General features: G+C 37.9%; 1 protein-coding gene across 2 annotated transcripts; it reads right to left on the bottom strand.

Annotated features, from left to right (window-relative positions):
* Positions 1–22,860: 22,860 nt before the first annotated feature.
* TDRD3 (tudor domain containing 3) lies at positions 22,861–143,771 on the bottom strand. 2 transcript variants are annotated; one of them, XM_082337878.1, is made up of 14 exons: positions 143,535–143,771; positions 97,547–97,631; positions 94,354–94,419; positions 83,936–84,096; positions 81,650–81,791; positions 75,370–75,441; positions 74,679–74,828; positions 73,290–73,430; positions 70,285–70,441; positions 69,796–69,921; positions 51,207–52,045; positions 49,106–49,231; positions 28,844–28,980; positions 22,861–23,105 (listed from the first exon to the last, which is right to left on the bottom strand). In XM_082337878.1, the coding sequence occupies exons 1-13, from the start codon at positions 143,573–143,575 to the stop codon at positions 28,861–28,863; spliced, it is 2,226 nt and encodes a 741-aa protein (XP_082194004.1). In that variant the 5' UTR covers positions 143,576–143,771; the 3' UTR covers positions 22,861–23,105; positions 28,844–28,860. The 2 variants fall into 2 exon arrangements, with proteins under 2 accessions (XP_082194004.1, XP_082194005.1); XM_082337879.1 differs by lacking the exons at positions 81,650–81,791; positions 83,936–84,096; positions 94,354–94,419; positions 97,547–97,631; positions 143,535–143,771 and adding an exon at positions 76,565–76,705.
* Between the last annotated feature and the right edge of the window lie 408 nt (positions 143,772–144,179).

Raw genomic sequence — 144,179 nt, 5'->3', positions numbered from 1 at the left:
CTCTGTGTCTATATTTACAGTTGGTTGGTTAAATGCAGACTGTTAATTGGAAAGCTGAAGTAGCATATGCAAATCTAAAAGAAACTAACTTCATTTTCCTATTTGATTTCGGCTCATCTGTCCCTTTAATGTCCCCCTCTCCCTCAGGATACCTCAGTATTTCAGTAGACATGAATTTTTATGTCATATTGTCCCCATCCCAAACCTAACCCTAATCTTAAAACAACATCCCAGAGCTGACTCTGCCTTAACAAAACATGACTCCATCTTAACCCTGCAAAGCTCACAGAATCCACCAATAAATCAAGCTCTTCAGATTCTGGTATCTCTAAACTTAATCCCAACCCTGTCTGTTAAACTATTACGCTGGCTCCTGTCCATCCCAGGTCTAGTCAGAGATCATATGTCCCCTATCCTAGCATTTTGAGTAGATCAAATTTCCAGGCCACCATGCTCCTAGGAGGGAGTGAGTACCTCAGTTGGACTGGTCCTTCCTACTCTTCACTTAATAACTGCATTTCCCTGTTCTTTCACCCTATAAAGAAGACTCACACCTTCCCCTATTTAAAAAAAAAAAAAAAAAAAAAAAAAAGGTGTACAAATACATATATGTTTTGTAGAAGCTGAAAGTTATGTGCACATGTAAACGTACACACAAAGGTGAAGCCTACATTGCTGTGGAGAAAAGAGGTAGGGGGACTGATCCATAGCTCTGAAGTCAAATGGCACTGACTGTCTCACATCTACACACTGCACAGGGCTTGTGGAAGAGAGGGTTCATGCCTCCTGTTATTGTTCCCACCACAAAACCTTATTCTAAGTCATTTGCTAGGTCTCCCCTTATACCCTTTTCCTTCTCCTATATTCTATAGGTTTAATGTGGTTACCCACTTTCCTCTGTTCACAGTCCTGTGTTGTTTTTCAAATGGTTTCCCTTCACCTACCCTAATTAGAGCTGATCTACTGAGCTTTAAATGTTTCACACATCCCCTTGATTCCTTTCTTGTTGGTTCTTCCTCATTATCTCACTAGGTTCTCATATAGCATTGCGTCTTTGTCCTATCATTCCTCCTTCAGTGCAGCCAGACAAGCCAGTATCCATTTTCCTTCTCCCTATACTTTCATGGTTATAAGTACCTTAATTCTTTATCATCATCAGACTGAATTATCTCACTAGTGACTCCTTTTTTCCAGATTATTTATGGCTATATTAAACAGTACAAATGTATTTGATAACACTTTATCAGTGACCTTTCCCCTTTTGGGAAATTGATTATTCCTGTTCTTCACTTCATAATCTTGTAACATGTCCCAAAGAGTAACTTCTATTTTATCTCATAGAAGCTTAGCTTTTTGAAAGAGCTTTCGATTAACAATCTGGTCAAAAGTTTGTTTGAACTCCATGTACACTGTGTAACAGGATGATCTTTATTTATTCATTTGTTGATTTCTTCAAAGTTACAGATTTAGAAGATAAATACAGGATTCAACCATGGCTAGGATGAAAGAAGGTGCTGGCAGAAACAAGGCTATGGTTATTTATGTCCTCATCTGAGGTTAGCAGGTATTTCAAGTATGATTAGTCTAGGGGTTCAGCTGAATGAAGATGAGGGATTGAGACCAATCAGGTAGGTTTTTTACTGAATCTTGCAGGCCTTGAAGCTGAAAAGCTGCTGCCAGGGAGGAAGAATGGCTGAGATGACTCCTGAGGCAGGAAAGGCGTCATAGAGCCTAGTGTTAAGACCTGGAGTCAAGATTAAGTGTATACTTAACCTTCGAGACATTTGGGGGTCTGTGATAGTTCTCAGCAAATTTCAGAGGGGTCAGAATGCACTTGAGCACAGTACATTGCTGGGCTGTTTCAAAGCTAATTTAGGTAACTCCTAATTTCCAGCCTACATGTATTCCTAGCCAATTTATATTAATTTGTTGTTGCATTCAGTTAATGATCCAGTGATATAGGAATCACTATGCCCGTGTTCAAATTATTATGCAATTAAAATCAGCTTCTCACACAAATAATCCTGTTGAACTTTTCAAACCAGGTGGTGGGACTGCATGGGTCTTACAGTCTGGGAAGGTTATTTTGCAACTGAGCCACAGAGAGCCCTGCACAAGAATACCATTCACTGGTTGGTGTCAAAGGCTGCGGGCAAGAGCTCATATCCAGCAGCACAGTTTCCGCCTTGCTTTCTCTGATCGTCCTCTTCCCATAGATAATAAAGCAAGAATATGAAAGGATCTGACTTTGTAGAGCCAGGCAAAGCATACTGAATTGACCTTCACTGCAGATTAGCAGCAAAGAGAAAAGATATACACAGTTACTGAATCTGAGCCTTCTCCTAGCCCAAAAGCTAATACTGTAGGCATCACTCACTCAGCTAAGTGGATGTTTCTTTAAAAAACAAACAAACAAAAAAACCCCACCCCAAAACCAAAAAAAATCTTCTTCAGTTCTTCCAAATTCCAACACAAGTAGAAAAAAACATTGGGGTGAGTACCTGCAAGCAAGAACAGCTTCTGGGACAGTTTATAGAGAATGAAGTCCTCTCTGAGAAATGGAATATGGAATAAATACCAGAACAGCTGAAAGATAAATACAGGAGTCCTTGCCCAAACATGAGAGATTGAACTTGAGTCTGTACATGAGACTGACTCCTTTCTGAAAACTTTTTTTTTTTTCTTTTCTAAATGGACAATTGAAACTTGTAAAATAAGTATTTACCCATCTATATTCTCCCCACTATCTATTATCAATTGTGCCTATTCATGTTATCCAGCAATTCCAGATATTTTCCTGGATTTTTAAAGGACCATGTACCCTATTATATACATCCCAGAGGCTTCTTTTCCTCCTCTCAAGTAGAATTGGAGCATACACTTCCTCTTCTATGTTTAGACAGGAAAAGTTGCTTAAAAGGGAGTATCTTGGGGGTATTTAAAGTTATACTGCAACATACAAGTAGGATATACAGCTTCGCTGACCAGGAATTTTTCCTCATGGTATTGATTAAAAGCTGACAAAAGCAATTATACACTTTCAGGTTCACTTTCATCAATAACATCTGAAGTGCTAATGTCCCGATGTGATGGAACCACCTGGCCACAGCACACTTCACAAGCTTTCCAAGGTTTCATCATATGAATGGGACCTTTTCTGTATCTCCATCTTTACCCATTCAAAATGGGTATTTAGTAGCTGGAAAGAAACATAACATCACACAAGTGGGTTTAGGGTTCACCGGCTGTCACTTTCAACAGCCAAAATAAAGCTCTATGTCCAAAAAAAGGTTGCTTTCTCAAGTTTTATTTGCATACAGATGCCCATGCACAAATTGCCTGCCTGAATGCTTCTCAGCCTGCCTCAGGATTTTATCTACCAGGCCTCTTTCCACAGCTACAAGTTGTTGCTCTCACAGAGCCCCAAGATTAAGCTGTTCTTGAAGAAACATCTGCCTACAGTTTATCAACTGTAGAGACTGAATTCCTCCTGCTACGCTGGCCCACGTCACCTTGCAGGCTCACCATTCGTCTCCTGGTTTCTGAGGTAGGAACAAAAGCATGATCAGGTTATGGCAGGGATAGCTTCTAAATTTCTGGCGGTCCTTTCCAAAGGTAAAACAAATCATGGACCCTTCCTTTTCTGCCATGAATCTTGCCCTTCCTGGTGAGGAGATATCTCTGAACTCAATTCCAGCAACCATATGGGAAAGAGATGGATCAGCTTAGCTGTGGAAAAAAAAGCAGATGAGAAGGTCTCGATGTGTAAATCCCCTTTTCTACAAGTGAAATGCCTTAGGGCCTGGAGTCTTCTGGTGGTCTGCTACCCAGGTACACTTTCAGCTCAATTTCTACCAGTATTGCTGCCACCTCTAGGCCCAGCATCCAGTTGTAACAATCCCATTTCAGATTCCCCTTGGGAACACATAGAAGAATTGTTCTAGGGTCACTTGTTTTGCTATCTCTTGAGAGAAAATTCATTTCTGGTTTCAGCCATAGGGTTCAGGAACTCTCAGTATTCTTAGCCCCTCCTGTAGGGCTAAAATCTGATACAACTACATCTCCTGTTTAATCATCTCCAGCCTTCACAAAGGCTTCTTATCTTAATTCAAACCAAACTAGAATAGTTATATAGTCTTAGTGTCTCATGCTTCTCATTAGTTAATGATGTATCCTCAGATGGATAATCCATTCCAGGGCTAGTTATAGGTATCACAGCAGGAAGATTTTAAATTATCCACTGCTGTGAACACTCCCCTGCCTATTGTGGGTTCCTGTGTCCTTGCACCCACTTAAGGTCTCTCTTTCCCAGGAGATGTTCAGCAGAACAAGAACTGCTGCTATAATTGCTATATAGGTCAAGAGCTGCTACTGTTCCTATCACCAGATGCTCATTATTCACTACTCTCTGGCCATTTTGATTGCATTTTACTCTGCATAAACTGGTTCCATTTCCAGTTAACCACCTCAATAAGAAAAGTTCCAAGACAATGGTTTTTTCCTCCATTCAAATAAAAAGAGGAAAACAAAAAAGAAGGGAAAAAAAAAAAAGGACATTTCTACCAATTTCATCTTAAGAGAAAATAACTAGTTCCACAAAATCACAGAATGACAGAATGGTTGAAGTTGGAAGGCACCTCTGGAAGTCATCTGGTCCAACATCCCTACTTAAGCAGGGCCACCTAGAGCTGGTTGCCCAGCACCATGTCCAGGCAGCTTTTGAATATCTCCAAGGATGGAGACTCCACAACTTCCCTGGACAACCTGTGCCAGTGCTCAGCCACCTTCACAGGAAAAAAGTGTTTCCTGACTTTCAGAGGAAGCCTCCTGTGTTTCAATTTGTGCTCAGTGCTTCTTGTTCTGTCACTGAGTACCACTGAAAAGAGCCTGGCTCTGTCCTCTTTGTACCTTCTCTTCAGGTGTTTACACACTTCGAGAAGATCGTCCCTGAGCCTTCTTTTCTCCAGGCTAAACAGTCCCAGCTCTCTCGGCCCTTCCTCATATGTGAGATGCTCCAGTCCCTTCATTATCTTCATGACCTTAGCTGGACTCTCTCCAGTATGTCCATGTCTTTCTTGTACTGGGGAGCCCAGAACTGGACACAGCACTCCAGGTGTGGCCTCGCCAGAGCTGAACACAGGGGAAGGATCACCTCCCTTCACCTGCTGGCAATGCTTTGCCTAATGCAGTCCAGGATACCATCAGCCTTCTTTGCAGCAAGGGCACATTTCTTTGCTTCAAACGATACAACAATGCACCTCAGATCCCCTTTCTCCACTGACAGCCTCCTTTATCTCAAGAATTATTTTATCTAAAGCTTTCCTCACCTAACACGGAGAGTTCTGAAATTTCTAAATTGAAAATAAGCTCCTCTGGGCTGATTGCCATCAACTGTACCTATTTATGTTAGGCAGCAGAGCCATTCACCTTTCCAAGATTTTAAAGGTTCATACACTCTGTTGCATAACCCTAATTCCTTTCTGACATACCTGTGAGGAACAGACCTATAACAATCTCCTCCCCAGCATCACCCTGTTCTTCCTAAAGGTCTGTATCTTCTGTGTAATTCAACAGGAATGCAGCTTCCTCTTCAATATGCTGTTCCACTCACTACCGTTTGCTGTAGTTATATTAAATTTGCCCTTGTCTCTCCATTAGAATTGAAAAACTTGACCAACTGGAGAAAAATAACTAGAAGAGAACTCTAAGCCCTGGTATATATCCAAAGGAACAACACCACCACAGAGCTCCCAGCTTGCACCCAATTACTGACCCACAGCCATGCCGGCTGAAACTGAAGGTCAGATCCAAAGCTGTAAGGGTTAAACAGTAAGCCATGCCAAAGGGCATGCTTGGGCAGCAGCTGTTAGCAATGAAGAAGAGATGGGTTTGATCATCAGTCAATCTCAAATGCTTCTGAATTAATTAGAGGCTTTCTGTGTTAGCGCAGGAATGGCAATACCTGTGATGGACCTGGAATGGGAACGAATGATCATGCAATTCTCCTTCCTGGCGTGATTCCATAGCCTCCTTCTGTGGACAACTGCCAGTACCTAAAGAGAGCTGTGACGAGCTGGTAGCTCTTGACGATCCTGCTGTGGAAAGGATTTCCAAAGCGATGGCTCTCTGGAACCTCCCTTTTGCTCCCGAGGGAAGAAGCCATATGCCACCTCCCTGACTCAACTCAGGACTGGCTTTTATTCTCTGCTGGTACTGTCCCAAACAGAGCTTGTGAATTAAGAGTCCCTTTTTATTAGCACAGGTGTATCTGACAAGACTCCATAGGAATCAGGGTACGTGTTTTCACATAAATACAGAGTTTGCATGTAGCAAAAGGGGCCAGGGGAGGGAGAGAGAGAGAGAAGCAGAAGAAAAGAATAAAGGACAGAAAGCAAGCAGGTCTAAGCCCAGTGCCAGGGACCTTGACTCCCCTCACCATAGAACTTAAGCACAGTCTTCATTCATATGAGAAAGTGAACCTGTCTCTTTCACACACATACTCTCTTTCACGCTATTTCTTTTTTTCTAATGCTCTCAGAAACTTCTACCTTTAGTCAGTCATCCTTGCTGTTTATTTCTTTAAATAGTAATTGCATCATCTCCCAGTTCTGGGGGGGCCCCTTTGTCACAGGAATTCCTGGGGATATGGCTCCTATCTGACGAAGTTCTTTGTACACTCATGTTCCTGTGTTTTATTTTCTGTCAAATTAGACTCTGAATTTATGAATAGTGTGATGTGTGTGTGTGTCACATACTGGGAGTTGGGATCTTAGCCTGTGTACTTGCCACCCTCAGTCTTAGAGATCCCAAATGTCTAAGCACCATTTGAACAAATTTCACCAATCAGTTTGTTTTTTTCACTCTCTCAGTGTACATGTGACCCTTAGTCACATGCAAAAGCCCTACACATAACAAAATAACACACTAGGGAAGCCACCAGCACCGTATAAATCTGGGTAGTTTCAAACTAGTATAGCTGCATGGAGAAAATGCAAAATTACTGTAGTATTTTCATGAAATGTATACATGATTTGTTTTTTCGCTGCTGTGTTTTGCATTGTTATCTACCATAGCTGCAGGGGTGAACAGCTTTGCCGCAAGGTGCGTGGCCTAGTCCTTTCTGCGGTTGCCTCTATCAGGAAGAGACAATGTGTGCAAGGAGCTACTTTGGAAATGTGATGTGGAGCAGCAATTGAGCCATTAACGTGTAGGAATACTATTGAGCTAAAAAAATAGCTTTCTGCGGTCCTCTCCTGTTCTTGAGAAGAGAGCACAGCAGTTATTCCCATGAACTCGCTCACATTTTGAGCCAAAGAGTGAAAATAAGCATTAGTTGTGATAAGCATAGTGCTGCTTGGGGCAAAGGAAACAAAATCATGTATGTCTGTGGTACGTTAAGCAGCAGGGTGATCAAAATGCACCTGTACATCTTGATTTTCTGTTGTAACTGAAGAACTCTATACACTGTATTCCCCAGACTAACAAGTATTGCCATGTGCAGATTTCTACACCTGCTGGTTGCCTTCCTCCCAAGATGGCTGTGTTTCTGAAAAGAAGCCAAATTATCTGGTAGGGGAGAACCCTGATGGGAAAGAGAGGAGCTGAAGCTGAACTCCATCTCATGGCAGTGGAGCTGCTACAGCCACTTTGCAGAGCAGAAGACTATGCCTAGAGCTGAGAAGAGTATGCTGCTAGAGGTACTAATTAAATGTCTGGAAACTTATAGCAATTTGTGATAGTCACATTAATACAATCAACTTAGCAAATCTTCTCTTAGTATTATTCAGTTGCATTTGCATGACTCAGTTCTAACTCAGAAATTTATTAAATTCTCTCGCTTTGAATGCAGACAAAAAAGGCAAATTAAATAGAAGGTAAGGTTTTCCCTGCAATATAAAAGAAAATTTGAACAGAGAAACAACTTTTAGATGAAAACAAGAGAGACAATGGGAAAAGCAGTCCCTCGCTGTTGAACTTCACTCTATTTTATAAACCAATAAAAATACAGATTAATAGACTCCTTGTGCAATAAAAATGGAAATAAGACAGATATATTTCCTCCTTGCAACCCATTTAACCAGAAAATTCTGCACTGTTCTGCAAGAAGTATCTTTTCTTTGATGACAGGAAGAGAAGGAGTGTAGAGAAAGGCCAAATTTTGTGTAACAGAAAGCCAGCAAATTATCCAAACTGTATATGGTTCCTGGAACTAATAATACCAAAGAAAGATAAGCATACATAACTGAGGAAAAAAAGTAGAGTTTATGAGCTTTGGAAGAAGGGGCAGGCAACTCAGGAGGACTACAGGGATGTTGTGAGGTTATGCAGGGAGGAAATCAGAAGGGCCAAAGCCCAACTAGAACTTAAACTGGCTACTGCCGTAAAAGACAATAAAAGATGTTTCTATAAATCCATTAGCAATAAAAGAAGGACTAAGGAGACTCTCCATCCTTCATTGGATGTGGGTGGAAACATGGTGACAGAGGACAAGGAAAAGGCTGAGGTACTTAATGCCTCCTTTGCCTCACTCTTTAATAGTCAGACCAGTTTTTCTCAGGGTACCCAGACCCTTGAACTGGAACACAGGGATGAGGGACAGAATGAAGCCCCCATAATCCAAGGGGAAATGGTCAGTGACCTGCTACACCACTTAAACACACACAAGTCTATGGGGTTGGATGAGATCCACCCAAGGGTACTGAGGGAGCTGGTGGAAGTGCTCAGCAAGCCATGTTCCATCATTTAACAGCAGTCCTGGCTATCCGGGGAGGTCCCAGTTGACTGGAAGTTAGCAAATGTGATGCCCATCTACAAGAAGGGACAGAAGGAGGATCCGGGGAACTACAGGCCTGTCAGCCTGACCTTGGTGCCAGGGAAAGTTATGGAGCAGATCATCCTGGGTGCCATCACGTGGCACAGACAACCAGCCAAGGATAACTAGGCAATCAGGCCAGGTCAGCATGGGTTTATGAAAGGCAGGTCCTGCTTGACTAACCTGATCTCCTTCTATGACAAGGTGACCTGCTTAGTGGATGAGGGGAAGGCTGGGGATGTTGTCTACTTGGACTTTAGTAAGGCCTTTGACACTGTCTCCCACAGCATTCTCCTGGAGAAACTGGCTGTGCATGGCTTGGACGGGTGTAGTCTTCGCTGGGTAAAAATCTGGCTGGATGGCCAGGCCCAAAGAGCCATGGTGAATGGAGTTAAATCCAGTTGGCAGCCAGTCACAAGTGGTGTTCCCCAGGGCTCAGTACTGGGGCCAATTCTGTTTAATATCTTCATCAGTGATCTGGAGGAGGGGATCAAGTCCACCCTCAGTAAATTTGCAGATGACACCAAGCTGGCTGGGAGTGTTGATCTGCTGGAGGGTAGGAAGGCCCTACAGAGGGACCTGGACAGGCTGGATCGATGGGCCAGGGCCAACTGCATGAGATTCAACAAGGCTAAGTGCTGGGTCCTGCACTTGTGTCACAACAACCCCATGCAACGCTGCAGGCTTGGGGAGGAGTGGCTGGAGAGCTGCCTGGCAGAAAAGGACCTGGAGGTGTTGGTTGACAGCCGGCTGAACATGAGCCAGCAGTGGGCTCAGGTGGCCGAGAGGGCCAATGGCATCCTGGCTTGTATCAGGACTAGTGTGGCCAGCAGGACTAGGGAAGTGATCGTCCCCTTGTACTCAGCACTGGTGAGGCCACACCTTGAGTACTGTGTTCAGTTTTGGGCCCCTCACTACCAGGAGGACAGTGAGGTGCCGGAGTGTGTCCAAAGAAGGGCAACGAAGTTGGTGAAGGGTCTAGAGCACAAGTCTTATGAGGAGCAGCTGAGGGAGCTGGGGTTGTTTAGTGTGGAGAAGAGGAGGCTGAGGGGAGACCTTCTTGCTCTCTACAACTACCTGAAAGCAGGTTGTAGTGAGGTGGGGGTCAGTCTCTTCTCCCAAGTAACAAGCGACAGGACAAGATGAAATGGCCTCAAGTTGTACCAGGGCAGGTTGAGATGAGATATTATGAAAAATTTCTTCACTGAAAGGGTAGTCAGGCACTGGAACAGGCTGCCCAGAGAAGTGGTTGAGTCCCCATCCCTGGAGGTACTTAAAGGATGTGTAGATGTGGTTTAGTGGTGGATTTGGCAGTGCTAGTTTAATGATTGCACTCAATGATCTTAAAGGTCTTTTCCAACCTAAACAATTCTATGATTCTATCATCTTGGAGTAAGAGGTACTGCTCTATTACTAGAAAGGACAGTTATCTTAAGTATAGGATTGATAAAGCAACTAACAAGTACATTGGACTACACTTCCTTTACATCACTTCACAAATAGAATCAGTGCTTAAAAAAAACCCAAGGAAAATAAAATGTTCTATGAAAATACGTAACAACCACTCAAACTGAGATACTAAAGCAGAATCATACACCTCAGCTGCACATAAAGACATTCCATCACAAGTATTTATTCACTATTTTGTCCATTATGGCCTGCAATTACAGGCTTGCCTTTCACAGTAAGGTACATCACTTTAAGAGGTTAAACCATGCTGGACAGTCAATTAGCCTCCACAGCTTCATCTTAGCTTTCAGGCTAACAACAGGCCCAGTGACATGAACATGGGGAGTGGGAAGCAGAAAATTCACAGAAATCTCTTGTAAGACCCTCCTCATGGACATCCACAAGGACATTCTGCTCCACGACAGAAATGGCCAGGAAATGTATGGACTCCAAATGCCACCCACCCGTGAGCTCCCATGGTAAGGTCTGTACCAGCTGCAGAAGTCACAAACCACCATATGCTTCTAGTGTCCCTGGCTGGACAGTCAATGTAAAACACATTGCTAGAGCTTCTTCTACCTGGAAATCCACAGAACTCTGTTTTAAATGTTGGAGAACTTCACTCTGTCAATAGCAGGTTATGATGATAGATTTATCTGTGAAAATCCAAGCTTTTCTCCCAAAACTCAGACACCCTACAATCAATCACCTCCATGTGGATGCTTTGAGGATTGTTTCTTTGTTGTCAGGAAGATGTAAAACCTGGCTTACACTCTTAATTTTCCCTCCCTGGGATGGGAGGCAAGGAGGAAGAAGGGATGGCCCTCGAGGTAGCCCTGCAGTCATGCTCTGTAGCCCCGCAATTCCAACTCACCTTTGCAAACAAACTGTTAAATTTGCATACTAAATGCAAATCTGTTAAATCAACAGCAATCTGCTTATTAATGACAACAAAGGATACAAAATTTCCATGAAAATAAAAGGTTGAAATCAAAACCAATTAAAAAAGACAACTACTGTATTTTAAGTGATGCAGTAGGAATGATGACTGTTTAGATAAACCATAATCATAGACTACAAGGATTTGGGAAAAGCTTTCTAATACAGCAACAGACACATGCCTACTAAGGTCACAGATCAAACCGTGAGCATCACCAGTTAAAATATAACGCAGTGCAATTTTAGCCAGCATGGACAGAGGTGTAACATATTGCATTTATTAATGAAGACAAACATAATTGAAATCAGAAATAAATCCAGCTTGGTTTTTTTCATGTTTTTGTACCTTCCATTTCAAAGAAGTTTGCTCTAGAAGTCAGATGCTTTTACAGAAAGCCATTACAGAACATAACATCTGAGGTAAAAAGGAAATTGCAGTCAGACGTGTTCCTCTGCATGGCTATAAGTAGCATCTGCTTGAAATTACCCCTAACGAACAAGCTGTATTCTTAAAATTCTACACAATCTGAAAAACTTTGATTTAGACATTTTTCATTCAGAACTGGAGGAATTCCGTTTGAAAGATTGCCTGGATGTTTCTCAAAGTAATTACCAGAGAATCACAAAACTCTGTCAAGAGGTGCTAAAAGCCCAAGTAATCAACATAAGCACTTTGAAGAACACACATCAGAGACAGAAGCTTAGATATCCTTAATGTGAATATCACTGGAGAATTAAGATCCAGTTTTTACTGACTACAGAAAGTCCATTAATTCCCCTTCCATCAAAGATGGAAAAGTGAAGCGTGCTGTGTTGAGGAGACTGAGGCAAAAACTATGTATTTGCCTGAATATAAGTGCTTTCTGTCCAAACAAACATGATTACCCCTTTCTTTTACCCTGAAAACATGGGCTATCCTAAGCTCTTACATTAGTATGATTCAGCTGTGAAGGGCAAAGGTTTATTTCTCTTTCCATGCAGATTCATGTGCATTCAAGTGCTCTATAACAAGGAATTTTAGGTCTGAATCCCTCAAAGGGATCTAGGATTACAACAATTTTTGGGGTTATGAAATCTTCCAATGCAATAGGGAATGATTAAGCATTTATAAAATGGAGCTTTGCTGAAGAAGCTTCCAAATAATGAAACTTTAACAAGGTTAACTCAGCTGTTTCAGGGGTGTTAATAGGAACAGGCAAGATTCCTTGCCAGTTTCTGGAAACCATACTTTTTGGCAGTAGGCAATGCATACATAAACACATATGTTTAGTCTTCTTAGCTATTTATAATTATTCTAGTCTCTAATACATACTGACAGAGAATGGTTGTTGAGAACTAGGACGAGAAACATTTTCTCGATTTCCCATGTATCTCGGGGGGGAGGGGAAGATTGTATGGTTAGAGTAAGTGGTTCCTAATTAAATATTTAAAAAGAAATTGTCATACAGTGCTTCTCCTCATACAAACAGTAATTTGGAATAGTATTTTGTAAGTAAAATATTGGAGATAAAATATTTTTTATTTTATTATTTAGTGAATCTGTCTGCATTCATAATCAGTAACACCTTTTCACAGTGTTTTGAGCACACCACAAACAGAAAGCTCATTTCCAATGTTTTATTAGAACATGTATTTTAAAAACCACAAAGGCGAGAAGGAGTCAACACAAGGACAATGCAGGAATATTTTCTTTTTTTTAGGAAAAAAGTTATCTACTTGTTACTGCATCACTGAAAAGTAAGCTTTGAGCTAATCCAGCTCAACATACAAATTCCATGAGCTTCCTGTCATTCAAGCTGGCATCTCTTAAATTGAGGAGTACAAAAGCTATTTAGATTTCCTTCCAGAATCAAGCCCTCTTTTACTATACAAATAAGAATTTCTCATTAGTGTTTATGTATATCCTGGACAGACTTAGGTTTCTGCTACTTTTAACAGATTTAAGTCTGAAAATCAGGGATATCAGCATGCAGAGAAATCTTATTCCCTAGAAAAAGAAAAGTATCACATAAACCATAGAGAATATCAGAATTACTATAACAGAGAAACAGAGAATTCTGCCACAATTCAAAACAAAGGTATCAAACCAGAGTGAAAATAATGTTAAAACTGACGCTAGAACCCAAAACAATTACATATTATTTCTGAAAGCAACAATTTTTATTCTCACGTAAGAAGTGATTTCAACAATATATTTGCAGAGTTTTTAAATTGTTTTTGACACAGATGCTTATTTGCAATTGTGACATTCTTTTTTAGTATGTTTCTACATTGCATCATATAGCCTTCCAATACAGTAATTGTTTCCTGCGTTATAAAAAATTTCTTTAGTACATTGACACAGTGTTCTAGGCATTCAAAACTCTGTTCTGTTCATAGAGGTTTAAAACATTTTTCTAGTGCAAAAGTTAATCCTCAGCCCTAGTTAGAAGAAATGCAGTTCTGCATAATTTTAAAAGAGCACTTAAACTCATTAATGCAAATCTGGATTCCTGTAAAATGACTGAGAAAAATGAAAAAATTGGCAAAGGTAATGTACAGAAGCAGGGTAGCAAATCAAGAATACACAGAACACAGACTGATGAATGACATTTCGGGTCTGGCTGCTCTAGATTTACCATTCATTTCTATAATGAAAGTAGCAGCAGTTTCTCTATTTTCCCTCTCAATCAGAAAATGAGTGAAATACAGCCAGCACTCACTGCTACTTGTTACCAGGTTATACACTAATTGCAATGGAAAATTGTAAGAATTACCAGGTAAAAGGCTTATTGATCACAACAGGTTCTTTTGACTGCAGGATTGTTTGCCTGTGTAGAAGGATAAAAAAAAAAAAGTCATACTAGGTTAGCACAATCCACACTATTGAAACACAGTGTGGGTGGGACAAGAGAGAGAGAGAAGGTGGTCAGCTATTCTTTGACTACTGTTACCATATAGCCAAAAATATGCGGGGTGAAGTATGGGCAGAATTTTCACTGGAAAAAGGTTGCATGGATTACTTTGTTTACATAGTAAGGAGGAAAAAGGGAGAGATTATGATTTTCATTCACAGTCTCTGTATTGCAGAGTAGCACAGGCACTTGTCTCTCCATCGGGCAGAGGCAGTCACACCCTGCCACCAGACGGTGGGTATCTTCCAGCACTTCCTGAAGCTGGTGAGCCAGCCCATTCCAAACATTGCCCAACAAGCCCTCAAGAGCAGGTCTTTACGCTGCTCGTATGACAGAGCCCCTGGACACATGACACAAGGACATGAACAAAAATCATTCTACTTTGGCTATACAGGTACAGTTATAGTGTCTATACTACTGTCATCTGTTTCCATAAGGGAAAGGGAATGACCCTTTAAATGATCATAAATCTTTGCAACAGGAGGATTTCTACCAGTATAATTAGCTCAGGAAGGACAAAATATATCCTTACATGATCTAGTTATTACACAGAGAACACATTTCAATATATTCTAGGCTCAGATTTACCTGTGCTAAGATTTATAATGAACTATGTTCTATAAATAGCTCTTCTTTGAAAAGGTAAGCACTGCTAGGCTCCGAGGCATGCATTTCTCCAACAATGTAAATATTAAACAACAGGCCTTTGGTGAATGAACAATGATCTTAATCAACCATGCTCAATGAACCATAGCATTATAATTTGATCTTGTTCAGTACTTATTACTTGGCATTAGATAAATTTGAAGTACTTGAATTTGCCAAGCACAGCTGAGGTCTCTCCTCCATAACTCCTTCAATTAATCACATATAGATGTTGACTTTTATATTGTATTTTGGGTTATTTATCTTACAGCATATCATAGCTCATAATAAATGAACTCACAGTATAAATCTCCATGCAAAGGAAAGTTTTAAATATGCTAACAACTTTCATATTCAGTACATTTAACTAAGCAGCTGGACGAACTGGACCAAAAAAGACTTGATAAATGCAGACTCTTAAAATTTAGTCTTGCATAAATCCTCAGGTGATGATTTAATTCTGCAGTCCACAGGCAAATATAGAGAAAGAAACATACTTAAAGTGATGTGGTAATCTAATAGAAAATAGGATATTCCGATCTTTCAGATCACTCTGTGACCAGCACAGTCTATTCCAAGTTTTAGGGGATAAACAGATACATGTTACAGCACCTGCTAGTAACTGCTAGCAATAAAACATACCCATTGAGAGCAAGTCCTGGAGGAAAAGAGCATTTATTTTTCATTAAATGGGCACTTCAGGATATGCCTGCCCTTATGATTTGTACAGTTCCAAGTTTCTTTGGAGGCAGCTTGGAGACCATGCCAGGAACTCTCTGTTCCTCAGGTCCTGCTGCTGGGAACAGACACATTAGTCCAGCTTCTCTGTTGCCAAGTCGATGCTCGTCAGACTTTGTTAATCTTGTGCCCAAGGCTAGCCCTGCTCCTGACATTGTCCAAGACGCTCATTTCTATTCCACTTTGGAAACACAAGTAGCTAGCACAAAGATTTTACTCTGACAGCATGAGACTACTTCGCTTCTGGGTCCTACCATATCACATAATATATCGCTGTCAGCAGATGACTTCCCTGCCCTACTTCAAAGCATTCCAAACAGCATATTTAAGATAAAAAAGTTGCTTCATACTGGTGACATTAACAACATAATAAGCAACCTCTTCTTCCTCAGTCTCAGTTACTACCGTCTGAGTTTGCGTGTCAGGTGTGCTCAACTCTTCGCCTGTTTTTATATTCAGGGTGAAGTTTAACAACCAGCCAGGTCAACACATTGTCAAGAAACATCAGCAGGTTGGCACAAAACTCCAACATCTGCTAGTAGAGCACGGTTTTGTTCTGTTGAGTGACAATCATCTGGCATACAAGGAGTATGAGTCAAACTATTTTAGAAACATATTAAAGCAAATTCACAGTACCAGCATTAGATCAGCCAGGCTTAGAGATTGTACAATCCAAGTCATTCTTTCTATCACAATTATATCCTTATCTTTGCTTTCTTCAAATTATTTTTAAAATCACCTATTTTTGGATCTTCTTAATATTTTACAAGGAGAGATGGAAAAAATGCATAGAAATTGTAATTAGAATAATAACTATCACATGGTATGCTGTAGTAATAGGTACTCCCTGCCATATAGTCTTACTGCAAATCTCTCTTACTGAGCAAAGGTTTCATTTTGTCTTCTGAAGCACAGATCATTACTGTCTGATGAGCCCCCAATTACTTGAATAATCACCTCTTGTTATTACCAATTAAGCTTTGTCCTACCAATGTTCCTTTTCGATCTATGGTGATTAAGGAGATAGAAGATGATTCCAGGACCAGAGCAGTCACTAAGTGTTGATATGCTATGTCTTTGCAAAAGACCAACAAACCTACTGGCCTGGAGGTAAGTAACAACCTGAGTACCATAGGGGTCTACCCTGGCATCTGTCCTGTTTAACATCTTTATCAGTGACCTGAAAGAGGCAATGAAATGGTTGCTCATAAAGTCTGACACCAAACTGGAGGTGGGCTGAGAGGGGAACAAAGTGATATGCTTGAAGACAGGGCTACCATTCAGATGGACCTAGACAGGCTGGAGGAATGGGCTGACAGGAATCTCACTGAACGAAGGACAAATAAGAAGTCCAACACTTGGGAAGGAAGAACCCCTTGCAGTGCTACAGGGTGGGGACTCACTGGCTGGGGAGCAGCTCTATGGAACAAGACCTGTGGGTATTGGTAGACAGCAAGTTGAATATGAGCCCGTGGTATGCTCTGGCAGCAAGGAAGGCCAACAGTATCCTGGGCTATATCAACAGCAGCGTAGACAGTAAATCAAGGGAAATTATCATCCTCTCTTACTCAGGACTCATTAGACCCCACCTAGAATATCACATACAGTTTTGGAATTGCCAACACAAGGAACACATCAATAAATTGGAATGAGTTTAGTGGAGGGTTACTGCAATGGTCAAGGGCAGGAGCACTTGCCCTGTGAGGAGAGGCCAAGGAAACAGGTCTTGTTCAGCCTGGAGAAGCGGTAGCTGCAGGGGGACCTAGCAGAAGCCTTCCCATAGGGAGATTTATCAAGACAGAGGCAGGCTCTTCACAGCAGTGCATGGCAGGAGGACAAAAAGACAACAAAGTACACATTGAAATAAGACAGGTTCAGACTATATGTAAGGAAAGACTTTTTTTTCCCTATGAGGGCAGTGAAACATTGGAGCAGGTTGCACAGAAAGGTTATGCATATGCATCCCTGAACGTTTTCAAGACCTGACCGGATAAAGCCTGAGCAATCTTATTTGATCTCATAGCTGACCTTGTTTTGAGTAGGAGGCTGGCCTAGAGATACACTTCCTGAGGTCCCTTCTAACCTGCACTGTTCTGTAACACTATACAGTCTTTTTCCCTGATCACTAGAAGAAAGGCACATGAAACTACAAGTTTAAAGAGTTCATCAATTCAATGAAGGCATATACAACTGTACAGAAATTTCTGCACACAATATAAGCATGAAGGACCACGTGAATCATAGAACCTCCTGTGATAGCATGCTACCATGCTGCAAATGGTTATTTAACAGGATTCGCAGAGTACTGTTCTTCCATGCCCTCATTCAGCACAGTTTAGAAATTGCCTCCAAATACCTCAAGGGTCAGATGAGAGCTCTTTAAACTGAAGGTCAATGGTGACACAAGCACAAGTGTGTATAACTGAATACATTTAGGCTGTAATTGTAAGATTTTTAGCCTTCTGAGGAATTAAATTCTGGAACAATCTGGTAATAGGAGTTATTGGGAATAACAGAGCTAAGTGCTTTCAAGAGCTAAGGAACTTTATCAAAGGGATAAGTTAATCAACATCCACAAAAAATTAACAAAGTCCTCATATGCAGAGGACTCAGGAGATTCCTATTTGCTATGCTGAAGAAATATCTGGATAAAAGTCTACAGCCTATGTAATGAAAGTCAAAATTGCCTTAAAAATGTGATATTAAAATGTAAAGTAGCACTGATAAGCAGCCTTTGATGAAAGGATCTGAGACAAAAGTACATAGTAGTATTAATCCTGCCTAGTTAATCCTGAATCAGAATACTTTTCCCTGTTTTACAATAGATTTTTTGCCAGGAAAAAATAACATATCAAAACAAAAAAAAATATCATTATTATTCTGCATTACAGTAGTTTTGAATTGTAGGTGTTACGTTACCTAGGGAAAAGTCACAAAAACGACTAATGCAGCAGTTAACAGTTTACAGATGGCAGGTCAGAAATGGCCCAACTGAAGAGTGTGGTCCAGACAAACACTCTGGACACACATTTTCTTGACAGATACATGGATCACCCCATAGGCACTTCTTGCCCAAACAGAACATAACTGTACATAACAAAGAAACAGTGTGACTCATTATTCATTAATGCTTTCTCTACAGTAGGAGGTACAAAAATTACGGGAGGAAACATCAATGTTTTGGTCAGATGAGGACATAAATTCAGTTATACAAATTGGCTGGGCTTCAGCATATGACCCACAATTCCTCCATAAGAGGCTATATAGCCTGCTCTTACTAAAAGAGTGGCCTCCATTACTATCAAGGAAACAATACGTAGCTATCATTATTTCTAACCACCAATGTAAAGAGAAAACAAATAATCTAGTGGCAATTCATACCACCATGATTTCCAGAATATAATTATGTCCATCAACAGCCCATGCGTTTTTATGGAAACTGACGTATTGTGGTCTTTCAATCTTTGGGAAAATTAAGTATTGGTGCAATTTCTATCTTTACTTTTTAATTTCTTTGGAATCATTCTCAAAACCCCAAAACAAAATTGTAATTTAAAGCCAGAACAGGCCAACATAAGCAATTGACATGAAATGAAGGGTGTGTGTGGGGGGAAGTAATTATGAGTCTTTACTATTGCTTTGAAGAATACCACTAATACACAAAGCTTTGCATATGCATATCATGCCATGAGAAGGCCAATGCCTACACGTTTGGAGTACCTTCCATAGTTTAGCTGCTGCTCTCCTGCAATAGGTTGCTCTAAAACATTTCAGAAAGAAAAAAAACAAAGAGGACACCTCAATAGTTGTATAGCAAGTAGAAAGCTAAACTGAGCTAGCTAAATTGTGCAATTAGCCATTTTTGAGGCTTATATAGTTCTCAAGAAAGTTGTAAGATTTTACTGGAGTTGGATCAAGTCACATGATGAAAAGACAGTCAAACTGGGATTCTCCTTCAAGAAAGCATCTATAGACAATCATTCCAAACAAAATGTTCCTATGCATGCACAAAAGCACTGGAGATTTTTCTGTATGAAGTCCCCTCAAACCATAATGCTAGAAAGGGACTGTTTACTCTACACTGCCAGATTCTTTCAGCTACCTGGCTAACATGAGACCAACCTTCATTAGCTAGTTTGATTATTTGCGAGTTCTCTTGCAACTGTCTCTTCAGATTTACCTCACACTAAATCTTTATCTACTATTAAGCCTTTACTCCTTCTGTATCTAATGCCAAGTGCACCTCATGGATAAAATTTGTCCTTCCTGTGGCACCAAACTTTTGCCCCCCAATGGAAACCTGTGCTGTTAATACTGCCTTGGAAAGCTATATTCCCAACAAGTTTCATCTGTCTAAGGCTCAAGTCACTAGAGAGAGATTCTGCAGAGACAATTCCAGCAGTGTTTCTTGGAAGAGTGACCTTGACAAGCGATCCTCAAAACGCTTTGTACAGTTGTTGCCAAAGACTTAATAAGAAAGTACCTGTTAGTGACAAAAGAAAAAGCTATATTAATTATATATATAAAATACATATGAATATCTATCAGATGTTAGTCCAAAGCAGAATTTTAAATGAAAACATGACAACTTCAATCAGATGTTGTTACAAAACTCTGAAAACATGTAAGATAAAACCAGAACATTTCCACTCTTTGTTTCAAAATGATTTTATATCTCAATAATATAAAGCGGAAAAAAAAATAAAATAAAATTTTATTCAATGACAGTATTACCACCTTGGCATGTAACTTCTAGAATAATTTAAAATCAAAAATCCTAACTTTTTTTAAAATTTCCTTTAGGTAAAAATACTATATACAAGTCCATGGCAAGGAAAACATCACATTAGAATTGCATTCCTAAAATTCAAGACAGAAATTCTCATAAGCTATATCTATAACCCTAGTAAAGGGGGGCCACGGACCAGGGACCTACTGGTTCACAGGTCGAAAGGCACAGATTGGCTCATGTCCAGCTTGCAAAGGGGAAAGTTTCTCTGAGACAGGTTTGTCTTAGAAACGGCTAGTCAAGAACATTCCAAAATAGAGTCAGAAATCAAGCTAGTAAATAAATAGTGTGGATGGTCAGGATCCAGTGCTCCTTATCAGCCTTTTTTGTTTAACTACACAGATGTAGCGCCACAAAGTTCATGAGCTTGCTTTTGTTGTTTCTTTTGACAAATCAGAAGTTAACTTTTACATCAGTTTTGAAGGCCTACCTAGCCATCATAACTTTTTCTGAACATAAAAGCTAAATAAATGGTGTTCTTGTGTATGTAAACTTTACTACATTATGACTGGCAAATTATTATATTTGTGGTTTTGATGGATTATGCAAATCAAGAAAATAATTTATATACATACCTAGTTTATCATCATGTTGTTTCCAGATATAGGAATCAACAAGCATGAATATATGAATTCTTGCTTTTCAGAACAGGTTGACGCAAACAGTTTTTATCTACTCAAATCACTCGTTCTTCAGATCCTAAACAGGCAGAGCTTTCAAAAGAAGTTATTTCAGTCAAAACCAAAACAGAAAAGAATCATAAACCACTCAAAGATAACATGTCTTTTCAAGGAGACTCTCCATCTATTTGCTTACTCTGGCTTTCCAGTTCCTAGGCACCAGTGAAAAGACCAGGACATGGTCTTTACTGTTCTACAAACAAAAACCTTTATCATCGAATATATTTAATTTGCCTATAGACAGTTGCACATACACGTGGTAATTTCAGAATGCCACAAGCACTACAGAGGAATGCTGTGTTGTATTTCTACAGTCTTCAAATTTTCATAAGTAGGCTTTATATTTTACAGTTCACTAAATCAGACTGCAGCTTTCTGAATTTTATGATTTAGTTCACAGCAAGAATGAAAGCTCAAAAGAACATAAAAGTTATTTTAATTTCAGCATTTGCTTTGGTACATTGATTGTAGGGCTCTCATTTAATGCACAGTCTATTTGTAAAGAAAAATCAAAACTGCTTTTTAAAACGATGTATGGCTGCATCATTTTATGAAGCTGAATAGCTGCTATCAGTGGTATTAGTGACAATTCTGGAAGTAAAGCATCCAACATCCAACGTATTAGATCTACAATTTATTTATTTGCTGGTACAATTTAGCAGAACTGACCAGAATGATTCATAGTATTTAGAAAGTGGTTTCTAACTTAAATCTAACAAACTTCCTAAAATTTGTTGTGTGTCAGTTAGTAAAGAACTTCAACATTGCACAGTTCATGTTTTAAGCTTCCAAATTAGAATTTTTAGTGAGTTGCATTGTAATTCTCAAGAAGCTGCTCAGGATCCATTAAGGCAGCAAAAGATTTGTTTCCTTATTATTCTGCAAATATTTATGTGCTTGGTAAGATCTGACTGCATTCAGACAGTAATCCACATTACGTACTGCAAATACATTCAGTTACATCATCAATATAAAACTTTTCATCCAGATAAACCAAACAGAGTTTTGTATGAGCACTCAGAGAAATTCAGTAGAATTGTACAACTTATACCATCAATACATATCCTAGGTAAAATTCTGTATTTACAGAACTACCTCAAAACATATGTGCTATTCCAATCTTAAGTAAATGATCAGAATAAAGCTTAGAAGGGATTTGCATGGTACATAGATCTTGAGTGCTTCTTAGCTAAAGAAATTGTCAAATTTCAACTATTTGTCATAATCACATAAGGTTCAAAGATACAGCTTAGAATGAAAAGTATTTTGACACAAGATTCTTTCAAGCATCAATGATAATTGAAAAAATTCTAATGATATGAAGCAATGAAAGCAGAGTTTAAAGCTACAAGAAAGTCAGAATCTACTATTCAACAGGCTGCACATGTGTGCATGTATACACATATTTACGTTTAAAATACTCATATGCATTTTTCGGTACTTTTTGTCTAAACTACTTTCCTGTACCTTCTAAAAATGCTTCTATTCCTGTAATATAAATATTCCTAAAAAGAAAATATTTACCTAAAATTATTTAGAAAATGACTATTGAAACTGATGATTTTTTTTTTCTCCCCTTTGACTTTTTAGTCACAGATCATGAAAAACCTAATAGGCAAATTCGTAATTTGGCCTTCAGCAACTTTGGAAAATAAACACAGAAAACACAGTCAAAACCTATTCAGAATTCCACTGTACAATAATCAGCTGAAAAATTTTAACATTTCACTAATGCTAGCCTAAAATCTAAAGGCCCAATCCTGTCTGCTTTTCAGAAAATATAAGTTTTACTTTTACTTTACTGGAAAGAATATTATAACCAAAATCAATTCAAAATGAATAAAAATCATGATACATTACTATTATGTTAACTAACAATGGAGGCTCAGTAAAAAGAATACAAGGCAAAGAATAGAATAGTGCACTGTGGTTTTATTGATGGCAGCAATGACAATTTGCCTCTTTCATATGTAAAAAGTATTCAGCTTCATACAACTAAGAACTTTAAAAAAGTCTCTTGTGGTGTCAGGTCCAAATTCCTTCTGCTCACACGAGCTTTCTTTGTTCCATCCTGTTGCTTCGAAAAAGCCAGAATTTCTTCTAGAAGTCTTCACCAAGTTGGAGCTGCCAGCGAATGTCCCCCCACCCCGAGAAGGTTTCTAAATGAAAACAAAAAACAAAAAACAAAAAAACAATAGATGATAAGCATAAAAACTCTCTGCTCTTTGCACAACATATGCTTTACTGTTATTTAATTTTCTTCCTCCAAAAGAGTGGATATCTGCTTTTCAGTACTTATAGAGATATAAGTCTTTAAAAGAATAAATCAGAAGGCTGCACTTCAATGCAATAAATATGATTGGTATAACACAAGGAAAGAACCCTTTCTGGCAATGACTTCTCACAAAAATGTAGTTTCTCCATTGGTAAGGATTTCAATGCAGACTTTATAGCAAGTGTGACAAGGTGTAGATTAATTCTGTCACGGAGCAAAGGAAGATCCAAGAAACAGATAACGACCGGACACTCATAGATTCACACTCTTAGGTTCTTTCAAGCTCCTCCAAAAGCAACGATTCTTCAAAACACTCATTTCTGATTACTTGTTCCCCTTCTTTTTCATACTATCATGACATTCTATACAGGAAGTGTAAGCTCAGGATGTATTTTTATTACTGTTAGATTCTAATCCTTATATCTTGATTCTCTAGGAGGAACATCTTATTTTACACACCTGTTAAAGCTAGTATTTGACTCATACCCCAAGCAACCTAGAGTGGGTTCAAGGGCTCTCAATGCAGTGCTCTGATAAAATTCTGAGTTAGTGTTCTCTACCTCACACTGCTGGATATGAATAAACGATCATTTCTAGGTCAACTGCAACCACAGTGAGGTACTGACTACCCCATACTTCTGTTACTTCACCTTAACATGACTACTCTATCACTCTGTCTTCATAATAAACACCAAGTCAAGACTTCCTGCAAGTTTGCAGCCATTGTTCTTAATACCCAAAGCACAGAACAGTGTGGCAAGAAGCTCTTCAGAAGGATAGAATCATAGAATGGTTTGGGATGGAAGGGACCTTTAAAGGTCATCAGGTCCAACCCCCCTGCAATGGGCAGGGACATCTACAACTAGATCAGCTTGCTCAGAGCCCCATCCAGCCTGTCCTTGAATGTTTCCAGGGATGGGGCATCTACTACCCCTCTGGGCAACCTGTTCCAGTGTTTCACTACCCTCATTGTAAAAAATTTCTTCCTTATATCTAGCCTGAATCTACCCTCTTTTAGTTTAAAACCATTACTGCTTGTCCTACCCCAACAGGCCCTGCTAAAAAGTCTGTCCCCATCTTTCTTATAAGCCCCCTTTAAGTATTGAAAGACCGCAAGAAGGTCTCCCCAGAGTCTTCTCTTCTCCAGGCTAAACAAACCCATGGATCCAAATTCCACTTTCAAAAAGCAACTCAGGATTTTAAAACTTAAGCCTCCTCACACTTAAGACCCCATTACATTGTAGACATAGATTATGACCTGATATTTGTCAATACCAATTCCAGATTCACAAGGGCAACGTCAACACCTAAATGAGCATGCTGAAAACTAATCCGGGAAGCAGTATAGCTTCATTTCTGCATTGTTGTACTGGTGTTAGTAAGTCCTCCCTGTCAAGGGATGTACATTGTACAGGTAGGTCTAAGAGCTTTTGGGTCTGAGGTGATGCCTACACTGTATGGACCTAATGTTTCATCTTGATATGTCCCTATCATACTCAATACAAATATAGCCAGCAAACTTTACTTTCAGAATTGTCTAAGTTGCCTTTGAAAACTAAGCATTTTAAATGTTAAATACTACCATATTAAAATTCTACAGAATTTACCAATTTATAATATAAAATAATTATCAACAAGGGCTCTCCATTTTTTTTTTCAGGAAAAAAAATTAAGTTACTTTACGTAATACAGAGGTACTCCCTCTCAGGGAGTAAAGGTGTCGTTAATCAATGATCTGGTGAAGAGGTAAAGTATCCTTCAGTGGAAAGTTGTAAAAATATGTCTCACTGGATCCCTTAAAACTTCCCCTGATAAATCATGTCTTCATCTAACAGGTGATCAAAAACTTGAAATAAGAACAATATGCCATGCTCTCAAAAGCCCTAAGGAACTAAAAAGGAGGAAAAAACATGTAGAAATCCACTTCAAGGAACTCACGTTCAATATTCCTGAACTTTTACATGTCATGACATTAAACCTACGCTGTTGTACAAGTCTGGGTAAGCTGAAAGCAATTTAGAAAAAAGGACTGTTTGATTTTCTGCCTACATTTAAAGTCACAGAAGGACTGATTACATCCACCACTTATTTTTGGAAAATCTTAATAGATTTTCATGACTGGTTTCTCTCTAATTCCGCTGTCTTCAACCTGTACCTCATTAGGTCAAATGTAATGCATTCCAAAATGCAACCTAAGTATAAGATAAATGGTAGCATGAGATGTACTATGGGGAGCTATAAGCTATACCTGATAAATATGTCCACCACAGTATCACAATAAACACCTCCTCACATCACTTTACTTTAAAAAGGCAAATGAGGGCAGCTACACTGGATTCTGCATGAGCTTCAGAAAGCAAGTCTAGCAGGCAAAAGCTGATCTGTACCACACAGAAAAAGCTTCTGGATACAGCACTATAATATTTTTATCCTCAAAAAGATTAGCAATAGTGTTCTTAAACTGAGGAAGAATTTCCACTTTTTGACACTATTCAGAGATGACCACAAATGCCACACTCTTCAAGAGAAAGGAACGAGATTTTCCAAATATTCACTAGAACACAGTGGCAGAGGAAAAAAATCCATATTACAAATTCTAGACAAAAATAAAGGATTGTTTTGACTGGAACTAATACAGGAACTAACTATGCTTAAGTAGCACCACCCAATCTCTATATAGAAGGCATCTCTTGCCTCTCTTTTTCTACCTGAGTGATCCTAGTGTTTTAAGAATCTAAGAACAATTTCATATCTTGACAACTACTTTTCAGTCTGACCATCAAATAGCTGTTACATTATTTTATGCTGAAATGTAGCTGAGCCTAATACTGGAAATTTTCCAAATACAACCCTAAATCTGATAAAACAGCTAATTAAAATAGCTAGATTTAGCAAATCATTTTAATATAAAATGCATAAACATTCTAATTGACTACATTTGAGCCATTTAGAGAGTTTCCACTTAACTAAAGTTCAAGACAATTCAGTTATTGCACTCAATGAAGATGGCATTGAATGTTTTGATCTAGAGGGAATGAATGTTCCTATCAAGCAGTAACTTGTATTTTCTCATAATGAATTGCTGTTTACAGTGATTACTATTTATGTATAACTCCTACAATATTTGCTATTTGTATTGTAGAAGATAAAGCACGTAATATTCCAACAGAGTTAGACTTAAAAAAGTAGCCAAAATTTACCAAGTTTAAGCTGTTACTGATTGTATATTGCACTGGGTTAGTAAGTTCAGTTTTGGACAATGAATTGGCACTATCTAACCTAAGAAGATGTTGAAGTAAACAGTCCTGGGCCAAAAGAAGACACAGAAAATACCTCATTTTATCAACTGAGGAAGGGAGTTTTAAATTATGATGAAGAAAAAGAAGGATATATCTGGAAGTATTGTCAATAAAAGATGTACTTTTTAAAGCAAAGCAAGCAGTTGCTGAAAAACTATATTCAGCTTCATGACACATTTTCCAAAATATTTCTTGATTTTTTTTCCTGGATGAGAAGAGTCCATTGCTACTTTACTTAGAGATGTCTGACAGAAAACAACAGTATTTGAACTGGGGCAGGGGAAGGGCTGTAACTGTTTATTTTTAGGGGAGGTAGGTTTTGATACCGAGTCTGCTGTCCATTTAAATCGGGATCTTGTTAGAATCTTCAAAGCAAGGTATAAGAAAACCTGCAAGGAACAACCACCTATGCCTTGGAAAGGTTGTTCCTTACTTGCCAACAATTCATTCACTCTTTTTGAGATACAGGAGTTACTATCACTCTCTCTGGATGCCTGTTTTCCCCCCCTCTCCCAGGTGACCAAAGTCAAACACAGTTTTCCAGATTTATACTGTAAAATTAGAGAACTACCAAAAATATTACCAAAAGACACAAAAAAAAACCCTCCCTGGTTTTGACTGCTGTCTACACTGAGCACATTTCATTCGGCTGATCACACTGACACTCCTCTGAGCCAACTGAGCTGGTATAGAACTCAGCTCAGTGCATATGCCAGAATTATTTCTGCATAAGTTATCTCATGACATGTTTATTGCTAGTGATTGATATACTTACTTAAAATAGAAAATCAAATTATATGGGCAAAAATAGAATAATTATCACCTTGGCAAGAGTCAGGAATAAATTTTCTTCTTATATTGACAGTACTCTCCCGAATGAAAAAGGTGTTTTAGCATATGATCAAAAAAGTAAAATCATGCGTTATTGCATGTCAGAAATATCAAAAGCTGCAGACATCAGCATCACCTATTAAGCCAACTAAAGGTGGAGGACTGGAGCAAGGAAAGGAACTAAAGAGAACTCGGTAAAAATAAACTGGCTAGTAGGGAGGAAAAAAAAAAATCAGATTCAAGACAGACACATTACACATGTACACCAAATAGCATGTGACTTTACAAAGCTTTCTTTATTCAGGACAGACTTTTAGTCAACATTTGAAAATTAAGGATTTAGAAGACCCACAAGTAAAATGAAAGCAGTACAGCATACTTGATTTGTTTAGTAAAAGAATTATAACTGTTTTATCTGGCTGGCCTTTTTTAGATTTCTGAATGTACATATCAGATGTATTTTCTGAGGATGATATATAATCCCTTAATTTCTGCTAATTAATAAAGCATAGGTGCAAGTATATCCTCAAGATTCAGAGTATGGTAAATATTCTTAGGCCTTGTACCTTCCCATTCAATGGTAAGCTCACAGATTTTAGATTTTACTGTTGCAAATTCTCCTTTCCATGCTAAGCAAAACAATAGAAAGAATATTTATTCACATAAGTGGCTCATAAAAAGTAGAATATGGGACCTTGGACAAAGACAGACAGTACTGAGTTCACCATGGACTGCAGTCACTTATTTCAGAGAAGAAGTTGCTCCAATGTATGTTAATGAGAGAAGCTTGCTGCTGCTCTCAGGTGAAAAAGTATCAAGTAAAAACTTGCTCAGATGACATCAGTCCTTACATAAAGCAAAGTTAAAAAGCTATTTGCCAACGTGTTTTTATTACCTTCCCCCTTCCCACAAGTATATTCTCTTCCTACAGCCACAAAATCTGGAAGAACAGAGATACACAACTTCTATCATAAATATACAAATATCCCTAAAAAAATTTAGAAGCAATATGCCAAACATTATCTTTCATGCAGGTGATCGCAAGAAGTGGTTTCGGAACTAAAAAGATACAACCATAAAACCTTCACTTAAATAAGACACTGAATTAATATCAATAGTTCTCCATAGGTGTACCAATCACTGCTCTGTGCTTGCTCCTTATGAACAGATTACCACTAATAAACAAAGTAGGTCACACATATGCTACTGTTTAATACTTTTTTTTTTTTTTAAATGAGAAACAAGGTTTTCCTAGGAATTTTAAGTTGTCTATTTGCTTGTAAAATGGTGATTACAGTAATTCATTTGTTCAAAATATTAATCATCTGCAACCCAATGCTGAAGGTTCTTATACAACCAACTACTGGCAAAGTTGTAGAAAGTTCTTTCACAAACATCACAAAGACTGAAGAACACGGAAGTACAGAACAACCCAGATTCACTTTTCTTGAAATCTAAACCCATAAATAAAATGTGAATATCATATATTTACCTTTTATTTCTTATTAATCAGTTTCTAGCTCTTGGGGGTTGATAAAATTGTTGAGTAGGTCGTGTGGACCGTCTTGGCTGACCATCACCTCCTCTGCGGAATTCTAGAGTTTGCTCATATGTTTCTTCTTCGTCCTCCTGCAGGTAAATAGCATTGTTTTAAATGGAAGAGTAGGTAAATGCATTATACATGAGTAGGTATACGCATACATACATACACACAACACAAACACACACATACACGTATGAATGAATTCATGCACACATGGCAATTGCTGCTTCTGTGCTGATGACCACTTAATAAAATAAGTGAGAAAATGGAAATGGATTTTTCAAACCTAGGACAGCTAACAAAAACAAGATGGAGATTCTCAAAACTCCAACCCCAGGGCAGGAGCAGCAGTTATTAAATATTTGCAGAAAAAAAAGCATATATATTAAAGCAAAATTATTTTCCAAGAGTCATACAGGCAACAAACTCAAGAAGGAAGATAACCTCAATTAACCTGCCAGGGCAAGAGAAATATCAGCTTTTGGGAGTTTAGAAATGTGTGTGGAATGTAATAAAAGAATTAGGAAATGGAAATGCAAGGAACAGCATCTGGCAATATGCATACTAGAAACACAGATCTGAAACAGTAGATAAAAATCTGTGATGCAGTAATACTGAAAAAAGTCTACAAGTAGAGTGGAGAGCAAGTTAGATATGAATTTGCTATGTGCAGTAATACTAAATATAACTTCTGAATAATGAGAGCAGAGGTAACTACATATTTGCAATATTGCATTCGCTCCTAGGCATCTCAAGACTAGAAAGATATTGAAAATTTACATGGAATTCGGAGAAAAAAAAAACAAAAACACAACAAAAATAATCAAGAGACTGGAGAATGATTTATAAAGGAAGATTAAAATAGCTACATATTTACTTTGGTCAAGAAATACTGAAAGGAAAAACATTCATCTGATAGAATATTTGAAGGTGGTACACATTAAAGATAGAAAATAATTTTAAGAGCATTAGAGTTGATAACAAAGAGATATAGAAGAAAAAATTATAGGCTGAAAAAAATTTTAAAAGTTTCTGAACATGAGTATGAGTGTCAAATGGTGTCTCAGGGAAAGAGTTATAATTTCGTTTCTCTAATATCCTAACACTACACTGCAGCAGACACCAGCTCTAGAAGGAACATGCTGTAAGAAATCCACTTTTGGGAAAAAGTACCGAGTATATAACTCTTAATTCCTTTCATTCACAACATAGGAACATACAGAAACACAAACCAAGAACACCGATTCATTAAAAGTTTGTCAACGATTCCAACACCCAGGAACTGTCTTAGAGTGCAGCATGCATATAACAAAGAGTAAGCAAGTCCCAGCAGTAAAATATTTCACTGTAAGAGACAGAAAGGAAAATCTACAGCCTAAGTTTGTTTCTGTTGTGAAAAGTCCTATCTTACTCAAGAAACGTCTCTTCCTGAATCAGCTTGAATATCAATAAACATGCATTTTTAAAATAACAGTTACACACAACCATATTCCTCAGGGTAAGGTCTCCTATTTACAGGGCACGTCTATGGTCATAGCTATATTTCCAGAACAACAGATTAAGCCCTACTACAGAGAGTCTGCAATAACTATAGAAGAAAACAAGTTTTCACAACACAATTGAATACAACATAATTGATTTATATCTTTTAGTTTCACTGTAGCCAAAGGCTGGGAACCATGAAATTCTGCCATAAAACTTACTTTTCTCAGTGCACCTCTTTTACTGCTTGCAGCACTATTGAGTCCCTCATATAAAGAGGTTCAATGACACTGATTATCCAAAAGAGAAAAAAAAAAAAAATAGAAAAGCAGATGTCTAACAAAAAAATCCACAGTTTGCAATACTGTTAGTCCTAGTACAAACCCTCAGCTTAGTATGTGAAGTAATCTCCCATCACTGACAACGCAATCATCACAATGTTAAAAGGTGAGCTAGATGCCTGAAGTGGTCTACAATACCTTTAGCTCTTCCAGTATACTCCAGGAAACCTGAATAGCTGAAAATAGCTCTATGTTATTTGCCAAAAGAGTAAAGAAAGACTGAATTGCAAGTTTTCTTAGAATTCTTTGCCAAAGCTTCAATCTAACATAAAAGAGCTTACTCTTCAAGAATAAACTGGTGAACTTTCATGTGCTCAATATTTGGATTTCTCCAAAACTGGAAAACTAAATGGCATATATGCATGACTGAAAATTTAGCAACGCATACTGGTGTTTTCAAGGGACTGTAGTGAATTAGACATGAATCTTTTCTTTGTAATCTTGGTAGCCTTTTTTCAAAAAGAACAGAAATTAAATAATTTAGTGCATCACATCTCACCTGCAATAGCCAACCTCTTTCTCAGGATAAGTATATAAGCGTAAATTTCTAGAGCAGCAAATCTCCATCAAATCTCACAGTTAATGTTCAGATGTTAAGCTTCAGATGCATGCATTCAAATTCAAGTATTTTTATTACAACAGGCAAGAGTGAAATGTGAAAACCACATCCGTTTTCTTGGGGCTCTGAATGAAATGAAAGCGAGCAATGCAGCAAATGATAATAAGAACAAATGAGCAACAGAACACCTTTCAACCGTTCCCTTCTTCTCTACACACAGCAGCTCCCCACACAGAGTTACTGATCATCTTGTTGAAGTCTGCCATCTTCACGTCAGATGACACATTGTCAGTTGTTTCTTGGGTCTTACCTATTCAACTTTTGATCCTAATTGGATCTAACATTCTCCAAAATAACAATTTGCCAAGCCATATCTTTATTAAATGTTGTTTCTTGTTTTGCAAGTAATTGCATTTCTTCCACCATTTCTTAATCACTGACCCTCAATCCATCACTGCTGATCTTTGACCCTTTTTCTATTGTCATTTCATTTCATTTTAATTCCATCTTAAGGATTTTTTTCTGGGTTCATCTTTATCTCAATTTACTTGAAAATCTCTCCACCCCATGCTCAAAACTGCCATCCCTCTTGTGCAACAGCATCCACCCTTTGCGGACAAAACTTAGTATCTCTAATGTTCACTTCCTTGTTTTTTCTGTTCTTCAACCTAGAAACTTCAGCTGTCTACATTTCTTCCATTATAACTCTGCAGTCAATTAGGTCACGCGTCTTGCCACCAATTCTATTTTTCCTATCTTTCTCACTGCTTGCTTTCAATTTATCAGTTGCTTGTGACTCATTCTAAATTAATCCATTTCTTACTTCCTTATCCATGTAAGATCTAGATTACATTTTAAAAAGCAAAGGTGGCCACAAAACTCTCTTAGAGCATTTTCATTCTCCTTCTATTGCCAGTTGAGGTTTCATATCAGTACACTACTCCAAAAACGTATATATTTTATTATCTCCATCCTTCAGCTTATTATTCATTATTTATCTAATATTCCAGGATCCAGGACTGAATTTTCTAGTACTTGCACATTGCCTACCTAGGGCTATGTACCCTGAGATTAAACGATACTACTAAGCACAACTGCAAAAGATAGCAAAAACTGGCAGATCCATAGGAAAAAGCAAGGAAAGGTTTACAATGCAAACAATGAAATGCACAAAGAAATTATTGCAGTAACAGGTTAGAATGACATAAAATAGAAGGTGGAGGACGTCAGCATTCTTTAGGTATTTAAAACAAGATGGTGAACAGGGAAACACAAGTCATTGGGAATTTCAGTTCCTATTCAAAATTTCGCCATAAAAATCTGCTGTTACTTTTGGTATTTTTGTTCCATCTCATAAGACAGACGAGAACTAAACAAGTGTAAGATGGGAATACATGCATACTCAGTGCTATTTTGGACCCATATATTCTGAAGAGCTTGTATCACCACCATGTTTTACCAGCTGGGCTTAGTGAATCAGCAAGTAACTTTAGTCCAGCCAAGTGACTACCAGCATGCTTTTACATAAAAAATTCAATGGATTTCATAGCTGCAGAATAAAGTTGTAAATCCAGCATTTAAAATACTTTAACAACCAATTTACTCTTAAAATTAACAATATTAGAGCAGCGTAAATTTATATTTCATTAAAAGCTTTTTCATTGAATTTCAATTGCAAGACTTCTTTCAGTGCATTCAGAAGAACCGTTTAGAACCTTTTCTTTTTAAATACAGTCCTTGAAGTGAATACTTACTGTATAACTTCTGAGAACAATGAATACGTGGATGACAGTAAAGAGCAGGAGAGAAGTTATGCATTACACAAAAACTTTGCTGAATGTTCTGCTCATATACATTTAGGATGCAGTTGCAAGTCAGAGCTGAGCAGCTCCAACAGTTTGCCACCTACAAACTAGTCACCTCTGTCTATTCCTGCTTATCAACAGAAAATTCTTCTCTATTCACTGGGCCCTTCTGCTAAGGCTTTTCAATTATAGCTCTCTGTGGGCTATTAAGGGATTAGCACCAGCGCCTGTGCAAGGAGGCATGAAGGAGCAGCGTGGGGCCAGGTACCATGGGACAAAGAAGAGACAAAAGGCAAAGAAAGCAGAAGACATTTTCCATTTCAGTAATGTCAAACCACTGTTTCAGTTTAAGCTGTAGTTTTAACTTCACCCACATACTCAATGCATGGAAAACTTGCTGGACTCAGTACAAAGAAAGAGTGTCAGCTGCCTTGCAAAATGAACTTTTCTTTCTTGGGCATTTCAACTCCCATTTCCCAGTCCAGATTTAATGCCTCTTTGCAGTGCCCACTACGCTGGCAACAGCTGTCTCCTGCTGTTAACACACCAAGTGATCTCCTGTTTTGCTGGTCAAATTCCTTTCTTACAACTTGCTCCTTTTACCTAATCATCCAGTGTTGACCTCCTTGAGTACTTTAATCTTGGATTTTTGTGGTTTCCACTTACCCGTGCTTGTATCAATTGAAAACAGATTGTAAGATTTTTCCGGAAGAATTAAAAAAAAGAAACCAAACAGAAAACCCGACCACACTACGGCCATATTGAAAAATTCACAAGTTTCCTAGAAAAAGCTAAACTTAAATATTTAAATTGCAATATGTTATATATCCTATATTTGTAAGGAAAAAAAAAAAAAATCATTGGCTAAAGTGTCTACAGTATTCCCTTAAACTTTTACTTTATCTGAATACTTAAATGGATTCTTAGAACTCCATAACAACTAAGAATGAAAACAGGATTTTGTGAAAAAATAGTTTTTGTCATTTAATAAAAGCACAAGTTTTAAGTTATATAATCTTAGAGAGGCTTTGGGGCATAAATTCAAAAATTACTATCAAATGAGGCGTGAAAATGCCAAGTAAAAGAGAAATTACCACTAATGTAGATTTTTCAAGGACCTTAACCAAGTACAGACTTTGTGACAAGAGCACTTTTGAAGTGTCTATCACAGAGTAATTCAACATATTTTCTCTTGATCAATTTTCTTTGCAAGTTATGCTTGTTACTTAAAATATCAGTTCCTCTCACAGAGTAATCTTCTCACAGAGTAATCTCTGTGAGTCTGCAGATGCTTACAATTTTTTTTCACAGCACACAACACATCTATACTAGACTGGGCCCATGGCCATACAAATTTCTGAATTAAATTATGAGTGAGAAGGACAAGTGAGATTCAAGGTTATACTGCTAGACCTGCATAGAGCTTACCCCTCACTGCTATCAGATAATTAATAATTAACTCTTAGCCCTATTAATGTGCCTTTAAAGCAGTCAGGGTATCATTACATTTTTAGAAAAATATACTTTTAGTATGCTCACACATACAATGTAAGACATTGCCGTAATGTATCACTGATGACTAAAAGTACACATAACCAATTGTAAGGATATGGCTGTGTTTAAACCAAAAGCGTTACTTTTTTAAAAAAAAAAAAGTTATAATGCAGTAATTTCGTAATCAAGTTTTTTTTTTTTTTAAATTAACCATTTAATATACCATTTAGAATGTTAACGATAAGATACACAATTATTATTGTTACTTAACACTTGCCTGGATCTTTTGAAGTGTGTCATCACACTACAATTAAATCTTCTATAACTAAACAAAGGCATCAACTATGTGACACCCTTAAACTTACAACCTAATTCTGACATGTAGGCTGTAATGCCATAGACAGTTGCACCAATGTAATGTATTGCTACTACTGAAACTGTTTTCCTTTCTCTTCTCCTGAAACTTTTTCATCACTCCTCTTTCCACTTTTCCTTTCCTTTTCTTGCTCAGGTGTACAGTTGCAGCCTTTAACTAACGCAAGTTCAAAAGGCAGGATGGTCAAGATTAGGGAGAACGATCTGCTTCCTTCTCTCAAAGCTGACAGGTCATCAGCTCAGTCCATGAATTCATCATACTCCTAGTCACTCTTCCAAGTCTTTTCCCATCAAAATGATCTTGTGCAATGTGCAATTAGTCTGCCCTTATTCAAACTTTATGCGTATGTGAAACAGATTTTGCCATGAGAAGCATTTAATTAAGAACAAATAGAAGTATATGAGAAGGATAATGACTTATGAGCTGAAGTGGAACTTACACCTTATCAGAATATGTGCATATTTCTGTGCATGCATGTCAGAGAGAACGGTCCCAAAGTTACTATTTAAACACAAAGAGTTAAAACAAAACCTACTCAGGACTTTTTCATTTTTAAGTTAACCCCCACAATCACCCATGTCCTTCTAATGCACAATAATTTTTATAGTATAGAGTTCATTGCTTCTATGTTTTATGGTTTCACTTCTCTTAGTAAATATGACCTGCTCCAATTTTTTAAAACTTAAACAGCATGGTAAGTTTTTTAAATTTAAAATAATTGCAATGAATTGTCAGCAAATTTAGAACTTAAAATGGATTGTCCAGATTTCTAATTAACTTTAAATTATCCTACAGACCAAAACCATTAACTTCTAATAAAACTGGTAACTTTACATGGGATTTGTGAAAATAAAGTGAGAGAAAGCCAAAGAGAATTACAAAATAAAGAATCAGATATTACTTCATTCTTGAATCACGAATGAAAGGGAAAAAAATGACAAGACATATGAAAGGCGACACACATTTTCTAACTCACAAAACCAGAACAATGACATTCAAGCTACATTCATTCTTCCATCCTTCCCCACTGTCTCTATCTCTGTCTTTCTCCATATACATATTTCTAGGTATCCAGATATATTTTACTGAGGTGAGCACTGTATCTTCTGTTTCAGATGAGAAAGTTTTTGATATTTAGACTATTCTTAGAAAAGCATATAGAAAACCTACAGAACACCAAAAATACACCTTTAAATCATTCAGATAAATGCAAAACAAAAATCCCAAAACATAAAGAAAATGTTTACGTGTGCTTTTTCAAATTTTTCCTCTCTCATATTGAGAAAGTACTGTTTTAGCGTTGACTTCTGGATACACTCATCAAGCTGGTGAACTACAGGATTTTTAATGAATAGACTAACCAGCATCTACTGCAACATATGGAAACAGTTGCATTGTTCTAAAACAACAACAAAACAAAACAAAAAAACAGAAAGAAAATGAAAGGATCGTATACATAGGAAATGTTTGGCCTTATTGTCTAAATGGATTTTTTTTTAAAAGAAATAGACTTTTACCGTAAATTGGTAAGAATCTGTTAAGGTCTGCTCAAAAAGAAAATATTTTCATTTTAAAGTAAATTTTGTCAAGAACTTTTAATTCAGTCTAATTTTAAGTTTAAGCATCTAGCTACATATGGGACATTACAAGCATTAGATAATTAGTACAGGTGACATACATGTGTATAAACGCATATACGCTACATGTATAGTACTCCATATGTAACTCTGATTTAACTTTTACATCAAAACCATCAATAGCTTTGCTGAAGCTTTTAGCTTCACTATCGTAAAATATTATATTATACTATACAATATAAGACAGTGGTGACAGAAATAGGCATGTTAAATGTATTACGGAACCTACTGAGAGGTTTACTGCAAAATCTTAACGTAACTTTAATTGTCCTTAAAGGGATACAATTGACTTGCTGTATGGTACTGTATGATTTACTAATAACCTCCTGAGACTTTGAACTGCAACTACACAGTTATTGTTTGTTGGCATTCTACATGCAGCCAGAATAATTCCTACCCATTTATATAATGTTTTAACCTACTATACTAGTGCCATCCTTCTCTCTTCTACTGTTTCTCAAATTGTATGAGATTTTGATGTACTGTGCAAGTAAAACACTACATTGTACTTTCAAGGTCTGTACGAAGCCTTTTATGCAACAGAGAAATTCAGTTAATAGTTTCGCTAATGCAGGAGTAGACAAATTCAAAAGTTACTAATAATTCATTAAAACAAACTTGCTGTAATGTCATCAAAAAAACCCCAACCAAAACCTATACAAACAATTTCTTTCCCTTATTTACACTTAGAAAAAGGAATTGATCCTTATGAGGGTATGTGTTTGTCTCCACTGAACACACACAGGCCACAAGTATGTTCCTAACTGTGGTAGGTAAAACTAGGTGGCATGGAGCTACACCATAACATATGTTGCTTTTTCATTTTCAAAATAAAAATTTCAAGATGACCCTTCCCTGAGCAATCTTTTTTTTAGCATCAGAAATAAATTAATGATAACAAATCTTTTCTGTTGACTTTCACTAACCAAACATCAGTAGTCAAATAATCTTACATTTTCTCGGTCAGTTTTTGTAAAATTCTACAACGCATTCTTCAGGGCCAGCAATTTATCAACTAAAGCCTTATTACAATTAATTTAAGATACTAAATTTATAATAAATGATTCAGTATCCCTGAAAAAATTGGATATACACTATTAGCATTTTTAATTAGATTTATCTCATTTTTCCTCTGCTGACAATGTAAGTTGCGACAAAAGCAGCTAAGCTTTAAACACAGCTAATTTTTAAATGATTCTGTTAAGACAATATACTTCATGAGTTTTGAGTGAAGTAATAACCATTAGATACCAAGTGACAGGAAATTTGTAGATTCTTCAGGAAAAAAAAAATCAAGAAATGGAAAACAGATAGATGGACAAGGGAAAGAATTACATACTTAAATCCAAGACCACTAAAACTAACACAACAGTTAAGCTGGACTCAGAGATTTCTTTGTACTTCATTGCTTTCCTTCAACTCTGAAAACAAAGCACTCATTTGTTTTCTAAACAGACTAGATTCCAGTTACATTTCCATAAAACTAGGATAATGTAAGCCTGGGGCATGATTATCCCACAGACATTTTGTTAGCCTATCTGTTTCCCTTAAGGGTATTGCACAGGTTATTCATACTTGCAGTCATTCCCTGTGGCACATATTAAAAGAAATGTGCGGCTCTTCTTGTGAGCTTTGTGCTTGAAACAAACATACTCTCCTGCAAGTTGTCACTACGTTCTCAATACAGAAAAAAGTAATGAACTTTAAAAGTTCCTTAAAAATACATATTTAAGCCATTCACTAGCATTCAGTAAAAGCTTCTTCCCATTGAGTAGTATCAATATCAAACTATAAATATTTAAAGGTTTATTTTCAGTAACTTCTAAAAGAAAAGTAGATACACTGAAGTGAGATCTGCTATATAAATAACACGCAACCAGCAGACACAGAGTTTTCTCAATTCAGCAAGAAGAAAGCCATAAACTGGAAGTGGAAATCTCTTCAACAAAACACATACATTTAACAACATGAAATCAGTAACAGTAACCACTTTACTCCTTATGTGCCATATAAGGAGTAATCATGCCAGTTTTCAGAAAGGAGCAGCAAATTAGGGGTCCATCTCTCTACCACATACAACTGTCAGCCCTTCCCTCTCCCCAACACTTTGTTTTGGTTTTGAATAAATAAAGTATTCATCCAGTTTGTCAGAACATCAAGTCGAATGAAGAAAGGTCTGCAAAGGTCTAGTTTATGCTGGTAATACCGACACAGGCCTAAACATATAGCAAAAAAGAATACTTGCAGAGAATTGGAAAAAAAATTCAGCATTCAGTTTCTTTGCACTAAGTGCAATCGTAAGCAAAACCATGCACTTCCATATGGGGGGAAAAAAGTATTTGCTGTACTGTTGGACTTATTTTAGTATGTAATCAGAAAATTCTGCCGACACAAATTTCAGAAAGAAAACACTAAGTGATACCAAGAGAAATTATCTAATGCTTTGTTGTTAGGGCACGAAACCATTATCAAAACCTAAACAGGGAAGCAGTGAGTTTTGGTTACATTTTAGGTGAAACAGCATGCTGCATGCGCACACTCACCCACGACAAAATTTGGCATAGAAATCCCCAACCTCAAACGCTCACGTGTATATCCAGTAAACAAACGCATATGTGATTTTACTTGTGAATGACTGACTGCAGAAAAAAAATTTACAAAGTAAAATATGGCAAAAGGTATTTAAGTAAACGTACAGAAAAATTTTAAACATATATATCCCAACTCCTAATTAAAACAAACAAACAAACAAAACTGCTTACAGGTGGTGCAGGGATACAGCTATTTAAGAAAGTCTTAGAAGTAAAACTGCCCGTGAAGCGACTCAGAACACCCCCATAAAAAACAGTATCTTAGCCTGAAAGTCAGGGCCTCTACATTAAGTATATGCTGTATGCTTACATTTTAAAATATTCTGAATTGCACTCATTTTATAATTATTAACCATACTTTAAAAAATTAAATACACCATGTCATCTGGCAAGTTCTGCAACAGGATCAAAAAATTATGATGGGCAAAATACGCTTAGAAACATTAGGAACTTTTTAAACTGCTACAGGATAGAACAGTTGGTGGCCGGTCACAAGTGGTGTTCCCCAGGGCTCCGTATTTGGGCCAGTTCTGTTTAATATCTTTAGCAATGACCTGGACAAGGGGATTGAGTGCACCCTCAGTAAGTCCGCAAACGACACCAAGTTGGGCGGGAGTATTGACCTGCTGGAGGGTAGGAAGGCCCTACAGAGGGACCTGGACAGGCTGGATTGTTGGGCTGGGGCCAACTGTATGAGATTCAACAAGGCCAAGTGCCGAGTCCTGCACTTGGGTCACAACAACCCCACACAATGCTACAGGCTTGGCGGAGAGTGGCTGGAGAGCTGCCTGGCAGAAAAGGACCTGGGGGTGAGAGGTGACAGCCAGATGAATATGAGCCAGCAGTGTGCTCAGGTGGGCAAGAAGGCCAATGGCATCCCAGCCTATATCAGAAATAGTGTGGCCAGCAGGACTAGGAAAGTGATAGCGCCCCTCTACTCAGCACTGGTGAGGCCACACCTTGAATACTGTGTTCAGTTTTGGGCCCCTCACTACAAGAAGGACATTGAGGTGCTGGAGCGTGTCCACAGAATGGCAACAAAGCTGGTGAAGGGTCTAGAGCACAAGTCTTATGAGGAGCAGCTGAGAGAGCTGGGGTTGTTTAGTTTGGAGAAAAGGAGGCTGAGGGGAGACCTTATTGCTCTCTACAACTGCCTGAAAGGAGGTTGTAGTGAGGTGGAGGTCAGTCTCTTCTCCCAAGTAACAAGCGATAGGACGAGAGGAAATGGCCTCAAGCTGCGCCAGGTGAGGTTTAGATTGGATATTAGGAAAAATTTCTTCACCAAAAGGGTAGTCAGGCATTGGAGCAGGCTGCCCAGGGAAGTGGTTGATTCTCCATCCCTGGAGGTATTTAAAAGATGGGTAGACATGGTGCTTAGGGACATGGTTTAGTGGTGGACTTGGCAGTGTTAGGTTTATGGTTGGATTTGCTGATCTTACAGGTGTTTTCCAACCCAAACAATTCTATGATTCTATGATTTTAAAGCTCTAAAATCTAATCCGCAACAAATTTTTATGTCTACACATAATTAGTTAGTAAGTTAGGAATAAATTAAAAAACAAACAAACAAAAAAAAAACCAAACACACAAACAACTTTTCCATAAGCAAGAAAAGCAAAAGCACTACATAATACACACCCCCCCCCCCAGTTTACTCACAGTCACTATTTTCCATTCCCTCCTTGATAAGGAGGGAAGTCCTTTTCCAGGTCGAGATATCAACCTTTGTTAAGTAGCTCCCTCCTTTTAACTGGCCTGGAACTCGTGGGAGATTCAACTCTCTCACTGGGGACTCAATTTCTCTCCTCTCCCTGGACAGCAATGGTGAAACTCTGTGACTTATGATGCAATTTCCAATGGCTGGGCCTCACAACGCCCAGCAGTGAGGACTGCTGACATAACCTAATAGGTGTCAGACATCAAAAGGAGGCCAATTACGTGCAGGGGGAAAAGGAGAGAGAATGGAATGGACCAAGAAGGAAAGCAAGCAAGACGAGAAGCCCCACAAAGTCTGCAACCAGTATCTTGTAGAATTTTACTTTCAGCCCTACCATTCAATAAGGTTCATGATCACTGTCCTAGAGTGAAAAGGTACACTGAGGGAGCTCCATCAGGAAAGGAACAAAGATTACTGCAATAGCTAAACACCACTGTTTTCATTTTCTCCTATATGCTATTTGACCCACAGCAGAAATCCTATATGAGCAAATATAATGTAAGGGAAGAATGAAAATGCCCAGGACATCAGAAAACAGATCAACACAAGGAACAAATTAAAAAAGGAAACAGGATACTATGACATAACTACACAGACCTTTTCAGCAAAACATTTTATATCTACTGAAATGAACCTACATAAAATAAGCTCTCAAGATTTCCAGTAAGAAGACAAAGATAACATTTCCAACTGGGTACTAATGAAGATACTTAGCGAGTATTAAAAGAACAAAAAAAAAAAAACACCAAAAAGAACAGAAGACTGATAAATGTGCTTCATAAGCACAGGAGCATCTGAAACAATCTTTCTGAGCAATTAAGATATTCCCTGATATCCTCCTGCATGATAGCATGTCCCGAGTTAGAAGACCCTATGATGTTTGATGTTCAGTATGTGGGATACACACAATAAATGCACAAATCATGGGGAAAAAAAAAACCTCTATGTAGCCATCACATATTTATTGCTTTCTTGTTAACCAACTCTTGCTGTCATTAGAGAAACATTGTGGCAAAGAGCTCTTCAACACCACACTTTATTTTTAAAAGGAATACGGAATTAGTCTCAAAATCTTTGACATTTTACCCCCCCTCCCAGTAAACTGGAACAATTATTGAGTTTTATACTTACAAAAAAATGCATCTTGACTGACTTAGCAAAGATATCAAATGCTTTGTGTAAGGTTGAAGCAAATCCTACTACTGTAAAACTTTGAAAATATAGATACACCAACCAAGTTCTGAGAAGGCAAGCAAATTTTGTAGGAAAGATGTCAGACCAAAACATTTCCTCTTCTGTTTATGCTCTCTAAAAATATTCTGAGAAAATCTGTTTAATTGCTGCTATTCTTTGACAACGTGAACAATTATGTCTAGCTCAGACATCCACAGGCACTCATTTAATAATAGTCTATAACTGCCTCTCTTGGGACATGAAAGAAACCTGCAAATGACTATTAATATGAAGAAAATAAAGCATGAGTATAGTCTTTGTCATTATTACAAACCTTACAAAATTTACTCTAAGAAAGTAAGCCAACAGAAGCAGAAAAACACGTCTCAAAAAAAAACCAAAACCAAACCCCAACCTCCCCCCAAAACCCCCAACCAAACAAAAAAAAAAACCACAAAAGGAGTAATTTCATGCGCTTTAACATTTATGAAGAAAAAAATAATCACCTTTCTGTGAAAAATTGCTTTCCCAGAAATCTTTACAGAAGATTTCTTGTTTACAGATATTATTACCGATAACACTTGCAAGTCATCAAACAAGGAAAAAAAAAAAAACCAAACCCAAGCATTCCAGACATTAACCATCCCTGTAGAAGGAAACTTCAGTACATTAAATAATGTGTCTATTCAACATGCGCTGTACACGTACGAGGGAGCAAGACCTGGAATCATATACATATATTGCACCACAAATTAGGTTTGTCATAGCTTCTCTTCTGCGATACCAAGCCAACAGTATCGTGTTTCTATTCCCTAGAAAGCAGTCAGGAATACTATACCTATACCTCCATTTTCCACTTTAATGAAAATCTTTTGAATTAATCTATTAAATGTGGACAAACTCAGAACACCGAAACATGAAGGAGACTGGGAAATCAGAAGAGAAATGGTGATGTCAGGAATAGTCCAGACATTTTTATACATCAGACTTCTTGTACATACTCAACATGTTCAACCTCAACACATGCAATACAGAGAAATCTAAGCATAAAATCCTTCAGAAGTCTCAAAACGAGAATCTGAAAAACTTTCATCACATGACAACAGGATCAAACACAATACTTAAAACAGGTTAAGCTATGCTATCTCAAAACAAAATTGCAAGTCACTTTAAAGGGAAGTGTTTAGTGAGGAACAGTCTCTCTCAGAATAAACAACCTAAGGAGCCCATATGCAGTCTCCAAATAATGAATCATCATTGTATGCAATTACATTTAATAACAAGGCAGGGGGAGAAGAACAGTGTAATGCTCCAAGTATCCTGCTTTAACTGTCACAACTTTTTTCAATAACTACAAACTCCAAGAAGAATGTGTCCTTAATCTGATTTGTACAGATGGCAATAATTTGCAGTATTTCATAGTCTGACGAATATGAAATGCTCAAGTGGAAGACTCAAACATATTTTGCAATGCCTAATGATAGACAGAAAATTGAAAGCCATTGTTTTATGCCACTTAGTATAAATTACCTCCTCTCAACTGAAATTTGCCTGCTTTTAGTTTATTAAAAAGTAAAATGCAGTTCCTTAACCACCTTTAAATGTCAGTTATTATATTTCAGCTAAGGGACAGTAACTTTCAGAGGAACTTAAGTTGTGATCATATGTCTATATTCCAACATGGATACACCAAGCTAAAGTCTGTAAAAACCTATGAGTTTCTCAGAGGATAGAAGTGCTAAAGAAAAATATTTACTGGTAGTTTATCAAGATAAATGCTTTCCACAATGCTTGTCTCTAAATATTGCCTCTTAAAAGAAGGCTGGGGAAATAAATAAATTACATAAAGAATTATCCTGACAGAACCTGAAGTTAATTCTGTGTAAAGGCAAGTATGACGACGCTCTGTGAAAGATGTGATGGAATTTAAGGCAGCATTTCCAGTAAGTAAAAAGAGTCTCTGGTAAAAAAATTAAAAAAAAAAAAAAAAAAAAGTTTAGGATAGACTACAAAAAGTAATTTTTTAGCCTGGCAGAACAGAGGCAACTGAAATCACCACATATCGGTGAGATGGAAAATGAGGCACATCCCAACAAAATAACTGCCTAAATCTAAAGTATTTTAGTAAAGCAGAAAAGATGGCCTTTTGTGGAAACTAAATCCACAATAATAACTTTTTAGATTAAAATTAATTAATAAATATGCACCACCACTCAGGAAGAAGGGTAGTCCAAAATACTCAGCCTTCATTTAATTCATTTAGTCAATGAGCAATTATGAACTGTAAAATTATTCTAGAGATTTTCCTAAAGAGTACAGAAGCCAAAGAACTAAAGACATCAAATTCTTGTCTTTAGGGACAAGACATTTAGGCAGATTTTTTCTACAGTAATCTTAGAACTGGTTAAGTAGACTGTACAATTGTCTTAACAGCCTTGTTTTAGCATAGTCAATGAGGACAGAAGCTAGATAAGAGATCCAACCAAGACACATGTATCTACTGCACCTACTTAATTATTCAATGGAAAGACTTCCTGCTTGACACACAACACGAAGATCATACTGTGATGCCAAGGCCACCTAGGCCGAAGAGCGGTAAAGAAATGGCACCCAACCCTTCAAGTAAATATTTGCCTGTCGTAAATCAAGACACTGGGATGGGTTCAAAACCTCCATAAAACAGATAGGCAAAAGTCTTCTCCAGCTTAAAGAGGCAGCTGTAAGCCTTTACCAGTTAGCAGTTTTCAGTGTTGCTCTTTACATTGCTGGAGAGAGGTTCAAACACCTTCAGAAAACTCACAGGAGTTTACTTCTTTACTTACCTGAAGCAGGGGACAGATATAAGAATGCCCTGAATTATAGTTTGATTCAAGATAATTCAACACCTGTAGAAGATCTTAGAGCTCTGTGAGGTACAAGACACAGCATTACCAAATTTGAGCTCTCAAATGTCTGCCGGCATGAATTAACTGTAATCCAAGATGACCCTTTGCTATTTTCTTTCCTCAATCCATTGCTTACTGGAGGAATGAGTTGAGGAAAGCTGCAAAGTGGATTTTCAGTCTCCACAGAACAAAACAGATTATAGAAGAACTAGGATTATACATACCTTCATAATAATTTTTGCCTTCTTACCTCATTAGGCAAAAATACAGTGCAAGATACAGGAAGAGGTAACTAAGCTAAACTACAGACTTCATAATTAGTATTTTTAAGTGAATTACTGTAAGCAAAAAGTTTGTATGAATTCTAGCTTGTTTTGAGAGCAATCAGAATAAGGCTGTAACATAACCAGGTGGGAAAACTACAACCTCTATTTCCTTCATATAATAATAGAAAACAAAAAAAAAAAAAAAAAAAAAAAAAGAAGAGTAATCATAGTGTAAATGGTGGAACAAGGCCTATCATGTGACTAAGGAAATGCAGAATGGAAAAGGGAAAGCAAGGACTTGGCTTTGGGGAAAAATGTCACAGGTAAGTACTTAGGCTACACATTTCCATGATTTATTAAGGAAAGAAAATCCTACAAGTTAGAGAATAAAATTAAGACTTAAAATTTAAAGTATTATCTTCACTTTATTTAATTTTTTTTCCACAGAACAAACTATTAAGTGAGTCAGGAAGGCCCTTAATGTTCCATGCTTTTCAGTTGTTAGTATAAGCTTACATATTTTACAAGAAAAAACAAGTAGTTCTTATTTCTACAATGGCTTTTCAGTGATTTTTTTTCATTGGGATTATAATATCTTCATTAAGTGATCCCTGCTACATTGAGGGAAATAGAAGTATACAGTATTGTAGTGTTACGTACAAGATACTTAGAAGAACTCTAAAATAGTTGAATCCAAATGTAATTTTATTATTAAAAATATTTATGAATTGCATACCCAAGACATATTTCACAAGAAAAGAAAAAAAAAAAAAAAAAAAAAAAAAACACAAACCAGTTTTAGTGTTCTTACATATATTTATATGGGTATTGTACATGATTACTGAAAAAAAATTCCCCACTAGCTTTTTGATTTACCTTATGTAAAACACGGCTTTATCTTCTACAGTTGTAGCCATCAGAAAGATAAATAGCAGCACGTTAGGTGTCAGAGGGACTGAAAACTTATAAGGACTCAGGGCAAACTGGGTGATAGACAGTATACAATCAATTAGCAAGGAGTCTTAAGATCATCTAGTAATACTTTTTCCATTAAAACGGAAAGCACAATGTATCCTGAGAATATCAGGCAAATTTGACCTACAGTCAAGAAAAAACAAACAAACAAACAAAACAAAACCACTAAACAAAAAACACTAAAACCACAAAACTTGTACTAATGCGGTGTAGTTCAGTTTTAGAGTCAGCAGGAATAGAGACCAGAACGTTAACCAGCAGGGGGTGAAGGGAAAACAAAATTATTATTAAGCCTACTAACAATGTAAATAATTTTCATTGATTTACTATTTTTGATAATTATAAAGGTTGCCAGAAGTAGACCAGAAGCTCAGGTGTTTAAACAATAGGTCATGTCATCAAAATCAGGTCACTGTGATATTTTGGCTGTTTTCTCAAGTGATTAGTCGAACAACTTTTTGCCCTTTTTTTTTTTTCTTCCTTCCAGTGGTATACTTTCACCAGGTTATATTTGTTGGGAAAACATTTAAATTCAACACGAGTACCAAAAAGTGTGCTGGAGAAAACAGTAAAGAATAATCAACTCTAACACATAGACTAAATTTATTCCTTGAAGTTAATTCACTAAATCTTTTCTTAATATCAACAACTCTTTCAAAAAGGAATCTAAAAAACTGGCAATATTAGGACATCAGAACTCACATACAGTATATTTCTACATTACTAGCAAGTCTTCGGCAGACAGCTAAGGAAGACTTAGCTATCTGGAAGTTACCTGGAAGGACTGAAATAAAACTCAGCATAACACTTCTAATAAAACAAATGCATTGTTGCTGATAACATTGATCAGTGAAAGAAAAGTAATTACTGAAGTCAGTTTAAAATCTATTTTGTTCTCTTGTAAAGAGGAAATATCAAAAAGTTACTTAAATTTTATGACAAAGAATTAAGTAGTAAGCAGCATGAGAACCTCATTTTGCATTTGTGTGTGCTATCTAGATTTATACGTTAATATGAACACTGAGACAAAGAAAAGTGACCAACAGTATTCAGCTTAAAAGACAAACTTGAGTATCAGAATGTGACTCCAGTAGGTCATTAAGAACTGCAAATGCATGAGGATTATAGTTAGCATCCAGACGGAGAAAAGTAAAGAGCAAGGTGCTAATCAACTTTCTCCTGCAAAAACCCTATAGCTACACGGACCTCTCAGCAACAAAACAGTAAAACCTCAGAAAGAAACCATAAAAATTTTGTTTACTGTGAAGATGTTTGTTGGCATTTATTTTATATAACTATAATGATCTAAATTTAGTTATCTGAATTTACACTATTCACCTAGGCTCCCTTGAGAGAAAAAAAGAACCTTGAGAAAGGTATCTTTCATTTCTGAATGGACTGAAAGATCCTTGGAAAATCCTCATTTCTCCCCAGTAACACCTGAGGAAGCCCAATGACTAGATCAGGATGCAGCATGATGTTAGGGCTCTGCTATTTCAGCAGCAGAATCCCCTCTCCATACATTGTCCCACCATCTTGTGTCAGCTTTAACAAACTAACTCTAAAATAAAACAAATGAAACTGGGGTGGGGAGGGAAGTGGTTCAACTCATTCAACTCATCTTGTGGCTACATGACTGATGATCCAACATAGGAGGAGAGGGAACAGGAGGAAGATGTGGTCAGAGACAGGCAGAAGAGGCAGGAGGAAGGACCACTGCTTCAGGTTGGCACCCCACTACTAGATCAACTTAGTCTTAACACCAGCTCAAGTTCTTACACTGAGAGAGCTAACTTTCAGAGGGTTAAAGTAAAATAAAAGCCATTCCTCAAGATTGTAATCGAAAGTGTGAAGAAAAGGCTGATAATTAACCCAGAAAAAGGGTCAAAATAAGTACAAACATACAGTAAGAAATTAGCACCTTACAGCTCAGCTATTGGGATAAAACAAAGAGGGAGGAGGGGGTAAATTTTCATAGAAACAGCAATGAATCAGCTGGGAAGAGCTTCAGGCATCTTTTTAAGTACAAAAAGACCATCTCAGAGGCCATAAGGGCACCTGAGAGCTACAGCAAGAACACAAGTTAAAAGACTACTGGCAGGAAACAGTAGTTGTCTGTTCAGCATCTGCAGCAGCAGTAATATGGCTATACGACCCAGAGGTAAGAAATGACAATAAGCACAGTCAACTGATCATTAAGGAATCAATATACAAATATGAATACTTTTTGTGCAGCTTATAGTAAAAGTAAACAGCAAAGAATTGTGCACTCCTGATTTTTTTTTTTTAATCAATATGTACCTCTATTTCCATGGCATTCACAAATAAAGCCTTTTGAAATTTCCAACTTCCATAAGGCTAATACATTCTAAACCTCATAAATTAGATTTCAAGGCATACCGCTCCACCACAATATTTGGCAAAGAAGAAATCATTGAAACAAGAATAAAATCATGATACAAAATAAAGTGATACAGATGTCTATTTTTAGCCATACATACACACATAATAAAAAACTTCAGAATATATCTTTTAAAAGACTGTTTCCTAACCTTTACAGAACAATATACAATGTACATGAAATAAAACAGAAAATTGTGTTTAATAGAGTAAGCAACAAGTTTTAGAAAGAAAATATGCATAAAACTGTTTGGCTGACAGGTCAATTATTCATTTTCAAATAATACACTTGAAATTTATTATACAGGAAGAATACCACATGATAATACACTTTCATGAAGTTTCATATAGAAAACTAGAAGTTGAGATTTTGCTTGTGTATATGCTTAAATATTTTTCTACATATGCAATTAGCACTCTTTGCAGGAGTAGGCATTAATTTCTGAAGGGTTACATATTTTGTACAGACTATGTAGTTTATATTTTTTAATACAATTTGTTATCACATACCCATGTATCTGCATGAACAGGCCTGATGTTGCTGAGAAGCACCTCTTCATAATTTCCGTAATCACAGAATTTAACAACTGCAGTTGTCCCAGAAGAATGAAGAGCTTCAATTTCTGCCCGGTAGAACTTAAAAGAGAAATTTTCAAAGGTCACAAAACACTATCTGAAATACCACAAAGAGCTTAACAACTACCTTTTCATATATATGTGTGTGTATATATATACATTTAGTCTTAGTCAGTATTATATTTTGAATAAGATTTGTACCAGGTATTAAACCAGATGTATTAAACTTCCACATGGTAGACTGCAAGGACATGGTAGAATGTATATAGAATACTCACTGAGAAAATATGCAGCTTGTGAAATTAAACTGAACATTTAAAAGACTTGTTTTCATTTCTCTGAAAGCAGAACAAATTCATCACTAACACAAATGCTATTGTATACAGAAAGACTTGTTCTTAAAATATTATCAGTAAGTGTGCATCAGCCATGTATACTGTACATACTAATATATATCTATTTTAACACATAATAAAATATGATAAAAAATGATAAAACTGCCCCTTCAAAAATCCTTTTTCTAAACAAAAAACTTGATTTTTTGACATTTATGCAAACACTATCAGCTTTCTTGAAGATATTAAGTCACTTTTATCTTATTGAACACAAAGAAACCACTGCCTTCTAACATGGTTAAGCTCAGTACTGTATTTTATAATCACATTTCGAAATTGTCCTAGATGTGAGCAGCAGCATTTATTATAACTACCAAAAAAACCAACGACCCTCAAAAAAACCCCTTCTAATGTGATGAATACTTTTCAGGTAAACAGTCTGGGATTACCTCATATCTACTTATTTTGCAAGTTTCATACTTTCCAGAATGTCAAAAACTCACCTCACAGTACTTCAAATATGCTTCTCAAAATCATAATGTGCCATTATATTTCAGAATAATCCATCCACCTAAGCCACATATTCCTATTTCAGAGAGTTCATGCACTATATGTTGCCACTACCAAAAATTTTGCATGCCTTATCGTCTGTTTTAGTCATACAAACAAAAGAGAGAAAAATAAAGTCATGCTGCTAAGCTAACAGTATCTACTTCCTGTAAAAAAGGCAAAAAAAGGAAAAAACCTTAAACAAACAAAATAACAAAAAAAAAGATAGAAAATGATGGGAATAAAACCTATTCAAAGAACAATAATATTGAAGGTAGTTCTCAGATTATCAGAAAAGGTCAAAAAGTGAAGAAACTAACCAAGAAGAGTGACAGAACTCCTGAACAGATAATAATGAATCAAAGAAAATAGCTTAAAACTTTTTTAGCAAAGATGATGATGAAAGTGTCTTGCCACAAGAGAAATCTTATTAATAGGAAAAACAGCTGAAGAGGAAGTATTTAAACTTTTAAAAATCAGTAAAACAAAACTATCATGCAGCATAACTCATTTGTTCCACAAATTCTTCAGCTAATAGTCTACTAGTGATAATAAAAAAATAAGCCTTTTGCTGTTTCTTTTCTGCGATGATTGACATAAGAGAGGGTTGTTTTTTTTTTAAACAGACCCGTTTCTGCAGACTCTGGTCTTCCCTTGCACTAGTAAAGGTTGCACACTGACTTATTCTAGAAAAAGGCATTACACATCTACCATTACAGTCTATTCTAGAGAGCACAGCATCCTGTTCCTTGTTCCTTGGAAAAGAATACAGGCACCTAGATCCATATTCATCCCTTCAAATTTTCAGCACTTAAGTCAGCACTTAATGCTTCAGTTAGGAGCTTAGTCATCCTAAACTCCACCTAAATGAGAGAAACAATCACCTTCAAGATAACTTAATCTAAGCGCCTAAATTTTCACACAATGAATACAAGCGACATGTCTCATAAATGAAAAAAAACAGAAAAAAAACAAACAAACAAAAAAACACAAAAAACCCCACCACCAAAAACAAGAAGCTGGCCAAGAAGCACACTACACACCTATGAACAAAGCCCCATGTCTCTGTGCTAGCGTGCTAAATGTCCCACATGCACGTGAGAAAAAATTAAAGGTACAATTTGAGGTACTTCCATTTGGCGAAGGCATACCTTGTTGTCTTCCCAATAAAGAGCAAAACATTCATCCCCTGGTCTCCAGCTTTTTCCATATTCCATGTGAATCGATGGTTCTAATATTTTCTCTGGTTTGATAGGCCCAGACCTCCTTTTGGGACCGGTGTTGTAATACAACATTTTATCATCAAAAGATGGGATCGTAGTGGGTCCTGATGATTTGATAGGTCCTACTCGTCTTCCTTTCTGATGATGCTCAGTATCTCCATTTGGTACAGCATTAAAATTAGCAGTTCTACCAGGATTTTGGTAATCATTATTGACACCAAAATGTTGCTCACTTTTTACCATAAAGGCTTCACTATTTATTGTTCGTGCCTTCCTATCACAAAAATTTTCAGAATTGTGTATTTGGTTTTCCCTTTTCCCACGTTTCTGGTTATTGTTGTCTGTAGTATCTTGAGCAGCAGAGTTCTCCTTGAATTCTGTGAAAGACACCCCTTTTCCTACTCTGTTTTGCATATTGTTATCCCTTTTTTTGAAAGTAATATCACTCTGGTGAGAGGCTATGGGATAACCCAAATCCTTTGGCCTGTCATTTCTAGGATAGTGTCTGTCACTTTTATTTTTTTCATCTGTCCAATGTTCTAAAGAGCTGTGCCTTTCAGGACCTCTATTTCTTGGTAACCCACCACTTTCCAAAGCCTGCCTTGAATTTTGAATATCCCTTTGAAAACGAGGGGGTTTCTCATTCCTTGGTTGTCTCATGTCATTGCGGGAAATGTGTCTTGAATGATTCTCTTTGATGCCATTCTGTTCTGTATTCATAACTTTGTGCTGTACTTGATGTGGTGGCTGAAATTGCAATTTTGGTTCTACAAAGAAAAAAATTATTTCAATTATTAACATATTTCACATAAACTTATTTTAGAAATAGTATTTCAGACCCTAACTAATAACGCAACAGTATTACTTAAAAAGTATGCAGTATTTACCTTTGTGATACAGAAATGGAATGATACAGAAAATTTAGCAGAGACATTTAAACTGTAACTCCTAGTTATTGGAAAATATACACTACTCTGGGCTGTACTTAGAACCAAACCACCTACCAGTATGAGAAAAGCCAGGCATAATTTCCAGCAGGTTACTCATTTCTCCTTATGGACATCAATAACTCACTTGAATAACAGCCATTTAAGACAGAAAAATAGAATTCCAACATGGAGAAAGGAAGAGGGAGGAAAATGAGGAGAAAAAAGAATACTTTTAATCTGAATTGAAACTTTCTGCAAAAATAACTTGTTAACAGCTATTCAGCATAAAAGACAAAGGCAAGAAATAGAAGTCATAAAATGAACACAACTGACAAACCATAGATCATGGGTATAGTAACAAAGCCCAGAATGCTGGACACCCTGATCAATGAGCCATAACGGGAACCACTCAGGCATTACCTTCAAGAGATTCAACCTGAACTCTAACTGGTGAGAAGAAAAACAAGATTATCATGGATCTCATGAGAAAGAGCAAACTTGCTATGGGATGCTGGGGAGAAGAGGTATTGTGGGGATCTGTGAAACTTTTTATAGAATTACATTTTTTTTAGGCAAAATTTTTAATGGGATGTTTAGGTGAAGAACCAAAGGAGGGGAAAGATCAAGATGAATCCACGAGGAATAAGCATGAGAAAATAAAGAAGGAATGAGATTAAACAGGACAGTTGCAAGTAATCAGCTTCCTGGTCAATACACTTGCTGAGCCAACTCCTGCATGGGATCACTGAAGCCTGTCTCATCTCCTCATTAAATTCTCTTTCTAAAAATCTCCTTTGTGATTAAGTTCTCTATTATGTGTGTGAGGGGACATGTTTTTAAACCTGCTGGTGAACTTGAGACAGGATAAGCTGGTAAGTGGGACAAGACAGACCTGGCAGCTGAATACTGGAGTGACCATAGGTCTGAAGGCCATCTACCAGAAAGACGACAGGTCTGGGCTCAGATACTGGACAGACCTACATAAGTACGCTCGTGTAACTCTCCTGCAAACTTCAGGTTGTACTAGCCAGCAACTTGGACAAGAGGTGTCTGAGGTGGGCACCAGAGGCCAAGGGTCTAGGGGCCAGGAGAGACCCATGTGAGTGCGTGCATGTGGGTGGCTGGGTATGAGATCTGCTAACAGACTTTGAACCCGATTGAAAAGGAAAGCATAAACCCATTAGAGTAATTCATGTTTATATGAGCAATTCGGTGTCATGTGGGTGCCTGCAAAGGTGTCATTCTCTTGCCTGTGTCCATCCATGGAAGTTGGCCATGTATGCACTGTGTGCATGAGTCCGGTGTGAGTGCATGGGCCTGGTGGGACTATGCACTCAGGCTCTCTGCTGCCTGGCCCTGAGTACACTCCTATCGGAAGGGAAAACTAAGAACTTCAGTTTACATGTTACCACTACAAACAATGAATGCTGATACCTGACAACAAATGTATCAATTTTTATAATTACTTGCTACATGGTAAGAGTTAAAATTAAAAGGTAAATTTTAGGTTTAAAAAAACCAACCAAACAAACAAAAATGCCAAAAAACCGAACTTCCAAGCATCACATTATTATTCATAGCTCACAGAATTTTTATCAATTTAATTGACTAAATTGGCTAATGAGAATCTAATTTTATTTTTACATACACTTGATTTACCCTAACCTTTAGAAGTCAAAAAGGTTTAACTAAAATGACTTAGTGTTTTGGTTTTTTTTTTTAAAGTGACATAAGCACACATGAGGCTAAGCATGATCATAATCTTCATAAAAATACATCTCACTGCAAAATTTCTGACTTTAAAACCAATAATGTTTTTAATGTATGCATATGTAAATATATATTACTCAGAAAGAACCAAGAGTTTCATATTCATTTCCTTTTTAAAAATGAAGATATGACTATTAAAATCTTGTAACGCTTAAATTCTTCTTAAGACTAAATCCTTCAAGTTTAAAAGTACCTCTTTATCTCCCCTTTACAAATGGAACATGAAAATACTGTTTTTATTCAGTTTATATCTGTAACTTTTCTGTAAGTACCTTCATTACACTTTCCCACTTCTGTATAACACACATCAATCTTCTAGATTTCCTATCGTCTAGAAAGGTTTATCTTCCTAATTAATTAACACATTTCCTTCATGACATTCTTAATTTATATCTCTTCTCCTCTGGTAATAAAATCCTTGGGCTTCCACTCTTCCTATTCCCAACCTAAACTCTCACGTCTATTCCTAATGTTAACTACACATTAAATAATTGAATTGTTTGATGACCTCTGAATGTTTACTGCCTTGTATACACCGTTAAAGAAAGATGTGTATAAAACTCTAAAATACTTCATTATAAATCATCTTATTTAATATTTCATAACATGAAATTCATGTTACAAAAGTCACTCGCACAGGGGAAAGTTGTTCCAATGGTAAAAGTAGAAATGGGCTAAAGACTAGATTGAGCATGTTAATATTTGCTAGTTGGCAGGATTTTAGGATTGGCTTAGAAGTTATATGTTTCCTCTCAAGGCCTATCTTTCAACCTTTTTCTAAACGAAGAAATATTTTCTGAGCTGAGATGGGTAGTCACCTCAGACAACGTACATACAAGTACTCTGCACAACTGCAAGATTTATCCTCAAAGCATGCAGAACAGTTATAATGCTTTAGTTAAAGCCTTGAGGAAAAATGGAAACGTATACACATTCTTCTATAATTGGAAAAAGTTTAACTGAAATTTCAATTCTATTTCATAGCACATAATAAGCAATTTCAGCTATTGTCCTGGCGCCTTAATGAAAATAGCTAGTTTTACTAGACAACAAAAAATCTGGATATAACAGATCTCCGAGCAACCTACTTCTGTCACATAGCTGCAGAGATCTTGTCTTTCTACCCTTCTTCCACCTCTTTGACCTGCTTCCCAATAAAAAGTTACAAGCATTCTCACATAAGACAGTATTTTCTGTCTTTAGAAAGGCAATATTAATCTCCAAAATCTAGAAAGAAATAATTCAGAACTCAAATACTATTCATCTACTTAACAAGAATTACCTGTAAAATAGGACTTCAAGAAGTTTCATTTAGAGTTATAACCCACTGTTCCACAAAGCAGCATGGAGATATAAAACTGACTAACCGCCAAGAAAAAATAGCAACACACTTAAACATTGGCATGAATAACTCCACCCAGAACTAAGTAGTTAGGAAGAATTCCTATTATCTCCTTTTTTCAAGCAACAGAAATTTTAGCAGTACGTTAATAGAAAAGGCCATGTGTTGCAGATCTATTTAACAACAACAAATTCCTAATATATGAGTTGCAAAAACAGTACTACTGGATGATCAAATAAATTATTTCGACTCAACGTAACATGATCGTGATACAAAAGCAACAAGCTGACTTTAAAGTCTGTCGGAACTTTCAGTTACAGAATTTTTTTTTAAATAGTATGGCAAAAGTAAAATACTACTAAATGTTAGACAGCATGAAGGAGACTACGGAATTCCAAAACAGTGAACATAAGCATCTTTTTTCTAAGTCTATTTACTGTGACATGCAAAAGCTACTCACAAAACACCTGATATTTTTCTACTCTAACCTTAAGAGATGTAAAATCTAGTAAACTGATGTCTTCTACGACAATGTAGTTATGGTGCTAAAAGTTTCCCAGGGCACTACATCATATGCAACAGCCTTGAATGAGCAGGACACGTTAACCGATTGTTTAACATTCAAGGAGAACCCATTCACAAATGGAAACTGCCAAATAACAATAAATGTTACTTTGTCAGCAGTAGCCAACAAAAAAAGCCTGGAGATGAGAATATTACAGGTTCTTCATGAATTTGTGCTGTCCAGCCTGATCACCAAAAAACTGAAAGGAATCTAAAGCTTATTTAATAGAAAAAGTTAAGCGATAAGGGATCTTATTCACAGATCGTCTAATTGCAGCTGCTGTTCCTTGCTTCTACTTCTTGCTCCACCCACAACAAACCATTAGTTAATGTTCCCAGAAAAGTAATAGTCCCTACAGGGCAGTAATAAACAAATATTAATTTGGCATTTAACAAGAAGATTTGGTACGCTATTCTGTCAAATGGCGAGATGCATCAGCCCAGTCATCATCATTGTAACTGGACATTTGGGAACATGGTCTGGAAAAAGTCCATTTCCAAATTAACGACAAGGCTTTTGTCATCTGCTGTGTAGTTTTAAAATGACGACCAGTGTTTCTCCGTTTGAAACCATCACTCAGTTATTTTACTCATTTTAGTTTTTTTATGTGATGACCCAAGAAGGCTGCACAGAACCAATCACATTCCCTCGCTTACAAGAAACCAGCAGGACCTGCTGCAGCTGGAAATCCCAGACAATGCAATTTAAAAAGCACTTCTCCATGCACACTGGAATTTAAGTAGTACGGTTCCTGTAGATCTCTCCTGTGGATTTTATAAGGTTTAATAATGTGGTTAAACTCAAAGACAGCGGCCCTTCCCACATCGATGGTAATGATTTGGGTTTCTTCTTCTAACTTCTTCTATTTTTATGCAACTTTATGAAAGCATGTCTTAGAGACAGCTACCCTCAGGGCATGTTCTATCTCGTCTTGGCCAAAAGATTAAAAAATTAGAAAGAAATTAATAATACATTTACACACACTTTGTGTCATGGAGTGAAATTCCAGTTAATCAAGAGCTTTGTCAAGTTACATAAATATCAGTATCATTCTTTCTAAAACGTAGTAACATTGAGGAACTGGAACATGAGTCCATGTTTCTGTTGAAACAAAATAAATACAAGCTAAGGAGGATGATGATGTTAATAAAAAAGGGGCAAAAACCTCCAGAACATTCTGCCACTGCATGCACTACAAACTTGAATTTACAGGATTAAAGGCCTGAAACAAAAATTGATAATGTTTTATTACTCTTTAAATGTATGAGATGTACTATATTTTTCCTACTATATTTGACTATATTTAAAGAGAAGTTACTGACAAAATAAAAATACAGAAGTCTCCTAACATATGTCACCAATGCTAACATAATACTACAACAAAAATACGTTTCATTTTCTGGATATTAAAAATAACACTGACTGAAGTTCCATTGTTAGAAGTAAAGCTGCATAACAAATATGACTATTTTATAATTCAGTTCCCTTACTGTCAATAGGGCACTGTGTTTGTTGAAAACATGGCTACTAAATGGTAAATTCAGATGTTACAAATTCCCTTTAACTCCAAAAGACCAGACTCTTTTTTTCTTCCCAAGTTCTCTTGCCCCCAGATATTCAAATAAATTGTATGACCAAGAAATGAAACAAGTTTTTAATTATATTCTATTGTATACCAACTTATTTCAAGCCTTTAACTTATTTTGGGAATATATAAATCATAATAGACTAAAACAAGAAAAAGGCTGTTGAAATTAGATGAGATGTACTAGCCCGAAATTGTCCATACAATATGTTACCATATAAAAACAAAACAAAAATCTCCACACATACACATCCTGGTTTACCTCAAGCATAAACAATTAAGTAGGAGAAGGACAGAAATTCAAATCTGAAAGCACAAAAATGCCCTGTTCCTTTGGAGATGTCTGGAGCTGAGTCCCTAAGAGTTTGGGTGTGTGTCCTTCTGCTTGTGATAAACGCTTACTCTCTACTGAAGTCCTATTTTTTCTGAGAGAGATTTGGGTGAAGAGTTAATATGAGACAGTAAGAAAACCTCTGCCAAAGGCAATTGTTTGCAAACCCTCCTACACAGTCAGAACCTCTTTTGTTTCTTATCTCCTGCAGACAACACTGGCAGCAGAGAACATAAGGGTAACTGCAGCTAAATTAGGTGGGATGCTCAAGAGGCGGAGTGAGCAGAAGCAAGAGTCCACGTGATACTGATGTTATACAGCATCATTCAAACCACTACAAGAGTATGGTCTGTATTTATGGGATGTATATTTGAAGAAGAAAACTGATAAATAAGTTTGTTGAGAAAAGAGAGAAAGCAGTCTGGAAAAAAGGTCTTTCATGAGAGGCTACAAAAGCTTCAATCCACAGAGCTAACACAGCTGATGGATAAAATACAGGTCCATCATGTCTTATAAATAGCAAAGCAAATTTTGATAGCTCTTTATATGGCAAGAAAGGGATAATATTATACAACAGTTAGAAGCTGAGTATAGAAAATTCAGATTAGAAATGAAATATTGGGGTTTTTTTAAAATGCTGATCTTTAATAGCTGAAACAATTAACCTTGGAGTAGAATTAATTCACCACCTTTAAATCAAAACTGCACGTCTAACTTTCTATTTCAGTCAAAGCCTAACTATTGGAGCAAGAAACAGAGACTACAGCCTACGACCTTCTCCCTTCTCCTGAAGTGGCCCTATTAACAGACTACACAGACATGCTACCTCTCACTTGCTTTTCCTGTGATCCCATTAACATTGTAGTTTATTGCACAGGAGGTTCATTTTAACAGGAGAAGCATGAAATGTCCACCCGAAGCATAGCCTGTCTCTTAGGAGGACTGAAGAGGCAATTCTGCACAATCTGAAACTGAAAAGGTTTTGCCCTTCTAAGTCCTGGGTCAATGCTCTAACCAAAATCGTTGTTATGTTTCTCACCATCGACCCCATTTAATAACAAATAAATAATTATTAAAAAGTTGATCTTTGCTCAAGTCTTTCAAAGATATAGATGTCTGCCAAAAGCTTTTGTGGCTTTGGATCCTGAGCAGATGGAAGCACCAGCCTGTTCCCAGTCCCTAAAACTGAAGAGAGAAAATATTTGAAACATGCCTGGTTCTCAGCACTTTGCCCATTATTCCTTAATTCTGTAGTCAGAGCTCTTGGCACTGTTTTGTTCTCCCTGATAATCCTTGTGTTTACTTATTTAAGCTGGCAAAGATGGATGAATTGTTCCTCATAATAAAAGAAAAATAGTAAGAAGATGATTAATGGAAAAACTCTTCTGTCTTCAGTAGCAGAAATAATCCAAGTGCAAGCAAAGGCAGCTAATTGACAGCAATTTTTTCTACTATTTTTGTTATCTCTCACAGTCAGCAGGTTTCTCTCTCCAACCAAAACTCAACCTACTTAATTTCAATACAGAAATATTTTCATAGGTGTCACCAACCATTCACAGTTAAAACCAAATAAATACATCTGCAGTATAAAACTATGGGTTTGTTTGTTTTAATTCTTTGCATTTCATTTAAATAAAGCATGTTTACTCTATGCTATGTTTTACAGTTAAAGAACTAGCAAATCACGGAGTCAGGTATTTAATACTTTTGACAGCTGTAATTACTTAAAACAATTTTTCATTCACTCTGATAAAAGGAGAGGACATGTAAAAACACCTCACAAGACACCACTTACAGGGCAAAAGACTAACACCTTACTTTCATATAACTAATTTGTACTTTTTAAACAAACAAACAAACAAACAAACAAACAAACAGCTTAATGTGCTGTCTTATCCCTTCCAACTCAAGATATTTTATGATTCTATGATCTCTAAAAAGGAATAGAAATGGCTCCTAAACAAAATACAAAGGTATCTCAATTCATAAATATTTTTCTACTTGGTCAAAATCCAATTATGAAGAGGTACGAAATCAAAGATAAATTGAACAACTGTTCTGCAGTTCCTGTTCACAAATGGAACCACCTAGCCCGGTTACTGCAAATCCAGAAGTGAATTTAGACATTCTCAACAGTACTGAGGTTTCAGGTGTGATTAGACACACTAGATAAGAAAAACAAGGAGGGATGCTCAGAGAAAAACAAATCAATCCTCTGTGTGCTTGAAAAGAAACAATTCTTCTCAGACACTTTCTCCCCAGATCACATAAGCAGTTTCTGAAGAAAATGTGGCATGGCACAGAGTTAAAAAATATTTATCTCAGTTCAGAAAAAGTGCCTTTTGTTTTTGCTTCTACATAGACTCTCAGTGATTTAGAAGAAATTACAATCTGTCTGAAGGGTACAGAAGCCTGCTGCTTGTGATAATGATAAATATGTCCATTCCAGGTAATCATATGCTCCTGATCATACGCATTAGTGTAATAGTAGGGGTGTGCTCATTTATTCAAAACCACTATCCCTATACAAAGGCAATCTCTCTGAATATCTAGAAAACAAACTGGCATTTTAGAGACCATATGGGACAGCAAAGGGCCAGAAATACTGCAAAACAATCAGTCTTCTTTTATATTGAATGAAGACTGCACTATGCTACACATAAATACAGAAAAACCTGCCTACCTGGGCCCTCCTTAGTACAGTTACTATGCAGAAAAATCAAGGAAGAGACCTTATTCTTGGGTACGTAACACTACATATTTGTTTCTAGCTGTTTCCCTTAAGTGTCTTTTAATTTCTGACCACTATTATTTTAATACTAAGAGAGAGCTACATGTCTCTACTGCTAACAACTGGCAGGATCAAATGAAATTAAAAAGGTGCTAGTAATATATATATATATATATATATATATATCTCCTGTTTTCTACAAACACTTGGATGCAGACTTCATGATGAAAGAGTTCACAGTGGTAAGTATAATCACTGCAGATACATCATCACTCTGCAAACAGTGTTAACACATCATCTCAGTTTCTATAGATCATAAGACAACTAATCATTAAGAATTTAAATGAGACCATTTTCAATCGCAGACATAAAAATGGCAGAAAAGTAACTCTTGCAATAAATGATTTTTAAGATGTGTCTGAATTCATCAGACTGCAAGGTTCTCTCAAATGTGGCAATGAAAAAAAGCACTTTTAAGACACAAAAAGCCTGCAATTCAGCATATGTCTAAGTATTTCTTGAAAAATCCATTTGAAGTATACTTTGCAAGATAAAAATAAAACCTGCCATAGAAACGGAGGCGCAATTCTATGGGCTAGACACATTCAGTAAGGAAAATAAAAACTAACAATATGCAACCAAGCAACCGCTGTAAAGCCCATTGACTTCCAAATAACAGAAAGTACAAGAACATGTATTATTATTTCTTCAGAGGGGAAAAAAGGCAGAAATAGTAATTTTTTTTTTTTTTTTTAAATAATCAGAACACTTTCTGAACTCTTCAGAAGTGCTAACAAGTTTATTTTCAGAAAAGCTCAGGTGACAATGAGGTTGTTTCGGAAATGAATCCCACTGTCTGACTCAATTCCTTCTGCGGTGCCATGTTGCCATAGGACTTGCTTTTCAAAGCCCAGGATAGTGTACCGAGCAGTGGCATGAGGCACAGGATATGTTTCCAGCCATCCGTTGGTTGCTTCCACCATTGTAAGCACATGGCGCTTGCCTTGGTGGGTTTGTGGGAGTGTGATATAATCAATCTGCCAGGCCTCCCCATATTTATATTTCAGCCATTGTCCTCCATACCAGAGAGGCTTTAATTGCTTGGCTTGGTTGATTGCAGTCCATGTTTCACATTCATGGATAACTTGTGCAATAGTGTCCATGGTCAAGTCTACCCCTAGATCATGAGCCATTCTGTATGTTGCATCTCTTCCTTGATGGCCTGAGGTGGCGTTGGCCCATCGAGCTAGAAATAATTCACCCTTGTGTTGCCAGTCCAGATCCACTTGAGCCACTTCAATCTTAGCAGCCTATTCCGCCTGCTGGTTGCTTTGATGTTCTTCAGTGGCCTGACTCGGGTATGTGAGCATCTACGTGACGTACTTGTACAACCAGGTTCTCTACCCGGGCAGTAATATCTTGTCACAATGCAGCAGCCCAGATGGGTTTGCCTCTGCGCTGCCAGTTGCTCTGCTTCCATTGCTACAACCACCCCCATAAGGCATTTGCCACCATCCATGAGTCAGTATAGAGACAAAGCACTGGCCGCTTTCCTCGTTCAGCAATGTCCAAAGCCAGCTGGATGGCTTTCACCTCTGCAAAATGACTCGATTCCCCTTCTCCTTCAGCAGTTTCTGTGACTTGTCCTATAGGACTCCATAGAGCAGCCTTCCACCTCCAGTGCTTCCCCACAAGACAACAGGAGCCATCAGTGAACAGGGCATATTGCTTCTCATCTTCTGGCAGTTTATGATACAGTGGGGCCTCCTCAGCACGCGTCACCTCCTCCTCTGGTGATATTCCAAAATCTTTGCCTTCTGGCCAGTCCATGATCACTTCCAAGATTCCTGGGTGACTGGGGTCTCCTATTCAAGTCCGCTGTGTGATCAGTGTGATCCACCTACTCCACGTAGCATCAGTTGCATGGTGTGTACAAGGGACCCTCCCTTTGAACATCCAGCCCAGCACCGGCAGTCGGGGTGCCAGGAGGAGCTGTGCTTCAGTACCAACTACTTCCAAAGCAGCTCAAGCACCTTCATATGCTGCCAATATCTCTTTTTTTCAGTTGGAGTACAGCAGGTTTTGGATCCTCTGTACCCCTGACTCCAAAACCTTAGGGGCTGGCCTCAAGTCTCCCCTGGTGCTTTCTACCAGAGGTCCCAGGTAGGGCCATTCTCCCCGGCTGCACTGTAAAGCACATTTTTTACATCTTGCCCTGCCCGCACTGGCCCAAGGGCTACAGCATGAGCTGTCTCCTGTTTCATTTGCTCAAAGGCTTGTTGTTGCTCAGGGCCCCATTTGAAATCGTTCTTCTTCCAGGTCACTTGATAGAGAGGGCTTACGATCAGACTGTAATTTGGAATATGCATTCTCCAAAAACCCACAATGCCTAGGAAAGCTTGTGTTTCCTTTTTGCTGGTTAGTGGGGACATAGCTGTTATTTTGTTGATCACATCCATTGGGATCTGACGATGTCCATCTTGCTATTTCATTCCTGAAAACTGGATCTCCTGTGCCAGTCACTTGAAAACCTTACTTTGTTTTATGGCAAAACCGGCTTTCAGAAGGATTTGGACTGTTTTCTTCCCTTTCTCAGGATCTTCTGCTGCTGTATTGCCCCACACAATGATGTCATCAATGCATTGCAGGTGTTGTGGAGCCCCACCCTGTTCCAGTGCAGTCTGGATCAGTCCATGGCAAATGGTAGGGCTGTGTTTCCACCCCTGGGGCAGTCGATTCCAGGTGTACCGTACCCCTCCAAGTGAAAGCAAACTGTAGCCCGCACTCTGCCGCCAAAGGGATTGATTGATGCTAATGTAATACCAGTTGTGGCATACCACTTGGCTGCCTTTGACTCCAGTTGTATTTAAGTTCTAGCATGTCTGGCTCATCAGCACTCAGCGGCAGCATGACTTCATTCAGGCCCCAATAGTCTACTGTTAGTCTCCACTCTCCATTACACTTCCGCACTGGCCCTATGGGACTGTTAAAGGGTGAGCAAGTCTTGCTGATCACTCCTTGGCTCTCCAGTAGACAAATCAGCTTATTGATGGGAATCAAGGAGTCTTGGTTGGTGCGATATTGCCACCAGCGCACTATTGAGGTAGCAATTGGTACCTGTTGTTCTTTGACCCTCAGCAACCCCACAATAGACGGGGTCTTCCAGAAGACTGGGCAGGGTAGACAGCTGTTTAATTTCCTCTGTCTCCAAGGCAGCTATGCCAAAAGCCCATCAATACCCTTTTGGGTCCTTGAAATACCCTCTCCTGAGGTAGTCTATGCCAAGGATACACAGAGCCTCTGGGCCAGTCACAATGGGGTGCTTCTGCCACTCATTCCCAGTTAGACTCACTTCGGCCTCCAATACAGTTAGCTGTTGGGATCCCCCTGTCACTCCAGAAGTACAGATGGATTCTGCCCCTTTATACCTTGATGGCATTAGGGTACACCATGCACCGGTGTCCACTAAAGCCTTATACTCCTGTGGGTCTCATGTGCCAGGCCATCGAATCCATACAGTCCAGTAAACCCAGTTGTCCCTTTCCTCCACCTGGCTGAAAGCAGGGCCCATCTACTTTTGGTCATAGTATCCGTTACTCACTTCTTGTAGATATGAGTTCCTTCATTAAAATCAGGAGTAAGATCAGCCCTTCTACTCTGTCTGGGAAACTGCTCACTGGAAACTGGAGCAGCAATTTTCCCGGAAGAACCCCCTTGTGTGATTGTTTTTCCTTGCAATTCACATACCCGTGCCTCTAGGGTCAAGGTAAGGTTTTCCATCGCACTTCCTCATGTCCTCTCCATGGTCACATAGGTAAAACCACACAGTGGCCCGTGGTGTGTACCCACTGTATCCTCTACTTTGAGCAGAGGGACGTCTACTCCTAATAGCTGAGATACTGGTTCGTACAGGTGGGGAGCAGGACATATCCTCTTTGAAGTGCTGGAACTCCCAGGACAGTTTCTCGGCTAGCATGTCTGGCAGTTTCTCCACAGCCAAGATGCAGGCCCATAGGGAGGAAGAGAGACTTTCTTCATGTTGCTGGAGTTGACCATCCAATTCATCCACCGTTTGTCCCTCTCCATCTTTCCAGGTCATTACTGCCAACGAGTTGGCATATGACAACGGTGCGCTCCATACAAACTTCTGCCACGTGGGTCACATTCACTTGACGTCATGTGGATCTCTGGATAACTGCTCGTTGTCCAGGTCATCATAAATCACCTCCAGCACAGCTAATTCCCTCAGGTACTGGATACCTCTCTCCATGGTGGCCCACTTGCCTGGGTGACATGTAACATCTTCCTTGAAGGGATAACTTTCCTTCACACCTGACAGGAGTTGCCTCCAGAGGCTGAGGGTTTGTGCCCCTTTTCCAATCACTTCGTCAATGCCCCCATTCCTTAGAAAGGGATCCCAGCTGCTTGGCTTCCTTATCCTCTAATCCCAAGCTACTGGCCCCGTTATCCCAGCATCGGAGCAGACAGGTGACAATGTGCTCACCTGGATGACGGCTAAAATCTTTTTGCATAGCTCACTCAGGGATAGAGATTGGGTGGTTACCATCTCATTTATGAGTTCTTCCTCTCCCTCCAAGGAAGACGAGGAACTCTCCTGCTGAGTCCTTCCTCAGGGGGGAGCAGGAAATTCTTCCTCTTCCTCCTCCTGTTCTTGTGATGGCCCCTCTTAGGAGAAGCTTCTTCATCCCTTACTAAATGAGCCGACTTTCACTTCCAAGATTTCTTCTTGTACATGGGGGCGACTGATACGGGCATGGGTTCATTCTCTGGTTTAGCTACAGCGCCTGTCGCTGGGACTGGAGTAGCCACAGTATTCTTAAATAGTTGTTTAACCATAAGCAAGACCTGACACACATTCAGGAGACACAGCAATAGGATCATGCTGGTTTGCACATCCCAAGGATATTAAAAATTCTCAAGAGCTATTGTAATTAGCCCAGAGGAGAAGGGGAACATGGAAGAAGGTTTCTTCCGCATAGGCTGGTTCACCGAAGAGAGAGAGTAAAAAGTGTAATTATCAGTAATTTCTGATACATGGCTCCTGAAGTACAGAGGTGACTGCAATGCTGAGTACAAATACCAGATTGATCTCATGACCAATAATTTTATCACACCATAAGCCAGTGTTACAGAGTATAGCAAAGCAGTAACCTTAATCCACCTCCCAGAGGTGATAAACAGCACATAAATACTAATAAACAGTATATACAGCAAGTAAGTTATGTGTTACATAACACAACTCTCAGAACAAATACAACAACTTCGAGAACAAATAAATCAACATTGTGACCAGTGACTACTAAGCTAATATAATGAATACTTATAACAAATTTGTTTTAGCATGCTCTGGTCAGATCTGTCGTTATCTCAATCTGTTCGGCCCCATTTTGGGCACCAAAAAGGACTACTGTGGTTTAACCCCAGTTGGCAACTAAGTACCACACAGCTGCTTACTCACCTTTCCCCAACCGCAGTGGGATGGGGGAGAGAATCAGAAAAAAATAAGTAAAACCCATGGGCTGAGATTAACACAGTTTAACAGGACAGAAAAGGAAGATAAAAAAAAATAATAATGATAAAAGAATATACAAAACAAGTGATGCACAAAGCGATTGCTCACCACCCACTGACCAATGCCCAGCCTGTGCCTGAGCAGCTATCGCTGCTCCCTGGCCAACTCCCCCCAGTTCATATACTGGGCATGATGTCATATGGTATGGCATAGCCCTTTCACCACTCTGGGTCAGCTGTCCTGGCTGTGCCCCCTCCCAGCTTCTTGTGCACCTGGCAGAGCAGGGGAAGCTGAAAAGTCCTTGACTAGCGTAAACACTACTTAGCAACAACTAAAACATCAGTGTGTTATCAACATTATTCTCATCCTAAATCCAAAACACAGCACTATGGCAGCTACTGGGAAGGAAATTAACTCTATCCCAGCCAAAACCCGGACAGCATGACTCAGGAATAGTACATCAGATTGCATATTGATCATTCAGAGAACGCTAAAACCCACAACCAACCAACCAAAAAAAAAAAAACACCAACCAAAAAACTCCCCAAAACCAAACCCCAAACAACATAGCGTTAAAACACAGAAGACCCAAAACCCCATGTGTCATGTTAGGAAATATGCCAGAACTTTTTGGCAACTGAGGGAGTACAAACCCTTTACAAAGTTTTCACAGAATTATGGTTTTCTTCATATGACATTAATGGAATCTTTTTATTTTTATTTAAGGGGAAAAAAATACACAAAAGCAAAGCATATTATCTTTAAAACACAATATTGAAGATAATAAACAGAAGGATATATGCTAATATAACCATTTTTTTTACTCACATAACACTGTACTTTACCACACTACAGTATGTTGGCTACATATATGTACTAAACCCAAAGGATCATAAAACCCCTCCTAAGCAAACGCTATCAATCAGCAATATCATTTTGAAAGAAGCAATTCACTCATTTTGCAATTTTTGGTAAATTACTATTACTTACTTAGTGTAAAATTATTGACAATAAGGAAGGCATATATCCCCACAGGGAGTATTTATTTTTCCTTTAAATGTCTTTCAGTCACACATAAAAGTTTTCTCTAATCTCTCAATATAAGCACAAAACTTATCCAAAGAAAAAAATCAGTGTTTGTAATGTGAGAGTAAAACACTGCAACTGTTTTTATTTCTTTTCACTGTAAAAATCTAACTAATCTTTGGTAAACAAAATGAGTTGCCAAAAGATATATCTCAAGCATAATTCCCTACACATGCTTTTGAAAATGTGATTATATTCATTACCTTAACAGTTTACAAAATTGTACCAGTTAATGCAGAATGCTTGTGTATTTAAAAGGTATTTTCTTTAAATATTTTAGATTTCTGACAAAAATAGTGAAGACTCACGATATAAACGTTCGATCTACAACAAGCTTCATTTCATAAAGCAAGCCATAAACTTGTGGCTACTCACCATAAACAAACTATAAACGACACACATAAGGAAAGGAACTCTATTATAACATTTTTGTTCACTTTCCACAAAGTGTTTTAGTAAGACCTAAACCCAACTAAAATATAAAACAATATTTAGCTATTTAAAACCACTTGTTTTGGAGGCCAAAAAAGACACCGTTGCAATGAAACTCAACCTAGGTAGAGCAACAATATAGTATTCGCTATCAAAAGAACTATAAGCTATCACATTATAAGCAAATGCCTTTCTGTTCATAGTTAAAACTTAGCATGTCATAAAAATGTTTAGTGAACTCTAAAATGGCTCACAGTGCATCTAATTCTACCAGCAGCAGCAAGAGACCCCTGAGTTTGCTAGCAGGTTCACTAACTCCTGAGCACATCTGTTGAGGCAAGTTTTCTAGGACAAAACCTGTGTCCTTTCTCTTTGCTGCTGCTTCCTCGTTTTTGGATAAAGACATCCTCTGTACGCTCCAAGAACTGAATCTCTAGACCGCTGTGTTTCCTTCCACCCGAATATGCTGACTTTTAGTTGCTACAGGCTGCAAAAAATATTCAAACACATGAATGCAAAATGCTACACTGCTTATGCAAGTAGCAACTGTAAACGTGCAGCTTCAAACATCCCAAAGATCTAACAGTAACTCTTGAAAAAAAATTCGACATGCATTTAATGGAAAGCAGAAAGTCCTAATAATTCTCACAGAAAACTGGGGGTTTGATGCACTTGCAGAATATACAGGGCTTCATGTTTTCATTTCTAATTCAATAATGACTCTCAAACACAATTTACCTTAAATTCACTGCTATAGCAAAACCCCACAAATATTTACACATTTTTTTTTAATACATACAAGCTACAAACAAAAACAATACATTCAACAAAAGATCTCTCACTCGACGAACCAGAGAAATGGGAATGTTCTACTTGTATTTCAGATGCAGGTGCCTACTGACATTACAGCCGTTCACACCTTTCCCAACAGGGCAACCTCTTCACTTTCATTTACCACAAGCTTGTTTTCTACTTTTTCCATAGTACTTTTTTTTTTTTTTTACTTCTTTTTTTTACTTTTTTTTTTTTTTTACCTTTTTTTTTTTTTAAAAAATCCCAAACCCAGTGAAAATACACAAAGCAAGAGTCCATTATTAACAGTTGACAAAGACTATTTAGGAACTTAAGTTTAAAAAAAAATTAACATATAAATGCAGTCACTCCTTAAATGCACTCATTCCTTAGAAAACTCCAAAATATCAAACAATCCATATAAACTAGTATGACCTTTTTTTCACCCTTTACAAAAAGTGTCATTTTATAGGGAGAAAAAAAATTACAACTCCATCACAAAACCTTCAGGTTAAATAATGGAAGCAGATATTTTCATTTCATGTTGGCCACTGAAATACCTCCAAGGCCACACCCCCCAAAAAAATGATCTCCATTTATTACTCAGCTTACCTCAAGTTTTACTTTAATATTACAGCAGTCTATAGAGACCTCAGTATGTATGGAGTTTCCTCTTTTTAATTTTAATGTATCTGTCAAAGTATTGAATGATTTAGACCTAAACAGACATCCTGATGTATAGACTACATTCTTGTATGGCTTCTTAAGAAAAAAAGTAACTAAAAGGACATTAAAGAAAAAGCCCAGATCTTTTGCATTAAATCTGAAGGAATATTTGGCTTCCCTCTTTCTAAAATCCTACCTTTCCCTCAGTCCTTACAGTTACTAAATAGAACCAGGAGAAAATAGTTGTTTTTACAGCAGCCAAAAAGATTTTTCTTCCCCTCCAGATAGAGGCAGTACAAAAATAATTAGCCTTACCACAATTACTAAACTCTTAATTGGGCAGCATATAAAACGTGCTGTTTATAAACTGAGGAAGGACTGAGGTTATGGCTTTTTCCTTTACTTACTTCTGAACTACATCGAAGTCCATTAAAGTTGCAAGAGCCTTTATCAAATTAGATTAACAAACTTGGATTTATGTCACCTTATTTCAGAATCACTGACTTTTAGACATCTAAGCCTCAAACACCCTGAGCTCTTCTATAATCAAGACAGAAGTACAAACCACCACAGTGTGATTTATTTGACCTTTCTTCAAAGGAGAGGAATAGCTCTCTAGAGCCCCTTGGGTTTTTTTTTACGGCTGACTGGGGGGGGAATTCTAGGAATCACCTTTTAGATGACAAAGTTAGGAAAAAGAATTCCACCAACACTGTCCAATATTGGTTCCAGATACATTAATTTCAAAAACTTACCCTCTACTGTTAAAGTACCCATTTTGGATTCTAAGAAATCAAACAGTGTGCTTGGTGCAGACGGTCTGGCGTTTCCTAGCTCTTCTTCATCTTCAGGTCTTATTCGGCCTCGGCCCTTCCCTTTACCTGTAAACATGAGAAATTATTTGTGAGTGGGGAATAAATAAAAAAGCGTACTCACTTATTTAATTGATTTATAGTATGTTTGTATTTTCTGTCTTTAAAAAATTCTATCACAGAGAAAATAGATACAGATATTTTCCATTTAAGGATATTCAAATCTGTGACTTCAAAGTCAAACATTTTGACAACAATACAATACACAGAGGCCTTTTCTAAGTATTTGCTTTCAGGTTTGCAATGCATTCTGACTTGCAGGAAAAAAACATGCATATGTACGTACCCTTCTATAACTACGTTAGTAATCCAACATACACAAATTCCTTTGCTCGCAAACACTGTTTTAAAGCATTTCTTTGCAAGTTTTACCTCTAGGTGGTGGTCCCTGAATGGGTTTCTGTTTACTGCTGTTCAGAAGAAAATTTAATGCTGCCTCTAGGCTGTTACTGTTATCCATAAGTGCCTGTCTTGCTGCTTCTTTGCTGAAACCCATCTCTGTTATGTGTTTTAGAGCCTTTTCATCAACCTGAAATAAAAGGTACACACAGAACTAATCATAAGATACAACAGAGACTCTATAAAAACACCAGATTTTACTTTAATTTTTCAGTAATTTTTAATTGAAACACTATTTCTTATTTCATTGATAATAAATATTTCAGTTTTATATAAAATCTTCACATACGATCTCTCTTAGGTCCAAACAATTGGCTAGTAGAGGGTTTTTTTAATATTCTTATGGTGATAATCTTTAACTCATCAGTTTTCAGTTTTAATATCATGTGGTTTCAAGCACAAATTCTCTTAACTACCTCTTCCTTTGCAGTACACTGGAATAGTATGACAGATGTAATATGTAATATACTTTCTCTGAGATGAAAACTAAAAGGAATCTCTCAAAGTAATACTGGTAGGAAAACTAGCCATTTGCTCCTGTTTGAACCCTTTCACAACTTTTACAGACAATATAAAACCCAGCTATGCACTTCTTAAAACATGGAGAAAATACAATCGCTGAAGGTTCTGCAGAAGAAAGGAAAGAAAATTTACTTCCACAGAAATATAGGCTTCCTTGTTCTAAACTATACAGAGCATGATGACAAAAAAGGTAAAGCAGGAATCACAGAGCATTAATTACAGAAAATAACCTTACATCTGCACTGTACTTTAAAGCACTCAAGTGAGAACTGCCTCTTCCAGTGCGGACAGACCTATATGCACTAAACATGAAATGGGACTAGGCGCTCTGTCCTTCCTCATCCCATACCCAACCAAAATGATGAGTTATCCATCTACTGCAACAGCTATAGACAAATACATTCTTAATTGGAGTCCCATGAACATAACATTCTGTCTACAGGTTCCAAAATAGCCATACTGTGACCCTCAAAAAAAAAAAAAAAAACAAAAAAAACCCCAAAAACAAAAAACAACACCAAAAAAACCCCAACAACAACAAAAAAAACCCAACCACACACACACAAAAAGAAAAAACAACAAACCCAACAGAATCTAACCTCTAAGATACACAACCCGCTCTTTCTCCCACTGCTTAAAAGAACATGAACTTTAATTGCTAAAATGATTTAAATTACAACTGTATGAGAGTTGTATGACAAACATTTAACCCTTCCTCTCCCCTGTTTTCCACAGTCCTATGATGTAATTCCTCCACTCCTCATTTCTCCTGATGTTTTAATGCGTTCACTTTTTGTCTTAATTCCAGCTACACACTGTGCTCTGGGACAACAGATAGGAGCAGGTCTCCTTTTAGGGGCAGAGACAGAAAATCAGTGTTTGTTGTTTCTATCTCAATACAGAGATATCTCAATAGAGTAAGCCAGAAGATATAACAACTCAAATAACTTTCCCAACTCTGCTTAGCTATGCAAAAATCACTGTAATGGGCAAAACATGACTTTGGAGCGCTTGGCTACAACTCCTGCGTGCTCAGCAATGTTAACTCCAATGGTTTCATGTAGCCTTCTTCATTCCCAAACACAACAATACTCTTAATTTAACTGTCCAAAGCCTAAGTAAAGGAATAGCAATTTCAAAGGTCTTTGAAGACCAATGAGGCAGAAACATGACCTCAGTGTCTACAGGGAATCATCATCCCAGTTGGGATGTGGTGTTGGGGTTTTTGTCTGCCTGTTTGGGTTTTTTTTTAAAAGTCTGTTTAGGACAATGTGTACCACTGGTGCTACACTGGGCAGAGGGATGACTAAATGATCTCTTGAGGTCCTTTCAGCTTGTGTTTCTACAATTCTATATTGACATTTCTGAGCACAGTGCTGAAGGAAGGACTGCTGGAGGCTCTCCTTGGTGTGAGATGATGACACATACTATACAAACAAAATTATACAAGGGGCAGTTACTGTTCCTGAATTTCTTCTCATTGTTAAACCTTTTGGTAAAAGTAAATAAGGTGGAAAATATTCAACAACAAATGATATTTATAATCAATATTTTAATACTGAGTTACTACATTGTTGCGATGTATCTTTCAGTCTCCTTTCATCACTCAAATCAGAATCATTAACTGTTATTGCAAACTTGGAAATTCCTCTCTGGAGATGTTCTTGATAACAAATACTTCCTTCATCATAAACTTTTAGATTGCTGAAGTAATCAAAACAGAAACTTCAATGACTGCTCATCTTACACCCACTTCATTCAATGCAGTGGTCCCAAAGAACACTTCTCAGTAAGTATCATTAGGAAATACATTGGAAAGTGATGTTCTGGATTAAGGGGCATAGTTCAGATTCTCCAGTGGTAACCCACATTACTCAGAACGAAACATCACTTGTGACCATGTAGGCATGACATTCCTATGTCACAACAAAAGTATTTCTATTTTGTTATTTTAAACATCAGAGTACCACTTAGTTTTCTCAATGTCAAAGAAATGGTTTAAAACAGATTCTTAAAATAAATATTAATTCAGAAGAAAAGCTACATTAAAGTATTATTTGATGTGTTGAAAACGAAGGATGAAAGTCCTCCTGACTAAAATGAATTAATAAATGTTAACATGGAAAACTGTTAAGCTTATTTAAACAAGAAAATAAAACCATACTGTAATGTTCTATACCACATATACTACTACTTTTCTTTTGTGAGGACTTGGTTTTAAATTTTACTGGCTAAGATGACATAATTTTTTTTTTTTTTTTTTACAAAAATCACAATGAAACTCGTAACTATCTCAGTAAGGTACAGAAGCACCCTAAGTATTCTAACCAGACCTCAACATAAATTGAAAGGAAAGCCCTCATTCCTCAGGGTCTTTTGGGTTTATTTTTGTTACATTTGTTTTTTGTTTTTTTAATAGTACACGTTTACGGTTCTATTTAAGTCTTCCACCTTACCAGTTCTCGGTAGACACCTTCATTCTTTCCCTCAGGTTTTGTTATCTTCTCTTTCTGGAACAGTTCCCTGTTTCGATTCCCTGCAGCACTCACACTGAGATTACTTCTGCTGCTACCACCACCTCCTCCAAACGTCTTGGTCTTTAGATAAGTACAAAAATAAATATTTCAGTCAACACAACTTATGAAAATAAGCCTTAATAATCAGCTTGTAGAAAAAGTGCAGAATATTTGATGCAGCAGTATTTTTTATGATTATGCTTTGCATCAACAAAAAAAGCACTAATTTACACACAGAAAAAAGATTAATTTATTAGGTAGGTATTTTTTTCCCCTATGCCCAAAAGAGGCTGTAAAAAGGGTATATAATTCTAGTTTTTATGACTTACCAAGCAAATTTGAGAAATAAACTAAAAGGAAAACCAAGGGAGGACATAAAAACCTGACACGTTAGAACTAAACTTCCTAGCTATTCTTTCAGACAATGCAGGGAATCATGGGTTTTTGAGAACTGAAAAAAGCAGATGAAAATTGATAATCTGTATTTTATTTATTTGTCAATATCTGTATTTAACTTACGGATTTAATAATCTGTGCTATAATTTTTTCAGCACAGGAAGGACATGGACCTGTTGGAGAGGGTCCAGAGGAGGGCCACAAAAATGATCAGAGGGGTGGAACACCTCCCCTATGAGGAAAGGCTGAAAGAGTTGGGGTTTTTCACCCTGGAGAAGAAAAGGCTCCAGGGAGACCTTATTGCAGCCTTCCAGTACTTAAAGGGGGCCTACAAGGAAGCTGGGGATAGTCTTTTTAGCAAGGCCTGCTGCAACAGGACAAGGGGTAACGATTTTAAAGTAAAGGAGGGTAGATTCAGACTGGATATAAGGAAAAAATTTTTTGCGATGAGGGTGGTGAAACACTGGAACAGGTTGCCCAGAGAGGTGGTAGATGCCCCATCCTTGGAAACATTCAAGAACAGGCTGGATGGGGCTCTGAGCAACCTGATCTAGTTGAAGATGTCCCTGCTCATTGCAGGGGGGTTGGACTAGATGACCTTTAAAGGTCCCTTCCATCCCAACGCATTCTATGATTCTATGATTTATTACTTAAATCTCATTAGCTAAATTGTAAAAAACACATTTTTTAATAGTGGTATCAAATCAAAATCATATCTACAATAAAACATTATCACAAATTTATTAGCTTTCTTAAATTAAGAACATACCCACCAATCCAAATGGACTCTCTATTTTTATCTTTTTAAAGATACATGAGTAAAATTATAAGCAGCCAAACATCAGAAAGCATTTGTCATTTAAGAGAGAAATACTCAGAAATAAGAAAAGATCAATCACAGTAAGTAAAATGCTGCAACACATGCATTCTAACCTCCTTGCTCTTTGCTACTTCTGCAATAGCAGCTGTTCTCTGCTTTTCAAATTCATCATTGTCCACAACAGTTTTTACAGTATTTGTCATTTGCAGAGTCTTTCTGCGATCAAGCTCTCTGCTATCCACTTGCACGTGAGATGCACATTTCTGAAAACGCAAAAGAAAGTTTTAATTAACTCTTGTGCTTACTCTCATTTGGAAAAAAAAAAAGTATTATTCCATTACAGCAGCACAACTTTATCTGAAGAATATGATCGCAAAAATGTATACCTAGGACATCTAGATGTCTTTGCTGAAAGCACACTCCCCTGGTCCATGAGAAAGGCCAAAAAGAATGACTTTTACATTTTAAGCTTAGTTCATGATGTAGCTAATATGATTCTTGTAAACCCCTTTGGCGTTTAAGAAGGGACTATGTTAGTGCCTACAAGATCTAACCAGAAGAATCAAAGGCTCCACATACTAAATAAAATTTTAAGTTTGAAACTGAGAGGAAAGATGTTAAATATAAATTGGCAAAACAAAGTGACAGGATCAACACAATGTTTTTAAAACAGGCACATTTTTTACATCCAAGTCATCATGATCTAAGGTGTTTTGATAGCCTTTATTTGACTGGAACCAGGTCCCCTAGATATCATGATATAGTTTTTTTTTTAATGAAATGACAAAGAGAAGTACACTATACCTGCCCAAAAGGTACAAAAGGGGGAGGGCCACCTTCTGTTCCAATGTTACTCCTATTGTGTTTTGCTAAACTCTGTAAAAGAAAATTGTTGATTAATAAATTGCAAACAAAAACCAGATTTTATGATAAATGTCTCTAATTCAGAAAGCATTAGAAACTTGCAAGATGAACATTTTAAGGATAAAACATAATGATATACTTAAAATCCTGGGGCACTTAACTTAAGGAGAAGGCTGGATGAGAGGCAGGGAGACAAAGAAAATTACAAAAATTTGGAAAATCACGAAAGTAACACATACAGCAAATGCAGAAAATTCAGTTACATACAAGTTACATAACAGAACAAGGAGCACAAAAATAGACAGCATACGTTTCTTTACGTAGCACCCAGTGAACGTGCTGCCACTAGAAGCTGTAAAGGCATACAGTTTCAGCATGTTTAAAAAGGGATCAGACCAATTCAGCCTAGAGAAGCTAAAGTTCAGGGGCACCTTATCAATCTACAGAAATACCCGAAGGGAGACTGTAAAGAAGATGGAGCCAGGCTCTTTTCAGTGGTGCCCAGTGACAGGACAAGAGACAATGGGCACAAACTGAAACACAGAACGTTCCCTCTGAACACCAACTGAGATTACAATTTCTCTGTCAGAGCTGAAACTAAAGCTAATTACAAGTAATGAGAGCAGCGTTACATGGCAACGGGAACTGCTGTGGTTTGGGGCTCATGTGCCTGCCCAGGAGCTGCTCGGGTGTCTGCAGTGGGATGGGTCAGGCAGCTGATCATGCTGCAAACTTGTCTTTTATTGGTGTTTCTCTCCATTTTTTGGTGGGGTTTGCATTTAACATGGATCAACTCCCTAATCTGTGTTACACAACTGTGAGTGCTAGCGCAAGGGAAGGATAAATGGCCTCAGGTTGCACCAGGGGAGGTTTAGATTGGCTATTAGGAAAAATTTCTTCACTGAAAAGGTTGTCAAGCATTGGAACAGGCTGCCCAGGGAAGTGGTTGAGTCCCCATCCCTGGAGGTACTGAAAAAGGTTTGTAGATGTTGCACTTAGGGACATGGTTTAGTGGTGGAATTGGCAGTGTTAGGTTAACAGTTGGACTCGATGATTTTAAAGGTCTTTTCCAACCTAAAAGATTCCATGATTCTATGATTCTATCAGAAAACACTTTTTTTTTTTTTTTTTTTACCATGAGGGCGACCAAGCACTGGCACAGGTTGCCGTGGGAGGTTGTGGAGCCTCCATCCTTGGAGATATTCAAAAGCTGCCTAGACATTGTCCTGGGCAACCAGCTCTAGGTGGCCCTTCTTGAGCAGGCGGATTGGACCAGCTGACCTCCAGAGGTCTCCTCCAATCTCAACCATTCTGTGAAATTCAGGAACGCACGCATAAGCAAATACTGAAAGGATTAGTCAGGATGGTATCCCCTGACAAAACAGAATACAACAATTCTGGATGCCAAGGCTGTATAGGAGTTTAAGCTGTGTGCCCTCACTAAAGACGGTCTCTTTTTGCCACTGTTGGCAACAAAATACTGTGCCACTAGGAACCTCCCCTATGGCCTTATGAAAAGTACAGTACATATGCTACATTGATCAGCAGATCTTTGGATCGCAAAGACCATAACAATATGCATAACAATTACTGATACATAATACCTATAGAAGTGCTCTAAACTCTTAGCCACTCATCAGGCAATCAGTGACCTAGGCCTGAAAACAAAGCATTCTCAAATAATACAAATTACTAGTCGCCAACAACAGTAAAAAGATGAATTTGTAAAACATTGCATTAAAATATCTGTTGATAGTTGATACACTTTTTCTCTCTTTACAAACTGTGACAATAGCAGCAACCTAGAGGAGAATGAAATTCACTGGAATCAACACTTGGTTATGTGTTAATTAATTATTACACAGAACTATTTGGTTTTAGAAGTGGAAAAAGGAAGAACAGGTCCTTAATGCTGTTAAAATGCTTCAAAACTCTATTTCCTATAATGCATGTGTTGTATCATCTTTATTTCTTATTTTCCTTTTTTTCCCCACTGGGATAGTCATGGATGGTTACATACATAGTTTACTACTCGCCAATGGCAGAGAAAGTTTTAATTACCTAAGGCTATATATGACATTTACATATATATTTATTACCCTGATGTAATATTGATTTAATTCCATCATGTGAGAGCTGTAGCATAAATGTGAATATGCTTTAAGCCACTATACTATCAGAGAATTTCTTAACATACGTAAGAGATTAATCTGGCTAACTACTACCCAAATCAAAACTTTTTAGTCCACTCTTTTCAAATTAACTACTTTTATTCAGGAACCAAAGACCATTTTCTAAATCATTTATGGTTATTAATTCCTTTCAAGGGTGAAAAAAAAAATTAAAAATACTTTTCCTTATATGCCTTGGAGCAAAATACACTGATAAAGTATTCAATAAATTATTCAAAACAAAGCACTTAGAAGTGCAGAAATCATAAAATTCTTCTGCTTTAGTTTCAATCAGTTCACTTAAAGTGTTGCCTTAGAATTACGAGCTAACCAAGGGCTGATCACTGTAGCACATTCATACCTTCCCATATTTACTGACTGAAGCAGCACAGTACAACAGTCATTTCATGGCCAAGCCACTTCACTTCCCCAGGGCAGGCACTCTAGGTCCAATAAATCCTACACTTTTTTTTTGTTTGGATCTAGAGAAACATAGGCAATTCTGGAATGAACTTTATCACTGAATCAAATTATAATAACAATATGTATACGATAGCCTAAGAACTCGAGCATTTGATCATAATTAATTCCTCACGTCCTATAATCAGGAAGAATATGCTTAAGTTTAAGGTCACACTTTTTTTTTTTCCCCTTTCCTAAATCAGAATCAAGGAAACACATACAAGAAAAAGACTGTTCCAAACTACTGCTCAAACATGTAATTTGGCAAATAGCAAAAAAAGCACTTAAAAATTGACTGCATATTTACTAACATTTAGCTACATGGATTTTGAATCATAGCAATTTATTGCATAAAATTGTTATCCAGAATCAAAGAACTCTGCCTAACGGTAAATAACAGCCTTGACACTTTCTTTTCAGGTAGCACTGTCTGCTGAGAAACAAGAACAAGTGCTTTGGAAATTAAATTTCACTTTGCACTGAATAAAAAGCAACCTGGCAACAAGAACAATATTTTTTATCTTACAATTAAATTTGCTTGTAGCACAGCAGTAACTATCATTTACAATAAACTTTTTTATAAATACATTTAGTATGCTTCTTTTACCCTTTCTGCTGTACTTGGATTGTGACATTAAAAAAAATATTTCCTAGGGAATCTCTTAAGAAACAAAGGTTTAAAATATGAGACTGAACTCCTACATATTATATACTATTATACACTCACACTTCTTTCTAATATGAATTTTGAAGTATACATAAAACTACTCCCTTTTCCCATCAGGTAACCTCAACATTTAGCCTCATCTTCACCAAAGCAGAAGAATCATTAAGTATACTAGGGAACTTTACTTTTAGATAATCTGTAATTTGACAGATTCTATGTTTTAAAAATATAAGGGCCTAACAAACAGTCTCACAAATCACCTCAGCAAAATTTGCTTCAGCCTTCACTTATATATTGTCTGATATCTTGATTAATAGCAATACAAAGTACTGTTCCTTCATAAGAAGGGCACCAGAAATATCTCGCAGATACTGATCCTCGCTGATTGAAATGCCAGTCACCACCAGAACACGAGGAACACTATGAAGCAATAATTATTTGGAACTGTATTCTCATCTAATGAAGTCCATGACACATTACCTTATATTTCCAAATAGTCTAGAAAAAAGATCACCAGTAACATTCTCATTTACTCCTTAATTATTTATTTACTGTCACTTAAACAGTGACACTTAAAAGAAATTGAAATTTCTAGGCAAGAATTACCCTATGATAAAATTGAATGCTACAAGGAATACCACAGTTATTCCACATGCAGTATGATAATACTGCATTCATTCCACATACACAGTATTTGTAGCGTGAGCCTTTCCTTACTAAAACTTGACTCTTCCCCAAAGCAATTTCAAACATTGTTCTGAATGGAACCATTACAAAATGGTAATGCAACTACGCAACCAAAAGCTGACAGGTAGGTGCAAAGGCAGTAAGTTAAGACTGGACAAACAACTTTAATTCTAAAGTCTTGTAATATTATTTAACTTAATAGCATTAACTTTTTTAGTAAGTATAAAAGAAACTTATTTCATCATCTACACAAGAAACCCAATTAACATTTCTCAGACATTGTAGTGGAGAGAAAAAAATAACTGGCTTCAAAACAAGTAGTTTCAAATAGTCACACAAATACAAGTTTTCTGTCTTTTTATGTAAACACAGTTCAGCATTTCATTTAAGCTTCAGTGGCAAGATTAGACAAAGAGTGGCAATGTCCTCGCTCAAATATCTTTGAGAGTTGACAGTCTTGCTTATTTGTCAACTGTTCTGGCTTCTATAGACTTGTTTGAGCCCTATCTGTCCCACTGTCAGTCCAGATACAGAACTGGAACTACCATTTCCAGTGGTCATGGTTCACCTGTCCAGGGTGATTTCTTGTCACCCACAGCTTTTCTGATATGGCCACATTCATGCTGGGAACCTGACCATGTGCTGTGAGCTGGTCAATGAGAAAAAGAAAACGATACTCTGGCAAACTGCAAGATGGAACGAGAGAACTGAAGGGATGGCAATAGTTAACTTTCTATACTTTATCTTACCAGAGTAAATCAGTGAAAACTTAGTTATCTCTTTTTTAAACATATCACAGAAAGCCAACAGAACTAGTTAACAACAAGTGCTGAAAGGTGTTCTAGTCAGCAGCACACCAGTGGTTATTAAATGGTTTCCTTTCTTGTAAACAGAATATGTTCTGAGTTACATCTTGACATTGACCTCAAAACCAAACCAATTTTTATTTGTTGAAGCCAGATAGAAGAAACATGAAAACAGACTGTCCAAAATACCACCAATAAAGCTAATTGATTCTACTGACCCTTCTCTTACCAATCAGATGGCATTCTTAAGAATGCATTACCTCTATCTGATAGTCTCTCTTCCATCCCCATCCATCTTAAAACTTAGTGTTTTTTAACTGGAGAGAGAATTCACAAGACTTTATACTAAATATGAATAAAAATTATAAAATAGGATGTTTCTGATGTTGGCCCCAGAACCTTCTTTTTAATCAAACAGGCAGCTTCATTTAAAACCAGGAATGTTTTTAAAAAACTATTTTCAGTTATAAAAGCACAAAAAGGATGCCAAACATATTCTACTAGAGTGGACACTGTGTAACTCAAACGTTCAAATAAATTTTGGCCCAGTTTGCTCAAACCTATAAAATGCAAACCAACACCTGAGAAGGCTAGCTGTAATAAAAACAGCTGTGTCAAACTCAGCATCAGCAACAATAAAAGAAGTACTTTACACAGAAATGACCACTGTGTTCATACGCAGCTACTCTGTTTCAGAGACGTGGATGTAAAAATAGAGAGATATGTGTGTGTAGTGGTGATGATAGTTGATCCAGTATTTCGGACTGTTTGTAGCCGGGTCACAACTTCCTGCCCTAGGAACTTCCACTCATCTGTGAAGAAATGTATGAAAAAGTCTTCCTGCACCAGCTTTTGTTCTATTGGGACAGGAAGCAGGCTAAAACAGAGTAAAGGGGCTTACAAGCATTTATGGCTTGTTGAAAGATTTTAACACCTCCAATTTGTTTTTCTAACCACAAATTTACCTAAAGTACTAATGAAATCTGCAATACAGAATTCATACTTAAGGTTACCAACTTCACTGCTTTCCGTATACTCACTATATTTTTTTTGCCTCAAAAATATAGTCTGCAGACGGTAATTGTAAAAGGCATCATTCTGTAATATTTTGGTACCAAACACACTGTTTAGGAAAGCAACCGCCTATGTCTGCACTAAAATAAATGTAATACATTTGATTAATGTTTTCAATCCTTGAAGACTATGAAAGGAATCAGTTCCCATTGAAAGATCACTTATAATTTCTTCATTTGCAACATTATACATGAGATCTATTTACATATATTTGGCTGTATCCCTAAAAATATTGGGATAGTAAAGTTCTAAAAGCTTATCATATGGAAGTTCACAGTCAACACATTAAGCTTGATGTCATTAAATGTAATATGCACCCTGTAAGACAAGCATTTCCAGTGGTGTTACCTCACCCTTTGTAATTCCCACTTTTCTATAAGATGCTCCACTTCACCTCCGAGAACTGCTGTGTTACTGTCATCCAACAGCAAGAATCCATTTCTCACTTCAACAATTCCTGAAAGCTTAATTTTTGTTCCAGGTGGAGTGTTCAGGCTAGAAGTAGAAACAAAGCCAAATATTTCAAATACATTTATTAAAATTCTGCCACCAAAAACATATAATATTCTACTGTTATTATACTTTTACCATTGTCATATTTTGTAATAAAAAATTAGCATCAAAAACCTTTGCAGTAATTCCTTCAGTATGCATAGTACTTTTCAGTAGCTTTATTGGAACACTTCCCATTCATTACACAAAAATGCCATATTGCAAATTAGATTCTAACAGTGATGAATGTTTGCAAATTGTCTGTTTGGTTAAAATCCAATTTAACAATACCAAGCTAAGGATGTGATTTGTTTAGACTAACAGAAGATGTCTCAAAGTCAGTTGTCTAAGTTCCTCATCCTAGGATGCATTTATAGTTAATAAATAGAGGATCTCCAGATGGTTAATCATCTCATTTGTTTTAGACCTTTAACTTAGGAAAAAGCAAAGAGCTGTAAGAAAAGAAGCTTTCTATACATTACTAACAGCCAGGACAGTATCAGAATAAATGTAATAAACATGCATCTATCTTGTGGTGCTGCTTCTCTCATTAGTTTATCATTTAAAAACATATGGATGTTCTCTGTGGTCACCTCCCACAAGGACATACCTTACCTTCTTTTCATGTGAATCTACCCTATGAAAAACAACAACAGATGCATAAAAGAATCATGCATCTCCAACCCGTAATTGACAGATATGACAAGCAGCACGATCTGGAAACTATGATCTTTATTGTGAGAAACAAGGCACAGTCAGTTATAACCTTTCAACTGAGCAACAATAACTTCTTTAAAATATGCTAAAGCTATTGTTGCAATCACAGGACCATAGCACACAGTGAGGAACATTCACAGTGGAGTCAATTTCAGCACTAGTAGCATTAACCTGAGCAATATTAATGGATTTTCAGTATCGTTCTGATAAAAGCAAAGAAAATGAGATAAGAAAAAATAGACAAGAAAGAAATACAGAAAAAAAATGAAAATTATGCAAAGGGGAGGAGAAGTAAATGGAAACCCTAGTCATGAAGAACTTCTAATTAAAAAGAAAACTGTGATTTTTTTATTTATTTATTTAAAGAAACACTATGTACTGAAACAGCATATTATTCCTGGTTAACAGTCCAACTTCAAACCTGAAACAACCACATACAACACAAATGAAATTTTCATTAATTGAAAAGAAGAGCTCACATCATTACTATAGAGCGATGAGTTCTCTGATGTTTTTGAGATTTTTATCTAAAAGCTTTCAAATCATGACTTCTACTAGCTGTTCTTTAAGTATTTTGTGATCTAGAATCTACTTACACAAGAGCCTGTTTGCCTTCCTTTTCTGCTCTCTTTATATTCATGTTGAAACATGATACTCTAAGTTCTGCTGGCTCAAGTTAAAATTAAAATATCATTGTGTTGTACCTTTTAAGACAGCATCACTCTAAACTGCAAGCTGGCCCCTGCTCAGAAGAAGCAGTTAAAGATCACACTTAAAAATGAAGTATATATCTATACCTAACTGTTGCAGCTAGCAGAGAAAGAGAGAGGAAGATTTTTTTTTTTTTAAATCAAAGTAATCTGAACTAGAGTGAGGAGCAAAGCACACCATGACTCCAGAACCAAACATCAGAGAGATTTCAGCATCTTCATAACCAAACACACAAAAAATCCCCACGTTCAACAGTAATTAGCTCTCTTAGCTTTCATTTTTATCTGAAGAAATATTTACTAATTCAATCCAAGTTAAAGCCCTGCCCATGGTAAAGCAGCACTAGTTGCATTAAGTTAGGTGTGTCAGGCTTGTGACATTCTTGCTACCAAAGTCAGACAAAAGATCTGCTACTACTAAAAACTGGGAATTCGGCTCAAGTTTGCACACACCTAAAATGCTGCGTACCATGTCAACTCCGACTCAGCAGATAGCTGCAAAAATTCACTCTCTTCCATTATGTACTTCAGTATAAATGGTATTGTAAATTACATTCATATACACCTTTGCATGCTGAATTTAAGGTTCTCTTTTATATACAAAATTTGAGAAGAAAACCTGTTTTGTCAAGCAATTTTTCCATATATTACTAAGGACACTTCCATTATTTTAAGGATACTTAAGTATCAAAGCAAAATTTTGAAAAGAAAGTTGTTCACCTTATTTTTGACATGCTGCTGTATTCTATAGCTGTGCAGCTTGTGTGTCCATCGGTCATCTGTAAACGTAACATTCTGGGAGCAGCCTGAGATTCTTCGTTATCCTTTGGTGCAGCAACATTGCGTATTTTCTGTATTTGCAGAACACATGGCCCTTCCAGCTACATATGCAAAACAGAAAAGACAAAACTGTTAACACCATGTAGCAAACGCACTGTAATATCTAGACACACTAAGAGATACCCCCAGGCAAAGGAAAGTGTAATTTGATCAGGCAGTCATGTTCAATTTCTATCACTCATGTACTGTACATTCTAAAGTATGATAAAAATGGCTTTTTCAGAGAAACAGTTGTGATGCTTCATACATCTCTGCGATATCAATTATGGAAAAGAAGTGAATGAAATGAGTTGGGGGGGCAAACAAACAAAACCACAAATATTGCCACTTCCAACATACTATGGAGTCCAGGTAAGATTTCACGTGTTGTACCACAGGGTGTCATTGACAAAGTGTTCTAAAGAAAGCAAGAACCAGCTTTGAAGACTATCTGGTTGTATCAAGAGTACATTTCAAGTACAAAAATTTTGTAAACAGTAACAAGAAACACAGCTTCTTCCAACAGAGGTACAATCAGAACGTAACAACCTCAGGGGACATCACTATCTGTTGGGTACCTAAAAATGCAGCATATCCTCCTATACAAACCACAGTTCGTGCTACCAAAAAAAAAAAAAAAAACCCAAACCAAACAAACAAAAAAAAACACCACAAAAAAAACCAAACCAAAACCAATCAACCAAACCACTTCATCACATTTCGGTTGTCAGTGAGTACACAGTCATTCTGTTCCCTCTGAGAAATAAAAATGAATAATCTGTTGCCGCTCAAATGATCTCTAGCACCTGAGAGACAGCAGAAAAGATGAATAAGTACACATTTCATCAGCTTCTTCCCTTTGAGAAACAAAATAGGTAGCCCAGAACACAAAACGAAAGCAAATAACCAGGCAGGTGAATATATATAAAGAAAATAGAAATGAATAAATAAAATAATAGAAGCAGTGAAACTAGATAAATTAGAAGATGAGGATACAGGAACTTTATTTAGGATGAGAACAAAAGAGAAAGGAAAATACTTTGGAATACCATCAAAGCATGAAATTGTACTAAGAAGAGCAGGAAAACAGTCACTAAAAGGAGCAAAAACAGCACCATATAGAGTTCACTTCTTAAATGGTTTTGTGATCTTGACACAGTAGCCAGTAATATAAACAAAATTTCTACGTAATTTTCCTATTCTCGACACTTTCAAATAAATTTAAAATTTGAAGGCATCTGCATCGTTTATGACTTCAAATAGAACCATGGAAAATACAGTATTTGGGACAGAAGATTTCTGAAATGCTGAAGAAGTTATGTTTGTTTGGAATCTACTGAAACTTGGAAGCTTTCATATATCTTTTTTCTTCAATACTGAATGTCTGAAGAAAAGAGCATAAATAAGAACAACAGTATTTTTAGTAAATGCTGACTGAATCTTATTTCTTTCAATAACAATTAAAAGACTAATTCTGTTTCTCATATGAATGGAATTTTTTTTTCCCCTTTATTTCAACAGAAGCAAAACTGGATAATCTAATGTATAGAATGAAAACAAGTTCCCCATTTCTATCAGTTAACTACAGCAAAGAAGCCTCAAAAAAAAAAAAAATCTATTCTAGATTTTTTGTACAGAATGATTCTTTCTATAGTAGTGAATGAACCACAGTGCCATACTCATGGGTTGCTTCAACAAAAGTCTATGCTTGTCATAAATTAACACTAACAGTTTTTAATATTATACAATGTTTTCAAAGTAAAGATGAAGAAACATTAGGCAACTGAGAAGCACTTCTAGTTAACCACAACTAGGTTTGTCACTCAGCTGAACAGTAGCTTTACTATGATGGCAATTTCTTTCACAAATGTTGAGCAAATTCTACTTCTAGGTACTTGTGTTTGGTTTTAAACAATGGTTCGGTAGATCCCTTAAAAAATCTGGAGTGCAAAGAAATGAGGGCTAGGCTAAGTATGAATATACATGCCAATACGTTCAGGGTTTTGTCTCTACAGTGTCAAGCATACACTACAATAAAGCAGAGCTGCACATCTGTTGAGCTTGGACAATAGTGTCTGCTTCTTTAACAAAGAAAATTACATATCACTTCAGAAAACAAGTGCAAAAGAGGAATGGAAGTGTGTGGTTTTCTCAAATACACACCACATTAACACCACAATTAGTTTTATTGACTTAATCAGGACCTGAGAATATCCGCATCTCCCAGTCCCAGTCCAGCTCATCTCCCCGCTCATCACGTACAATGAGCACAGTGACAGGAGAAAAGAAAGTCAGTCTTCCTGCAGAACAAGGACAACCATCACTAGCTTCCAGGTGAATCCAGAAGATCTATGCCAGTACTCCTTGTGTGGACTAAAGTGTCATTGTGGGAACCAAGACAGGAAAAAAATATTATAATAAACAAAAATCAAATCAGTTATGGTCAATAGGTACACTTAGACATTTAATCAGAGAGTCAGCCAACGTGAAACCTCTTCAGCACTCAGGTGCTGAATGTCATATATAAAAAGGTGAAAAATTTTTTGTTTATCCAACAAAAATTCCTGGTAAATTATCAAGTATTCTAAGTAGTGAGACTGGTTATATCCCGACTATTACGGTTGCAAGTTGCTTTGCATTATAAAAGCACAGCTTTCAGTTCCCTTACTAACACTTTGACCACTTCATACAGTAATGTTGAATATATCAGACAATTTTGACATCACCAAGGTTTCCCCCTGCTCCTCCCAGGAAGCAGAAGAAATAGAAAACATTTCAAGATAACAGCTAGATCAATTTAATTATTTCTAAAAATGGACACGATGTTTGCCTTGTGATTAAAGCAAGTTCTTTCTTTAAACACTTCTACAACCTTTACCCTTTAAAAAAAGGGATTGTAATTTGACAAAACTGTAATAATACCTGGAATTAAAGAATATATGTTATGTAAAGATTAATGGCTTTGTAAAGGTTTGTGTATTTTACAATGTCTTGAAAAGGTTAATGGCTATTCAGCATACGAAACAGATGAGGGTGAAAAAGTAATAAATTAAATATGCAGGTCATAGACTCATAGAATCGTTAAGGTTGGAAAAGACCTTTAAGATCATTGAGTCCAACCGTTAACCTAGCACTGCCAAGTCCACCACTAGAATATGTCCTTGAGCACCACATCTACCCTTCTTCTAAACACCTCCAGGGATGGAGACTCAACCACTTCCCTAGGCAGCCTGTTCCAAGGCCTGACTACCCTTTCGGGGAAGAAGTTTTTCCTAATATCCAACCTAAACTTCCCCTGGCACAGCTTGAGGCTGTTTCCTCTCCTTTTAGCACTTGTTACTTGGGAGAACAGAGCAACCCCCACCTGGCTACAACCTCCTTTCAGGTAGTTGTAGAGAGTGATAAGGGCTCCCCTCAGCCTTCCCTTCTCCAAACTAAACAACCCCAGCTCGCTCAGATGCTCCTCATAAGACTTGTGCTCTAGACCCTTCACCAACTTCATTGCCCTTCTTTGGACACACTCCGGCACCTCACTGTCCTCCTGGTAGTGAGGGGCCCAAAACTGAACACAGTACTCGAGGTGCGGCCTCACCAGTGCCGAGTACAGGGGCACTATCACCTCCCTGGTCCTGCTGGCCACACTAGTCCTGATACAAGCCAGGATGCCATTGGCCTTCTTGGCCACCTGAGCACACTGCTGGCTCATGTTCAGGTGGCTGTCAACCAACACCCCCAGGCCCTTTTCTGCGAGGCAGCTCTCCAGCCACTCCTCCCCAAGCCTGTAGCGTTGCATGGGGTTGTTGTGACCCAAGTGCAGGACCTGGCACTTAGCCTTGTTGAATCTCATACAGTTGGCCCTGGCCAACGCAGATACAGACACCCTAACAAGCAGCCCATAACAGAGACAGTAGTCAAGTCCGGAACTCTTAAAACTGACAGATGGGCCACTGTAGTGTAACTCAATGTCCCATCAAGTCTAACCTTTCCATGGATCTTGTGGAAAAGACCAAACTTATTACAGGATGGACACCAAGGTTGGACACAAAGGGCTACACAGGTGATTAAGGGACTGGAACATTTCTCCTATGAGGAAAGGCTGAGAGAACTGGGACTGTTCAGCCTGGAGAACGACAATGGGCACAAAGTGAAGCACAGGAGGCTTTGTCTGAATATCAAGAACACTTTTACTGTGAGGGTGATCCGAGCACTAGGAACAGGCTGCCCAGGGAGGCTGTGGAGTCTCTACCTTAGAAGACACTGAAAAGCCATCTGGACATGGTCCTGGGCAGCCGGCTCTAGGTGGCCCTGCTTGAGCAGGGGCATTGGACCAGATGACCTCATCAGGTCCCTTCCAACCTCAACCACTCTGTGATGCTGTGACTGTTTTCTTGTACACAAACCCATATTATAATGCCTTCATTCTTAAGTTCCAAATAGTACAGTTGTAGCTTGCTCTCTGCAGAAGTATTTACAAACTGGACAAGCAACTGCATACATGTTAAGGCCAGAATGCTATGAAAAGTGGTTCAGATGACTTTTTAATTAAAGAAAACTAAAATAAGAGAAACAAGTAAAAAAATAAAGAAATTGCATTTTATGTGCCATAGTAGTAGTATAAACAGCTTTCAGTGATTAAAGTCTAAAGGATGCAAATAAGTTAATAGTACAGAATTCCTCTAAAGAAAGAGGAATGAAGACTAGCTTTAACCATCATTAATCCCATAATTAATGCTCTGCCTACTTTTTCAAGGTGAAAAATCTAATAATACCTAATAATAGTATCTTATACTATGCCATTATAATATTCATACTGTAGCTTTTACATTAATGTATGGGAAAACTACTGGGTAAGTCAGAATCTGAAATTTGAAACAGCAGAAAGAGGCATAAGAGGAATGTCTCAAAATGGAAGTTTGAGACATACCACAACTCACTCCTTCCTCTTTATCCACAAAACCTATCAGAACAGACATGACTCTTGGAAAGAAAAGAACAAATTAAAAAAGAAAAAAAGAAATAAAAAATCAAAGTAAACAAATATCCACACTATCGTATGATAGAATATACTCAGGTCTTTCTGGACATAGTTTAAATCAATTAAAACATCATTCGCTCATGTGTCATTAGCTTACAGGCTTCTTCAATATGAAGAAACGAATCTAGGTACTTACATCGCATCATGTTCAGGTAAAAAAAAATTCTGAAATATTAGCTACACACACTGACTGGAGGGCACTAGCTGATCAACAGTTGGAAATACTATCTTTATCTACAACAAATCAATAGCCTTTCCGGCAAATCCTGAAAGCCAGTAAAACTATTTTGTATCAGTGCTCTTCAAACCGTGCTTACACCTACCTCAATGTCTGCCAATTAAGACATTACTGCTCACAAACAGGGATTAAACCACCACTGCCATCCTTAGAATGAGACGAGATACTCCAGATCAAGCTAGGGTGACAAAATATCTTGCCATACTTGCCAATGTGATCAAGGTAGAAAATAATGTGTTAATAAATCAATCTCTTCAGATCCCTAAGTTAGAGATTAAATTTCAAACAATGCCCAAGAGCTGGCTAATAATTTTCAACAAGTTTTGCAATATAGCAACTAGACTATATTCTACTCTTTTCAAGACTGTTATTGCACTGTCCTTCTAGAGACATTGGTCTGAAACCAAAAACTAGTCAGCCTCTCACAAAGATTTAGCTTATTATGCCTAACTTTATACACTTTTTCTCGAAAATATGGAAGTAAACATGCCTTTTTAAGAGCTCCTGAAATAGGCATTAGGAGCTAAGAACACAATCAAAACACTGATGAAGGTGAAGAGCTCAAGGCCCACAGCTTACCTAAGGCTGCCAAACAACTATTTTCTAAAAAGGCTACAACTCAGTTCGATCTGTCAGCATTACTGCACACATAGTCTTGTCAAAATCATCTCAATTGGAAAACAAACAAACAACTAAAAATACATAGGATAATTTTTCACACATGCTGTTTCACAGTTACATCAGGAGATCTGATGTAGCAATCACTCTCACTGGAAGGTAAAGACGAGCACCTCAAGACTGGAGGGGTTTTTTTTAAATGCAGATCACTTATAACTACAACAGCAAATCTGATCATCCCTCTTAAAAAAAAAAAAAAAAAAGGCCTGTAGGAAACCAATATCTGCAGTCAAAGAGACACTAAAACGCAACAAAGCACAGTTAGCTGTATTAAATTAATGAAACAGAAATTGGGAAGCATATGAGTAACCTTAAACAGAAATTAGAATTTCTGGCAACTTATGTTTTAACTGCTTACAATCAATCTGTCAGTACTCAGAAAGCATCTCTCTGAGCTCAGAAATTAAATCCTTTCTGAATGCTTCTTCTGCAATGTTTCCATTGTAATGAAACATAAATACTCAAAAGAAAACCAGTTATGCCTTAAACATAACACCATTACTAAATTATATGTTATAACTTTATAGTCTTCTTTGCGTTTTTATTCCATTAAAAATACTTAACATATATTTATGGTACATAGTCATCTCGATGGAAATCGGAGGGTTCAGCTTTTTCAAATCCTGTGCAAATGTGGCCATCTTGTGGTTAATGCTGGTAATACTAATCTTTCTTTAAACCCATACAAAACAGAGATACAAATGAGTGAATAGAACATTTCTGTGTATTAACGACTGACGTTGATAACCACTTACAATGGCCAAATACCCATGATGTTTCACACTAGGACTCTATGTCAGCTTTTATGCAAATATTTGCCTAATACGACAAAATACTACTATTTGCCACTAATACTACAAAATAAAGATTATTTTCTATGCAAGATGGAAATACATCATATGTTCTCAAGATACAGGTAAATAATACTGATCCTAGTCTTGGATGAGAGGAACAATAGTAGCACATAATTTCTATTGTTTCCTGAAGCATTTCTGAACCACAAATGGCTACTTCTACTGAGAGATTATATTAAGAAGTCTCTCCTGTCCCAACCGTATCCTTTACTTGCATAAAGCAAATACTCTCCTTTATAAACACATAGTTCTGTAACATAAAATATTTGTATACATTGCTACTCAAAAAAAAAGGAAACATTACAGTTAAGAAAGCAAAGATTCAGTACACTATCTAATAGTCTGGGCTGAAAACTATAAATACAAGTCATTCTCAAACACAGACTTTTTTCTGTGCAATCTTCTTTTCAAAACCTGGAGGATTATCATCCTCCAGCAAATGGTTTGCAGGTGTTTGTTTTGGTTTGGGTTTTTTTTAGAATAATTTTCTGAGATCTATGATCCAAATAAAGACAGTTGATTAAAGTAAGACCAAACTAAATTTTACTAGAAGTTCACACGTAAAAAATCCTCGCTCCTTAACAATACTGATAGAACTATGTAAGTCCCTAGGATTTAACAAATATCATTTGTTAAACAAACATTTGTCTTCGTTAAAGACCATTAGGGGCCACAGTCATCTTCTGTCCTGCCCTGTTTCCTCCAGCTTCTCAAAATTCCTTCTGCTGTTGTCAGGAATCATTACCTAAGAGAAAAAAATACCCTTTTCCTCTGTATTTTCACTCTTTAACTATTAAAAATGGAAGGAGTCTGTAAGCACTGATCTCTCTCAACTATCTGACAATCTGGGAAACAGAAACTCTTTGAATCAAACAAACTTTCAAAAAGAAAGTTTGGATTGGACTGGATTCCTGCAGCATTCAATCCTATTATCCAGTCCTCCATCTCCATCAACTCTAAGACAATCTGTCGCAAATGGGCATTGCTCAGAGGCCACAGCCTTGACAGGAGTCCCTGTGATCGTAAGGTGGTCCAAAGGAAGGGGAGGGGGGGTGCACCACCACACAATCCCATGCAGAAGTTTATCAAGCTCCATTCAGATACAGTTCCTTTTTTTTTTTTTTTTTTTTTAATTTAGGATCCTACATAGATACTGTTTTGTACTGCCAGTAACATCCCTCATTTCTGTGCATAGGCTTTTTATTTTATGGGAAAAAATGGCAAAATTGCACCTTCTCCAGTTTGAGCTGAGAAACATGAACAATTCAAGTGGTGACTTGAGCAGCTAAACTAGAAGCAAACACTTAAAAGCATGTAAGTAGATTCTCATATATAACGTCCATCAAAGCTTTGAGAAAATTAATGACACTTTTACCTTTAATTGACCACTTGAACTACGTAATGACAACAGAAATTTAGAAAACATTCTCTCTAAAGGAAATGGACAAGTTACTAGGTATATTCCCAAGCAATGAATGAAAACTGAACAACTACCTCTAAAGAAATCCTACCATAATGCAACAAAACTCTGAAAAAACAGTACAATTAAAGTCACTTTGAATTGAAATCATGTTTCAACAGCAAAACTAAATAAGGCAAGCATTACCACACATACAACCTTAATATTCTGGAGAATTACATTTAACCAAATACATTTGGACCTTGTGAATATTGCATGATCTGAAATGAAAAATTCAGTAATACTCCAATTAAGCAACTGAGAAATGAACAGTGCAAAAACAGATGCCATAAAAAGCAATTATTTTGCTTGTTTTTCATATTTCAAAAACGGGATACTGAAGAGGAATATTAAAAATCTTAGATATACGAAACAGCTAAATCAAATTCTTTGAAGTGGTAAAAAGTTATTTAAGCACTGAAGTATCTTGAACAGCATGTTATCCAGAAACCTAAACAGGTAAACAATCAGATTTTTTTTTTTTTTTAAAGTAATAGCTGCAAAAAACATAGCTCCACATAATAAGTAATAAAGTTAATAAAATTTTTCCCAGAAATTTTAAGCAATATGTTGCATGCAGACTGCTGCCTGGCTAAAAACTATGATCCAGCGATACACTCTCTCTCAAGTGGGCTCTTCATATCTGACAATAATGTTCCCGCTGTTGTTCTTGTAGAAGCCAGTGTTTACAGCAGTCACCGTTCCATTTAGACAATAGGATCAGCAGAAAAAAAACCAAATCCCAACAGCTCGTAACAGCCTCTCTCATCAATTTTGCTTTCTTAAAACAAACCCGCCTTGATTTATCACTATTTGAATTTCAACAGTAACGAAATGTTTCCCCAGAACTTTCACATCAGTGATATAGACTGTCAGTATTTGGAAGTTAGGGATAACAATTTGAATTGAGAACTACTATTAGGTTTAAAATAAAATTCCTTCATTTATCCACTCTCTTAACCACATGTAAGGAAGAAAGCAGGAAGGCTGCACTGAAGGGGCCAAATTCAACTTTTATCTAGACATACAACATATGTTAAAAATCTAGCACATCCAAGTTTCAAGTACAATAATATTCTGTAGTATATGAAGTGTTATACCATCTAACATGGTTTATCCACTTAACCTGTAGGATACACAGTCATAGGAAATTACATGAAATGTATAGCTATAATCCTGTATATCAGTAAGTCAAGTAATACAGCATCAACATATATCACTATGTATCATAATCATACAGCTGCTTTGCTTTATTCCTAACCTGCTTTGTTGCACTCCCTTCGGCTGGGGCTGCACGGCTAGAAGGCGCATCCCCTGGGTGGTGGATAGGGGATCCCTCTCTGGAGGGTGCACCGGATAAAACTGAAGAAGGCGCCGTGAACCAACGCAGCCTAAGGGAAGGCCACCCTGACAGAAAAACCACTGGCCCTCCAAGTCATGGGGGTTGGGCAGGAGGCCAACTACCTCCTCCCGGAAAAAAAAAAAAAATAAAAAGTTGCAGAAACGACGAGCATCAACTCGGAGATGGAGAAAATCAGTAATGAAGTGAGGAGGAGGAGATGGAACTGGATCGGTCATGTCTTGAGGAAAAAACCAACAGAAGACTGCACTGTGGCCCTTGGGACTCCAGAGCACGCAGCCGCAGACCGATCGAAGTGGAAGAACGATGTTCGCGCCTTGTGTGCCTCCTGGCACTGAGAGAATTCAGATCAGATTTGTTGCACTCGCAAGAATAAAGCAGGGGAAAAAAAATGAACTTCTCATACCATGTCAAGATCAAACAGGTTAAATTACTTTTGAGTGATAAATTAAGTTGCTAGGATTGTTCACATTTATTTACACATTTCAATGTTGAGAAATAAAAAAGAAAGAGTCCTCTCTTTATGAAGCCTAATGGGCAAACTGCTATATTCATATATTTATCCTATAATGTACTCAAATATTAGGTTCTTTTGTATGTGAAATAATGACAAAACCAGAGTAATGCACCATAGAAGGCTGTCATCACACAGAAATCACAGAACACAGAAAAAGTGAAGTAAAAATATTGTCTACCTTTTCCACCTTTCCACCATTGATGTCGCTGGGGAGGAATTTCTTGCCAATCGTTCTTAAATCTGTCTGAAATTAATACAGAAGAGAATATTAACCTAAAATATCCTGTTTCAAAACAAATTATCATCATAAAATAGGAAAAAGAAGGGTATTTCTTCCATAATGCCAACTATTTATAGACTATAAAAAACCATCCCGCTAACTGCATATGATGAAAAATATTCAACAACTAAAAGAGTTTACAAAAGAAATCCTTTTGCTTTTTAAATTATCTTCCTGTTTTAAGCACATTTTCAAAGACGATTAAAATGCTTTTAATAAATGAAACAAAATTACTAAGTAACATTTAATTATTAGATGCAACTCTGAGGTTTAATAGAAGTAAACGTCTTTCTTCGTTCTTCATCTGGCACTTAGAGAAAAGCGTTTTTAGTTTGTGTGTTTTTACATGCACAAATCCTTCATAAAACGTTGGGATGATTTTTGCAACTATACCTGGACTAAAAGCTTACACCATATTTCTATTAAATGCTTTTTAACTTAAATGCCTGATTACTTCTTTTGGAAGTGAGGCAGACAGCTGTATGACATTATTCAGCAACTGTGCAACATGGCCACTGACAACAAACACTAAAGAATTCATATGACCAAAGGAACAAATCTCCACAAAAGCACTTTCCTCACCTAACACTGTTTGGACAAGCACATCAATCAGGATGATGTGTGACAAAAGGATGCACTGGATGGCTAAAAGGTGCAGCATGTGAAAATAGGAAATGGAATAAAAAAAACTAATCAAAACTTAACACATGAGGTTTTTGGCGCATTTACATGTGTTAAGAAAAAAAAATAAAGGACATCAGTGCAGCCTAACACACTCATGTTTTCTAAACTCCATTGCTTGAAATACGCCTGTTGTTTTAAATAGAACATGCTGGTGCAGATTACTGTACTGAAGCTGAAAACCCTCCTTATTTATTATGACCATAAACACTTCCAAAAGAAGAAGAGCTAAATGTAATTACTAGTAGAACTTGTACACTAACTTGCCATTAATATATGCCAATGGACTATTGGTCCAGCATCCTAATCTAGAACTGAGCAGCAATATATTTCAGTACCTAAAACATTGTAAACAAGTGGTTTATGCTCTTTTTCAGCGAGAAACATTTGTACCCTACAAATAGAAAACTAATTGTAGGGATACTCGTTTAGCATATTTGCTCTGAGTATTTATAGAGTGGATAAATGCTCAACCCACTTCCTGTTGCACAAGATAGCGGTAAGAAAGCACATTTGGTTTTCAGTCTCAGTCCACCTGAGGGAACTGATCTGTCATCTGTCAGTTATTTATCTCTGAACAGCACACAGGCTCCTATAAACTGTTCCTGCATGTTCCATACCCATATAACTGACAAGTCTCCAGCAAGGTGCTTTGCAATCACAGGAACAGGAATGGGACACAATTCTTACAAACTCTTTGCAAAATCTTATATAAAATAAAAACATTTGAAGGACTGAAGGTACATTTATGTCTATTTCATACTTATTTAAGCAATTTGTGTACCAAAAAAAAAAAAAAAAAAAAAAAAAAAAAAAAGTCAGTTGACTCCTTGGTTTCTTCTGCCTGAAACATGTCCCTAGCAGCCAAGGAAAGAATTTGTGAATTTGTAAGAAGTGGAATCTAAACTCACTGTTATCCTGTCATTCAAGCCACACTGCTATTCCCTACTTACCCAACAGGCAACTTAATCTTCTGGGCATCAAAACAACTGACTTAATGACAAAAAATATTGATAAGCAATTAAAACTGGCTTTGGAGTACTTGCATAACATTTCTGGTTTATTTTATTTTTATTATCTATCAAACAAACCAGAAATACAACACACGTGCACAAATGATCATGTTAGTACTTGTTCCAGCATCTAATTACATGCAGGGTGATACCCAGCAACTTGGAAGTACTTTATTTAGTTTTTTATAAAGCAGTAATGCATTCTCAGATATATATAGGCATGCTACTACATTCCAGAAACCAAATGCTTATCCTCCGCATGTTTTGTATTACATACCTTGCATTTTTGCACTATAATTTTGCTTTACTTCTTTTCAAATTCATGACGTGATTTGGTGCATCCATACATATGAGTGATTGAACACATGCTTCAAAGAATAAATGAAAGGAGCAGAGGGGATACTTTTCTCAGGGTATCATCTTAAACCAACAGTGGTTGAATCTCGAAGATGGACAAAATAATCCCTAACAATTCTCATTCACAATTTCATTAAAAAAGAATACTTTTCTCTTAAGCGCTCTATGATGTTGTTTTCCCCCTTGGAACTACACATAGTTATTACAAAGGATGAAGTTTACATAAATCCATATACAGTGCATGCAAAGTTTAAAGCTTCTGAGTATGGATGACCGAGAAGTTTTAAACAAAGAAAATGTAAAATTCTCAAAACTCTCCCTCGTGATTTTGATAGAATAAATTAAAAATAAGTAACAAATACATGGATCAAGTAGCTGCCCTCTTTTCATTGTTACTGAAAGGGAGCAGACTTACTAATGTTTACCAACAATGTATATACTAGAATTCTGAAAAACAGCAATTCACATGCCCACTTAGAAGACTTAAGGTTTATTGCTTCCAAGTTGTTTCTCTATCTTGTATATTTTTGTATTTATTTGTTGGCAGGAATAATAACTACTAATCCAGATTTCTGTTTGTAGTTACATAAATATGTACACAACAGGAAAATTCACCATTAGTTTGAATATGCTTTAAGGAGTATCATGTCCAGAAGTCAAACTAAGGAACTGTGTTTTATTCATCCCAACAAACTCGTATTTTGTACCACAATTTCATACCCATGTCAGTACACAGCACTTCTGATTTTATTACTGCTTGTACTTTGACTTTAGATTTACGTTTCATAAACATAAAAATATTTTCTTACTAGAAATTGTGTTCTTTTTTCTACTCCAGGTTTCACAGTTTGGAACAGGTGTTATTTCCAAATAAAATTCACAACCCATACACATAAGGAGAGAGAGAGGTACTCTGTCTTTTATGTAAATCACATGGACAACAGTACACTTAATTAGCCGCACAAACCTACACTTAAGCCATTAGATATATCACTTTTAGCATGTTTTGTCAGAAAAAAGTTTTCATAGTAATAACTTACATTAAGGGCAACCAGGATAATGTCATTTGTATTAACTTTTTCAGAGGAACTTATGCAAGCTTCAATTCCTTCATCTGAAAGATACCTGTTAAAGAAAAAAAATAATATTAGAATATCACATGATGTAGCTATTAGGCAAACATTTATTCTGGATATTATTGCCTTTAGGTTGTATCTCTTGTGCTGGTAAAGCATAGATTTAAAAATGCTTGGAAAATGACTTCATGTAATCAGTTTCCTTACACTGAGATGAGACTGAGCAAGAGATTTCTTCTTCCATAATTTCTAAACAAAAAAAACCAACCAACCAACCAAAGAAACAAAAGCCCTACTTACAAAGTAACAACAGCCATCATCCCGATTATGTCGAAGAAGGTAACACTACGTTCCTCATGCCCGCTCCCCCAAATTATAGGAACCTGGTTTCAAAATCAACCATTTGGGCTTTACTTGATTTAAGTGGCATGCTTTCACTCATGCACTTGCAAGGAAAAAACAAAACAAAACAAACCAAAACCCATCCCACACACAACACAACCACATCTGTTTCTAAAGAGCAAGACTGTACAGTTAAGCCCTCAAGGGCTGGGGCACATAACACTGCCATCCTAGAAAATTTATTCCTGCCTGCCTGGGCTACAAAGAAAATGGTAAAAATGGAAGCGCATTACAGCGTATCAATGGTCAAATATGGTGGAAAAGTTAAGAATAGAAAATCTCCTCCATAATCACATTTGGAAATGCATTTGTGACCCCTATGGTGGTAATCCAGGATCACTATCTTCCTGCAAAAAATTCTGTGAGCATACAATAAATTTGTTCCTCTGAAAACTAAGTAAGTTTTAAATGTATTCAGCTCATCAATTCAAAAGGGTTCACCTAGTCTAACCTCCAAAAACACTTCAAAAAAAAAAAAAAAGATCATTTTGACTTGAGTGGTCAGAAATTGTGACATTTGTAATTCACGTTGCCTAATATTTCCTATTGAAGCCCCAGTTTTCATTTTTATGTAGCTGGCAATCTGCCTTCTCTGCACAGCTCTTCATTTTATTTAAATACATCACAGCAACCATTAAATAATTGATATTTGTTACATACTCAGTGTGAAACACAGTACTTGCCCAAATAACATTTAAATAACTACTACCAAGAAATCACCTTTCCCCAAAGAATAAAAGAATGATTTAAAAAATGAAGCTTAATATACATTAAGAAATACTAAAAATAAATATTCCCGAGTGCTTCAAGAAATACTTCTTTTTAAAGAAAATAACATCATGGTGTAACATATAAACAAGGCAAAATATTTGACAGAAAGTACACTTAACAGGCCTTTTTGATTCTAGCCCAGGTAACATTAACATCACCCACCCCCGCCCTGCCAGCATTTCCACACAAATTCATGATCCCAGTTGTGCTCTAACCCAGACACTTGATGGGATCTAAATGTTCAAGTCAGACACTGACACCTAGAAAATCCTGATGGACCAGACCACCATCACCAAAAAAAAAAAATAAACAAAGCAAAAACAACCCAAAACCCAGATGTACTGAATGGGGAAAAAAAAAAATGTATATATAAAAACATAAGAAGAAACAATCCTATTTTTTATATAAAAGGTAGACGCTTGAAAAGAATAAGGTGGCAAGATTTGGTGGCTTGCATGGAAATGCAGGATTTCCCAGCTGAGCGACTCTGAGCTCCAGTACTATGACCTGTGAAGATTCAGGTAACTACCGGGAATTAGCAGATCTCATTAGCTGCAGTCAGAAGGTGAAGTATAGCAGCATTCCCACTCTGTGCCAGAGGAAACTTAAACAGATACATCCTCCAGGCACTAACCTATTCTTGAGGCTTCAACTGTGGTTTAATTACACCAACAAGACTTCCTAGAAAGAGCAGTATCATAAACTCTACAAGTTTACCTTCTGTCATCTTCACTGTAAAACTGAACATAAGTTCAACACCAGGGATTAGAGGGAGTACAAAATCTGAGTTTTAGACTGTTGGGCAAGTTGTGGAAAGATTCCTTCTCTTCTGCTCCTAACGTAAATGAAGTCATTCTTCAAATTCTACTGAAGCTAGCAGGACTGCAGTTCTCCTATGGGGTTACTTAGCCTAGTATTTAGACATAAGCACTACCGTTTTCCAGCAGGAAAAAAATGTTTTTAGAGAAGGAATAAACAAGAAGCTGACCCAGAATTAAATTTTCCCTATATAGGACAAGATTAATTCTGCTATCACAAAATTCACGGCTGAGTCATGTTTTACTTTCTTACTTCAACGTGAAGACTGAATCACAGCTGTCAATCCCACTCCGCTTTAGTCAAAATTTTCAGTTCATCACTTTTTGTATATAAATTTATATATACATTTTCAGTTTCGTTTGTCTCACTACTTTGGAAGTTTTTTGAGACAGAAGGATGAAGAGAAACCTACTGGAAAAGACTATTCATTTTTGACTTCTGCTAATTTAAAAGCAACAGCACTTACCAGAAACATTGCCCACCGGACTGAAATCTCTGCCAACATAACAGAGGCACCAATCATGAAATGCCATTGGGGACATCTGTTATTTTCATTTAAGCAAACACTAAAGCTTTTCAGCAAAAGATTTAACATCGTTATTAAAATAGTATTCAAAAAAGCAAAATCTGTGAACATCAAAGGGGGGGGATATTTTATAGTTTGGGGTCAGTTGGTTTGTTTTTTATAGATATTTATTACATGAAAGCATAAATTACTTAAATGCATAAGAGCAGGATCGAAATTACTTTAAAGAAAAAAGATCAAATCAACAACTATGCTGAAGAACTTCAGCAGAGAAAAAAACAAAATTAGCAGAGATTTCCAGTAACGCATCAGGCATTGCTTCTGTGCAAGAGGATGTAGAAGTACAGATTTCATCAGAAATGGTCAGGAATTGGTTGGGGAACAAACTGCAACCAGGAAACACTGTACACCAGAATTAGCCAAAGCACAGATTTCTCCTTCTTTAATAGAAACCTGGAACTTCAAGTCAGTTTTCTGTATATCTAGTATATCAAGTATATCAAGTATATCAAGTATATCAAGTCAGTCTTTTCCATTTTGCCCTAATAACTCTCTTATACAGACTACTTTATACAGCAATGAGTACTCCAAATACACGTTTAGATTTTCTTTACAACCTTACAGAAAGTTCTTATTTAAAATAAATTATTTTATTTTCTCCTCATTGTCTGGACAGTCTCCTATAAGAACTACTTAAGTTTTAGTTTTGCGTATTTCCTGCTACAGGCCCAGAAATTATTTAAGAAAAAAAAAACAAAAATGACAATAGAAAATTTTTGTTTTAAAATAAATGTATTTACACAGAAGAACATATATCTATGTCTCTCAAGTATGAAAAGGGAGTTACAATACGCAAAATTAACTCTTCAGCTGGCACAATCCTTCCCCCCATAACATACAGATTAAGTCCAAAATTATTCTTCCAGGCTCTGAAGGAAGCAGAGTCCCCTTTTCTATCTGCTTTTAATAAGGGCACATGATATGCTCTAGGTAGGACCTTTACAGCATAAGGTCACTCAATCTTTTTGTTTTCTATATTAGATGAAGGAAAAAAAAATCTGACCCTGAACAAAACCAAAAGACAGCAAAAACCTTCTCTGGAGTCAAAGAGAACAGCCCTGCAGCTCTGTCTCTCTGTTATATTCAAGTGCCTCACAACATCCACATTACCCGTTCTGCCAGTTTTGCAAAATATCACAACCTATCACTACCTTAGATAATAAAAGATGAACTATAATGTGATCCTATTATATTAATCCAACACATTTCCTATTGCCAAGGGGTAGGAAGCAATCCTAAACCACCCATGAACCAGACCACACTGCTGGAAGCAGCTCATGAGCTCCCAGTCCCCAAGAGGGACCTGGCAGTGCTGTACAAGCAGTGTCCTTGTGAATTCTTGCTCTCTGTACCTCCATCCCAAGCTGTCACCACCTTTTCTTTAAAAAGCAAGGGTGCTTGGGGAATAACCTGGCACAGAAATGCTGCTGCCACAATCAACAAATTTCCCTTTGTCCTTCCTGTAAACAAACATTTCAGAATTATGCACTTTTGCTGAAGGTGAAGGAGCGAATAAATAAATGGTAAAATAAATGGGTGAGAAGCATAGAGGGAAAAGCAGCCACGCTCCACAAAGCTCTCTTAGAAGTCAAAGGCTGGCCAGTAGCTGACCACTGACATCTTACACTGACAGCAACAAGACAAATTACTTCCTTAACATACAATGCAGATAATACTACCCTGGAAGATAAGCCTGAAAGACTTAAAAGGAGGCAACTATGTTCCAGCTAGCAGCTTAATTTTTGGCTTTATCCACCAAAATAGTAAGCATCGTAAAGAGATGTTTATATTTTCTAGGAAATTAAAAAAAAAAAAAAAGAAGTTTAAAACCACCACAAAAAAACCCCCAAGACACACACACACACACAAAACCACACTGAACTTCCCTCTGTGAGGACTGATAACTAGAATAACGTACACTGCAAGCACCTTTGGTTTCCAAGAAAAGAAGTACTCACTAGACTTCTTTCTTGCACGTTTTTAAAACAACCTCAAAAGTTATAAATTGAAGTAATGCAGACAATTCAACTGATTTCAAAGGAATTATAGCAAGTAATGCTGCATGAGTCACATAGGAATTTTGTGGCCTTGGAACATTAATACAAATTAAAAAAAAAAAAAAAAAGAAATAAAATCAGTTTACAACCAAATGGGCGCAAAGCTGCTGCAAATGGTTGAGATCATTATTTGTGGAGCATTCTCTTGAGAGTGGAGACCAGAAGAGAGAGGAAAATAAATGCTTCTACTGCAATTCTTCCACATTATCTCTCAGGTTTCAGCAAGCATATCTCGCCTATTCCTCCCACCCAGCTCCACTCATCTGAGACATGTAGCAGTACAATCCTCTTAGCAACAGCTTTTGGCAGAAGAACATCTCCTAGAAAGTACCTAGATTCTTACCTTACCTTCAAATGAAATATTAAAACAAAGCCATTAGTAACGAATCAGCATTTTCTATGTGAACCATTCACATATAAATCCAAATCTGCAATTTTTCTGTCAAAATGTTCTCAATAAGCTTCTACGAAAAACAGATTTCAGTAATTCTTCCTTTGTAATACACAGAAAAACATATTACATCAGTGACAGGCAGAGCTGTCTTCCCACTGCTCCTTCATATCAAGAATGATATCAATTTAATAACCCACTTTTGTACATTATAGCTGTGCACATTCTCCTTTTTGTATTTCCCATTGCTAAGGGCTATAACTCTGTAGTACCAATCTCACCTGTGCCTCTACTTAACTCATTTTACCTTCTGCTTTACTTCATCAAGAACAGATTACACCTGACGTGGCCTAAATAGACAGATTTCTGTACTGCTACACTATTACCACTTATGTCTGAAACACTGAAGAAATTGGTGGTATCAAAGAAAGAAGCATTTTTGCTTGTCTGCTCTATACTGCTGGATCAAATACTTGATCTGCAGACAAACATGCACATGTACACACACACACACTTTAAAAGGTTTAAAATAAGAGCTTTTTTCTAGAATTAAATCCACCAGGTAAACAACTTTCCTAATAATATTTATTTTTCACAAGCAGCTTTCTTGAAAAGAACGTTTTCTCTATTTGTAATTAACAGTTCATGCACAAACACAAATCTTCAATCTTCAATCATTTTTCTATCCCTTGTTACATTTTACTATAAATCCACTGTAATTTTCTCCTATCATCTCTACAATTAACAGTGTGTTAAGGAGAAGCTTTCTTTAAGGAGATAAGCAAATAAGGGAAATTAATATTAAAAACACGTTCTATAAAATTTACATGTTTCAGATTCACAACTCTTCACAGAATCACTGCGATATTAGCAGAAAACACAAACTGTGCTAACAGTACTTCTTGTAATTCAGTGCCAGCCACATGAAACAATGTTGAAGTTTTTTAGTAAATTTTATACAGCTATTTTCAATGTGTGTATGCAGAAATTGGAATGTTACTTCCAATGCTTTGCTAAGAAAGCAGATTTATACAGTCACGCCATACAAAAGGTAAGGTTTTAAAGGAAAAAAAAAAATTCGCAGTAATCTTTCAAATTTCCCATACTTGGTAACACCACAAAAGAAGAGAGAACAATTTTAACAATAATGCAAAGTGCAACTTCAAAGAATACACTGGTATGAGACCACCACTGGGTGCCAGTATTGTTCCATAACAGAAGAACCTTACCTCCTATATTAGCTATTTTAAAAACTTGGGAGTTCTCTTAATAGGGTTTCAAAATGTTCTGCTGAATTTCAGTTGTATAAAGGAATTACACTGCAATCTTACAAATTTTATTGAGGCGCTATCATTAAAGCTGTTAAAAAAAAAACCAACACATTTTAAAACATTATTATGCTAAATATGAAAATCAAATTTTAAACAAGGCTTCTTCATACCCTATAACCTGCACAACAGTACTGGGAAGGCAACCGACACTGTTCTTCCCTTCAGCTTCTGAGCTTTTTATTTAAAGAATAGTGTAATATTATACAAACTACCAGATAAAATAAAATGGAACTTAAGGGTGAAAAAGAATAGAGAAGATTTCAGAAAGATTCAAAAGCCCTGCCAAAACTAGGACCAACTGGTCCTTTGTCCACAAGGCAAACATCTGTAAGGAATGAGAAATGTACATTCAGTGACATTCTTGGCAATTTTACTATTATTATTCTCACACCCAGAAAAGTGAAGTTTTTCCTAACGTCTAACCTCGCTGCACTGCCTTCTGCTCCCTCTTGTTTTCTGCACATCTATGGAGAAAAGACCGTGCCTTTCCTTTTTGCAATCACATTTAAAGACTTAGTTCCTATGTCTTGTACATCTTGCTCTGTATCTTGTGCATCTGGTATATCTTCCTCTGTATCTTGTACTGATACGGATGATTATTGCTATCCAAGTGTATTTTTATTCTCCTATCACTTCTCCAGTTTGTTAACATCGGTTTGAACTCTGACCCTGAGCACTAACAGCTTCGCATTCCTAAGGAGCTTTATCTTGTGTTTAAGCTTAGTACTTCATGCTCCATCATCCAGCCGTTTAATGACAGTATCAAATAAAACTTGACCTAGAAGATGCCTTCATGCAGCCTCATATTTGACAGTGTAGCCATTCTTTCTAGTATGGTCAAACCAGTTTTATAATTGCCTTACAGGAACTTAATGTAAACTGTTTCCTTATTTCACTCCTTAAAGATACAAAGCCATAAAGTTAAAATAACACAATGTACTGTATTGTATCACTATTAAAAACTCACTAAGTTTTAAGAGGAATTATACTAGCAAAAACCTATTTGCACCCTCCAGAAAGCACGCAGAATCACAAAATCCTGGTTGCGACTAGGTAAGCATTTAGATGAACAGATACCAAGGTACTTCAGCCTGTCTTTAAAGTATTACTGACATTCCTAAAACTGCTGCACAGCCTCCACAACACCTCAGTTGCCCTGGCAGTTAAACTTGCATCCCAGCCACCAAACGTTTTACTCCTGGGAATACACCACTTCCTTAAGTGTAGTCTCCAACCCAGGTCAAGCTGAAACCCCAGAAAGGAATTAATAAAATATGCATTCCCAAGCTCAAGTTCTCACATGTTTAGCTGACAAAATTGAAAGCCTACATCTCTCTCAGCTGTCTACGACACTTGACTTGCAATAAAAATACCAGCTAAGGAAGCCAACGTCTTTTTAGAACAAAACAAACAAAAAAGGGCGTGGGTTTGTTTTTTTTTTTTACATTACATAGTAAAAGCAGAACGTTTGTCATTCCTGCCCCCCCCCCCTTTTCTTAAATGTGGGGAAGCAAACACAAGTTAATTATCTAGCAGTAAAATCTATTTTGTCAGTGAAATCATGACCTAAGGAAAGCACAACATATGCTCAGAGGCAAGGAAAAGAAAAAAAAAAAAAGGGGGGGGGGGGGGGAGAAAAAAAGAAAAAAGTGCAGTGCTTTAAACAAAACCAATACATTAGCTTCTTCCTAGGTTACTTCTACCTAAAACTTTCAGCACAAATGGGATAAAGACCAATAATTTAGGAGCATTACAGTCCTACACATACGCGATACCAAAAACTACAAAAGGATATGTCATTGTGTAAGCAATACTAGTCCAGCATTTGACGGTGAGGCCCAATGCAAGCACCCACTGTGCTGCTCCTTCAGGAACCTCCTGCTCCCCACCCAGCCTCTCTGATCTTGCTGCAGAGCTAGTCCCTTCCCCTCCTACCAACACCAGGGAGACGAAGGGTCTGGACCTAACAGCTCTCCTTAGCTAGCAGCATTTTTCCCCTCTCCTGCAACAATACAGCAGAGAAGAAGAGAGCTGCCTTACACCCGGGGTCAGTAGGTCCTGAGACGGGACCTGGTAAGAAGGTGTCTGCTAGGTGTCACCAAAGGCAGGGGGCACCCCAGCGCTCCCTGCAATACTTCAAGTGCTTCAAAGCCTGTATTTCTGTCATGATTTTTTAGTCACCTTTACTAACCCAGCTTCTCATCCATTTCCAAAAGACAAGAACTATTTATATAAAAGCTTGAGCAACCAGTGATAGTTCTAGAATTATTCTTTAATACATTTGACATGCAAACAGAAGTGCTGGTCTATTATTAGGTTAGCCTGACAGTCCATCATTCTCTCTCACACCTCCCCAGACCCACACACCATTCTTCTGTTTTTAATTACTGGCACGTGTATTGGGTTTTTTCCCCTCCAGCTTCCCTGAAATTACTCTGTTCCAAAAATTAAGTATCAAAAGCAAGTTTTCAGCATGCTTTTTATCGAGTTCTTACACAGAGAGCATGCATTTTAAGACATTTTAACACTTGCTTTAGTGAAGTGTTCATAGCAGTACCTCCCACAGTGTGATATATAGTGTGACGTATGCTTTTTGCAGCTCTATTTTCTTCCATAAAATTCCTACTTCTGGGAATGCAATTTTATTTTTTTAAAACACAAAAAGGTTTAAAACTGTATTATGAGACTGGCAGCACATCCTTCATAAGCATTTCACAACAGAAAAATTAAGAAAAACTGCGCTTGAACCAAACATAAAACCTAATAACATCTTCACAGCCACATTACCCATCTCCAATAATACAGCCATCAAAATCTTAGACTCTATGCTTGCTCCTTCCCAAATGTAATATATTTCACTCACCAAATGCTTTACCTAAACTGTGTAAGCAAAACTAAAAACTAGAATCAACTTTCCCTTATAATCTCCGTTCCCAACAGAAGAACGTGAAATAAGCACTTGTAAAGCCATGAACGAGAGTCGGAAATCCTAGAAATAAGAGATGTCTCATCACACAGTTCTACAAGAGGCTGGTTTTGGGACACCCACTGTTCTTCTCCAAGCAAGCAACTGGGAAAGGGAGAAATGCATGTGGAGAAGCCTCACTTGAATAAACAAGAAACTACTAAGCAGGGTACTCTCTGAAAGGGCTGAGCAGCTGTTGAATTTACTTCCTTATGCCTTCAAAAAGCTCAAATTAGATGGCCTTCACTGAATGCTGTAATGCTCATCTCTTTTCATTGGCATCTGTAAACAGGGTAAGAAATCACTGAAGGACAGGATAAAAGCTACAAATTAAGTTGTCAGATCTGCATGTGGTAGGTTTTAATAAATTGTACAGCTGCACTTTTAGGGTATTATTTGTGATACGCTTTTAAATTGCATTAGCAGTACTGTCAGTATTTGCAAAGGTAACTACCCTCAAGGCTTATGTAAATAAAAGTAAACAGCTGTTTTATTTTCAGCTTTAAAACAACTGCAAAAGTTATTGATAAATACTTTGACAGGTAGTTCACATTCAAAAATTATCTAACAAAGTATAAATTCTTCACATTAAAGATGTCAAAATCTGAAGCACTTGTTAGGAAGTAGGGAATTAAGGAGATTGAAAGGATGAAAGAAAACAGAATTTTCCCCAAATAAAAGATGGTAATCACCAGCTGCTTAGCATCAGTCTTGAAGGAACTTTTGCCCATCTCACCCATGACTTTATTTCCACTTCTTCAATCCTGCATGAACACAGGAGACACAGAGAGCAACTTTCTCTACTGGAAGTAACCAACCAAGTTCCGTAACCCAGAGGTAATTATCAATCACATCGAAATGCAGATTCAGTAGTCACTTATTTCACCACCACGTATGTAAGACTAGGAAAGTCTGAGTCAAACTGAGAACTCTATTCCTCTTCAGTGGCTGCATACTATCTTTTTATTGTGAAGACTAAAAATGTATATAGCTCTCGCTTCACCATGTAGTTACATACCGAATCCTATAGATAGAGAGCATGAGTTGCTATAAAGTTCAAGAAAACAGCCAAAAGCTCAGAAAAAATTAGATATTTAAGATATTATAAATAAATATTTTTAAACTGTGAGGAATTATTATTTCATGATCAAAAAAACCCCATGTTTCATGTTTTTGTGACTTCACAGACAACTTTATTCCAAGGCCATTACTACTGATGGCTTAGGCAAAACAGTAAAGGGGTAGTGAATTTCGTTTAAAACTCAAAAATTAATGGACATCCTTCAAAAGAAAAAGGGAGGTGAATTATACCAACCAAACAAAAAAGAAGTCAAAATAAAGACTAACCAAAAATATTCTGGAGGATTAATTTGATAAAAGCTAATAATAAAGACATTTCAAAGCAGATGCAAGAAACCTGACAGATGACAAGGCTGATAAATGACTGATATGCAAAAGGATTAATAAAGAAAGAAAAAGCTGTACTATGTAAGCTTTTCCGTTTTGTTTTTGGTTTTGTTTTTGTTTTTTTTAATTTATTTCTGAACTAAATCTCTACAACAGAGATTTGGAAGGTTTCCAAACTAAAGTTATTGTTGAAATACACATCTAAGCAAATTTCTCAAACTGATATTACAATATAAAAGGTCTTAGAATAAATACAGCAATGACAACAAAACACACCAGGACCAGCAAGTATTCACCCAAGAGCTCTGCAAGAGCCAAAATACAAAACGTGCTGACATGCTTTAAATCAACACCTGTACCAGAAGAATGAAAAACAGTAAAACATCACACAGTATTTTTAAAAGCAGCAATCACATGAAATGCTAGGAGTTATATAGACCCTTATAAGCAAACTTATGTAAGCTATAACAGAGACTAGAATTTGTAGGCTCGTGAGAACGCTGTGAGCTTTCGGGTGAAGACGATACTTCTGGCAGATAGAAGATGTCCCACCCACAGCTATTAGACTTCTCTGAAAGATGAAGAAAATGAGCGGAGGGGGAAGGAGGCAGGGAGGAGGGGGTGGAAAGACTGTTGTTGAAATAGCTTTGGTAAGATCCTTCACCAACGGTTCTTAAATAAACCAAATTGTTAAGGCACAAGAAGAAAGAAGAATCCTTTCTCACGTACTGAAACATGGGAAAGGAAGGGTATGAATACAACAGTCCCTCTTCCAGAGGATTAGTTAGCAATGGCTATGTGCCATTGGTCTGCACTGCATCCTACAAATGTTACGACAAAGGACTGGATAGCAAGGTGGCAATTGGTGATGATTATACATAGTTCTAGATGACACCAAAATCTAAAGCTCACTGCCCCCTGTGACCATAGGATAACATGTCAGGTGAATTTTAACATTAATAAACACAAAGTACTGCACAAGGAGAAGAAAACAACCATAATGTAACATGCACAGTACTGAGCTCTAACTTGGTTATCATTCATGAAAAATATGCAGTCACGTGGTTATTTTCTGGACACTAACTCATGGCTCAGTAGCAGTCCAAAACACACAAAGAATACGAAGACCTGTTTTTGAAACAACACAAGACACAACATCACAAAACCATGCAAATCTAATCAGAATTACCAAGCAACAGTGCTGCTGTACATAACTTTCAGTTATAAAAGCTGAAAAATACAAGTTGTTTGATTTTTAATGCAGTCTTGACCACAGGTCATAGCACAGCACAAGAAGAGGTTCCCCAGAGTGGTTGCACAACCTCCATCCTTGGACTTCTTCAAGACACAGCCAGGCAAAGCTACAGCTGACCTGATCTAGAGTGCTTGGAGCAAAAGCTTGAATTAAGACAACTTTCAGAGATGGCTGTTTTCTGTTATTTCAAGAACTCAATCCAATTTACATTCTGTAACTGAACATTACGTTTTAATATGAAAATATTAAATAATATTTTCATATTAAATTTCATATTAATTTATTAATATAAATAAAGCTTAGATAACCTAAAATTATGCTGCCTTCGGTTAAGGTATTTTACTCATATTTCCATGTTAGTTATATATATATGTGTGTGTGTGTATATATATATATATATTTACTTTTATTTCCATGGTTTTAAATTTAACTGAAATTATGGCACAATTTCACAGATGTTACTGTCAGCCCTTTAGGTCAGTGTTTTGTTTGTTTGTTTATTTTCTTTCATTGGAGATGAAGTAGTAGTAGCTTGGAGTAAAAGCTATTTAGCTTCTATAAATGGATTTAGTAATGCTTTAGCAAATAATTAACATACAAATTTTACATTTAAGTGCAAGAGAAATTTTAAGTCAGTTGCTGATACTGGTAAAGAGAGAGAAAGATACCAAATCCCAGTTCAGAATACATCTAATACTTCTATGTGGTAGGTTTTTTATCTTTCTGAGGACATGAAGAGCTCTACTTGGTACTGCTGCCTCAGCACAGGTTCAAGGCATGTGTCTTCAAAAATTATAAAAGAGTTGTACCATAATGTCCTAATTTACTAACATTTATAAGACATACAGAAAACAGTTGCTATGTATGCAGCCTCTGTGTAACCAAGCTGATTACATGACAGATTACAGAGCTCAGCTTTCCATGAAAAGCCAGACAAGAATTAACCGAGACCAGCTCTGAGCATATACAACAAAACTAATGAAGCGGTTATTTACTGTACAGGAACTTAGTATGTACTTTCATCAACTAATGACTTGGGAAGGAGCTGAGAATCAATAATGCCTCCAATACCGAAACAGATGTGTAAGAAACTACCACATGTAGGCAATTGAGTCTTTGTGTTACTGATATTGATTTGGTTTTTTCCCCCCCAAATCAGTCACAACTACATGTTCTAAGTGTTATATAACCACTTTTAAGAATCTGAATGTAATTTTGCAATTGATATTTAGAGATTTTATTTGGCTGGATTTTTTAAGGTTGCTTTGCTCAATACCTCGTGGGAACATAGCAATTCATTCCAGTCTACCAACACCATCAGTCATCCAAAGTTAAGATCCCACCACCACTTAGTTGACTAAATGATAGAACTCTGCAGTTTGGTGACACAGAGCACCCCTAAAATCACCATTTTTGATGGCTGTAATTGGACATCAGCACTGAAAAACTTGACCCGACACAAACCCTTCACCCAGAGAAGCCATTCTCTTATTCAAGACAGGCACAAAAGAAAGGTAGGATTAGAATTAGGATGCGGAGAAAGATAATAGTAAGGCTATCAAGTAATGCAGTATTACCAGTAGTAACCTGATGACATCAAAATGACATTAAAAAGGCTTGATTAGGTCTAAAATAGAATTAATTAAGTCATTATCTTGGTGTCGAATTTTGGGTTGCATCTTCATGAGCATATATTTGTCAATATGTAGTTCCAGAACCACCTTGGTTAGCTAATTTTTCAATCAATTTAGTACTGTTTCTCTTTTCCTCCTGCATTCAAACTGATGTTACTGCCTTCTAAATTCATGTAATTTATAACTATGTTTTTCCAGCTTATAAAATGAAGGTAAATACAGCAATTACAGTGTTTATGCTAAATTATTATTCCAAGGTACAAAGCGAGGCTGTGATGCTTCTGGCATTCCACTGCATAGAAAAGCCAAGTCTACCATTAGAGAACAATTAGTTCTCTGCCAAAACAAAAGGAAACATTTAAAAACTTGAAACACGGAGGATGGCAGCAAAAAGTAAATTCCGTCAACCATAACAAAATTCTGACAAAGGAAAAGCAGCTCCAACATAAATACGAACATGAGTTAATCACAAATTTTTTTCCTCATCAAATAATCATTAAAGTATTTGTTATTGCTGAAGTCCATGAATTGTTTTTAGAAATACTTCCTAATGACCAAAATCGACATTTTTATTTCAGTTTTCTGAACCTCAAAGCTAATACTGGGAGAGTAACTGAGTTTATCATCAACAGTGGATAAAAACTTCCACAAAACCTTATTATGTTTTGAGATTTCTCCTTACCAATGACAGTTACAAAGGCAAGGATCTCTGTAAACACTCTCCTTTCTAGCCTGCCTCTCTTTGTTTTGTTCATTTTGTCTTCAGATAGTGACATTATAAGTATAGTCATTATTTGTCGATATTTTTAATTAACCCAAGAAGATGATGTGTTTCCTCATTTATCTAAAATAACTGAAACCATAAGATAAGCATGCATAGCACTTTTAATGGGGGAAGAGGTAATTTCTATTTCTTTCCCTTCCCTATCTTCCCCCTCCCCATCGATCTAAACAGTTCTTGCTCTCAAAGTGAAGGACTGCAGAAAAAAAGTAAGGTGATCTCATATAACAATATGCATGAAAGCATGTAAGATACCAGGGCTTTACGACCGAGATATGACAAGACAGCTTTCAAGTGGGCGGTTCACAATATCCTCAAAGAAAAGATCGACAATATAAATGAATTTCCTTGAAACTACACTGTTCTCCATGTTACTGCAGTATTATTACACTCACATATATGGGATTTATGTACTAGCCTATAAATCATATAGTAATTTATCTATTCAACACTATTTTTATTTTCAGTATTGGTCACACATTAAACCTAGAAGCAAAATAAATTTACCCAAATACACTTTGTAGAAGTAGGTGCAGAATTAGGCGCAGAATTCAGGTGTACGTTCCTTGGCCACACCTTGATCATTACTGCCCTTAAAATATTATAGACAGCTATGAGAGGAGACCATAGTTTTTAAATATTTGAAGACTTGAATTTCCTAGGCTTCTCTTTTTCAACTAAACTACCCCAACTCTTTTAGCCTTTCCCTAAAAGGTCATGTCATTTTCTAGTTCTCTACTTGGACTTCTTTTTCTCTCTTCCCTTCTCCCCACCCACACACTTTTCATACAGTGCTATACCCAAACTAGACACTAACTCCAGCTAATGCCTTACAGCACTGACCAAAGTGAAAGAACATTTTCAGGTACCTTACAAACACCATACTTAATAAACAACCAGAACAGTTGCTTTCTGTATCCCATTCAACAGCATGATACTGCATCATACTCTGTATGGTGTACAACAAAATAGAAAAAAAACCCTCAAAATATTTTTATGCAGAACTGCTTCTTATGAACCCTATGATATGCAGGTGACTAATCCTACCTACACCCACAAAACAATCTGCATTAAACTTATTGAAATACATTGCCTTTGTTTCCCTTCCATTCCACAACCTTTTCAAAGTTCATTTTAAATTCTAAAGACTTGCTGCTGAAGTGCTTGCAACCCTTCAGGTTAGATATTGTCTCATACTGTAAATAATCCCCCATCTTACAAGCAATTGTGTCTGCTGTATGTAAACTACATTTTCTCTTAAGTACCTAAAAAACCCCAAAAGTGTCATTAAAGATACAAGACAGTATTGCTTTTTCCTTGTCAAAACTTGTCATGCCTTGTTTCTTAAATTTCTGTTTGTGGTTACTTGTCATCCTATTATGTTTGTTTATAAAAACACTGAAAAATTATTAAACTGTTTACAGAACAGCCTGAGTGTTTTAAGATTCTCATTTTCACAGGAAAAAATCTAAAGGAGCAGTAACAATAGCTAAAGCCCATGAATCTTTTCTACCAGTGTTTTTCTGCTGCCACATTTACAAAAGTGGGAAGTGTGAATCACTCAATTTTACATATAGCGAAAAGCAGGCATTTTGGAGGTAATCTTGTTACCCAACTATAGGCCAACAATTTTAACCTAATCCTGGATGGAAATAATCCAGATTAGTAGATCAAAGACATAAAATGAGAAAGGAGGAGCACTTCATACAGTAAGACCCCTACCTTAACCTGTTCCTTGTGACACTTCTTTATTATAGGTGGAGATAAAGAATTATCTTCTCGAAATAAAAGCCTATTTCTCATCCTTAATTAAAGCAAGTTTAGAGAAAGGGAAAAAAACAAAACAAAACACAAAACATTTACCAACTTTCCTCTCAAAAGATTTGTCCTACTATTCAGATTTTGGAGAACACCTGGTCATTTAAACTTTCTCTCTGTGCTAACTGCTAGCTGCTGGACCACTGCACTATGTTAAGTGCTAGCATTCAAGTATGGCATCTGAAATTTAACTGACGTCAGCTTACAGTATGCCTTACGGTGTTTACGGTCCTCGCCTGACATCCTGGATCACAGGTCACAACCTCTTTCACTTAAATGTTGCTAGTTGCCACCCATGTCATATGTTAGATGGAAGTGAACAGACATAAACTGTAACTTGTTCCTGCACATGACACTATTTCAGCAACAGACACCTTACTGATATGTCCATATTCAGTAACTCAGTCATGTGGAATCTTAAGGTGAAAAGAGGATTTACTTTCTACAAGGGTAGTTTCTCACAGACATTGCCTCACAGTGGGAAGGCTTCTCAGCAACAAATGCTAAAGGCATTAATTGCATAGTTTGCATGGAATCTATCTAATAGAGGCAGAGTATTCCTATAAATAGGCCAGATTTGTTCCCCAGAGACAGCATGCACTGATTTGGGATGGTTTACAAAGGTTAACCTACACATGATTTGGCATCAGAACTTGGACGCAGGCTATTCGTGTGGTGGGATGGCAGCCAAGTAGTTGCTGGCAGCATCTTACAACGAAATTTTTTGCTGTGACAAATTCAGGTGGCTGAGCCAGTACAATAGAGAAGAATGAATATATCTTTCCGGGGGCGGGGAGGGGGGAACTACGCCTATCTGTAGCAGTGAAATTCAAGGCAAAGATTATCTGGAACCTCTCAGTGGCAGTCCCAGTCCTTTCTATGGAGACATGTCATGCTTTGCCATCAAAAGAGCAGCTTGCAGTTAGTTCAAGCAGCTATAACCACCTTTAGCTACAAAAGGTAAATCCATTCCCGTCCTTCATTTAACAAAGCAATGTATTTGCAATATAAAATATCTTAGCTTGTAAAAAACACTTTTGTAAGCTTGTTAGGCAATTCAGCACATTTCCCCAATGCCAGCCCCTACAAACTCCCAGGACGTGACTGTTTTTTACAGGGGCTTCACAACCTTCTTAAAGTACCTTTGTCAAGCTTTTTATCAATATGTATGAAATATGCTCGTTCCACCTGCCCTTTTACAGCCCATCAAGAAAAATGCTCACTTGTTAGCCCAAGCTGGGTTAGAGCAAAGGGCTATTCCTACTCTCATTCCACTGAAACAGGAAGGGAATAAACTAAAAGCAAGTTAATTTTCAGCATACTGCAACAGCTTTGCATTGCTGGAGACATGCACCTGTATACTGATGTTTATCTCCTTCTGTTAAGTACAAGATAAGATCATGCTATGGCAAAACATTTCAGAACGCAATCTCCCAATTCTACACACAGATGCAGCATTTATGAAGATATATCAGATTTCTAAAGCCAAGACACACTAAGCATAGGAGTACTCACATTTGAGAGGCTCAATGTATGGAGAAAAACTTCCCAGACAAAACTAAACTACTGCACCACAGAAGGAATTCAAACAATCAATAAGCAAAACTCCCAGACACGAAGAAAAACCTTTTTCATAAATCAAATAACCCACTTCAAAGTCTCAGGCATGATCTTCAAGGAAAGAGTGCCCCTGCTCCCACCTTTTTCTCCCTCTGTCTACTGGGTGCTAAATTTCTTTTTTCCCTCCCAAGAGATCTTAAGTATAAAAGTTTAGCTTCTGATCCAGAAAAACTGTATCGACATTGGTCTGTGTTTACCTTACATTTTGCTCATTGTTAAAAACTGAAAGGATTCTGGGCCCAAAAGGTTGTTCACTTTTTCCAAATTCATTACCTCTTCCTATAAACCTTGTTTTCTTTGTCCTTGGGACATCAGCTACAGTAACACAACTACTGCAGATTTAAAAAAAAACAAAACAAAACAACCAACCAAAACCACAACCCCACACTTTCAAAGAGCCCACTTGACAGTGATGCATACATTGTAGCCTTTGTTTTTACATGGACCACCTGTTTCCAAAAAAGATTCTCACTGTGCTTCTAAAGGTATCGTACCTTTATCCTCCTGTAACATTGTTGCTTTGCATACACTAGCTGCAGACTATGAATGACCAATGAAACAACAGTTAATGGCTACTGCCAATAAATTAAGTCACAATGAGCACTTAAATCAAGCAGCTAGTAGGTTCCTTCATAATTTGCAAAAATGTCTTTGGGTTGACAGTAACACGCTGATCCCTGAATTGGAAACCAACAGTACAAACAGCTGATCCCCTCCAACCATTTACAGGTTACTGTAACTGTTGGTGAAGAAACTTAGTTCCTTTCTACAGTTCATTCCTCTTGATAAGAAAACACATCTATGATGGCTACCATTATTGCAGATAAAAGTGGAAAAAAAAATATATCTGGATGATAACAAAATATAAGGTTACAGAGTATTAAAAAAGTAAAAATTATATAGGATGAAGAAAAAAACAGAGCTCCTTTCTGGAGCATCCAAAACCAGGAGAAACGACTAGGTAGCAAAAGGCCCCTACTGTCACTGACAGGCAGGAAGAAGAGTTTTCAAGGACAGTACGTAAGAAATAGTCCCCTCTGTAGGAAGGGATGTACAGTACACAACAAACCTGATGCCTCAAAATGCAGAGACTGTAAAACCTTAGGTATTTCTTACCAAGAAAACAAAACTTTTTTGGAAATTTAATTAAAGTCAACTCTTATCTTCACTTGAGTTCCTCTGGAAATATTCTGGGGTATGAGGAAGAGACACAAACAGGTGTCCCAGCACCAGAGCAGCTTTCAAAAGGCCTGAACAACTACATTTCTCAGACTCTAACTCTTCTCTGATATTTTAATACTACTAACCATAACTTTCAGCTTCACATCCAGTACTCAATATGAAATCCAATTCTTTTTTATACAAATACAGCTGAGAGAGTTTTCTACCAATGCTCTGAATTATTACAGAATTGACAAAAAAAGATTTTTGCTCATTGTTGTGACCCTGCTTCCACCAGTCACAATCCCAATTCAGGTAACAACCCAAAGTTTTGGAATTGCTGTTTTGTATTTCCCCATATAGAGGTTAAAATAGGAACTACACCATCAAAGCATTTACCGCAATATAATACACATGACTTACAATTTCTCAGGATTTATGAATTTAAGGTTTTGTAGCACCATTCCCAGCATCATTAGCATTTTCTGAGGCAGTCACAACCACAGCATACCTTTCCTCTACAAACTTTGACAGTGTAAACATATCCAGAAGGTTTACCAGTACAATTATGCCTCCTTAATTAGAAGTGAAACTTTCACATTTAGTTTAGTCTTATATTGTCTTCTGTAACCACAGGAGAGAAACAATAACTATCAAAATCTAAGCAGTGAAAATGAACTGCAATACACTAGCACAAGTGTTTATTTAATTTACAAGTAAATACTCCTACATATCTGCTAGGACACTATCAGTGTAACATCATTCATGACAACTCACAGTATAATGAGCTACAAAAAATTTGGCACCAAGCTGTCATACTTTAAGTCAAAACACACAAGAAATATAACAGGGCATGTCGCATGTTTTTTACAAATGAGAAAAGCCTATGTTTGCAAAAAAAAGTTATGTTTTCTTTCTATAAATAGTTTTAGTTTTAGAAGTTTTCTACTTTAAAAAGAAATTCATTTACCAGCTAATAGTAATGAAGAAGTCATGCAAAAATTTTCAGTTCAGACTGAAGATTTTATTTTCCCCAGGGAACTGGAGCATTCAAACGCTACAAGAACATGCTGAAAAATAAGCCATTCCAGTAACAGGGATCCTGAAATCTTCATGTGGTCATTAAAGGGCTCTCTATTAAGGTACATCAGCTTCCAGCCGAGATGCCTACCAGACTCCTCTTGAGTTGTGTGTCATACCTGGCAGGCCTTAGTCTCAACCAGCATAAGACACCTGCCTGTTCAGGTAACATAACCGAGCCCTCATGCTTCCAGGACTTGGCACTGGGCTCACATGGGCACGCTGCCCTCTTCGCTCACAACGAAAAAGCCAAGCCTCTGCCACAGCTGCCATCCATAAAAGAGCGATAACAACATTTCTCTACCTCACAAAAGCACTGAAGGGAAAACTGAATTTGAGGTAGGAAGCATCCAGAGACAAAAAGCGGGTATTTTGATGAGTAAATTTGGAGCCTTTTTAATCAACAACTAAACATTTGAAGCAACACAGTTACTATACCTTGCGTTCAGAATTACTGCAAAGATCACACGCACACATAAAAACACACTCCTTCCTCTGTTATCTTCCTCCACGTCCTCCAGGGAAAAGGTACAAGAGAAAGCACATTTATTTTATATACAGTGATTTATTACATCTGTTGCTGTAATTAAAAACATAATTAAAAAGCAAAAACAATTAATATTGTCTACCATGGTAAAAAAAAATAGAAAATAAAAATCACTGGACTGTATCATACATCCATCTTAACTATGGCTAAACAACCCAGAAAACAAATACTCCTTTAAAAATGGCTCAGGTGAAAAGGAACATTTTATGAACTACCACTGACCCTCTGAACTGGGCCTCCAGAACCAAAAGGTGAAGCAAACAGCTGTAACTCATCCAGACTTCCAGAGCCTCAGAAACATGCAGCGAGGGCCAACTCACACTTGAAATACATCTCTCTCTCTCTCTCCACAGCTAGAAACAAGAAGCAGCAATCTGCAACTGAACTAGTGCCATCTGAACAGTTCTGATGAGATTCAGTGACCCTCACTGCAGAGGGTAAGCTAGATATTTGAATCTGAACGAGTCACTCTCTGCTCCATTTGTAATCACCACAGCAATTTATCTTTCTTATCTTGGACACCTAGCTTAGAAAGAGATGAATGGCCTTCTGGAGGTAATTATTTCTGTAAATTTAATGGGGACTTAAGAGTAACTAGCTCAACACAGGCATCTAAATTTTAGACAACTAAATTTGGACAGAGAATTAAACTTGTGTATACTGTTGGAGCATAACTCCTGGACTACACATTCTTGACAACAGGCATCAAGACAAGAGCTATATTGTCCGAGGCACAGACTAAGATTTACCCAATATTTGAATGCAAATGCAAGATAACCTTTCAGTATGTCAGAAAACAACATAAAGCCTCTACAGAATAGGCAGAATCATAGTATTAGCGAAAAGAAAATTCTCTCCTCAGAAAAAACAATTAAAAATATGTATATACATAATCAAAATCTTCTGAGAAGCCCAAAAAATCCCCTAGTTTTCTGAATATCAAAGAAAAAGTCCTTCTTAGGAGGCATTACACTTGTGCTTCCTACTCTTTTCTCTAATAGGAAGATAGAAACAGCTACTACACAGTCAGTCTTGTACAGGACTTGCCCAAGTTAACGAATCATTTTACTGTCCTCCACCGATGACTGAACTTGACGGCTCACAAAAATCCTATAGATTGATCCAGATGATTTCACAGAAACTGCTACTTCAAACACTTAAGTTACTTTTATACCTACAGCACCAATGGCTGCTGCAATAGATTCCAGAAGCATGCAGAAGGAAGACAGTGTAAGTCGGGATGGCTGAATGATGCCCTTTCTGGAAATCACGATCTCCAAGCACACACAGCACCTCAACTGTCACAGCCGACAGAACAGCTACAGCCATAAACTGCTTCCCTAGGTCAGTCTAGAATATTTTACCATCAGAAAGTAAAGGACTGCCTCAACATTAAAGAAAGAAACTCATGACAATCGAATAATACACATAATTGTAATACCTCTGAATACCAGCTAATGCAGGTGTCTGTTTTCAGAAAAAATTGCCATTATTTTTTCACTGAAGAGACACCAACCTGAATTTCTACTTTGTGTAACTCAAATTTGCCACAAGTGGTATGCAGCCAGTTAACAGTAGCAATAATGCAAGATCTTACAATCTCTACTCTGTTTCGTCCTATGAGCACCACAAAAAAAAAAAAAAATCTTCCATCTTGCAATGCCTCTCACAATTTTCTCAAGTTGATTTTATAACTGTACTTTCACATGTATATAGAAAATACAGGAATATAAAAATAAAGCTCTCAACTTATCCAATGGGATATATTAAAAATGTACAGGTTGCTTTCAAAACCTATGTATTGCTACACAAAATTATATTAAAGGCATACTAAGATTTCAAAGACAATACCAAAGAAAGAGAAAATACAAACATTAAAGGTCAAACTGGGGTTTCATAAACAGTCTTTTTATGTGTATTTACACACACCACTTCAGGTATAGGCAATATCATAATATGCAGTCACTCTTATTTTAGAATCACAGAATCATAGAATAGTTTGGTTGGAGGGACCTTTAAAGGTCATCTAGTCCAACCCCCCTGCAATAAGCAGGGACATCTTCAACTAGATCAGGTTGCTCAGAGTCCTGTCCAACCTGACCTTGAATGTTCCAGGGATGGGGCATCTACCACCTCTCTGGGCAACCTGTGCCAGTGTTTTACCATCCTCATTGTAAAAATTTCTTCCTTATATCTAGTCTGAATCTGCCCTCTTTTAGTTTAAAACCATTACCCCTTGATCCTATTGCAACAGGCCCTGCTAAAAGGTTTGTCCCCATCTTTCTTATAGGCCCCCTTTAAGTACTGGAAGGCTGCAATAGGATCTTCCTGCAGCCTGCTCTTCTCTGGGATGAACAACCCCAACTCTCTCAGCCTTTCTTCATAGGAGAGGTGTTCCATCCCTCTGACCATTTTTGTGGCCCTCCTCTGGACCTGCACCAACAGCTCCATGCCTTTGCTGCGCTGAGGACCCCAGAGCTAGACAGGTACTCCAGGTGGGGTCTCACCGGAGTGGAGTTGAAGGGCAGATTCACCTCCCTCGGCCGGCTCGCCACGCTTCTTTTGATGCGGCCCAAGATACGGTTGGCTTTCTAGGCTGCGAGAGCACATTGCCGGCTCATGTCCAGCTTTTCATCTATCAGTACCCTCAAGTCCTTCTCGGCAGGGCTGCATACAATCCCTTCATCCCCCAGCCTGTATTGATACTGGGGGTTGCCCCGACCCAGGTGCAGGACCTTGGCACTTGACCTTGTTGAACCTCATGAGGTTCACATGGGCCAACTTCTTGAGCTTGTCCAGGTCCCTCTGGATGGCATCCCATCCCTCAGGTGTGTCAACCACACCACTCAGCTTGGTGTCATCTGCAGACTTGCTGAGGGTGCACTCGATCCCACTGTGTCATTGCTGAAGATATTGAACAGCACTGGCCTCAGAACGGACCCCTGAGGGACACCGCTCGTCACTGTTCTCCATCTGGACATTGAGCCACTGACCACTACCCTCTGGATGCAACAGTCCAACCAATTCCTCATCCACTGAACAGTCCGCCCATCAAATCCATATCCCTCCAATTTAGACAGGATGTTGTGGGGGACTGTGTCAAAGGCCTTACAGAAGTCCAGATAGATGATATCCACAGCTCTTTCCTTGTCCACTGATGCAGTCACTCCATCATAGAAGCCCATTAGGTTGGTCAGGCAGGACTTGCCCTTGGTGAAGCCATGCTGGATGTCTCAAATCACCTCCCTGTCCTCCATGTGCCTTAGCATAGCTTCTAAGAGGATCTGTTCCACAGTCTTCCCAGGCACAGAGGTGAGGCCGACAGGTCGGTAGTTCCCAGGGTCCTCCTTTTTACCCTTTTTAAAAATACATGTAATGTTTCCCTTTTTCCAGTCACCAGGGACTTCACTGGACTGCCATGACTTCTCAAATATCATGGACAGTGGCTTGGGAACTCCATCAGCCAATTCCCTCAGGACTCTGGGATGCATCCCGTCGTCAGGTCCCATAGACTTTGGTGTATGTTCAGGTTCATCAGGTGGTCTCAAACCTGATCTTCACTTACAGTGGGAAGGACTTTGCTCACCCAGTCCCTGCCTTGCAGTCCATCTACTTGAGAGGTGTCGGAAGAGAGGTTGCCAGTGAAGACTGAGGAAAAGCAGCTGTTGAGTACCTCAGCCTTCTCCTCGTCCATTGTTACCAGTTTGCCAGTTGTGTTCAGCCGATGCGTACGCTTTTTTTGATCTTCCTTTTCTGGCTGACATACCTGTAGAAGATTATTAGTCTTTGCATCCCTTGCCAAATTCAGCTCCAGCCTTGCCTTGGCCTTCCTGACCCCATCCCTACACAACCAGGCAATGTCCCTATACTCTTCCCAAGATACCTGTCCCTGCTTCCACTGCCTGTGCACTTCCTTCTTGCCCTTTAGTTTGACCCGCACATTTCAACTCATCCACGCCAGTCTCTTGCCTTCCTTGCATGATTTCTTACACCTGAGGATCGAGAGTTCTTCCGCTCTGTGGAAAGCATCCTTAAAGACCTGCCAGCTCTGTTCTGCTCCCTTGTCCCTGAGGGCAGTTTCCCAGGGGGTCCTATTGACTAATTCCTTGAACAGCTGGAAGTTTGCTTTCCTAAAATTCAGGGTCCTGAGACTTTACTCTTTGCCTAACCCATATCTCTCAGGACTGTGAACTCCGCCAGCGCGTGATCACTGCAGCCCAGGCTGCCTCCAATCTTGACGTTACCGATTAGTTCGCTTGCGTTGGTTTCCATCAGGTCCAGTATTGCATCCCCTCTGGTAGGGCTGTCTATTACCTGGCTTAAGAAGTTATCCTCAGTGCATTCCAGGAGTTTCCTGGATTGCCTACAGCTCACCATGCTGCTTTTCCAGCAGATGTCGGGGTGGCTGAAGTCCCCCAGCAAAGCAACAGCCTGCAAGCGTGATGCCTCCTTGTAGCTGGAGTAAGATGGCTTCGTCAACAGGCTCCCCTTGATCAGGCCGTCTGTAGTAGACACCAACCACAAAGTTCCCTTTGTTGCCTTGGTCTCTGATTGTTACCCATAAGCTTTCAACCAGCTTGTGGTTATTCTTCAGAGACAGCTCTTCACACTCTATCTGTATCCTGATGTAGAGGGCAACCCTTCCACCCCTCCTTCCTCACCTGTCCCTTCCGAACAGCCTGTAGTCAGACAGCCACGCTACCGTCATGGGATTCATCCCACCAAGTTTCAGTAATGGTAACTAGGTTGTAGCTTTCTAGCAGCACTGTGGCTTCCAACTCCTCCTGTTTGTTGCCCATGCTGCGTGCACTGGTGTAGAGGCGCTTCAGCTGGGCTGTCGGCCATGTCACCTCCTTCGAGGAACAGCCCTTAATTCCTTTGTTATTTCACCGGTGTTTCCCTGTTGGCTCCTATTACCTCAAGAGCCTCTGGCTCATCTCTGTAAGACTTCAAGTGTGCTGTACTGTACCCAGCACGCCTCAGAGCAACAAGGTTGAGGGCCCTCACTTCCACCCCGTCCCTCTACCCCGGCATGTTGTCCCACAGCTTGTCACAAGTAAGCCTGATACTATCCCCCTTCAAGTCTAGTTTAAAGTTCTGTCAATGAGCCCCGCCAGTTTGTGAGCAAAGACCCTCTTCCCCCTTTGAGAAGGGTGAATCCCATCTGATGCCAGCAAGCCTGGTGCCATGTAGGCCATCCCATTATTGAAAAACCCAAAATTGTGGTGGTGACACCAGCCACATAGCCATGTATTAAGAGACTAGGCCCATCTGTTTCTTCCAATGTCACTGCCCGCAACTGGAAGGAGAGAGGAAAAAATAACCTGTGCTCCAGATTCCCTTACCAACTGTCCCGAGGCCCTGAAGTCTCTTTTGATCACCCTTGGTCTACATGTTGCACCTTCATCGCCACCCACACAGAAGAGCAGTAATGGGTAACAGTCCGAGAGCCGTACCAGGCTAAGAAGCCTCCTAGTAATGTCCTTAACCCGAGCCCCAGGGAGGCAGCAGACTTCCCTAAGAGGAGGGTCTGTCTGGCACATTGGACCCTCTGTTGCCCTCAGAAGGGAGTCGCCTACAACTATAACCTGTCTTTTCTTCCTCGTGGAGGTGGTCATGATACCATGGGTAGGCCTTTCTGACCTTGGCAACACCTCTGGTGTAGATGGACAGTCATCCACATCATCCGTTGACAGGCCTTCCACATCCAGAGCCTCATACCTGTTGTACAGAAGCACCTGGGAAGGCAAGGTGGGCAAGGAGGGGGGTCACCTGCCGCCCTGAGCATGGACTTGCCTCCATTCGCTCCTTTCCTTTAGGCTACTGCCTTCGGCCTGGTGCGGGGAGGATACAGGATCCCTTTTCTGACCTTGGTGACACCTTTTCAATAGCTACTATTTGCAGTCCACAGTAAATACAAAATTATGCCACCCTTTTTTTTTTTTATTATTATTGTTGTTACGATATTGTCATCAGAGAATCCAAGTGAACGATATGAAATAATTAAACCTGCCTTCTGTAAGGTGAAATGACATTACCTTCCTTTCACAATAGAGAATTAAGCACAGTGAGGTTTTAGTTAAATGCGTCAAAAAGACAAGCATTAACTTTGAATGCCCTGCTCAAACAATTACTTTTTTTTGTCTGAGTAGTTAGCATTTTCATACGAATTTAGAGGTATGCACTGAATGTACAACAGTCATAGGCTCTGCACTTCTGAAGATGCCAACTCCAGCTTTCCTCATCGCTCTGCTTCCGTCCCTAGTCAGAATTCCCACCCTTTCACTTCTCAGCCTTCTGTATCTGATGCAAAGCAGTCTTCTCTCCATCACTGTCCAAAAATGAGATCATCAGCAAAGTGTTACAGAGAGACTCAATAACATCTACAGGGAGGTAGGTAAAGAGTACTTTGGTAAGTACACTCAGACAATGCAACTTGGCACCTGGCTTGCCATTCTTCTATTCCGGCAACATGTATTTTATTAATGTCATGATGTCAAATATACACGCTACAAAATTTCCTCATGACCTTATATGTTCAGAAATATTTTTGATACACCAGAGCTCTTTAATTCACACTGAACACAGGAAAATTTTGATCTAATCAACTAAGAGATTAAATAGAAGACATTTCACTTTTCACTCCTCTATATTCCACTGACAAGCTGTAAATGCCTACCTAAACAACTCAGTAAAGGCTTGCTGTACACTCAGGACTATGCTTACCCTTTATGGCCAACTATTTATTTTGTCTTTACAGATTTAAGGATCTAGCCAATGTCTGCTCAAAAATAAAATTAAAAAAAAATATGTTCCTCATGAGACCATTTTCACATCCCTCTCCACAAACATGCCTGTCCCCATCTCTTCGACATTACTGATAACTCTTTGAAAGATCAAGAGTCACTGCCTGCACTTACACTATTTACTACTGAGAAGTTAAGAGAAGTTAAATGGTTTGACAACAGAAAATTTGGCTTTCAGGAAGACTGGTCAAACAGCCATATGACTCACAGTGCTGATCTCATAACATTGCTTTGTCCATACAAATTTGATCAGAGAACTCCCTTTTTACTCACAGACTCTCTCCCGAACCAGGCATCATCTCATTCTTCCACAGCCAGTACAAACCCTTTACCATGCGTTTTGCCTAACTTCACATGCGTAATCACACACCCGTATCTCCCCTGAAGTTTGACTGATGGAGAGAATTCCTGATCTCCATGCTAACAACTGCAATCACAAACTTCAGTGTGAAGTCTCTACCTCACAACAAACTGTAGAGTAACACGCACATCACAAAGTATTCCTGATATGAATTAAATTAATGCATTCTGCTTGTAAGTTTGAAAATTTTAATGGGTCTGAATTAACTCCAGCTCCATCTTCTAGAGGCAACATTACAATATATCATTGAAACCTATAACATTAAGTACAAGCATATTCACAGCTCTACCTATGTTTACTAGTGAGGTGAGATGGGGTAATTTGTAAGCAAGACATGAGGTGTAGAGGGGTGTTGAACAGGGCCTAAGACTTGAGGTGTTCAGCTCCAGCCATCAGCAGCATTTACACACTGCAGCTTTCCCTTGACCAAAAAAAATCTCTTTAAACTGCTCATATGACTGAAAACTGCAAGCTTCGGTATGAAGAAATGCAAAGGACCCAGACAAAAAAAGGGTGACAGAAGTGAAATATAAGGATGAAGAAAAAAGCTAGAAAACAAATGACAAAATAAGTAAACTTGTCTCTGCGCTTTTTTTATAACATCACTTCAACCGAAACCACTCAGTTTTCTGCAGTCTGATGTTCTTTCAGCAGTATTCAGAAAGGATATCCAGAAAGAATGGAGCAACACGAAGTCTCTTTATTGTCGTAAACAGGTAACTAGCATGACAGCCATTTTGTCAGATAACTTGCTGCTTTTTTTAAATGCTTTTCTCTCCTTTTCTCCTCTTTTTTCTCTTCTTGCTTTAGAGTTATTTGACTGGAGTTAATATGTTAGCAAATGTGGAAACACAGCAACAGAAGACCCATGTTCTTGTTATCTATTCAGTGTACTGCAGATTAATTGAAACTTAGAATTACCTGCAATTCTGTCACCCTTTGTTAATACACCTCCCGCCCCACCCAGCTACTTCACATTCTGTTTTCCTTACAAGTTTCACAGATAGTTAAATTCCAGTCTACTTCCATCTGAAGTATTAAAACCTAACCACCTTAGTATGCACCTGCTCTTGATCTCTGCCAGGTAAGGGAGGAGGTGGTAGCGAGCAAAACTAATGTGTCAGGATGAATAAAGAAATTAAATTCACAACTTCTGCTTTCTGATTCCCAGGGAGAAGAGAACAACATGACTAACTTAAAGTTAGGACAAAGTCATGGTGCCTCATCATAGAGTGGGGGAAAAGTAAAACTTGCAAAGCAATGCTTAGGACCATCATCTTCCTTATTTTGAAGACATTGTGACAAATCAAGATAAGATGCACTGAAACTTCTGTTTTCTATGAAGAGAATCTCCTCAAAAATTATTCTCTTATGCTTTGCAGGATAATTATCTGCCAATAACCATATAAGCCCTATAAACTAAATCATAGGACAAGAACATCCCTCTCAGCCATTTTTATTTTGGACGTATTCTGATAAAACCCTTTCTGCACCTGTTGAAATTTTATCTATCTCACAATTCTTTCAGGATATGGTCACTTCCAACCTGTCTTGAATGATGAGCTTAGTTTCTGCTTCTGAAAACACAAAGGAATTAAAAACACTTCACCGCAGCTGCACATTTTACTAGCAAAGAATAACTGCAGTGGATAATTGTACAACAAATAACATTGTGCACAAAAATTAGAATTCAAATCATCGCACTGCATGAACATTAGCATGTCTCCACAGTTTCAGTGCTAGGTATCTGAGCCTTTGTCAATTACTTCTGTTGAAGTTGCTCCAAATGTTAAAATACACACAGAGACAAAGAAAAAAAAAAAAAAACACACACACACAAAAAAAAAACAACAACAAAAAAACACCAGACTGATTCACTAAGCCTAAGGGGTAATTTGCCTGAAATGCTGAGGCAACTCTAAAGGAAGTTTGAGTATTTATAAAACGTGGAATGGCATCAAAGAAGAAAGACTATTTCACCGAAGTGTACATTATGGATTCACAAAGTACTCTCCTGCAGGAGGCAGAATACATGGTTCAAATCCCCAGGGCCTGAGCTGGTATCCATTTAACCTACACTGAAACACTCTAGCTGCCAAACTAATGCGCATAAGGAAGAGACAGACAGTTTTGCCAAATGTTGTCTCCTTTCTTTTGTATTCAATACGTGGAAAAAGCAAACACTTCACAGATTAAATAGATAAACGGTTTCACATGAAGTCTAGTTTCTTCATTTTTGTTTTAGCAAACAAATCCAAAAGTTTTTAAAATGCAGTTGAATTCAATTACCCTTAGAAAACAATGATTATATATTACGCAGTCTGTCCAGCAGCCCTGTCACACCAATGAATTCTAATCCTGTAGGCCAATTTCAGCCAAATTTGACAGAGAAACAGAGGTCTCAAAGACACCGAGTTCCCCTAAGTTTTACAGAAATCAGCTGCTGGGTAGAAGCAAGACATACAAATTAGCAGTTGCATTGTGGAAAAGGGAAGCAGAACTTGGCTCTCATCCATTTTGAGCAGCAGCAATAAACTGGTCAATTGAAGCATTCGCCTAGCTCCAAACCAGCCATAACACATGCTGGTGCTTGCCAAACAGAGAGGGACGTGAGAAGCAGCCAAATGTGTTGTGGGGTAGGACAGACCATGAGAAGGAAACGAAGGCATGATAGGACACAGGCGTTAGAGAACACCAAGGGCACTGCAGCAGGCAGTCATGGCAGTCAAAGGGCAAAGTTTACAATAATGAGTTTAGTTTTAGGAGTGGAGGGCACAAGCCTGAAGACAACCACACTTTTCAGATTTCCTTATCTCTCAAAAGCTTATTTTCAGCTTATTTTTCATTTCATCAATAGAGTCAAGTAATCATATGATGCTGTGACTCAGAACAGGACTACTTACTTTCTTTAATGCAAGTTACTTAAAAGTTTATGCCCTAATATTCCGATTAAGAAACAGTGAAATCAAGTGTGTGTCACAACATTTAGGAAGTAATGTTAAGCTAAGCAGTACAGAGTGAAATATACATCTGCATTGCACAGAAAAACATAATTCACAGTATACGATGGGGTCAGGACTCCAATGGATGCAGGCAGATGAGCAAGAACCAGCTGAGATAAGACATCCCAAGCAATAACCACCTCTCAGCTGAGAAGTATAACTGATGACAGCCTTCATCTGCCAAGTAGTAAACCAGGTATATCATCTTTACAGAGGGAGATGGCATGATGAAGCTAAACCTTTTTATTCTGCATATTTAACGACATAGGAACACACCAACATCCAGTCACCAAGTCTCACAGAAGCCTGTGCAAGCCAAGCCCCACCTCTTGTAACTGCAAATGCGTGTTCACACTCTTACACTCAGTCTTCTATCCAAACTCACAAGTACATGAGGGGCTAAAAGGCACCACCCAAAGGCCACATTTTGAAACTTGCGTGTAATTTATTATGCATTATATTTACCTTAATAAGCTGTTAATTGACTTTTTCCAGAGGGTAGGGGGTTGAATAATAACCTGCATCACATCACGTTTTCTCAGTCATTTGGTACTTTCCTCTGTAATGACAGAGACTGAATGATACCTATCTACAAGGTATCTCCCTTCATTTTCCTCCTTCTCCTTGTCCTCATCAGATCACTTCCTTTCCTAAACTCTGCCCCCTTTCAGGGGGGTCTTCTGTCTGCCCTTCTGTATTTGACAGTAACAAAGCGGATCAAACACACACAACACCTTTCTTTTGAAGATTAACGATACAGAATAGGCTTCTTCACCATGAAAAAGACTGAAGAAGGGATTTAACATATCTATATGGTTGCAAGTGACATTAAAGAGGTAAAAAGGGATTGGTTATTCACTGTCTCTGAGTTAGCAAGTGTGAAATTCAGCAAACTTAGGAAAAGGGTGCTTCATACAGCATACAAAATTGTTATTCACTATTCTGTGGCTGCTAAAATTTTACATAGGTTCAAAAAAACAACTGCACAGATCCATGCAGAAGAAATTAATCAAAAGTCTATTTAATAGAAATGAAACGTCCAGCTGAGGAAATTGCTGATAAAACAAGTTAAAAGCTACAGAAACATTCTGAGACATCATCTCCGTGTATTTGTCACACTCTCAGGCTTCTCTACAGACATCAGTTATTGGACTTGATTAGAGACACAGTGCTGGGACAGAAACTGATTGACACAGCAAAGGACAGCGCAAGATCATCTACTGTGGAGACTGAGCAAGGAAAGATGTGCATGGGGAACAGAACAATTCAAGTTTCTTGGATCTGTATCAAAGTTAACTCAAAGTACCACTTCCACTACCACTACTCAAAATATCACTTCCACTACCACTACTGTGGTAGTCTCTAGTTATTAAATTTGAGAAATCAGAAGTTTAAGTAGCTGCCAGACCAAAAAAGGCATTCCAGTAATGGTTCATATTAAGTATTTACTTTCTATATATCATATTTTCTATAATCAAGTAGTACATTAGTTTTTTCACTACACATCAGCATTGCTTGTGCTAGCATAAGCATGTCAAAATTATATTAACATAACCCCTTTATAGTTTAAAAGAGATAAATAACTTTTCATCAGGAAAAATGTAACAGAACTAATTTTCATTTTTCTTGTGGGGAGGAAAGGTGCAGGAGGTGACATGCGAGTAAAAACTGAACGATGCAAGAAGCACCACCATAGCAGTTCTTTGGCCAAAAGGAACATCACGGAGCTCAAAGATATGCACCAAGCCATACCCCCTGCAACCACTGAGGTTGGGAAGCGGCTGGACAAAAAGCAGCTCTGTGGGTTCATGGTGACGAACAATCTGAACACAAACCAGCGTGCCCATACAGTGGTAAAGACTAATGACATACTGGGCTGCAGTAGCAAGACTGTAGCCAGCAAATTAAGAGACATGATTATTCCCCTCCTCCCAGTGCAAAGCCACATCTAAAATATCGTGTCTAATTTCAGGGGTCCCCATTATGAGAGAAGACCAACAAACCGAAGACAGGCCGCTAAGATGTTTTGAGGGCTGGAGCCCAGGTCATAGGAGGAGAAGCTGAGAGCGCCATTTGGTTTGTCAAGTTTGTTCAGCCTGAAGAAGCGCAGGCCAAAGGAGGAACTCATTCCCCTCCCCCTGCCCCCACTATCTGAAGGTGGTTTAAGGAGACAAAGCCAATTCCGAGAGGTGTGGAGTAAAATGATAAAGTGCAAGAGACACAGGCTGAAACTTGGATATCTCAACTAGACATAAGGGAGAGAAAAATTTTCCCAAAGAGTGGCTAAGCACTGGAGCAGGCCACCTTGGAGATATTCAGAGTTCAACTAGACAAGGCCCTCAGCAAGCTGATGTAACTTTGGAGTTAGCCCTGCTTTGAGCAAAGGCTGGGACTAGGATAGCCTCTCCAGATGTTGCCCAAGCTATCTTTTTTTTTTAAATGATATTTTGAGTATCTCAAAACAAAGCAAAACCTAGCATCTTTATAAGAATTAATTCCCAAAAATGCTTTCTCAAAGGAACATTTTGTGCATTTTTTCCAGTAAGGACACTTAACAGTTGGCTTATTGAGACTGGAATATATAACATATAATAGTCATACATATAAGTAAGAAAAGGCTATATCTTTAGTAGATCAAGTATAATTTTGATCATTTGTAATCACCTTATTTAGCTTATCAACTCTACTCATGAGGGAGACTATTAATATTTCTCAATTCAAGCTGTAAAATTTCACTTTATTACCACACAGAAACAGTACTGAACCATAAAACTACAAAACGAAACTTGGAAACATTATTAATTGGTATTTTGTTATTAAAGCATGTCTTCCATATCAGTGTCAAAGACCTGGACTACTTCTGCTTCAAGAACACTTCAGATTAATTTCGGAAATAACAGAAGCTTAACATCCCCAGTGTCTGCTAACTCACAAAGCAAGATGCTAAGCAAATGCCTTCAGTTTTATCTGAAATATTTAAATCAGAATTTTATCACCAAAACAAAGTCCCCAAGAATAGCTGCTGTACTGGGTACTGTTCTTAAAGAATTGGCTCTAGTTCCCTAACTAAAAAAAACATAACTTTTGAAGACACTCCATGCACATCCCTCCCTCCTACATACCAAAACTGACAAAAACAAACAAAACAAGAAGTTACAACCTGCTCAGAAGACAAAGATGAGTACTCACTACTAAACAAAGAAGAATATGTTATAACTGAAAATGCCAAGCAAAAAATAATTTCTTTTACAGCTGTGGTCATCAATGCTTAAAATACACACATCTCTATTACTATTATGGCATAATTTTAACTCAGAATAGCCAATTTTTCTGAATAGGGAGAAGCTATTTTCAACCCTGCAGAAGTGGCAGGTTTCTTTTTATTCTACTTTATGCTAGAAATAGCCATTTCTACAGACCTTTAAAACTGTATTTATGGCATATTTGCAAAAAAAAAATAAGAAGTGTAAAGGCATGCACACTCATGCAATGTAAAAGAACACACACTAAGACGTGTTACAATTTGAAAAGCTCTACAGCTACAGAGATTCACATATTTCTAAAACTGAAAAATACTACTGCATCTGTTAAAGAGCTTCCAAGAATTATTTCTAAGTTGCAGTTCATCAGCCACACATGAGCTACTAAGTCTCATTCAACTACTGACATACAGAAAAACATAGGTCTGCAAAAAATATGAAGGTGATCAGCCAAACTACTGCAAAACCATGTTAGGTATTCATAAGCGCAGTTTGAACATGCAACCAGGAGCACACTTTTCCTAACTGATAGTATTTTTTATTAAAATGCTTGTAGCTATTGCAGCAAAGTTTTACTAGAGCAAACACTTTTTCAAAGCTTGTAAGAATTAAAAGAACAGTTTGCACAAGAGAAAACCTGCATTGCACTTCACTGCTACTGCGATAAACAAAGCACAAAAAAGAAACATGGCTAAGACACCAAATGATGTTCCCTTTCATATGGTTTACTTAAACATTCTTTGAAATAACAGGTAAAAATCAGGTGTCCAAGTAGTTCCTTCACTACTAGGCTTTATTTTCATATTCTCTGGTTTAATTAATATTTTCAATTTAGTATTTTAGCACTGCGGGCTCAGGAAGAGGAAGGATTTAAATTAAGGGCTCTAACACTCAAGAGATTCATCTAACCTCCCAGCCAGCCGATGCATAACAGGAGGGCAACACACAGTCTTTATTCTCCCTGCTTTTTTTTGCATGATGCTCTAACTTAAGCTTTCACTTCCTTTCCTTCCAAAGTCAGCCACAGAAACATTTCATCTGATAGAAAATTACTTTTTCTGGTCAGCCAGTAACTGGGGAGAGGGGAAGGAAGGAGGGGGAAACTCCATTATTACTAACTGTTACTTGAAGATAAAAAATTATGTTATTAATTTAAGAATCAAACAACAATGGAACACAGTAATTATTCTGCACAGAAAAAAAAAACAAAAGAAAAAATCAGAAACTCAAACCTAAAGAAGTAACTGGAAAACGTCTGAGTGGAATTCTGCAGTTATAAAGCCCTAAGTTCATCTCTCCAGTGCTATAGCATGAAGAAAATATGATCATAGCTAGAATGTAACAGCAATTACTATTCTAGACTAAATTAAGCGTTTTCCAGTTCTTCATGTTATTATCATATGGAGACATGGTTAGGTTAGGAACTGAAATGTAAACTAAGAAAACAGAAGAGACAGTGAGTAATGAAATGATTAGAAAGACATTTCCTCTTCCCTTCTCTTCCCCATTCCCAAATTCAGAGGAAACTACACACTAGTAAAATCTTAGCAGCATTGTCCAAGGAGATCTTTTTCCACCTCAAAAACCACACAATAGACAATGTTTTTGCCTAAGTGTCCAAGATCATAATGAGCATCGATCATGAATTTCTGTAATAGGTATCTATCAAGGTTGAAAACTTGGTGGATTAACAAAACTCAACACCTCAAGCATAAAAAAAAAAAAAAAAACACAAAACACCACTCCAAGTTCTTGTTTCCTCATTTTCTCATTCCACAGGGATTTCCTCCAGTTTAGCCAATCCTTCAAAAGGAAATTCTGAAATGCACGCAAGAAAAGTTTCAGGCCAATTTGACAGTGAGAGACTTCATCAGCCATTAAAAAAAAAAGTAAAACTGTTATATACTTAGCTTTATTTGATGACACAAAAATGGTTTGAAATCCTTATATGCTACATACTCAAAAACAATTTTAGCTATTAAACAAACTCAAACAGGTTTAGCTTAAAATATTAAGTATACACATTGGTGCATCCACTTCCTTCATTTACTCTGATTTTCATAGTTACAAACAAATTTGATATTATTTTGTATCAAAAATAGATAAAACATTGCAGATAGCACTCAAGTGAAAAGTTGCAGAGGAATTTGGCATGTACATACCACAAGGCAGAACTCCAAGATGTTTCTTAAACTAGCTGAACAGCAACTCTCAAGCCTATCAATAATCATGTCTATTACACAGATGTATATGTACATCACAACTGAATTAAAAAACACAACCCTGAATAAGTTTTTAAAACCAAGAAACATGACTGTGCAAATTATACGTTCTGTTTTGAAAAAAAAACAGCTTGATGGATCATATTTTTTCCAGAAGGATCCTCTCAGTATTCCTAAGCAGCTCATCGCTTCAACACAAAATATACCTCATTCAGGAATCACTACTCTGCAGTCAGAACCAGACCCTTGAAAATCACCTATCTTCTCTTCGGCTCCTTCGCTGACTTTTTTTCCCCTCGCACTATCCTTCAAATAACAGTTGAATGAAAACCTTAGCACTTGCAAGTACTTTCAACTATAAAACAGAAAGTGTTCTAAGTTGTTGAAAGATGTATCACTTCATTAGTGTTACCATTCTAAAAAGTAATTTAGAATTCAACATCTCTGCTTTGTATTTAAAACTGTCTTGGATACAGGATCACAGTTTAACAAATAAAAAACAGTATGTACTTGGAACCTCCTATTAAACTTAAGTGCCCTGATGCCTTTTCAAGTCTCACCCATTCCCACTGTACAATAACCCTAACAGTAATTATGGTAATATCAACCAAAAGAAAGAAGTGCTTCCACAATAAATGCTAATTTCTATTTTTATCATTCTATCAAGCAACACTACATAACAAGATGATCTAGTTGTTGAAAGTTGTATTTTCCCTATTCAGTATACTGCCATCAATATCAGAGCTAAGTAAGGGATTTCCTATCTTCATAAAATGGGAAAATAATGTTATTAATGCACTTTGTAAGGGTCCTGGATAGCATACACCTTTGGCCCATGTTTCAATGGTATATCCTGATTTACATCTATATTAGTTTTTAAATATTGAGATAACAACATACTGTATTTTACAACAGGAAAAGAATATAACACAGTGAAACCTCAGCAGATTGCAAAAAAAAAAAAATGTTAACATGAGTCTCTACAACTACTTAATAGAAGAGATTTAGTGATAAGTACACACACAGTTATCCAGCAGTAATAGCTGTGATGCAAAAATGTCGAACTCTTCCAGGTAACATACAGAGATGTGCTCAAGATAACCTCACTAACTCCAAACTTTGTTAAGATAAGCTTTCAGCAAGCGGCACTGCTGTAATACAGCAGATGCTAGAAACAGCCCCTGCAGTCAGAAAGCACTGGACAAGAGCTCTCGCATACTTTGCTCCTTGGGAAGATTTGCTACTCCATGATTCATAACAGTCCACAGCAATTCAACAAACAAAAGTCACAACAATGAGGAGGGTTTTCTTTCTTCATCTAATGAAATTCTTTTTTTCTCAGATACAAGCTGTGAATACTGTTTCTCACTCACATTTCCCCAGGAAAATGCTGGCAGCCACCCTAAAGCGTTAAACTTAACACAGATATTCTAAGGCTGGGGTTGTGCCAAAGACACAGCTGCCACACCACTGAGAGTATCTTGAAGCTGTCTGGACACACATGGCTTCTTCTTCTCTGGCTTTCCTCAACAGCTCTTTTTCAGACGTGACACAGCACAAGCAGCTCCTAGCTGTTCCTGGAGCACTATGAGACAAACAACAGGAAAGAAAAAGCCAGTCTTGACCACGCTCCCCAGACAGCGCTCTCTGTCAAAGAAGAGATTTCAGCAGTCTGTTCTCAGAGTAAGTCTTTGCTTGCTGTCAGTTAATGCTGTCACTCCCAATTCTAATACCTACGCTACATTTCTCAAAGTGAAGGGCACAAAATAATGCCAATGTGAGAATGCTCATCATGCTTCAATTAATTGCTAGTCTTACAAAGATTATTTAAACCAGTAACTTACTTTTTCCTCAAATGTGCGGAACAGCTCTCTCAAAGGTTGTACGTCATTCCTAGAGCTGTCCAGCCTTCCTAAATTCCGACACCTCACAACTATGCATTACATTAACTACATAAAATGTGATTAGAAATATTCACATACCATTCATCCCCCAGAGAGACTTTCCTTCTTTCTGTCAGCTGTATTAGAATTATTGGTTTTGGAATTAAATACCCTCCTTTTGCTCTAAAGAAGTAGAAAATGTACTATTCCTGAAAATAAGAACAATATGCACAGCTTGGAGAATCAGTCTTAAATTTACTTTAATTATATTGTTATGACTACCACTGAATAAGCAATCTATAAAAAATTAACCAATGTATAGGATATTTAAAACCCAAGCATAATTCTAAGTTAAGCTTCAGGACAGCTTCAGAATTCTACATACATACTCCTACATGTATTATTTACATTAAGCTGTACTTTATCCAGTAGTAACACTTACGTAAAATATGCACATATAAAAACATACTGAATATCAGTTTGTAATCAGTATGAACAACAACAGCTCCTCACTCCAAAATTGCCAGCTACCCTCGTACCAGCTTGCTGCTCAGTGATTCAGGGTCTGGGGAGTGTGACCATGCAGAGGCTGAAGAGAGAAAAATAACATCCATCTCAAGACCCTCATAACATGATTTCAGAATGCAAAATCTTTGCAAAGGGCTTTCTTCTGAGACCTGGTTCATCTATATCCAACATTTACTCCAAATGTCTCAAATTTACACTTTCTAGAAGGCACAGGCTTTCTGACTAATAATTTAGATCTCCAGGAACGCACAAGTTTAAAACACACCTACATCTACTTTTGCTCAAATTGTAAGAGATACTGACCACCAGGAAAATGTAGACTTCCTAAACATACTGCTGCTTTTATTATTAACTCACTCTTCCATCGGGAAGTTCATTTGGGTTTGTTGGAAAAGGCAAATAATAATCAAGCATGCTGCTACTGCATCCTGCCCAAATCCTCTCAAATCCCCATCAAAATCATCTTTTTACATGCTCCACTTACGGTATACTTAGAAGCTAAATTTGTGGGAGGGAAGAGGTAAATCAGCCCAAAGTGGTCAATCACGATTGTGTAACAAGCTCCACCCATTCACCTTGTTTAGGTGAAGGTATCAATTAGTTTAGCAATAGACAAATTGATAGAAAATATTATGAAACTCAGCAGACATCTCCATCTCAGCGATAACGTGCACTGTTCAATACAAGGTCAGTCAAAGACCATGGGGACAAAAAGAAGCAGAAAGAAGGAAACTATTACATCATTGAGTCAAACACATTAAGTGACACTTGTCCTAATAAATAACCTGCATCTCAAAAAGACGGCAAAGCCTATGAATTATAAGGCTAAGGAAATAACTTCTGAAACAAGACTAAATACCTGAGAAATCTCCAAGGACTCCAAAAAGGAGACTAGCTATGGAAAGCCTACACATCCCTACAAAACTTATTGACTGGAGAGAATCAACCTGCGACACACTATATCAAGAAAAGTAAGGCCACTGAAAAGGTGGGTGTTAAAAAAAGGTCTGTAACAATTTAAAGGACTTTCAGCTTTAGATGTGTTGCAAGTAAAGCCTCTCCCAGCAACTAATGAAAACCTGGAGGCTGAGTTGCAGTAAGGCAGTGGAAATCACAGCTGAGACTGACTGCATAGGAGACTGTCACACTTGCTTTGTCTTTTCTGTCTCTCCTGTTTCCAACAGTCCTGTTCATTTCTCTCCAAATCCCCACTCCCTCTTCCCCCACCTCCCATCAAGAGGAAAAAGTCCTTTCTTCAGCAGAACTACAGTGTGAAGACACTTACCTATGACTTAAAAATAAGAACATAAACGATGCTTTTACTTATGCAGTCTAGGTCTATCTGACGCAGTTCCCTTTTTTCAAGGGTGGCCAGAAGCTGATGATTCAGGTAAAGAACGTAAAACACAGCAAATACGTAGAAGTATCTGGAATAATCGTAGCTTTCAGCCACTTTAGAGCCGGTAGCACAACTCCACTGTAAAGTTCAGTATTCAGTACATCTATACCTACCTGACTTTGTCTAATTACAATTTTAAGCCAGTTAGTTACATTTTTCTGCTCCACAATATCATGTGGCAATTTAGTTCCACAATTTAATTACACATTGCTTGAAAAGCTACTTTAGTTTTCATCAGGTAGCAGGTTTAATTCACTAGGTGGCCTAATTCTTCTTGTAAAAAAAAAAATAGCTATCCTTGCTTTTTAGTCATCATTTCTGTATGATCTACAGATTTTGTAGACCTCTATCACCTCTCCTCTTATTGTTCTGTTTTCCAGACCAAAGATCTTCACCTTCCCAGCACACAGGATCTCCCACACCTCTCAGCCAATTTTTCACTGCCTATGAAACCTTTGCTGCGCCAGGGTGATTACACCAATGCGCACTATTAAGGATTTGGACACACCATTGATATACATCATGACCTAACAATTATTTTATTCTTTGTGAACAATTCCTAACAGCTTTCTGACCACTGCCCTTTTCTGAGTAAGTAATATTAGCAAATTCAGAGCTCATCACTGGGTGGATAGGTTTGCATTATTCTCCCCTGCATGAGCATCACTTGGCATTCACCAAAACTGCACTACATTTATATGTGAAAGCACTTGGCAACGGTATCATAAGATTTTGCTGCAACTACCCAATCAGTTTAGATTTTACCAATCCTCATATATCAACAAACTGCTATGGCGCCACAACACTATCATTCCTTAAGACTATTTTTTAATATGATGAACCCCTGGATCCCAGCAGAAATCTACTGGAAATGTTTTTCCATCATGAAGCAATCCTTGGTTTATCTAGTCTCTCATCTTTTAATTAATGGTACTAATCCACAGGATAACCTTTTATCCTTGGCAAATCAGGATTTGGTTGAGGTCCTTGGTCAAATATTTTACCCATTTTCAAACCAGTCTGCTACTAGCTTTGGTAAGTGCTCTCTAATTCTAATGTTGCAGCATTCAGCGAGCAATAATCTTGCAGTATTTGGCCAGTAAGAGTTCTACTTTCATGTTATGTACTGCCTGCAGACTACATAAACTTCACTAAGTTCTCACCCTTCAGTTTTCTCTTCTGCAAATTGAGGGGTTTCAAACATGTTAGTCCCCTACATCCGTCCATCTCCTTATTTTAGCTGTCCTTCTTTGCACCTTTTTGACTCAATTATAGCCCTAAATCAGTTTCTTGTAAACACTGGGATGATTCCATCTGATACAGTAATTTGTTACCACCTAGCATCTTCTTTAAAAAAAAATAAATTAAAAAAAAAAAAAACAAAAAAACAACAGTATCTGTATTAGTTTCTTGGGGTTGTTTCCCTTAACAGAAGGTAAAACGCTGGACCTTTTCTGCTCCTCCAGAGTGAAAATGACATAAAGAATTCAGGTTCTAACTACCCATTATTCGTGATCTAGCAAGAATACAAACTGATCAGACCATCCAGTAAGGGGTACACCTGAATGAACAAAAGATGCAATGATGCAGCATTTTGTTTTGTACTGGCACTTTGAGATTTCACGGTACCAACCAAACTTCACAAAATTACATGCATCACAAAAGGAGTGTCAAGAAACTCAAAACAGATGCATCTCTCCTGTGAATCACTGTGTTATTCCTGTGTCTAAGGAACATCTTGTCTTCAGCCTGGGCTTGCTCCGTATGCAGGGACCAATTTCAGCTGAGCTTTCCAAAGACGTTTCAGTGTAACAGCAAAAGAAAACATAGAATAAGTGGATCATCTTGCAGGATCCTGGAATTGACTACTTTGGCAAATTCCTGCTGCACTCTTAGAAAGAGGTGTTAGATTCACCCCTCTGAGCACTTCCCTGCGTTTCCAGGAATGCACCTGCTTTAGCTTTAGAGCTTGGATCACATCACATGATTACTCCTACAAGAGAACAAGTTTGAACAGACCAATCTTAAATCTAAAGTTACCTAGTATGCAGCACATTACTTGCTGAAATACCTAAAATTCAGTTTAAAAGTTTGGTATACACCAATGATATAGTTTTTCTCTTACAAAATATATAAAACCAAAATTACATTGATATAAGGGTTTTCTCATGGATTACAAAGCAGTATTCTTTTGTTTCCAAACAGCCAGTACAATTCCAATTCCTCTTCATCTCTAGGAATAGCTTTTAATAGTCGGAACACTGATTATATAATCTTCAAAATATGTGAAGTTTTACAAGACTATATATATTTTTGCCTTAGACTTACTAATTTTTATGGCATCACACAGTGCAATAAAAAAAAAATCTGTACTACTTGACAAGGAACTCACGTGCACTTTTAGTACTAGGAAATTTTTTAGTTATCCAGTTTGCATGTCTTCCTTTCCCACATTCAGAGATCAATCAGTCACCAGACCTGAGATCTGTGGGGCCACAGGCTAAACCTGCTGTAGGACATGGCATATTGTTCATTTTGGCAATGTATCGGCATTTCCATGTAATAAATTCCTCAAGTTCTGCAAAGATCTAGGACACTGAAGAAGCCCTGGCTTGTCATATTCTCTTGTGAAATGCCACCTGGGAGACTTCCAAAAAAACAAACAAAAAATTCTGTTGCAAGCCAGTGAGAAGTGTTCTGCGATGCACTGTTTGCATAAGGAGGATGTATTCTGCAGTCCTTCTGGGCTTCACTTTGCGTAAGAAAACTGTATTCAATAACTCACGTTCCACTAAGTTCTATATTTTAATGGCAACACTAGAAAATTGCTTCCAAAATTCATGAATGTAACTATAATACAAAAAGGTAATTTTCTCTGCCTATTAGCCTTCCTCCTCATAAGTGTCTGGTAATTAAATAAAAAGTTAACAGAGAACAACTGTTCCAAGACAGAATATCTTTTTCGCTGCAACATAATACAAACACACCTTATCTCATCTCTAAAGTTGGAGCCAATATCTCATTCCAAAGTACAGTGCAGTGCGTAATGAAAAGAAATAGCCTCAAAAAATGCATACTTTTAAAGACAGCTACAAGGACATCTCTTCAGAAAAACTACAATTCTGCACACAAACTACAGGTGTCTTTTACTCATTTTTCATGAAACACCACCACCAAAAAAGAAAAACAACAACAAAAAAAAAAAAAGATTCTCAGCTTTAGCTACCACTATTATGTTTACTAGGTAGGGCAACTTCATCTTTCAAAGCTGATAAAAATGTAATGGATATAGTGAAACAAGCTTAAAAGGCAAACATCAAAAATTTCCATGCAATTTTACAAGGGATGACTCTCTTGCAATACCTAGTTGGAAAAAAAAAATACATATATTACTGTTATACTATATTAACTACACCGTTACTGCTTTACTTGAAAAATAACTTTACTTTGTATTCAGAATAATAAAAAATAAAAACTAATTGCAGAAATTCACATAAACGAGTGTCTATATTAACTCTTCTTACCTTTAAAGATTTAAGAAAATTATAGTAAAATCCCATCAGTACAGGCAGTATCTCACAAGCTAGCAGATTTGCAACTATGGAAGAACAACAGTTTCTTACTTGGTTTGAAACACCAAGTGGTGCTTCTGCAGTTTAAGTGGGGACAGATTATAACGTATAAACTCAGCTTCGTTTTTGTACTAGAAAACATACTATTTTGACATGAGGTGACAGCAACAGTGGCAACTAATTTGGTACAGAACATGATTTAACTACCAGTGTAGTCAAGCGTGGTCAGAAATATAGTACATTAAATACCCCTGAAGGCTTACTCATAGGTGTGTTAGGTAACTTTAACATCTACCAATAATATGAGAAAAGTCATAAGCATAAGAGCAACAGCAAAACAGTTAAAAGCATGGATGTCTAGGTTATTATATTTTCAGAAGTGCATGAACACTTAGCGAAACAAGATTTTTGAAGCATTCTTTTTCCACTACACCTCACATTCCTCAAAAGTACATGCATTCATTTCCCCCATCTTTCATACTACCCTTCCCAATGCAGCTAGGTCGAGGTATAATTCCAGTGGATCTGATAATCAGCCCACTATTTGCCGGATCATCTTTCAGCCTCTGTTTTTGGCTCACGCCCTGCAGTATTGCAAGAACAACAAGTGTTTGTAGCCATTCAAGAGTATATGCCTCCAGGGAGAGAGCCAAACACTGCAGAATAACAGATCATTTCAGAGGCACCTCATATTTGTACTGACAAAACCTGAAAGACAATTACCAGTGGCACTCATTCAACTGACAAAGTAGTAAAACAACTAAGAATTGAAAACCGTATGATAAAATTCTGAATAGGCAATAGAAAGCAAGTAAAGAAAACTATGGAAATAAAAATTACTTTTAGGGAAAGCTTTCTCCTCTTCAGAGAAGAATAAATATGGAAAAGGTGGGGGGTGAGTTTCAATTTACAGTCAAAACTTCCCTTTAAATATGATGACATTATGAAAATAAACATAAATAGTAATCATTCTTTCGCTAATTGCCAGAATCACAGGATTGTGCACCCTAGTACCGCTTAGAACACTATTTTTGAAACATATGATACGCTTATCCAAGAAGCAGACCTAAAGACACTAATTTTCTCTAATTTAATTTTGGTCAGCCCTGAAGTGGTCAGGCAGTTGGACTAGATGATCGTTGGAGGTCCCTTCCAACTGAAATAGTCTATTCTATTCTAAACCATATGACGTCTGTTTTAATCTTTTACGACTTAGCCATACACGAAATCACAATCCAGGAGAACCGCCATTAAGTTAAACAGCAGAATGGAAATATCCCCAAAATGCCACTGGAAATAACGATGATTCTCATAATTTGAGCAGTTTTTCTCAATTACAACCAAGGTAAGTTGCTTTGTGTTTTGGTAGTTAGCACTGAGTTTTTGTTTCGGTGAATGACTTGTAAGTAGGTAAGGAAAAAAGACTAAGTGTTCACTAATAAGGGAATTACTTTGATCAATTAAAAAAAAAAAATCAACTTTCAAACAACAGTGCCAAAACACCTCTAGGCTAGCAACTGAGATGCAGAGTTTATACTAAGTATTTGAAAAGCACAGCTCATTGAAACACCTTGTTCCAAAACAGATATGGTGTGCCCAACGATGAGGACGCACTAGAAAACACGAGTACCTGGGTTCAAGCCTCACGTGCGTATTTGCCCTACTTTAACTCCACTTTTTCCATCTTATCTTCCTTGCTGAAAGGGAGCGCAGTGTCATTAACAACAATAAAACTACCGGCAAGCGCCAGGCCTCCTGGCCTTTACTATCGCCGACACCCAGCCGAGGCAGGCCTCGGGGACAGGCAGTCGGGAGGCAGGCAGGCCGCAGCGCAGCCGCCGCCGGACCCCGCCGCTGCTCAGGCCCAGCGGCCCCCGCAGGCCCCGGGGGAGGCTCACGGCCCCGCCGGCGGGCGGCTCGCCCCGGGGGGGGGGGGCCGGGGGACGCCCCTCTCCGCAGGGCACCCAGCGGGGCCGGGAGCTGCTCCCCGCGGCGAGCACAAGCCGCTCCAGCGACAGGCCCCAAGCGCACGGGGGGGCGGCACCCCCTTCCCGGGGACACACTGGCTCCAGCCCGGGGCTCGGGGGTGCGGGGGGGTCCCCTCACTGCTGCACGCTTCGAAAACAGGAGAACCCCCCAAACCCCACACCGCTGCTCGGAGTTACTCGCAAAGATACACTTGCCCCCGGCCGTGGCCGGTGGCCTGCTCCGCAGGGGGCGGCGGTCGGGCTCCGGCGAGGCCTGGCCCCGGCGGCAGGGCAGGCCGCGGTGCAGCCGAGGACGCCCCCACTTACCAGCCCGACTCGGAGAGCGCCGCCCTCGTCCTGTCGGCCATGGCGCCTCCTGCCGCCGCTCACCCACAGAACTTGGGGCCGCCGGGGCGGGGCGGCGGGGCCGGGCCGGAGCGGGGCCGCCGGGCGCTGTGGGGAGCCCCGGCGCTCGGAGGAGGGACGCGGGGCCCGCTCGTTCCCCCGCCCCTCGGCCCTCTCCGGGCGCTCGGCCCGGCCAGCTCTCCGGCGGGGGAGGGAGGCGAGCGGAGCGGAGGGAAGGGGCGGAGGCGGCGCAGGGAGAGACGAACAAAGCCCGCGACCGGCTGCTACGGGGATGAGGGAGGCGGCGGCGGGGGAGGTCCGGCGGCCTGCCTGGAAGCCGCTGCCGCCATGGCGGAGAAGGGAAGGAGTGAGGGCAGAGGGGGAGGAGGCGCCGCGGGGCTGGGAGGCGGTGGAGCGCGGGCCCTGCCTGCCTGCTGCCTGCCTGCTGCCTGCTGCCTGCCTGCTGCCTGCCTGCGGCCCCCGGCCTCCCTCAGGCCGGGCCCGGCCTCGCTGCGGAGCGCCTCACGCAGCCCCCTGATGGGCCTCTGCCGCCCAGGAGCGTTGGCGGCGGCCAGCGGCCTGCCTCCTGGTAGTAGCGGGAAGAGTTTGTTTTAAACGCATTTCATC

This window comes from Platalea leucorodia (genome assembly GCF_965183815.1).
Source record: "Platalea leucorodia genome assembly, chromosome: 2".
Taxonomy (NCBI): Eukaryota; Metazoa; Chordata; class Aves; order Pelecaniformes; family Threskiornithidae; genus Platalea; species Platalea leucorodia.
Note: the sequence above shows the minus strand (reverse complement) of the source record. Positions and strands in the feature narration are given on the sequence as shown.

Coding starts and splice junctions, on each gene's coding strand:
- TDRD3 (XM_082337878.1), bottom strand. CDS start 143,575: ATGGCCGACAGGACGAGGGCGGCGCTCTCCGAGTCGGGCTG. Junction 97,632..143,534: donor GCGCTCTCCGAGTCGGGCTG/GTAAGTGGGGGC, acceptor TTTCTTTAACAG/GTATCTTTCAGATGAAGGAA. Junction 75,442..81,649: donor AAAAGTGGGAATTACAAAGG/GTGAGGTAACAC, acceptor TTTCTTTTACAG/AGTTTAGCAAAACACAATAG.